At 43.1% G+C, this 113596-nt stretch overlaps 6 protein-coding genes across 13 annotated transcripts in view; 2 read left to right on the forward strand and 4 right to left on the reverse strand.

Moving 5' to 3' along the window:
- The window catches only part of mapkapk5 (MAPK activated protein kinase 5), a 16576-nt gene extending 15548 nt beyond the window's left edge, over positions 1–1028 (reverse strand). The window contains exon 1 of the mRNA XM_079270951.1: positions 124–1028. Within this exon, the coding sequence (XP_079127077.1) occupies positions 124–159 (36 nt within the window). The 5' untranslated portion in view covers positions 160–1028. The remainder of the gene's footprint in view (positions 1–123) is intronic.
- A 2796-nt stretch (positions 1029–3824) lies between these two features.
- atxn2 (ataxin 2) lies at positions 3825–22482 on the forward strand. Of its 6 annotated transcripts, none has more exons than XM_079269576.1 (26): positions 3825–4306; positions 5792–5822; positions 6219–6278; positions 6702–6773; positions 7854–8004; positions 8651–8665; positions 9730–9854; positions 10056–10147; positions 10396–10584; positions 12067–12233; positions 12574–12822; positions 14528–14713; positions 15095–15262; positions 15453–15560; positions 15674–15744; positions 15833–16182; positions 16507–16570; positions 16684–16830; positions 17513–17530; positions 18173–18245; positions 18767–18960; positions 19493–19619; positions 19728–19922; positions 20385–20596; positions 21019–21196; positions 21683–22482. In XM_079269576.1, exons 1-26 carry the CDS (start codon positions 4194–4196, stop codon positions 21709–21711), a joined length of 3384 nt encoding a protein of 1127 aa, XP_079125702.1. In that variant the 5' UTR covers positions 3825–4193; the 3' UTR covers positions 21712–22482. The 6 variants fall into 6 exon arrangements, with proteins under 6 accessions (XP_079125702.1, XP_079125703.1, XP_079125704.1 ...); XM_079269577.1 differs by having other exon boundaries at positions 18173–18239; XM_079269578.1 differs by lacking the exon at positions 17513–17530.
- Positions 22483–22541: 59 nt separating this feature from the next.
- sh2b3 (SH2B adaptor protein 3) lies at positions 22542–71200 on the reverse strand. 2 transcript variants are annotated; one of them, XM_079269582.1, is made up of 8 exons: positions 70940–71200; positions 55889–57073; positions 33908–34009; positions 33082–33170; positions 28861–28952; positions 27514–27725; positions 27256–27433; positions 22542–26486 (listed from the first exon to the last, which is right to left on the reverse strand). In XM_079269582.1, the coding sequence occupies exons 2-8, from the start codon at positions 57044–57046 to the stop codon at positions 26119–26121; spliced, it is 2199 nt and encodes a 732-aa protein (XP_079125708.1). In that variant the 5' UTR covers positions 57047–57073; positions 70940–71200; the 3' UTR covers positions 22542–26118. The 2 variants fall into 2 exon arrangements, with proteins under 2 accessions (XP_079125708.1, XP_079125709.1); XM_079269583.1 differs by having other exon boundaries at positions 55889–57076.
- A 2549-nt stretch (positions 71201–73749) lies between these two features.
- LOC306778088 (sesquipedalian-1-like) lies at positions 73750–78057 on the reverse strand. Of its 2 annotated transcripts, XM_079269459.1 has the most exons (3): positions 77955–78057; positions 77394–77510; positions 73750–76789 (listed from the first exon to the last, which is right to left on the reverse strand). In XM_079269459.1, exon 3 carries the CDS (start codon positions 76748–76750, stop codon positions 75851–75853), a length of 900 nt encoding a protein of 299 aa, XP_079125585.1. In that variant the 5' UTR covers positions 76751–76789; positions 77394–77510; positions 77955–78057; the 3' UTR covers positions 73750–75850. The 2 variants fall into 2 exon arrangements, with proteins under 2 accessions (XP_079125585.1, XP_079125586.1); XM_079269460.1 differs by lacking the exon at positions 77955–78057 and having other exon boundaries at positions 77402–77749.
- Positions 78058–85890: 7833 nt separating this feature from the next.
- prr16 (proline rich 16) lies at positions 85891–90324 on the reverse strand (the record flags this gene model as incomplete). Its single annotated transcript, XM_079270282.1, has 2 exons — positions 85891–86733; positions 90190–90324. 2 exons carry the CDS (start codon positions 90322–90324, stop codon positions 85891–85893), a joined length of 978 nt encoding a protein of 325 aa, XP_079126408.1.
- Positions 90325–93226: 2902 nt separating this feature from the next.
- Positions 93227–112700, forward strand: hsd17b4 (hydroxysteroid (17-beta) dehydrogenase 4). The gene is made up of 25 exons (XM_079269853.1): positions 93227–93375; positions 93862–93915; positions 95091–95198; positions 95740–95799; positions 95913–95934; positions 96096–96142; positions 96367–96451; positions 98662–98849; positions 100354–100445; positions 100635–100659; positions 100803–100925; positions 102622–102734; positions 106356–106468; positions 106797–106920; positions 107087–107138; positions 107626–107697; positions 108354–108457; positions 108553–108618; positions 109025–109094; positions 109206–109312; positions 109540–109626; positions 109700–109783; positions 109940–110078; positions 111200–111327; positions 112072–112700. The coding sequence occupies exons 1-25, from the start codon at positions 93324–93326 to the stop codon at positions 112159–112161; spliced, it is 2205 nt and encodes a 734-aa protein (XP_079125979.1). The 5' UTR covers positions 93227–93323; the 3' UTR covers positions 112162–112700.
- The last annotated feature ends 896 nt before the right edge of the window (positions 112701–113596 follow it).

A 113596-nucleotide genomic window follows, 5' to 3' on the forward strand; every position in this document is an offset into this window, starting at 1 on the left:
AAGTGACGTTGAAGTCAGCTTCCAGCTCTGCAATAACGTCTACTCCCGATGACTAACATTAACAGCATTTTAAACATGAACAGCATTTAACATCCATCAATGATTGCAGCTTCACAGGATTACCTTGATGAACTTGTCTGCGTTGTTGTCCTCCGACATGGTGCTGTGCTCCGGACAGGGGAAGTCTGCCTCGCCAATCTCAGACAGTTGACAGACACAACGCGTTTTTCTCTGACCTTCCCACAGTTTCGGTCTCGCAACCCTGGGCTGGACCAAGGCTCGTTTATATTACTATTTAGGACAAAACGAGGCCATTGGGGCAAAAGGATGTTCGGCCACCGGTCAGAGATCGGTTCACTCGGGGACCTGATGTCCACCAGCCGGTTCGATGTAACGTTAGATCGGGCCAGCAGGGCTCACAACCTCGGCGTCCGACTCGCTCTTCCAGTGGGTTTAAACTCAGTGTGGTGACCATGTAGAGTGCCAGACTCCGAGCAAGGTGAATAGAAAAGCCGAAGACGAGTCCAACGTGGACTAGGCCACCACTTTTGGAGGAGAGCTGAGCGTGGGACAAAAAGTGTATTTTTAGCCAGCGCAATGAGAGTAGAGCCCTGCTAGAGCGGAGAAGACACCGGTGACTGGCTAAGTGAGCTAATGCTACTCCATCCTGTGACCGGGGCAGACCATTACACAACAACCGTGAAACATAAAGTGAAGATCGTCGATATTATCCCGGATTAGCGCTGGGTTGATCTGACACGACGAGTACACCGTGTTCCCAGAAGCACAGCAGCCTATTATGTCGTCGAGCCGAGGCTGCTAACGGGCTAGCGAGTTAGCTTAGCTGGCAAGTTCGTTGTGCAGCTCTACTCAAAGCCACAGACGTTAACATTATTCCGTGAGACAGAGCTGGCCGAATACAAATCAGCGCTCGTACGGGACTATAACACAGTCTCAGAGATGGAAAGGGTTAATGGAGAATGTTTTCAGAGGTGACCAAGGAGATATACACACATCTCTGCACTATTTAGATAATCCCACAGTTGCTTGTCAGAGGGAATACCACAGACTGTATATATATAAGAAGGGAATACACAAAACGAGTCCCGTAGTGAACGCCTGATGAAAACAAAACAAAATGTTTTATAAATTAGGACAATATGTGGAGTAGTATTGTTTTTATGCGAGTAAATTTGTCTTTTTGATACGTATTAAGCGTGTAATGGTCGGAACAATTTTTTAATGAATTGTTTTACATTTTAATAAAATGAATGTGGAAGTAGTCATACCCCGGTGGGTCCTTATAAGGCCCCAGTTATTTTTTTAAATAAACTTTATTAACAGTTTGCGTTTTGCACAAACGATAGGAATACAGTACAACCCAAACCAGCCTATAATATATATGCATTACACACACAAATTAAAGTAGAATAATAAAAAATAATAAAAAACCTTTGCGGTCCTTACCTGTGAGTTTAAAGCAGACAAGCAGATAACAAGTTGGAAGACGAGGAAGTATGAAGTTGTGACGAATCTTGTTTTATAAATGACAAAAATCCTAACAGAAGAAGACAGTTAATCAGAAGTTCAGCATCTTTATCAGTAACGCAGGCATCAATTATATAAGTACATGGAAAGATCACTAAATCAAATATTCCAGTGTCTAATCATCTCACTCGTGGTTTGTCGTTTCTATATCACTTTTATAAAGAATACAAATACTGTCCAAATTTAATTAAATGTGAAGAAATTAATTGCAGGGGTAAATGGCATTGACCACTTTGAATTGCACTTCATTTTTGTAGGGACGGGGTATTGAATCGCATTGAATTAAAACTTTTTTTTAATGCTGGATTGAGTGAATTACAAAAGAATTACATTTTTATTTGGCCAGGAAATTAATGTGATCTGAAGCACCCTCAAATAACTGTATGGATTTAATTTTCACTGAAGTTAGGACCATTGATTTAAAGACAGGGGTGGTATAGAACTAAAGGAAGGGGTGTGCCTGCAAAAGGACGGGGATTTTGTAAAAAGTAACTCCCGATACAAAAGTACCTTCTGACGAAATAGTGAGAGTTTGACAGGAAGTCACAATACAGGACCAACACAATACCACCCATTTCTTGAAGATCTCTTTGAAAACATTGACCAAAACCAAAAACTGTATTGAGACCAGAATGTTTCAGCCAATTAATATCTATCATACCATCTAAATTATTCAAGTCAATATAATTAAGGCTACCATCCTCGTGGTTTTTCACAAAAATGCCATTTTATATATATTTGTTAATTGTACACCCAGATCCTTAACTGTCAATTGAATCGGCATTACTTGGTAGCTGGCTGTGGGTAATTCATAATTACTTAAATTCAATATCAGGGCAGAAGCATTGGAATGATAAACTTCATTTATTTCTTGATGTATGTTGCAAGTGGAATGCATTCGCTGACCGATGATGGCACTTTCAACAGGACAGTGAACGTAGTGAAGAAGACATGTTGTCCATGGATTTAAATCCATTGATTATGAGGACTGTATGTTTGAGTCTGAGCTTGTCAATTCTTAAATGCAAAGACTCACTGTAGGTATTTTTCTATAAGTCTCATGTAAATACAAATAATGACTGAATGTATAAATGTATGTTTAGGGCAGAAACCATACTGTAAGACTAGTTAGTATATGAGATGTGGAAGAAATGGAAAACTAGGCATATGCTCTTTCCTTCACAAAGTGCAGCTAATATGGTCCTAAATTAGACTAACTGGAAAAACTAGAGAAGTGATGGAATGATTAAAATGTCATTCAATTTTGTTCGTAGAAATTTTAGAATAGGACAATGAAAATAAATACATCATATAAAAAAGGAAGGCTTGTAGACCCATGTTGCAGCCGAATGTGACATTTTTATTTTTACTTTTATTGTAGCTTGTTATAAGATTATTGAATGATTAATATAATATGATACAAATTGTTTCTCTAAAGGTGCTATACCCTGCATTGGGAGCATTTCTATTGCCTCACAATAGCTCTCAACATTGCCATGGCTGAGCCAGCGCCTCATGGCTAACCGCCAATATATATCTATATAGATATATATTTACACAGTATATTAAATAAGGCAAGGAAAAAAACAAGAGAAAATTCGTTTTTGGATTAGATTCAGATTTAATCACAAAGTATATATATTTTAAATAAATTATATCAGGAGCCTGACATGCAGCATAGTTTGATGTTTTTGGAATACATGGCACGTTATTTAATTTGACATTCAGTGCATAAAAAAGGCCCCTACAATGAATACGAATTACTTGATTCTCTTCCAACTACACAACATTTTATCTTCGATTGACAACATCATCAATGTGTATTTTTTTAGTAAATGTACCTGCGCATCTAACTAGTTGTATCTCTATGTCCATAATGTAAGGTGTAAATTGACATCCCATGCACACACAAGCAGCTTGTAAATGGTGTGTTTCTATGGCTTCTACGCGTGAGCGCCCGTGTATGTAATTTGCTCGCCGGCTCACGTGGATGCCACAGAACAGCCGTCGATGATTCGGGGACTTCCTGAAAGTAGTACCATGTTGTATGTATAATTTAGCAAAACAAATGCGTATCTATAAGTTTCTTTGGTGATCTAGATTAAATATGACCACGTTTGTATTTGTATCAGGTTGATGGCTGTCAAATAACACACTGTAGAAATATTTGGTTAACGTTATATGTTATGAGCCGCTACGCCTTTCATATATCCCTCCGCAGTTTTTTGTCCCCTTTCAGACTGTTTTGGTCTTTTCGCTGTTAGCAACGGAAAGAACCTGAGATAGCTGTAAACCTTATTTTGAGATAAACGATTTATTTTGTTTGAATTACACAACAAATTGACAAGAGGTGTAACACCCTTGTTTATTTTGGAAGAGTAATTGAGGCTTGTTGTCTTTTTAAAACATTATTTGTTTCTGTTTTAATAGGAATTGTACGTTACAGATTGCTACTTTAGATAGCAACTGTTAGCAAGCTAGCTTCTTAGCATAGCATCCTCCTCAAGAGGCACGTTGACGTTACCCTGTTAGCTAGCCGCATCAGAGGATCGCTAACGTTTGCGAGCTGTCACATAGTCACACATCGTTGAGATATTGCGGTGTGAAGCTGGTCGTTTTAAGACGCGGAGTTTTATGGGATCACCATGTCAATGAAGGCCGGTGGAAATCGCAGCAAGCCCGGCGGTGGCAACACCTCTAGTGCCGCCACCGCCTCTGGTGCCGGAGGAAGCGGTGGAGGACGACAGAATCTGGGCAGGTCTGTGCAACTGAACCGCTAATTTAGCGAAATAAAAACACAGTAGCGAGGGTTAACGTGACTAGCCTCCAATACTTGAACACAGTCACTTCCAACAGGGCCGGTTTGGAGAGATGACACTCCCGTTAACGGTCCGAAAGTAGTAACGTTACGCGTTTCTGAACGTTATGCGGGCCTCGCGACGTGTTGGCCACCTAGCGTTACGCTATGCAGCTGAGCTCGCGAGGCCCGTCTGCTGCTCGCCCCAATAATGTTGCAACTTCGAGATATAATGTTACGTTTTATTCAACCTGCAAGAGGACGTATTATTTGATTATGTATTTAAACATGTTTTAGTGGACTAACACATTTCCCCACGCGCGTGTAGCGCTGATGCTCTTTGCCAAGTCGCTGATATCAGTTTACTATCGGCTCGGAGCCGCTTAGGCTAACGGCGTTAATTAGCCGTTTGACAGCCCATGCTTGTGATTCAGCGCACTTGCCTAATTCAGTTTCACAGCGGCTAACGGGGCAATCGAAAGGGACTGTGATAAAAACAGGCTTTTTGTTTTCGTTCTACAGTCGTCTAGGTTGGCACGTTACCGCAACATTGCTGCAACGGGTTTGTCAAGAAATTGATATAAACGTGTGGGCGCACGAAAGAATGGGGCGGAGGAGAAGGGGGAATTATAGACCGACGGGCTTTCAACCTTGACGTTGTTGCCCGTGCAATAATGTCCTTGAAGCATGCCATTTCTGTTCATGTCGTCCTAATACAAAGCGAACGCACACCGTCGGCGCAGAAGCTGCATGCGTATCGTGTATGTCGCTGGTGTTAGTTTGGTCTGGCTTCTCTTCACCGGTCACTAGGACAGTACGTCCCATTCATTGCGTAGGTTAGGCCGGGCGAAGATGGAGTAAAATGCGATAGGACCAGTTCGTGGACTCACGAAACCAACCTATTTAATTTCGACATTACTATATCGAGGAACCGACTGTCTTTAGGTGAGCACATTACTCATCGAGTAAGGCGGATATGATGTAGGGAGAGTGGCCGTTTCCTACATTGAATTAAGTGTGAATGCCTGGCCATGTGCCAGCTGCTGAACAAGGTGCATTTTAGGACATGCTTCGGGAAAAAAAAAGTAGGCTACTCCATGTAGTGTGTGGCTGGCAGCCCATTGAATATTATTCCAACCAGCAAAATATCCTGGAATCTGTTGGACATTTCAGAATCTACATCGCATTAAAATATGTAATTTGCATGACATTTAAATGTAGATTTGATTGGATCATTGGTCTTGATGGTGTTTCTTGGGATTCCCCTGTAACATGTGAAACAGCAGTTCAGTACCATCATAGATTTACACCACCTCCTCTCGAGGTTTCTAACGTTCAGTCTACAGTGGCCTCCATTTGAGAGGGCTTTGTCTTAGTATGCTAGCAAGAACTTCAGTGCTAATGATGATGGCAAGTTTGACAACAATACCATTTTCTTCTTTTCAGGGGAAGACACAGTGGTAAAGGTCCCGCAGCAGTAAGTAACCGGTTAACTCTCATACGTCAGTGGGAAATAGCTTTTATACAACATAGGGATGTATCATTAGGCGTCTAGTAAACCTGATTGCTGTAGTTTATCAAAAAAGAGGAGGCTTCTTTTATGACAACCTCCATACTGGATTAATACTTATTTTTGTTCATTCTGTGCAGTCATTTGAATATAGTGCTATGTTTTTGTAATATAGTTTAAAATTTGCACAGAATGGACCTTTTTAGATAAATAGCCTAAATCCAGTGGTTGGAAATCTTTTTTGTTGTTATGAATTGTAAATGGAACAATAGGTGTCGCATACATGCGAGAGCCTATTTAGCACATTTGTTTCTTAGAAAATGGGGAACATCAGAAGTTAACTGTTTTTGTTTTTTTCTTTAGGTCATTTTCAATGGTGTATATGCAAATATGAGGATGGTCCATGTCTTGACTTCAGTGGTGGTATGTTTAACTGTGTTTACAGTTTTATTTTCTCAGTTGACGTTACAAATGTCTTGTACGTCCTTTTGAACTTTGTCTTCTGTATAATATCAATAATGAATAGAGAAATAAGCAGTTAGAAATATCGTTGTTTGAATAAAACGTGAATTATGGTTACTGTAAATGAATGTGTAACAGCAGTATGTACTTCAGTCTTTCACCACATGTCATTTCTTCAAAATGTCTACGCCGCTATAAGCAAAGTCTGTGTGATCTATAGAGACAGCTGGTTGCATAAACAAAGCAGAGTTTGATCAATCATTTGTCTTTTTCACAGCAGATGGGTTTCTGAACTTGTTTTTAGAATTTTGTAAATTGACATTGGCACTTTTAATTGCATGAATGTTGCAGACAATGAATACTGATAGGCCTGTTTATTCATAGGGGACCAAGTGTGAGCTGAAAGTGAAAAATGGAGCAGTCTATGAAGGAGTATTTAAGACATACGGTCCAGAGGTAAGATTAACACATGGTACAATGCTTTTTACAGTCGGTGCTAATATGGTGCTAGATGTGTAATTGCGTTAGTAGCATCACTATTGATCAAGGATTACTATGCTGGGAAGTTAGTGCAGAGGCTTGGCTTTACATTCTTGATGGGAAGTCTATAATGCATACATTATCCCTGGTTTTCACATCAGACTTTGAGATCTCCCACCTCTTATCAGGTTGTATGACTGAAATAGACTACTGGTAGATTCGGTGCTTGCACAGACAAACACACCCCTTTTGTTTTGAGTCCAAAACAAAGTATCCCATTTGGTTTTTATTACCACAGTGTGCGCAAGCTGAACAGTCAAACAGTCTGAAATATTCACCACCCCTCTGTACACGTCGATGAGTCAACAGTGTCTTGTTTGGTTGAAGGGCTTGTGTTTTAAATTTCCTTCCATAATGTACTAGTTGTTGTAAAACATCTTGTTTTGGGGAAGTTTTAGGTCGCAAGCTCCTCCATCTGGGCCAAGATTGCAATTTTTCATTTCAATTAAACACACCAAGTGATTTCATTCATTTGGTCCTTTTTAATCTGATTGTGCTCATCAGGATTATTATCCATTCGTCTATCACTTTTTTATTTATTAATTGGTTCATCGTTTAGTGTATAAAATGTCAGAAAATAGAGAAAAAAAGTCTGCCCCATGTTCCTGAGCCCAAGGTGACCTCTTCCTTTTTCAAACTGCTCGTTCTATTTGACAACAGTTCACATTGAGATATTTAACACATATTCATGAAGATGTTTAAAGATATTTAATTCATAACGTAGGAAAAAAAACAGCAAATCCTCCCCCAGAAGTTGGAACCAGAGAATGTTTGGCATTTTTGCGTGATACATTTACTGGGAAACAAATATGTATTATTAAAATGATGGCCAATTCATTTTCTGTCTGTCCAGCTACTGTAGAACATGATTGGGAAGGAACTGTGCACGGCCTCTGTCCCACATGTCCCAGGGTTACTCATCATGTCTGTAGATAAAAGTAGCTTTTGCTGTATTTCAGATTCCCCTTTATTCACAGCCATAACTCTCCCCCTTAGTGTGACCTGGTGCTGGACGCAGCCCACAGAAAGAGCCCAGAGCCGAGCATTGCTCCCAGGAAAGAGGATATTGTGGAGAGCATCATTTTCAAGGCCTCAGATGTCATAGTGGTGACCTTCAAAGATGTGGACCTGAATTTTGCCAGGAAAGGTACCGAGGGCCTTTTTGTTAACAAATATTATCCAGCTATACGAACGGCAGTCTTTACACACACCTAGTGGTGCTCATACTGAAAGCCCATGAAGCATGTCAATTTCTTTTCATTGCACATTCAGAAAAATGAACACATGCCAGAGTGAACGTCCCTCAGTACACGCACACAACGTTTTGATCCATTTCAGTCCGTATTCACCACCTTGATGTCTCAGAGGCTTTGCCGTGAGTTAAATCTTGTGTGTCTGCTCCGAGTGGCCAGTCATTGAAGACTGATGCCATCTATTGATCGGTCCGAAGGTTGCCCGGCCGACGCAAGGACGCTCAATAAAGGCTGAATGAGCCGTCTTCATCTACTTAATCTTGACTCGCACAATTCTTCTTTCAATGATAATGGACTGGACAAAGTGTGAGGGTCTCGCCACATGATTTGAAGAGTGCACTGGTGCAACTTTTAAAATATGATAGTTGGATCGATCAATTGATTACCGGAAAAGTAAAGCATCTAAAGCACAGTTGCTAATGTTAGTTATCATATGTTATTAATGTGTTAAATGAGTTGTTAAAGAAACAAGCGTGACTGTTGGTGTGTAAGTCCATCTTCTGACCCTGTCATCTGTCTCTCTCCTCTCTGATGGTCTAGTGTCCTCTGATACAGGTAATATATGGCTGTTTTCTCCTCTTGCACAACTTCGTATGCACTCAAACACATTTGTGAATCTCCTAGGCTGGGGTCTGATCTTTTGCTGCCTTTTGCTGCTTTGAATCCAATTTGTTGATAGAATTTGGGGATCAATGCTTTCACACAACCTAAAAATCAAATGTTTGATCCAAGTCTCTCTTGCTCCGTCTTGTCACTGAATCTTTGATCTTCTGACTGGATGTTGCATTTGGTGGAAGGATTTTCCACTTGCTCTGTGATACACAGCTCGGTTGAGCTTTTACTTCAGAGATCAGCCCGTCGTGACTCGTGAACACTGTCTTGGACATTATATGTATTGCTTTATGATCACGTTTGAGGAATCTGATCTGAGATGGCTCGGTTATGCTAACTCCAGGTGGCTGATCTGCTTAATGCATGCAGTCCATTGGTGCCAGTTCTGAGAATGTGAGAGCAGACCTGGGCCGAAATGTGATTCGATTTCCTTTCAAATATAATTTACGGGTTTTCTTTGAGCGTGCCTGTCCCTGGTTTTAGTGTGCCGCCCAAAGTATTCTTTACTTAATTAACGGTCCTGAAAGTATGGACAAATATCAGGTATTGTTGTTTTTCAAGGTATTGCTATAGTGATGCGTAGTAAATTAAGTGGGGGAAAAAGACAGACAGACTATGATGCCTGCATTTGATTTTGGATTAAAGTTTGCCCGCTGAAAATATGATATCTTAATAATAATTGGTTACAGGCTAAGATAGTTTTAGGGGTTTTCCTTTTGCATTTCTTCACAAGGCTGTTTTCATATTCTTGCCCCCACTGTCAGAACATTTTATACTTGTTAGCTTTCCCAAGGCCAGCTCGAGGAAATGCTCAAATTTATTTTTGAAAGGATTTCTTTCCCCAATCCAGTCGGACCCATGTCTGCTTGTGGGTGGGTGTGCCTGATGAAGCACAGCGAGAAAACCTTTGCTAGGGCTTGTGGCTCTTGAGGGATGAGAGTGCAGCCATGTGAGATACATACCATCGCGTGTGTGTGTGTGTGTGTGTGTGTGTGCGTGCGCCGCAGACAACTTCACAGATGCAGCAGTGAGCAGTAAGATCAATGGCGAGCATAAAGAGAAGGATCTAGAGCCCTGGGATGGAGGAGAGACCCACAACTCTGACAGCCTGGAGTCTCTGGATACAGATGTGGTAAGAACATAAGACGCAACCGACGGATTGATGCTGCACCTGTGAGCACATGGAATCCATACAGGCCTTCACATGAGGAGCTTTGTAAACTGAGGATTTTGAATTTGACGGGAAAGAAGTAAATCTGATCCACAGCATTGATAATCTGTTAATGGCCCTTGTGTGAAATTCTCTCTCTGCTCCGCTCTCTCTTCACATCAGTCGAATGGCTGGGACCCCAATGACATGTTCAAGTACAACGAGGAGAAGTATGGAGTCTTGTCTACATATGACAGCAGCCTGTCCACATATACGTAAGCTTCTCTATGTTCATGTGTGTTTCTCCCTGTTGGAATATGTGTAATGCACTACCACTAATACAGCACATCTATTTAAAATTAAAGAATGTGTGTACTGAAGATATTTTTAATATATCTGGTAATTTACTGATGCTTTTAATCAGGTGTGACCTCACATGACAAAAGAAAAAACATTTCCATCAGGTCGTCCCTGGACACTCCATCACCTTGTCGCTCTAGTCTTACCTGCGCTTGTTTCCCAGGGTCCCCCTGGAGCGAGACAACTCGGAAGAGTTCCAGAAGAGAGAAGCGCGTGCTGCCCAACTGGCAGAGGAGATTGAGGCCAGTGCCACATATAAGGCCCGTGTGGCCCTGGAGAACGACGAACGCTCTGAGGAGGAGAAATATACTGCTGTAGTGCGCGGGGAAAGGGAGACTCATACACTTAGCAGGTGAGAACCAGGAAACACACGCAAACATAGGGCCAAAGCTTAATTCTTGCATTGGTCAGTTTATTCCTTGTAATGATGTACTTGCAGATTGTGTCAATAGCTTGCATGTGCCTATCCAATTTCATTCATTCTCATTGTTTGTAATTGGCTCTTAGTTTGTGCTGCAATGCCAGCTCCTTTAAAAAAGCAGCTGCACAACACAACACATTTACATTCCCGTAATGTGGCTTCAGGTTTTCCCTCAAGAGTTTGTGAGACCATAGTGGGTGGACCTCTGACCTGCTAGGGCGATCCGGGGTCATGCTTCCCCGGAAGAAAATGTTGTGCATTTTAAAGTTAAACGCATCAGTCTGGTAAACTGTGAGAGCAGAAGTTAGTGGCTACAACTATGAACAACGTTGTGCTCTTGTAAACAAACGTGTGCCCTTGTTCTACCAGTGGTGGAATGTAACTGAGTATATGTAGGCCGATCAAGTACCGGTACTACACTTAAGTACACATTTTGAGGTACTAGTATTTTACTTGAGTATTTCCATTGTATGTAACTTCTACTCCACTACAGAGGGAAATATTGTACTTTTAACTTCACTGTCTTTTTTTGCCAATATTAGTTACTAGTTAGGCTACTTTGCACATTTAAATTCTTTATACAATTTATAAATTAACTAAAAAACTGACGTTTTACTATGTACTTTATAGTCTAGTTATTATTATATTAAATAGTTAAAGGGTTAAATATCTTATTGTAAATGTCTTTCCTTTTACTTCTGACTTCATTCTCTGCTCAGGTAGATATTACTCCACATCTTTACAAAGCTAATAGTTCACGTAGTTTCTACAGTAAATACTTTAGCGGGCTGCCACAGTCTAGGTTATTAATAGGAAATACTGGGACTTAGTTTATACTTGTAATGTTATTATTATTATTATAAAATATCAATGCAGCAATGTCACAGGGCTGGCTTGTCTTGTTTGCAAACGTCATCACCTGCAGGTCTGTTTGAATATACATGCTTGGTATTTTACAAAAGTTTTACATAGAGAAAATAATATGTACCAGCATGGCCTGTACTATATTTATGTAGAAGTTCTTTGTACTAGCATATCATACACCGCATATCAGAATTGAAGGACTTTGAGCTCTCACCGTTTAAGTGCACATAATGCATGTACATAATGCTTCCACTTTAGGGTGGGTCTGCAGTAGAAAAGCTGAGGCTTGAGAAGCATATTCAAGCCTTAAAGGAAGACAAAGTAGTTCTCGCACATTCACTATGTAAACAGCAGCTGCTCCCAGAACAAATACTTCCTCGGTAATTGAAGAAAACATGCTCATTTTGGCTGATGAGAAGGACTTAGTTGAATGTAATAGAGTGTAGAATGAATTCCTCCCTTTATTATCTTAGCTATTGTCTTAGACATATTTAACTGAACCATCTGCTTGTGTCATTTGTGTGTGTGTGTGTGTGCGCGTGCGCGCAGAGAGAACAAGTACATTCCTCCAGGTCAGAGGAACAGGGAGGCGATGTCCTGGGGACCGGGACGTCAGAACTCACCTCGTCTGGCTCAGAGCTCAGGTGGACCGCCGACTCCTCGACCAGGACCTCACGACTACAGTCCCGGGGCCGACCAGAGGGTGGTTAACGGAGGTATGACGAATGCATCACACACTCAACCGTATGGGGTTACTGGCTACACCTTATATACAAAATGTGTGCAGAGAGTTTCCTCTGTTATCCTCTACTGTGTAACTGATGTAAAGCCGGCGGTAACTTTAGGGTCTCTGGGATGTTCATATTTGTTATTGCTATTTTATTCATTTATTTATTTACTTATGTGTTATGTACCTATTTGATTTCTGCCTTGCCATACTTTCTCATATTTATTAATCCCCCCCCTTCTTTAAATTCCTGCTATACCTTTGTTTCCCCACTTTAACTAGTTATCTGCCGTTTGTCATCCTTGATCATTTGTCCTTCCCTCTTTTAGGTTCATCCCATTGGCCCTCACCCTGTCCGTCTCCTTCCTCCCGCCCCCCTTCTCGTTACCAGTCTGGCCCCTCCTCCCTGCCTCCTCGGGCGACCACGCCCACCAGGCCACCCTCCAGACCCCCCTCTAGACCTTCCAGGCCTCACTCTCATTCATCCCACCCCTCCTATCCCTCCTCCTCATCCTCCTTTTCCCACCATGGGCCCACGTCGCCAGCCTCCACTCTGCCCAAACGCATGTCTTCAGAAGGTACCCACATCAGTGTGGAGTAGACCTGGGCAAAGGCATGAGTTGAAGTTGGATGGATTGAGTACAATATGGAAGTGATATTCCATCATAATCAGATTGAAAGATGTTAGAAGCGTCACAAAAGTTAAATAAGAAAACTACTCTCAGAAATAGATTTGCCCAGGTCTAGTGTGGAACAAAACAAATGGGTGAAGTTGCTGCTTCAAACTGATTTGGGGTCAGATTTGTCAATTTCCTTACAAATGGATATTGTGAGGATTTCAATTTCATGCTGATCCTTTGTCAGTGCCTTGGCATGTGGTTGCACAACGATGTGTGCTGTGCCTTGTGTCAAGCTAGAGTTCAAGCACCAAGGCAGCAGTGTCTCAAAATGTTTTCTGATGGAGCAGTCAAGAGGAAGGCCTGAACAGACACCAGATAACTGTTATAATAACAGACTTTTCAAAGGCTTGATTGGTGCAACTTTAAAAAAAAAAAAAAAAAAAAAAAAAATACAAACCTATGTGAAGTTATAAATGAAGAATGGGAAAGTAGCAACCAGAAGTTAGAATTGGATGTTTTTAAAAGAGGATATATTACGTAAAACAACTTAATCAGTTGGGCCTCACATACAGTGCTTAACAGTGATATTGTGTTGGCTCTGTACTCCAGCGCATTGGATTTGAAATGATATCAATAAAAATGAGGGTAAAATACCAGCTTTGAGCTTTATTTTGATGGTATTTATTTACATCCATATTAGATGTATTGTAGGAATATTCTTATTTATTTATTTTATCCATGGCGCCCAATCATGGATGTTTTTTGCATTTCAACTCTTCTGCTGAAAACATCGTAAGTCTGTTGCACCACTGATGACACTTAGCAAGTTGTGGTCTGTTGTACCTGTAATGACAACCTCGCACTAGTGCAGCAGGGTTAGAACATCAGCCACTGGAGGAGAGCAAGAAACAGTATTTACGGTAGTCACTCTTTAATTAAGTCTAATTTATTAGAAAACATCAAAAGGTGGGTTTTTGTTGTAGACTCAGCACTATCTTCCATGATGATGCTCTTTTCATTGGGCGGGGCACTTTAACAGGGTTACTATTCCGACTACGTTCACTCTCAAACTGTTAACTGTAAGCAAGTGTGTTGAATCCACTGAGCTGGAGTACTGAGCTCAAAGGAACATGTTGCTGTCCAAATACTTATGGATGATGTTTTATACTTTTCAAATGTGTTTAGACTGAAATGGCAAAAATATTCAACTAATGTTTGGCCGAAGAGCGGTTGTGCACTGGGCTTTCACCTGTGAGACACATGGTTTTGTACGAGCTCTGCTAAACAGTGAATTCTTTAAATAAGGGTCTTCACGTCACCACCTGTCCTCTATTTCCCCGTTTCTCATCAGTCACTTCACTTGGTTGTGGTTTGCAGAGTGTGGTGTGTTTGACCACTTTACAGGATCATCTGCAGTTTCTCCACTAACATGCATGTCACCAAATAACATGACAGTGGGTTGTTACATTTCAACATTTTTTGAGATGTAATCGGTGTGTAGAGGTTTTAAAAAAAAAGTTTAAGCTTTTGTGAGATGACTTTCAAAGAGAAACCTTCGCTGCAGGATTGTAGGAGACGCAGGCTGGTCAGCGTGTTTACCTCACATCCACGGTCTGTGTGTGGGATGGTCCGTCTTACTTCATCTGTCTTTCTTCGTCTACAGGCCCACCCAGGATGTCTCCAAAGTCCCAGCGGACGCCTCGTGCTCACAGAGTGCCACCCTGCCGGACCCCTGGAGCCCCATCCGGAGTGGATTTGATTTCCCACAATGCTCCTGGAGAGGTCCCAGTGACTCCACCGACCAGGAGCAGCTCCTCTGGAGGGACATGGTCCTCTGTGGTTAGTGGAGGTAAAGTAGTTCTTTCCTTACTTTTTCTTTCTATTTCTCTACACGTTGTGTGTTTTTATGTTGATAATTGTTTTCCAACTGCATGAACATTTCTACTTCATTAACATATCACACAAAGGAACACATTTGCAAAAGAGAAAATAAATGATTAAAGAAATTATACCTCTGGATGGTGTGTTTTGAACGTTGTCTGCCTTGCATGATATAAAAAAGCACCTTTTTATAATTCGATGAGTGCAGACTTGGGTGAAAAACTAACCCTTTCACTACTTGTTGCTTAATGTTGGCCAGTAAATAACGGCGTTGAAGTTAGTTGGTGTGACTTAGAATTACATTACATTATGTGATCACCGAAATCTAATGAATTCTTCCCCTCCTCAGCTCACAGGCCGCGCTCCCCCCGACAGAATAATATGGGTGGAGCCTGTTCCCTCCCGGCACCCCAGACAGGAACAGCTCCTGTGGAACCTGTTGCTGCAGCGACATCAGCTTCCTCTCCTACCGCTGCTAGCCCCGCCCCCAACATGGTTGCCTCTTCTTCAGCAGATGGTAGGGTTAAAGTTATCCCACACTTTCATTGAGATTGATTAAGCGATTGAGGAATGCTTAAGTACAGTATGTATGTAGTGTACTTGGATTTGACATTGCAGCGTAGGTTCGGTCATCATCAGAAAGACCGTTCACAAATCCTTGCTCTGCATTTTTTACGGGGAGTCAACAGACTATTCTTCTGTTGCAGCAAAAGAGTGTCGTGTCCAGGAGACGAGACAGACATCCCCGACTGCAAACAAGGAAAACATCAAGCCCCTGGATAGCTCACCTAGTATCACCAGAACAGTCTGTAAAGGTACGGTATACACTGGCTAGCAGAATTTGCAGAATCCATTTGGTAATCACTGAAACCCTCAATCATTTATCTCTCTCTCTCTCTCTCTCTCTCTCTCTCTACACACCTTACAGGACCCCCCTCTATGGCACCAGACCACAGAAAACAAATAGATAATTTAAAGAAATTTAGTGTTGATTTTAGGGTAAGTGTGCTGACATAATGTTTTTAAAGGCTGCTCAAGAGCTGGGATGTGCCTCGCCCAACTCTTGTTTTCATCTTCCCTCGTCCAGTTGCAGTCTAGTTCAAACCCAGAAGCTGCTTTTGACCCGATGATGACGACCAAGCCTCCCAGAGATCCAGCAGACAAGCCGAAGGACCTCCCCCTGGACAAAGCCTCCACAGTGGGGCGGGAGGGCACTGAAGACGGTGTTGTGGTGATTGCTGCCGGCGCCTCTGCTCCATCCACCACAAACGCCATTAAGCCCGGCAGCCCCGCTGCGCTGTCCCCGTCTCCATCATTCCCTGACCAAAAGAGGGCGGGACAGGACGTGACATCACAGGGAGTTCAGACGACAGCCACGTCCTCCTTCAGTGGACCCAAGCATGAAGAGAAGGAGGAGAAAAAGGAGGCAGTACAAGAGTGAGTGGAAAAGACAGTACGGTTGAGAAGGGAGACTATGTTCAAAGGGGGACACATCAATGTGTCCCACAATTGCAGTGTTTGACCTGTTCCTTCTTCTCCATGAATGAATGACTGTAGTTTACGCGATGCCACATACATGTCCTGCTGTTCATTGCTGAAAATAGTCCCAAGCAAATGCACTATTTACTCCTATTTGTGTAATGTTTGACCAGCTGTTTAAGGGAAATATGGAATCTTTCAAAATAACTATAATTATAACAATCATTTCCTACTGAGCCTTTTTAAATGTAATCATCTTCACTATTTGTTCTCCTCCTGCAGTCAAGTGAGAAAATCAACCTTGAACCCAAATGCCAACGAGTTCAAACCCAGGTTCACTGCGCAGGTGAGTAGTGTGCCCTGCTGCTGCCGCCGCCACACAAAACAATTCAATTACCACAATTTGAGATCCCGAACTAATTTTCTACGTCTGTCTCTATTTACATGCTCCTTGATCAGCCCAAACCAGCAAACACCCCGACACCTCCCCGGCCTCAGGGCCAGCCCAGCCCCTCCATCGTGGTCCAGCAGCCTCAGACTGTCTACGGCCAGACCGTCTGCTTCCCCCAGATGTATCCCCTCACACCAGTCAGCCCTGGAGTGCAGGTGAGACACACGCCTGCCTGACGGAATTAGAGTACGAAGACAAATGCCTTTTTTGTTTCTTTTCAGTGCCGATCACCTTAAAGTATCCCATTAAATCAGTATGAAATGCAGAGCTCATGAAAACAAACCCCTAACAACCATCACCATGAGGTCTCCCAACGTGGCTGCTTGTGTTTGTCCTCATTGGTATTTTCCTCTCCGTTTCTGGCTTTGATTAATTTTTCAATGCATGCAAACATTTCCATTTTAATAGGCTGCACGCACTCATTTAGTGGTTATTTCGTTTTCTTTCTGCACCTTAATATACAGAACATGCGCACCCTTCGTCATCACTTCTTCACTTTTCTCTCTCCCGTCATCTTCCAGACGCCGTTTGTCTGAATTATTAAAACATGTTTTGGGTTATATTTGGGATAACAAGATTTGAAATGTTTAAAGAAAGGAGGAAATATATGGGCTGTGTTTACCACATGAAGTCAGTGACTCGTTAAAGGTTTTAAGCATATTTTGGATGAAAGCTATGACATCTTCAGTTGTAAATCTATATTCTTGTGTTGCTTTAAGAAAAACTCCGTGATCCAACATCAGACACGTGTTGGCGATAAAATACCTTGGTTAACAACTAAAGAGTGGTTCTTTTTCCTTTTCTCCCCCTCCTCTTCTCTCTCTCTCGCTCCATTAGAAAAGCATAATATGGAAGGTTTGTGACTTTTTTTAATCCTTTTGTTTTTTTTGTAAGACCAATCAGTACTGAGGTGTTCTTTTCTTGCTTCTTGAATAACTGCCATCAGATGTTGGTTTGCCAACTTCTTATTGCAATTCATTCTAAACTGTCATCACAGATGGACTTATAACTTCATCTTATTTCTGTTTAACAAACAAACGACTGTAAGCTAATAAGAGTTTGAGCCCCTGTGTGTCTGCTGCAGTGCTGTTTGTAATGTCAGTGCATGGTGTATAACGTTAAAGAGTGAAGGAATGGACGATGACGAGCAGTGTTTGGGTCCTAGTTGTAAAACACCCGTTTCTGCCCAATGATAGACGGGCATAGAAAATGCTTGTGGCCCCAGGTAAGCGATAACTCTCGCATGCGCACAAGTGTTTTAAAAAAATGCTTTTTGTATGTATTCGGTGAGAGGTTGGCTACTAACCCTAAAAGCTGAATAGTTGGTGTCCAGCAGTAAGAGTAGTCCCACACAAATACCCAAGAATGCACTTTTTAGTCGAGGGCTGTTGTGTTTTTTTTATTCTTGTAAATGATGCTGAAGTGTCTTGAGAAGATTGAGTGTAAACATGTTTTGTTTTTTTCCATCGGCCATCCTCGTTCCCCTCCTCGCTCCAGTCTCCAGCTATGTACCAGGTTCAGATGCCTCATATGACAGTCAGCCAGTCTAAACCCTACAGACCAGGTAAAGGTGAGAAGATGGCGTTCTCTCATTTTCCTCCCACTTCTCTCTCTCTCGCTCGCTCTCTCGAGCATGCACAGTAAAACCATTCACAGCAACAGTCGGACACAAGCCAGTGTATACTGTATATGGCTTTATACCACGCAGGCAGAATAAATACAGCAGTAATGCACCAACAGTGCTTACACAAGTACCACAAGTATTAGATACTGATGTTAACACAAGTGCAAAAACTGTTAAACTGAATGAAGGAATAGTTGCACTTGACTTGGATGAGCTACATCAGTGTGGCATTCATTACGTGCATCAATTACTTTCACTCGTACAAGAGGAAAGGCTAGAAATGAGCTCTAAACGATCTGACCAAATGCTACTCATCTTCAGAGAGATGGGTTGAAAAAAGGAGGGTTATCTCATAGCAAGTTGTCTTGTATTCAGGACAAATTTAGTAAATAGCCTTTTCAGACTCCATGATTCTGTGCAGGTGTTTGAAGGGGATGTTGATAAAAGCTGTTTACATGATTCTCCAGTACCCAACATGCCCCAGCAGAGGTCAGACCAGCACCACCCGCAAGGCACGCCCACCATGATGCACCCAGCGACGGCCGCAGGACCACCTATTGTAGCTCAGAGCCCTGCTTACTCTGCCCAATACTTCACCTGCAGCCCGCAGCAGTTCACCAGTCAGCCCCTGGTCCAGCAGATGACACATTACCAGTCACAGGTAAGATTGTAGTACAGCAATACAACCGTGGGCGGCTTATTCGGCAGTCCGTCGGTTAGTCCTGGCAGTCTTTATCTCTCCCAGCTGTACACCAGTCAGCCGTTTGCCGAACAGATGCTCACGGTCCAGCAGCACAGCGCCAGCGTATCCTCATGTCTGAGTTGTGGAGCTGACCGCCTCTTACACCTGAAGTGGTGTTACCTTGTTTGCGATCAGGCCGTGATGTAACAGGAACACAGAGGTGGTTTGGAGATTGGCTTCAGGGTTCTTATGGGTAACATAATAAAACAAAAATCCGCAAAGCCTACTGAGTTAGATATGTACATTATGAATGACATTACAATACTTGAGCTTTGGTACTAATACCAAAATGATTGACTTTTTCTTAAAAAAAAAATACCTGAGTGGCATGTGTGTAAATTACTTGGGTTTTACACACACACACACACACACACACACACACACACACACACACACAGGCTTTAATGCTGATGTTGTCCGTCTTCTGTCTGTCTGTCCATGTGTTCTCCAGGCGCAGCATGTGTTCAGTCCGGTGATGCAGGGCAGTGCCAGGATGATGGCGCCTCCCACACACGGCCAACCCACGCTCGTGTCTTCCTCAACTACACAGTACCCGGAGCAGACACACACCATGTATGGTATGTCAGCGCACCCTTTGTCTGTGTTCCTTTGCAGGCCAAAATGTGCAGCTCATTTAGTTTTTACTGTTTAAAAAAAAAGCAACTTTCATCCTTAATGTCTCGCAGTGTCTCAAGGGCCAATGCCTCAGCAGTACTCTCACCCCAACGCCACCTTGCACCCTCACCAACAGCACCCCCAGCCCTCTGCCACACCTACAGGCCAAGGCCAGCAGGGTGGTCCACAACAACACGGAGGTCCTCCTAACCACCCAGCTGCCAGCCCAGTCCAGCAGCACCAACAGCACCAGCAGGCAGCAGCAGGTGAGGTCGCCTGCTTCGTGCCTAATTTATACTTCTGTGGAAAAGCTTGCATAGACAGTCTGCAGAACTGAGACAAACCTGTAACCCGAACAGACCAGTACCTTACATCTGTTACAACAGCCGTATTAACTCTGGGCACAGGAGCGCCTCCTTATCATCCAACTCTTCCATCGTTTCTATCATTTATTTTCCGGCCATACAGTGTTGGGCCAAACTTATATGGAACTATTGAATCATGCCTATCAAATAAATCAAAGATGGCCTTACAAAGGAATTGAAAATGAAGAGTCGAATTGGTCAAATAAATGCATATTACACGCAGTACTACGTCTGCCTGGTGTGGGCGAGAGGTGCCCTCACAGAGCTCATCGGCGGCCAGCTGCAGGAGTAGAAATCTGGCCGCCATGTTTAGAATGGAGCTCTCGTATTGTGTTTCTATTGGTGTGTGCCCGTGTGTCACAGCGGCGGCAGCAGCCCAGGCCCTCCACCTGGCCAACCAGCCCCAACAGCAGCAGATGTACTCTGCCTTGGCCCCCACTCCTCCCTCCATGACCCCGGGGCCCAATCCCCAGTCTCCCCAGGCCTCGTTCCCCTCTGCCCAGCAGACTGTCTATATCCACCCGCAGCAGGTGCAGCACGGCTACAACCACAATCACATGGCACACGTGCAGCAGGTAGGTCACAACCTGCTTTCAGCACCGGCCAAGTGATCAGTGTCTTACATGGTGTAACGAGCTTCCGTCACAGTGACTGCATCTTTCTCTCTGTGGGTATAAATCGGCAGAAGGCCTGCAAACTTGCTTTAACTCCGTTAACCTCGGTTCGAACTAACTGAATGTAGAACTTAGCTCAAAGTCTGGTTTTTAAGTAGTGTTTGCCAGCGGGATGCTATACTTAACGCCTCATTTCATGCTCCCACACCCAGAAACTGTCCCCTGGTCATAACTATAGAGTATCTCCTCATGCTGCTCCTGTCAGTAACATACAGGCAAGAGCTGTGAATGTTGTGGTGTTGACGCTCTGTATCCTTCTCACTTTCTGTCACACTTCTGTTTCATTGTCACAAACACACACTCACACTTCCTCTCATTCCTAGGCCCATATGCAGTCTGGTATGGTGCAGTCTCACCACCCGGGGCAGACCCACCCCACGATGATGCTGATGGCTACCCAGGGTCCTCCAGGCGGTCCGCAGCAAGCCATGCCCCAGAATGCCCTCAACCCCATACCAGTTTCCTCCACCACACATTTCTCCTACCTGGCACATCCACAAGGTATGTTTAATGTATGGAAGTATCGCACTGCTGCAGGGTGGAGTCAGGAATTTATGTGTTGCTACACGCCGTTCAAAAAAATGGCTACAGAGTGGAATTGCTACCTGCTTTCACGCGGCTGTTTTTCTGAGGTCAAAGTATGTCAACAAGACACTCACTTGGTTTGTCTGCTGAAGCCTTGTGTTGTTTGTCACTTGACTTGAATGAGGACTGTGATGTCCGTTAGAAAGGCATCTCTTAATCTGTAGTATGATCTGGAGAAATGATTACAGCAAGCAAAACTGCTTTCATCTTCTTTTAATGTGGGTGTTTAAATATTGCTTTAAGTCACGCATTCAAAAATGAGAACCTATTAGTTGAAGTGAATGCCTTCCGAATATTATCTTTTGGCCACATCGCCGAGATCGAGTCCTTAACGGTTTAATTGTGGACAATCTCTAAATCCATGAACTGTGAAATTTCCCCCATTTTGTCTCGTCTGTGCAGTGCAAGCCCATCATCAGCAGCAGCTGTAGATAGAGGGCACCAGTGAGCCGAGGGAATCGCTCTGCGTCACGCTTCTCAACCAGAGCCTTCATAATGATGATGAAGAGAACCAGAGCCCTCCCTCATCCTCACCAGACATGCTTCACATAGGCTTCTCTCCTTCTTCCCCTCCCTCCCTCCCTTCCTTCCAGACTAGGCAATAAGAGAATGTTGATGCAGTGACATGCTTTAACAAGCTAGAGAGTTTTAACAGGCAAGATTGCTCATATTCAGCCCCCCCCTCCCCGATCACATGCAGACATCTGCAAACACACACACACACACACAGATGAACACACAAACACAAACAGAACACCCACACGCTTTCAGGGCCCCAAAATTGCAACTTGAGTCAGCTTGCCAAGTAGAACGTGAAAGAGAGAATGAGAGAAACTAATCAGAGAGTGAAGAGGAAAATTCAACTGGAACTTGTATTTTGTCTGCACCTTGTTCAAAAACAAAAGAAAGAATCGTCCAACATTTACACAGTATTAATCTTACTGTTTATTGCTGCTGCTATGTGCTGCGTTTGTTGACAGGTTTCTAACCAAACTAAAAAAGCAACGAGACGAGAAGCTTCCTGTGAATTCAACCTGTTTTGGCAGCCAAGAGGACAGGAGAAACGTTATTTATGAAATTATAATGGCTGAGGTGATCAGATCCCACTTCTCACCCGACCCTTATGTAACTTTTAAGTTAAGACTTTTACTTTGTAGATAATATAAATAATTAAAAAAATTAGCAAAAAAATTTAAAAACAATAAAAAAGTTTTAAAAACTGAAATGCTGACTGTGGTTTCATTGATCACCTGAAGTTTTTCAATCTGTCCTGCTGCCGTAAACACTCAAGGGGCACCAACTTTGTATTTGTTCAGAAAGTGACCTGAAGCTGAAGCTAGTTTGGGAAGTCTGAAGATATTCAGAGGCCGACACGGTTCCTTTGGAGAACAAGGCGACACAGAGACTTCACAGCTTGCTCATCATTTTTTTGGGTTAGGTTTATTTTACAAAAGTCAAATATACAGTTGATATATATTTAATATTATTTAGATGCTTATAACTGAAAGGGATGCAGATGAAATGACAGATTTGAAAAAGCTTTTTGTGGTTTTCATTGGCAGTTGAGATGGACTGGAATGTTTACAGTGCAAGTTAACAAACTGAACAGTATTGAGAACACATCACATTCATCAACTGGACATTTAAAAAATAAACATATGCGGGAGACTAGAGGCGTTGCTGGAGCGGATGCTGGGGATGAGATACCTGAGGTACACGGGGATGTTGAAGTGTTAACTCGATTATTGCGGACACATTGGATTGACACAAACTTAAAAGCCATAAAACTGTAGGAAAATGTGGTGGCCCTGGTTTTAAATATAGCATCTTTCTCTGGGATTTCTGGCATTTAGGAAATGTTTTTCTTCAGTCGATGAGCGGAGCGTAAACACTTAATTCATCCACCTAGAAGCCTCTGATCGCTTCTTTCATACATAGAACGGTGTGAAGCACTGGGCATCTCTCAGATATTGCACTAAAGTTCTGCACTACATCACACCCTGAGCTTTGGGGGGGAAAGGGGAAACGCAACAGCAGCTTTCTGGCAAAGGCACAGTCATTCTCCCTAAAAAATAAAACCAGTGATCAGCAAAGAGAAGGGACTGATTACTCAAGAGTTATTGTTACCGTTGCTTTCCTTCAGCAGAATTAAAACGTGATGAGGGATTTGTTTGGACTCGGGCACATTAAAAGGCAGGAAGACCAACCGTACTTTTGCCATAAAGGTCCTTGTTTTTGTTCCCCTTTCAAAACACTTTAAAGATGTCAGTCTTGATCACGATGATACATGTAAGAGCACTACACAACCATTGTCAACGTGTTCCTTTGGTAGATAAAGCGAACTTATTGCATAATAGGAGTAATCACAGCGCACTTGCTCTGGTTATGTTCATGAGGAGATTCAGTTGTATTTAGGCTTTTCTTATACAAATACAGGAAACTACAATGAGACAGAGCAGAGAGACGGTCTGAAGCGTACGTTAAGAGTTGGCCTACTGAAGGTAAATCGAAATCAACTGCGTACGTTAGTGTTTAAGCAAAGGTTAGAAGACAGGCACACATGTCCCAGCACACTATTTACCAAAGTCCTCCCGTCGCTGATGGAAGTGAAGGTTCAGTTATTGAAACTAAATGACAGAAAATGTCCTCTTTGATGTGTGTCCAAACTACTGGTCTCGGTTTACGGGCTGTTCTGTTTTCTGAGGAGAGACGAGGTTCTCAATTAACGGGACAAACAAATGCAGCGAGGCCACAGGAAACACTGTTACACATCAGCTGGTGGTCGATGAGATCAGACAGCCTGACCAACTGCTCACTTGATTCAACACGACGCTCGCTTTGGTAAAGGCTTCATTATGGTTTGAATTCCTTCATGCGACCTCCAATAGTAGACCAGCTCTCGACATCAAAATTCACAGCTCAGCAGACAGAAAACAAAGCTTCTCATTGAAGTTCTGTTCAAATGTTTGTATAGTTTACAAATATATATTATTTTCATCTTGGTTTTTCTTTTGGCTCCTGTTGTACAGAAAATGCGTCGGAAAATATTTCATTCTATGGGCGTAAAAAAGTTGGAGTTGGAGGCGTGATGCTACTCCGAGAATCGAGGTTTGCCTGTGGAAGTTGTGAAAGATAAAATGAATGTTAATATCTACAGAGGCACTGGTGTGACTTCAGTCACTCGATCTCACAGAAGTTGCATCATATCACCGTCTACTTCTAAGAGCGTTTAATGTGAGTTTAGGAAACTCTAGAGGGATTTCTATTGGCCGCCCTCATCAGCGTCATGCTGCTACGTCTACGTCTGGAGTGCTGAGGCTCACTTCGACGACGGAATACTTTTTATGTCACAAAATCAATTCATTGGAGTGAAATCATTAGTTTGATGAATGTGTTATTACTAATTTGTAACACTTGGAATCAAATTAATTGTAAGCACTTGCGGAAAGTATAACAATACATTTTGATGAGCTACAATCCTGCAGAGACAATTCACTCTTCTCTCCTGATGGTGCCTCTGTCACACCTGTCCATACACAAGGTGACTGCGTTAAGAATTAATATGGTAATAATAGCCATCCATTCATTTCAATCCAAACCATTGTTCTTGTAAAAAATGATGATTAGATTATTGTGTTTATATCATATCTATTTGATTTCACTGACACTTTGTGCTGCTTCAGAAGTTCATTCTGAGCCGATAAAGCAGTTGGAACTTGAACTACACTTAAAAAAATAAAAATAAATAAAAATAAAACTTGATGCCGACGTTGGAGAACCTAGCGGTGTGCATCGGGACACAGACTTCAGGGTGAGTTTTATACCAGACTGCACTACACATTCACTCATCTCACACACACACACACACACACCGTGACAAACACACATCAGGAGACAATCGCACCACAAACAGCAGCGAGTTCGCACTGCTTTTGGTAAAAGCTGATCCAGAGTACTTCTGTGGTTGGTTGTTTTTGTTGCAGCGAAGGTTTGAAGTGGTGGAAAAAGACCACTTTCTAGTAACAGCTAACTTTAACCAAGTTTTACTATTTTTATTTTCTACAAAAGACTCCGTGTATAGAAAAAATACGTTGTTTCCAAAGTGCACTGAAAGCGTTGTGCACTTAAATATATAATAATGAGCAAGAGGAATATCGAACAGAGTGGGTAGACACTAAAGTAAGAGTGCTTTCTCGTTTTGTGTGTTCACATAAATATGTGTGAGTTTACTCCTCACACAGGTCTGTGTGTGTCAGGAGTAAATGTCTTTTAAATATTTTAAAGGAGCACTCGATTCAACCAATTTCCCCGGCAGCGCTTTCCCATTAGTTCAGGTTAAGTGTCAAAGAAGTGAAATCAAGCAAACCTCTTTGAAATCACAAGAATAGACATTTTTAAAATATATATATATATATATTTTTTTTTTACCCGGGCTCGAGGGCAGCTACACATGTGGCTCCTCCCGCTCTCACACAGAACCTCAACATCAATAAAACAGGAATAATGATCATACTCAACACTGTTAGAAATACATTCACTGTGGACACTCAGGGTCTGACACGAGTAAACACACTCCCAGCACAGACATGGTGACTGTGTGTGTGTGTGTGTGTGTGTGTGTGTGTGTGTGTTTGGACATCAGACAAAGACTTGTTCGCTCAGGTTCATGAGTCTGCTGTAATCACGTCAGGATCGAGCACTCTCACAGAGTCCCACAGACACACACGTGAAGTTGGGTGGGTGTGACAAAGTGTGTGTGTGTGTGTGTGACGTCAACATGTCAGCTTCACAGGCGACGGCTGTCTATCGGTGGGGATGGATGCGTTGGCCTCAGCGGGTCAGAGCAACATGTACTGGTTGTCTATCGCCCGCTTGCGACCTCGCACGGGCTCCAGCTCGTAGTCCGAGTCCCGCTGAGGGATGTGGGTGATGGGGTGGCGGGGCAAGAGGGGCCTCCTCCCCACCGACTCACTCCGCCGGAGAGGAGCGGAGGCCGACGGAGGAGGATCGGGCGCCGGGTTGATGCGAGCGAACGGTCGGTTGCCGGGCTGAGGAACCGAGCCGGGGCTGGAAGTGGTGCTGGTGCTGCTGGGGCAGGAGGAACGGGGCTGACCGGAGCTGCGAGCCAGGCTGCAGTGAGCCAGGCTGGGCTCAGAACTCCACCGATGGATGGAGAACGGGACGAGGAGAGCGCCGGAGAGCTGACCTGAGATTTTTAAAAAAAAGAGAAGGAGAGAAATGAGCATTTTGTTGACTCGAAGCAAAAACTCTCTTTCCATTTCTGCTTACTGTCACACAACAACAACAACAACAACAACAACAACACAGGATTGCACTCATGTCATTTAAGGACAAATCTTATGTTTGTAGTTTGGGTCATCACTACTATTGGAAATATTAAGACTGCATTCATCAACTGCATTAATTGCTGAAATCTGAGCACACGCCGACATCTCTAAAACTTGTATGTATGTAATGTAAAGTTATTACATAACTGTTACAGATGTAAACATCCATCAAAGTTCATAGAATATCTTTTCTTTTGTAAAACCTTCTATAAGTACCTCCTCTCAGATGTATCCTGTGACCCAGTATGCAGTACAAATATCATGAAAAGGTCATAATGTAGTATGTCATAAAAAGATCATTATGTCATAGCCTGGTGTGTCATAAAAGGTTCATTAAAAAGTCATTTTATCGTATAAAGGGCGTAGGATCGTGTGATGCAAAAGAAAGTCATAGTACAGCAGAAACTCTCACGGCATTTCAGATCTCAGCTGCAGTTCAACGGTTTGGATTAAGGGGAAAAACATCAGTACTGATTGGATTTCAAACTTTTGAACATCAGTGAACTTCTGTATCGTAAGCAATAAAAACGAGGTTGAAAACAACACACTTATGACCCAACTTGTAATAAAGCTGAAGTAGAAGTTGACACAAAGCGACAGACAGACAGGTGGGTGGTGGAGTCTCACCCTGTGATGGAGGGCTGGAGCCCGCCACTACGAAGCTGGACAGCGTGACGGCGCCGGCGGCTCCACACTCCAGCGGGATGGGGAAGAGGCGGAAGTGACTGAGCATGTCCACCACGGACGGGAAGCGCAGGTGCTGCACCCGGCACTGACCCCATTCTGTCAGCGAGAGGCGCAGGTGCTGCAGAGACAGAGAGGCGGAGACGTGAGGACGGAGACGCCCTGTTTGAGGCCACAGCAGGACGCCGCGAGGAGACGTACCTTTGCTTTCCCCTGGTAGTTGAACGTGAGGACGTAGTCTCCTCTCCGCGTCTCGCTCTGTCGGACCAGAAACACTCCGTGTCCTTGCGGTCCGGCGCTCTGGACCAGGTGGGCGGCCTTGACGCGGGAGATGGGCCCGTGGAACCAGGGGTAGGAGAACAGGAAGTGATCGGCTTTCTGGACAACCTGCTCGGGCAGGAACGTGACGGGGCCTAGTGGGATTAACAGAGGATTGAAACTGCATCATTTCTATAAATCATATAGCTGGCCTCATACTTTCATAGTAATAATGGATCAAATGACCACGTGTGATGTACAACGTGTCCCAATTATCACCAAACTCTGCAGTCAGAAATAATGAAATTAATACTGCTATTAATTAGTTTATTAAGACATGAACCTCATCTATATCTTCAAAGTGTTTCCATTGTTTCTGTTAGTTATGATAACTGGGTATTCACTGAAGTTCAGTGCTGAGAAGTACAGAAGAGAGTTCAGGCCCTTTGTGAATGAATAGTTTATCTAGATTTAAGAAACTACTTCATTTGGAGAAAAGGTCTAAAAACATCTGGAATGATCATGGACCGCATGTAAGAAGTGGACGTAGTCGTTGTGACGTCACCCATCGGTTTGAGGACTGGTTTTGAAGCCTCGAGTTTGAGATTTTGGCCGTCGCCATCTTGTTATTTTGCTACCAGTGAGTGGAATTGACCATATTTGGACTGTGGGACATAGAGAGCCGGTGTATCAACCTGTCAATCACAAGGTGTCCCACCCTAAAGCATTCTCTGCTTTATTGTTTACAAAGGTAATACATAAAGTGGGAAGTAGGATCATTTTCTCATGGACTTCAATACAATCAGACTTATTTTTGCTGTCAGAGGAGTTGCCGCCTGCTGGCCAGCAGAGAGAATGCAGGTTTAAGGCACTTCTGCATTGGCTTCACTTTTCAGAATTGGAGGTTGCCACCAGGTAATAATCCTCCCTGCAGAGGGAATCTGTGAACACAACTATGGAAGAGTACAACTTAAAGTTGCACCAGGACGATGAATGGTGAGGTTGGGTAATCATTCACCTTTTGTTTTCTTTCTAAAACAAATTTAGCAAACCTGGAAGTTTGTCTAAAAACCACCTGAATACTTGTGTATTCTTTCCCCGTTGGCTGAACAAACACGAGTCCTTGTTATGTATTTAAAGCAGAGAGGCAGTTTGAGAAGACTCGTGCACCCGACGCCCACGTTATTATCCGACACCGGGACTCAACATTTAGCCCCCGAACTGTAAACCTGAGAGTATCCGGAGCTGCTTTTACCCAGAAGCACCCTCTCTCCTCATCTCACCACTCACTTTGACGCCCTAACTCTGAGCTGCCTCTGTGATTGGCTGGAGCAGCGCTGTCAGCTGGGGAGGGGAGAGGCTCCAGATCCACACTGCCTGACCTGAAGGACAAAAACAGATTTCAGATTGCACACACTGCATCATCGACAACACATGTCTGTCATTCTCATTGTGGACCACCTGGGGAGGAAAATAGGTCAATTTCATGATGACTTCATTTTGAGCCATTCTTCCCCCATCTGTGTGTAACCATCAGTCTTATAAGAAAGCTTCAGCTGTTCTTTTTATTAAGATTATTAAAGACAATATCACAGAATTTACTCCTGGGTTTACCAAGGACACGAAGTGAATGGTTGCAAAACGCATGTACATATAAATGAATGGTCCTAACTTTTTTTCTGTGGCAAGTGACCATAGTCTCAGTGAACTAAAGCCCTTCAAGCTGACCGTCATCAGGGATTGATGGTCCTCATTGAGCATTACCCCCGACTTACATGTTTGTTCTTGATACATGCAACTGTTTTTAGTTCCTTGTCATTGTGCAGTTGTGTTGTTTCCGTTTTGTGTTCTTGTTCTCAGGCCTCTCGTGGAAGAAAGAGCTTATTCTCAATGCCTGACAAAATAAAGATTAAATGAAAATGTAAATAATAAATGTTTACAGCCTCCAAATCTGTACTTCTGCTTCAATCTGTCAGCAATTCTTGTGTTCAACTTCACTACATAGGCCCATCCCACACTAACAAAAACATATCTATAAGCATCAGAAGGGAACGTATATTTCATAAACATCAGAAGGGAACGTATATTTCCATCATTCCATTGAGAAGAGGAACAGAAAGGAGCAGGAATTATTAATGCAGTCGTACAAAGTGTGCTCGCATTGGGATTATAAATTGAATCCATTTATTTAAAAATTGATAGAATTTGTCTTTTTGGACCCTCAAAGAATAAGTCTGTTCTTGTAATTTAAATATGAATCATTTGAGAGGGGTGTGTATTAGGGGTGTCGGCGATTCTCCCAGCATTTTTTTAATCTTTCCATCCTCGCTTTACTTGCGAGGCATCCAGAGAAAAAACAACAACGACACACACTTCAAAGACAACACAGGGCAGCTAGCATCTTGGCTGCAGCTCCACTTTTGGAGACACCACGGCCCACTGGTAGAGGACGAGATGACGGAGAAACAACAGAACAGAACAGAACAGTAAAATCCTCACGCTTCCCCGAATTCACGGGTGTGGCAACACTTCGCCTTCCCCGTGAGCTGCAGAAGATTTAGAGACTGCAGCATCCAGTCATATAGCGATGTCGTAGTCTGACAATGACATAGCAACCAGTGCTGAAAACATCGAATCATGACCATAAAGTCTAAAATCAAATCGAATCGTAGATTAGGAGAATCGTGACACCCCCAGTGTGTGTGTGTGTGTGTGTGTTGTTGGGGTGAACCTAGTGAACATGGAGGAAACAGCAGGCTGAAGGAACACTAAGACACAGACAGGAAGTGAGCCCAGTTCACATGAGCGAAGACTTACTGCTCTTCTGTTTCACTGCTCACACACATCGCCACCCAAACACAAGTACACACACACACACACACACACACACACACACACACACACACATACAAACAGTATATGTGTGTGTGTACATACACATGAGATCGGGAAGGTTAAAGAAGGAAGCCCGATCAGATCCTGCTAAAATGCTGACTTGAGTTTGCAGCGCTCTGAATAACAGGAAGACAAGTCTCCTTTCTCTCTCCTCACTCTGTGTGTGTGTGTTCTTCTATCTTTGTGAGAATCAGTTCACGTTTTACTCTTGCAAAGGGTGGACATTTCAGCCAGTCAGCAATGCTTACACCTCCCACATCCGACCACATCTAAAAGGAAAAGTGTTTATACTCGTTGCGAATGGCCCCCACTGGAAAAGGCAGCGTCGCGTTACAATGCCTCCCCCGCCTCTCTCTTGCAGGTTTCTGTAGTCTCGGCTTGACGCCCACATTTAGAAGAAGGTAGGTGTATTAGTAACATGTGTTACTAATAATGATGTCACTGTTCTTTTCAAGTGTCCCAGTGAGCCGTGACAGTGAGACAGCATGCACAATACCAGGACCCTGAAACTGAAACACCTGGGCTTTTCCTGCTCAACACCATCAGTGAGAGAGGGCTATCTTTTGTCTCAACGGACATTCGTGGTGGCGTTCATGCGATAAGTGACAAAAGTCAAGTGTCAGTGATATGTGTGAAAGATACGAAAGAGGCAAATGACTGTAAAGTGGTCACGATTGTCAAAATGCTGTCGTGGAAAGTTTTGACAGAGCAGCTCTGTTCACATGAATGAGAGTAATCTCACAAGCACTTTGTTTGAAGCGTCCTGACACACATACGCTCAGAATTAGGATGAGGTTAAAGGCCTTTGGCCTTTCGTCTTAAATTGTCACACATTTAAAAATAAACACAACCTTGTGTAAATCATGTTCACACACAGACAACAAAACCTTCGTCCGTCATTAAAGTCTTCGGAACAGGTTTGATATTCAGAGCCACCGTAAATGCAAATGACATCACCCAAAATGGAATCTGACAAGCGGGGATTCACTGCGTTCACTAGTCTCCCGGCACAAAGCACTCACGACAAACAGAGTGAGGAGTACAGAGAGGCAGGATTTAAAGATAGATGGCAGGTTACTGCAGAACAGCTTGGGATGGTCCCAAAACAAAGGATTGATGTGAGAAAGATTAGAAAGTAGTGACTGCGCTATCGACAACCCAACAATAGCTTCTTGTTATTGAAGTACTTTGATCCTTAGACTTGTTTGGCACCATTTCACCCACTTAATCAATTCAGTTTCGTCTTGTACTGCAAATTTTTGCGACAACAAAAAAGTGTGACAGAGTTTTGAAAAACAGATCTCTCACCTCACTTATCTTCACACCAGCCAAGAAGATAACAATCCAAACATGCACGCACTAGGCCCATATTTGGGCTGATATTAACTTGATTGCAGATATACTGTTATCAGAAAATGCAGAAAGGCCTAACGAGGTTGCCGGTCCTTTAGAAAGTGTGTGTCTCCATTCTATGGTTTGTCCAACAGAAAGCACACAACTTGATTCTTCAAGTGTAAGAATGTTGAGATTAAACGCAGAAATGAAAAAGGTCCTGAGACTCTCCCGAGTCTCAGACCTCACCCACACACTTCCTTTCGCAGAGCAACACACACACACACACACACACACACACACACACACACACACACACACACACACACACACACACACACACACACACACACACACACACACACACACACACACACACACACACACACACACACACACACACACACACACACACACACACACACACACTTTTTTGGTCTAATCCTGACGTCGGCTGCTAAACATAATGTTGTCACACTGAAACGAAAGACGGAAAACAGCAGAATTGTTCGTGTCTGTATCGAGTCTCATTATGAATATCACTTAGTATAGAGAATTGTTTCAAATGCTACACTTAGCAGAGCAGATCAGCTTACAGTTCCTAAGTTCAGTTTGATTTCGAAACGGCATTTATTGCAGAACATTCGAGCCGTAACAGAAGTCCCTCCACACCAGATGTTTAACCTCTCAAATGGTTTAGCGTAAATATTAAGTTGACTGAGGAATGATTATTTCCAGGAATATTCCAAATATAACAAGAATCCCACTGCTCCAGCATGAAGAGCTCTAAAGAAAACGAATGCACGGACAAACTCACACAGCAAAATATTCTCACTTGCATTCGCAAACACATACCTCTGCACAAGTAAACACTCAGCACACCCACAAACACTAAAAACAGCCAAAGTCCAAGCGTCAAATTTTCTACTCACACTCAAGGAAAAAAAGCTGTTAGAAGAAATGGACGAGGACGATGCAGACCCCCGTTACATACTCGGTGTGTGTGTGTGTGTGTGTGTGTGTGTGTGTGTGTGTGTGTGTGTGTGAGAGACACGGCTAGCTTGGTCAGGTCGAGTTATGTTTTTGATTTCATGATTAAGTTTTAAATCGGGCTCAGATTCAAATATATGCTGAAAAAAACCACCCTCTGCATTTATGGTACGACCAGTTGGATCAAATTTGATAAAGAGAATCCAGTGTGTTTGAAACAGACCAACAGGGTTCAAACATTGAGATTTCCGGTAATGTAAAGTATCAGACTGTGTGTTGAAAGTCTTTCCTCACCTGTTGCTGATACATTCTTTTAGCTCTGTGGTCCAGGAGCTGACCTGCTGGTCGTTGTCCGTCTCAAATATCAGACTACCTCGATTAACCTGCGGAGACAAAGACGCTTTCAAATGAGCCGTCCACATTACGCCAAGCAAGCGACATTGTGTAAATGCGAGAAATGGGCTTAAGCGTTATTTCTCTAATGCTATTCATACGGAGCGTTTTTAAGGCTTAATATTGCCGTTTAGGCAGCGGCTCACTTTCTTGTAGCTCATTTTAATGATAAAAAACAGGTTCAAGTGATGCAAATACTCCCTGCAGTGTAAAAACTCTGTAGTTTACTTCTTTGTGAACAAAGGTCGTTATCAAGTTGGATTTATGTCCGTAACAACGGATTGCAATTGTTTTTACAGCAACAAAAAACAACACAACAACGAAACAGTCGTGTTTTTAGATATAGATTTTTGTGGAACGATTTCGGTGGTGAAGGTGGATGGACAGCAGAGAAGGGATTGGTGATGTGAGAAGTGTCTGTGCATGTTTTGATACGTTCCTCCCTCTCGTGAACACACATCTTATGACAGCCATCTTTCAACTCAGGAGACGCGGCGTGGTTGGAATAGTTCAAACCAACAAGGTCTAAATATAAAGGCTGCTGGTGAGTTTTGTTATGAAACGATACGACACAATGATTGTCCCGTTTCCTCTTCATGTAGGATTGAGGGTTGGAGATCAAATCAAATGTGGATGTAAACAACACAGTGGGCACAGTCTGCAGACGACAACTGCAGCCCCTTGTGATCGGACTCTTACAACCGCTCAGTTAAAAACTCCTACGCACCTTTAAAACAAATGTGTTTAAGTTGTCAGGCATCTCCAGCCGGTTGCAGCGACGGACTTCTTGGATATCTGAGCAGTGAGTCGTCAGCTTGGGACCGGAGGCCTGAAACACACAATAAAGACACGACGACTGTCAGGCGGTAGTCTGGAGAAGGGGGACACGAAAAAGGCACTGAAAAAAAACCCTGAAACAAAGGAAGGAGGAGAGCGAGTGAGTGAGTGCAATTATAATCTCTTTCACAGTTAAATGTCTTCAAAAGCCTGTTTTTGTAATGAGGAAATGAGTCCAAGGTGAGTGACCATGTGAAAGGGTATTCATGTGTACAGTCTCGTGTGTGAGTGTGAAGCCTCCCTTAGTGAGAGAGAAGGCAGGGAACTATATGGAAGAGGAGCATGATGGGAGCTCTCGTGGCGGCGCTCCGAGGTCTACCCCACCAGAACAAACTATGGAATTGAAGAGTGAGATATGAGGGGCTGACCTGAGGCACAGAATGAACTCCACATACTGGGACTTTAAGTCAGGCTTGTGACCTTTTCTGCACGTCGAACCACCAACAAAACCGTCAGTGAGATTCTTTCAACAGGTGCTAGGAGCTCGCTTTAAAGTCCTGTCCCATGCAGGTGGACCTGAAGCAGGCTGGTGTGTGTGTGTGTGTGTGTGTGTGTGTGTGTGTGTGTGCACATCCATGGCTGCACAACTACAGACACTCAAGCTCAAACTAATCACACGTCACTAATAAAGCGGTGCCTTTCGAGCACCCTTAAGCAAACGAGTGCCAACAGAGCCGGCGGCATAACCACACGCACGGCTGGATGACTTGGTCAGCCATGTGTGCGGGCCTGTGGCATGTTGGGTCATAGGTCACGTCTGAAATGAAGGCTGGTTGACATAATAAAAAATATGTGTCGAGACAAGAGAGCCAGCAACTCCTGTTTAGGGTTCATAACTATTGTGTGTGTGTGATAGTTCCGGGACAAGAGGATGTCAAATGTGTACATATTGTAAAGCCCTCTGAGGCAAATTTGTAATTTGTGATTTTGGGCTATACAAAAATAAATTGAATTAAATTGATATGTTGGCTTCGTGTGTATTACCAATTGTTGCAGCTTTACTTCAGTTTACTTAGTATTCACTTTATATGAAGTTAAAATTGAGTTTCCTATGACACAGTACGTTGTTAATATCAGTAGTGTACAGTAACGAAGTAGAAATACTTCGTTACTGTACTTAAGTCGTTTTTTGGATATCTGTACTTTACTTTTTATATTTCTGTTGACTTTTACTTTACTACATTTTGCAACGAAAACTGATACTTTGACTCCGATACATTTCCCCTGAACTGTTACAACTACTTCATAGTTTCATATTGCTTTTCGGAGAATTATGATGATAAGTTCATAGTAGATGCAAAAGTATACTTATGTACAATATATTATGTTGAACATTGTTGCTCCTGGATGGATCACAGCCAACCCAATTATTGTCAACACAGCTCCATGTCCTTGGTCATGGTGCCACAGCACTTAAAAGAATAAACTTCATCATTCTCACAATTCTGACCCTTTGCTTTTTTATTAATGGCATTTATTTGTACTTTTACTTTCAATACTTAAGTACATTTAATATCAGAAAATTACTTTTGATACTTAAGTACAATAAATATCAGATACTTTAAGACTTTTACTCAAGTAGTATTCTAATAGGTGACTTTTACTAGAGTCATTTTCCAGTAAGGCATCTTTACTTTTACTCAAGTATGGCTTTTGAGTACTTTATACACCACTGGTTAATGTAGGATCTTTGATTGATCCGTCACGGATTCATTTTCGACTATGAACCACAATATCTTTCCTTTACCAGAACCACAGCCAAGCCCAGGATGGAGTCCCCTCAAATTAAAACTACACGCAATTAAAGTGAAGTGCACTTAACTTTCTCCAGTACACAGCGGAGGCTAACAAGCTACATCAACTCCATAAATGTATGCTAAGAGAGAATAACAGCAAAAGTGTGTGTGTGTGTGTGTGTGTGTGTGTGGAGGTGGGGGGGGGGGAGTAACATGAGAGAGCAGAAGCAGCAAAAGGAAACAGACGAGACAGTGAAAGACGCGGCGTTGGGTGGGAGAAAAGGGAGGGATGAGGAGCAGAAGAAAGAGCAGGGAGGACGGATTCCAGGGCTTTGTGCACCGGATGAGCTTGAGTCCATGTGACAGTGTGTGAGCCTGAGGAATGTCTATGATAATCTCTCTCACACACACACACACACACACACACACACACACACACACACACACACACACACACACACACACGCTCCGTCGATTGGCATAATTCAAATATTCTCTTCATATCAACTTCTCAAAATGTGAGGATTTGCAGCTTTTACCGTTTTATATCATTAAACTGAACATCTTTAGGTTTTGGACTGTTTTCGGACAAAAGAAGACATTTGACGACCTCATCGTGTGCTTTGGGAAATCGTCACATTGAGAAATAAAAAAAGAAAATGGAGATATTAATGGATGATGAAAACAACAGTTACTTCTAACATCAACTTCTAACTTCAAGCACAAACCAGTTTCCTTCTTTTTGGACATCGCTGGTTAACATGCATCTAGTTCACGCCAAAATAAATTAGAATGAGAAGAGGAAGATAAAGGAAGTGAGTTAAAGCTTCACCATCAACATCATAAACCGCTAACGAGACGATGGTGAGCACACTCATTGAGAGGAATTTATTGTGAGATTGTGAATGAGTTTCTGACTAAGAGCATCTTTGAGGAACCATATGTGCCTGTGGTGGGAAAAAAAAATGAGAAAAAAAAAACACAGGCAGCAGATGTCTGACTGGTTGAGCAACAGCATAACACGCCTGATTTCTGTGAATCAACTTTATCAGGGGAGCAAGTTCAAGCCCACAGCACATTTCCTAAAACTGCAAGTAGTCTGTAATACTCCCTCGAGAGAGACACGCACATACACATCTTCCTTTTCTGCATATAACTAGAATAATGTGTCCTTACACAACAGAACCAGGCAATGTGAGAGAAATGTGTGAGCGTAAATGAACTGTGTGAAAAGTGTGTTGTAAAAACGACCACACGGAGATACAAGAAAGAAAACAAACAACTTGAAAATGAGACAAAACAAACACAAAAGACGCAAAAAGACTCTAAAGAAACTCAAAACCAGAGCAAAGACGCACAATGACCACAGAGAGGCGCCAAAGGTAACGACTTCAGAGAGTCACGAAACGACCATGAACACATGCACTCCAGACCCAAAACGGTACAAAGAGACGCAAAGCGCATAATAACGAATACAATCAGAGCAAGAAAGAATCACAAAGAGATCCAAAACCACCACAAAGACGACTAAACAAGATCGTTTGGCAACTTTTACAGTCTTTGGTCTTGCTCCTATGTAAAGGGGGGGGGGGGGGGCGCTTTTATATGTTTGTGTCCTGGGGCCCCTAAAAACCAATAACAATGTTTACTTCATCAGTGCCAAGAACCAGGGCTTCAAATGTGAGTCAGACACATTTCTACTCGTCAGACACATTTCTACTCATGTTGAAGCCGTGACTCTGGTGTGCCGGTGTGAGTGAGACAGCTTTTTGGAGTAACTAGACTGCAACTTCATCCTTCACTAAAGAGACCGCCGAAAACAACAGCTAACGAGACTCGTCCTGCCGTCGCCCTCCTCCACATACAAACGCTCGACAGGCTGAGGGAGAAACAGAAAGAACAGACGACAGTCACAGAGCGTGAGCGCGATGAGTCGCTGAATGGACAGTGAAACCTTGAGGAAACGTTTCATTAACGTCTTAAGTTACTGCTCCTCTGTGTGTGCGTCTACGGCCCCATAGTGCTGCTGCTCATCCTGCCACTGTGACAGCGCTGAAGTGGCACCAGACAAAGGCTACTGCTCCAAGCTTCAGGGCGAAGTACCACGCAGATACTAAAGTACAAATACAGCACTGCGTTCTTTTGCTTTCATGGCTCTGTTGGCCTGTTTACATGTAATGAATGCCAGTTATTATCAACCACAGTAACTACATGTTAGGATGTGTTGATGACCTATTTACACTATTAACACATGACACACAAACAAACTGAAAGTTCTACATTAGATAAGTTAGATTTGGTGATCCATCTTTTAATTCCTTAAACTCCAGTTTCCTTTAATTTCCTCTTCTGGTTGCTTTGAGATTAGAAAGTAGTCCGACAGTATCACACGTTGTCCCTATCAGCTTGTTGAAGCTCTTCATTCAAACCGTATGATGGAATAAATTAGACGTATCATTTTGTTTTTATACATTTCCCCAAAATTCAGCCGGTCATCTTTAGAAACTTTGGGATCGCCAGAAAAAACCCTTTTTGCCAACTTAAAGAATATCAAATTAATTTCTGTGGTTTCAACAATATTTCTGCTGCACAGCAAGAGTGTTTTCAATATTAAGACGGCAGATTGTGATATAGACATCATTCCACTGGGATTTATGTCATTGTGGAGGAAATATCTTTTGAATGTTGGACCGTTTTTGTCAAACATCGGGCTTTGGGAAATTATAACGTACATGTTGACATTTTCAATACGAAACAATTTCCCATAAATTAAAAAAAAGAAATCAACAGATCAACTCATAATGAAAGTGTTAGTTGTAGTACTATATTTAAACAACTGCCAGATAACCAACACTCTGGCTGCTGTACTAGTACCGATACAACATCGATGTTGATCTCCGTCAGTAATATAACCCTGTAACCACTTTTCACATTGAGTCAACTTTCACTACTGTGTTTCAACTTCACACACACACACACAGGACTGATATTGTGAATATGAAACACAGAGATAGAACAGTGACAATACGACCGACATGTTGGCTTTTCATATTATGTTGACTGTATTTCTCATGTCATGTTTTTCCCTACTTATTTAGCACAGATTTTAGTTAACGACATGTATTATACTGCATTATTCATTGGCACACACACACACACACACACACACACACACACACACACACACACACACACACACACACACACACACACACACACACACACACACACACACACACACACACACACACACACACACACACACACACACACACACACGAAAGTAGCTTACAAACAGAGATGGAGCCATGCAACCTCTCACCCACACAGTCACAAACACATCTACAGTTTGAGCGCGCACACACACACTCTGGTGACACACAGGATGTTTGGAGTCCAAAACGATCTTCCCAGGGTCCCTTTCTCAAGGCCGTCGCCGCGGCAACTGACTGACACTCAACATTCCACTATCCCTCCGAGGGTCAGTATAGCCAACGCTGTCAGGGGTGTGTGTGTGTGTGTGTGTGTGTGTGTGTGTGCGTGCGTGCGTGCGTGCGTGTGTGTGTGTGTGTGTGTGTGTGTGTGTGTGTGTGTGTGTGTGAGCGCGCTGGACTGACCATAAAACTCTGCAGGGTTACCAAAGTGGTCTCAGGAGAGATTTTGGAAAGTGTGTATGCACAATTACCCTACACACAAGAACACCCACCCACACACACATCAGGGCCTTATCAGGCAGAGGAGACCTTGACCGACACATCTGTCTGTACTTCCCCTGGTTTCGGGTTGTGATCATTGATGCGTTTCTTTTTCCTGCTGCGTACTTAAAGGATAAGTCTGGTCTTCATTTTTCTTATCGTCAAACAAACCTGTGAAAGGACTCTGATAGCCCTTTGTGTAGCCGGAGCCTTGTATCTCTTATTTCTTCAGCTGAACCACACTCGTCAAGTTTACATTCAAATTGAACACATAATTTACAGACAAAGAGGAAAATGTAAATAAAAGCGTCTTTCCATCCGCTACCGTTAAGCGAATATCAGGAGTTGGTTCAGGTGTCATAAAGTGTCGAACAATGAGAAGATGTAATTAAAAGTGCTCCAGTTAAACCTCAAGGGAACAAAAACAAAAATGGGATGTAAATATGGGATTTATGTTTGTTTAGTGTCTTAACTTTAGGAAGGCTACGGCTCGTCGGTCCACGCAGATCTATTGTAAATTGGATGGTGGCTACTGTATTAACATTTGATACGTTTGTGAAGAGAGACTGTTCAACGTGTTTATACAATAGCTGAAGCTGAAGCTAACACTACGGTGATCTGTAGCAGCTGCCATTGTTTTCACCCCGCCAGACTCCACCACCTGCTGTTTGTGTCACACAGACAAACACTCCTGAGGTTTCCCCCCCCATACTTGGTGGGACAGAAATAGATTCTCTGATCCCAGCGTTTCCTCCACGACAGGGTGGTTTAACTTTTCTCCTTTGCCTGTAATGCAGCAATTAATCAGATCTAAAGCCAAGTTGGTGGCATACAATGGCAGAAAACGCATATATATATCTCTCCTCTCGCTCCCCCTCTCTCCCCCCCTGCCATCTCTCCCCTGACCTCTCTACCCTCCCCCTCACCCACCTTTCCCCACTGCCTCAAATGGAACATACCAGGACATCTACTCCCCCTCACACCCCTTCCCTCATCCAGCACCAGTCACTTTTTATCAGCACCAGTCACTTTTTATCAGCACCAGTCACTTTTTATTCTCTGCTGCTACTTGTTTAATCCTTTATCTAGGCCCTTATGTTCTTAACTTTATTCTATTTTATGTATATGTTCATGTCTATATTACACTGTGGGACTGCGAGAAACGGCATTTCGAATTTTCTGTATGCATAACACATGTGGAAACTTTGACAATAAAGTGAACTTTGAACTTTGAACTTTGATAAAACAACAACCGGTTGGCGATCGGATCATATATCGATGACGGAATGAATGGATCGACGGTTGGTTTTTCCGACGCCGATATTGAGGCGATTGTAACGAACTTACTGCCAGAACATGCATTTTGAGATGTTTCTGGCGGAGAAGCATGTCCGCCCGCTGAGCTCTGCTAATATGCAAAAAGTGACAAGTGAATTTTAAATCCTTAATTGCAAACTAGTTTGCAGTCTTGTCCGTGGATCCGACTCACGGAATCTTTGCTCTGTGCTGCAATAGACTCGTTAAAGTTATGAATGTGGTATTAAAGATTATTATTATGTTATTAATAATAATGTTGAAAATGAGGGAGCCGCTGTTTTGATAGAGACAGTACTAATAGTTTATGTTTAAATATTTTCAATAAAATGTTCACACCTTTTTATTAATGTTTATTCATGTACTTTAACTTTAATGCTTTTAGAAAGTTTAAAGATTCGAAAACAAACTAGAATATCAACAGTATTATGCAGTAAAGGTTAGATCAGTGGTGTGTGTCGAGTCTCTTGATTTGGAAAGTAGATACAAAACATGATAACCTAAAAAAAGAAAGTTAAAGGCCTCACAGAAGAATATTTTACCTATTCTCTGTGGCCTTCACATTTTTGTTGGTTCAGGATTACGTCCACAGAGTCCACAGTCCTGCAGCTGTGATCACATGAAACCCAACATAAACGACATCCCTTAAATCAACCATTGTTGTATTTTGTAACATGAATGTAACTTACTACGAAATGTGTTTCAGGTTTACTTTTGTGCTGTTTGTGTAATGTTTAAGAGTGGTTTTCTTTCAGATCAGCTCTTTCTCGGTCTTTGATTTCTGATACGTGTGCATCGGTGGAGTACAGACAGGCAGCCAGGAGATCAGATCACATTCACTATCAACTCTAACTGTGGCATCGTGGAGGATGTGGGGGACGGACACACACACACACGCAAACGCACACACACACAGTGGGGTTCCAAACGCTGATAGAGATGAGTGTGTTCTAGGAAACCTGTCAGAAGAAGCCTTCAATGACGAATAAATGTGTCAGTTCATCGTGCTGCCCTGCTTGCATACTTCTCAGAAACAGATATATATGCCAAATATGCAGAAGTTCAGACAGCACACACACACAATTCACAGAACTAAGTGCCGTTCCATGAAAACTAATTAGTGGTTTTGTGCATCAGAAAAGACTAATCAGCAAACCTCACAGAGCAAGACAAAAAGGAAAAGGAGGGCAGAGTCGTAACATTTCGGTCTAATGCGGACAAACTGTAATCCAGTAGGCAATGTGGGCTTTAAGTCGGAAAAACAGACACTAATATTTACCGACGTCAGTAAAATCATCAAGTCTGGACCGTGTTTGAGACCAAGCAGAGAAGTTTGTTTGGAGGACAGCGCACCTCGTTTATATCACTGAGGCGATGTCATGTAACAGAAACACTTAACAATGCAACACAGCAGCTCAACAGACTACCTCCTCCAACAGCATCATCAAGTCAACAAAATGGTTTCGAAAAAAAATTGAACAGCGCAATTTTTATGAAGGTCGGATTCACTGCAGGCTGTTAGTTTCAGCTTGGTTTAATAAACTGGCAACAAGTTTAGATTTCTTTCAGAAGTTGTGGGTACATCCGGATCCGTTATGTATAGTTACACGACGGTATTTATTTTCTGTGTGTATTGACACTCCCGACATCTCGCCTCATGCATATCGTTTTGGATATTTTTCGGCTCGGATTTGAGATGTTCACCACTGAAACTTGTGTCACCGCTCAACGGCCCACTGTCTGCACTTCTCAAAGCACAGAGAAATGACTTTTGTAAAGCTCATATCAGCAATATCTCCATCAAGAAAATAAGTATCAGTTACACGAGACAATGTGCAGAGCTGCCTGCGAACAGTTTTCATTGGAACTACTTTCTGTTATTGGGACTGCTGAAAATGGTCCCAATGAAAACTACGGAAAGTAAGGTCTTTGAATTATGTCTAGTAAGCAGGAAAGAGTTTCTTTGGCAGTTACATTCTTTTTTTTGAATGCCTTAGGAACCCCAAAACACACTGCATACGCCCACATTGTCCTGGAGTGGTAACACATAAATCAAACTATATATGGCAGTGTAGCTCGAGATATAGGTCTAAGTTTGAGTCTGACTGGGGGATTCCTCATGTCACTATCAAATCAAAAGACAAAAATGCCCCCTAAAAAAAAAAAAAAAAAGGTATAACTTTCCGAACTCTCTTAGATGGAGTAGATTTCTGAGGAATATCTGCCGATACGGTCGGCAGGATGTTACGAGGTCAGTGTGATAAAAAACGATTAGATTTTTGGCCCCCGACTGATGTTCCAGAGTGATTATTTTCTAATTTGAATCTTAGCTTCTGAAGTACATCCCCTCCCATCCAAGATAAACAATCCCAAGTACGACAGCGATTCATGATTTCTCACCCTCGAACAAAAGCTAATCAAAGTGCAGCTGAGACATCACGGAAAAACGGCCAGAGCGGCTTACTGAGAAACAGAAAATAGATTGTGTGAAGTGATGAGCAAAGACGTGCACGCTCACATAGGCTGTTCACACGTGTGCAGCCGAGTTTCTGATTTTTACCTGACTCACAAAAGTGTTGTACTTGCATGAGAAGATCATTTATGGAAATAAACAAGTGTTGAAGATCTACTTCTTGAATAAATAATAATAATAATGTAAGGACAGTGGCAAAATGTTGCATCACTGTTAGTGTGCGCATTTGAAAAGTACACAGTGCATGTCTGTTATGAAACATGGACATCAGTCAAAATTCCACAAGTTCGCACAAAATTCACTGTTTTACAGTGGATGGAAAGTTGCTTGCATGCGTCTGCGTATCTAAGAGATGTCACTCGTGCGCTGCTCATCCACATGTGTTAGTCTCGACATGCGTCAGTTATGAGTGTGTGTTTAAGTGTGATGGTCTGCTAACTGGGTGTTGTGTGTCCACTAACTGTGTGCATGTGGAGAGAACAGTAAACGCATTATTGTGTTCTTTCCCTACAAAATTGGATATTCTATAGAGTAAGTGAATAGATGGTGAAAATATTCATTGGCTGCAGTCCTGGATATTTCTATTTCCCCAGTAGTGGCTGATTATACCTGCTGATGCGTTGGTCCCTTCGACACTAGAACTCTGCTGCAACTCATTGAAACTAAAAAAAACTACACGCCCAGAATTTGGGAAAGAAAACTCTCGTGGCCCTTCCTTTCCCTTCCACTCCTGTGCCACACTATTGTCTCTGAACAAACCTTACTGTGCAGCTCTGCCCCGTATAACTCCCGTTCCTCATAGCACTGAGCCAGAACCAGGGCAGGAGATCTAGCCATGATAGCATTTTCCACACAAGCGACATAGCCAAGTGGGACTTGCCAGGGCCAGAGCAAACTTCAAATGTTTATAACGCCGTATCAAAAGTCACTGTTTGCTTAGCGAGAAGCTTCAGCCACAACTGACAAATCATCTCCGCTGGCAACAGGATGGGAAAAAAAGAAGAAAAATGTCTTTTTTTTGAGGGGAAACTGAGCGAGACGGATAATGAGTAGATGAGAGTTGTGTTTGGCTCTGTAATGGAAACCAGGCTAAAGACTTGCCCGGAGAGAGTGAGGGGAGGAGGCTCAGTAGGATCGGAGATGTGATTCAGAACAAAGATGGCTAGGATTAGAAGAGTACATGAGAATGAGTGAAAAGGAGAGAGAAGACACACAGAAGTATTCACACATTTAAGACTTTTTACAGCCTTTTAATACCACACAAAGCAAAATGTAACACTGTTTCTACGGCCCATAATGCTCAAAGTGTGACTGAAAAAACATTTATAAAAAGGTACAACTGTTGATTAGTTTCATTATCCACTAATCTGCAGATTCTTTGTTTCATCTGTATTTCTCGAAAATGTTTAAAAAGTAGTGACTAAAACAGCCCGAGTGACAGACCAAAACTTGACCCAGAAAATATTCTGCAGTGTTGCTTCAAACAATAAAACGATTTATCCATTATCAATATAGTTGCTGGTTAATTGACAAATCCTTGCCACTCTAAAGTACATGAATCCTCACATGTGCCAGTACTTCACACCTGGATACGTCATTATTAGTGGATGGGGTATTGCAGCAAATGGCAAATAATAATTGATTTGTTGACAATAGTTAAAAAGGCAACATTCCAATATTGACCTTCAACACTGAATCGTCAAACTTTTTAATATTTACAGTTTCTGCTGAAGGCTCCAGAAACTCTGCTTCTGAGAAGCAAAGATATGAAATACATTCAGCTGCCAGTTTATTTAGGTACGCCGAGCTCAAACTAATGCACTACAACAGTACTGTTCGGTTGAAGTTGTTATAGAGAGGTGTTGATCTGTATGATCATTTTGGAGGCTCCAGTCGAACAACACCACAAACTACATCCTGCTTAAGTGAACACCTCGACAAAATCATAGCCTTCATGAGGGGAGAATTTGTAGCAAGCCCATTGTGTTGGACTGCATCAGCCCCGGCTGTACCGAATAAACTGTCAACCGAGTATAATCTATGCAGAGTCTTAAAGTCAATACAGAGCCACAAGCTGAACTTTGTGAGCTACAAGTGTTTACATGACTACAAACACACTTTGATACTGCAAGTATCTTAATCTCACTGCAATTACACCCACTCAAACCATGGCACAATGGTGCTCGGTAACATAATGGTGTTTGCAGGTGTGTATATATTGATGAATAGGAAGAACAGAGGCCAATAGAAAACTGTTGGGTAAGGGTGTTGCACAGCTTTTCTTTGGGGGCTTTCCAGATGCAACACTGCAAGGTCATGTGCACTGTGATTGTAGCGCGAGCGCACACAGAGAGAGAGAGAGAGAGAGCGAGAGCGAGAGCGAGAGCGAGAGAGAGAGAGAGAGAGAGAGAGAGAGCGAGAGAGAGAGAGAGAACGACAACCGCTGCTGCACTAAAGACACCGAACTAGAAAGAGAGACCTGACAAACATCTTGACCACATGACTCTAACCACTCCACTTCCTTTAGATGTTTCTATAGATTTTTGTAACGTGGAAAAACACACGCGCAAAATAAAAAAAACATGCACAAGACTCTGAATCCAAACAAATATAAATAAAAGCCACAACTGAGGTGAAAAGCTGCCATCTGTAGTAAAGAGTGTCCTCCACATCTTAGCTTAACTTCTTCTGCGTTTCAATCAATTGTCTTTCAGATATTATTTTCTACCAAAAAGAGCATTTTGCTCCTACTGGTGCCCCGCTTATTCCCATCTAGTTCCAAGGGCTGTTCGTAGGGGATCCCGACGGGTTCCCACACACGATAACGGCCCTCACGACAATAACAGAACCCTGACATTTGGCCCCCTTTCTCGGAAAAAAAAGGAACACCCACCCACCTCCAAGAGGCGCTGCCCTGAAACCTCACACAAAATCGATGAGGCCCGACCACTACAAAGCTTTATGACGAACACAGTGACCTCCAAGAGATGGACCGACAGTCTTCTGACGGCCTCGTCCGCAGAGATTATGTAAATCGGGTTCAATTCCCTCAAAATATTCCAATATCCTCAGTGAAGGTCGGGCCTTGTCTCCTGAGAACGGTGTGGGCAAACCCCTGGTTCATGTCAACATGGTCACTGAAATGGATCCGCTCTATAAACTCTTGCCCACAACATGAGCTTTTCAAATCACACACGTCCACATGAATCATATCGTGTTACATCTCGTATTATATCAAAGAACAGAAGACCAAGGATCAAGATCAGAAGCCAGTGTTGTTCTTAAAGGGCCAGACATGTCTTTGATTTGTCTACTCATACCCTCCATAGTTGAGAGAAGTTGAAGAGATTATCTAGTAATTTACTGTATGCAGTCAAAAACATCTGAGAGGTTGCAGTCCTTTGATGCTGTTACTTGTATTTACACCAAGTGCTTTAATTGGAAATTTGTGGGTTTTAGCTTGGTAGGATGTCTTTATGACTCACTGTATTACTGACAAGAGTCATTACTGCTGACTTTGGCTAAACACTGGTTTTGCACTCAGTCTTAATACCTCAAGCCAACTTTCACCCAAGTGTGGGGTGATGGGACTTTTAATTAAGAAGCAAAATGCTTAATTATACACCGAATGAGACTGAATGTAGCATGAAATTCTATGGATGACTCCACCAACAACAAAAAGCTTAATAATCTATAAAGAGCACTCGTATTTTTCAGCACTGTAAAGTTACCATAAAGGCACGTTTTTGCGGTTACAGAAATGATCTTAAACAATTGTCCTGTTTTATAGCGACCTCACCACTTATTCTGAAAAATAGTGGGAAACTGTGGCAATGATCCACGTCTCTGATCACTGAGACTACATACAGCATCTTTTAGGTTTTATTGATCCAGATTCTGTTCATTGATTTAAGTTCTTGTCCCATCATTTCATGCTTTTCTAGTGCACTAAATCCTCTTTGTATACCCGTGCTATTTTTAGTCCAAGCACCTCACCGTATGTTTCCCATGCTTTAGCGTACAGAGACAAAAGAGGTGGTTTATTTTTTTCCATTTTTTCTAATCAACCTGCACCATAAAAAAAAATTTTAACGATATTTTATACAGATTACATTCAGGTATTAACTGGAACGATTAGTCAATGAAGCAAGAAAAGATGCAAAGCATTTGCTTGTTTCTGCTCAGAATCCTTTGGGTTTTGGATCATTGGCTGGACAAAAAGCAACAATGTGAAGATGTACTCTTAGGTTCTGGAACATTAACCCAACACTGCATGTGCAAAACCAATAACCTCCATGGTGGAGCTAAACATGGTTGTTGGAAAATCTAAATTCTCATGCAACCCTGCAAATTCAAGCAAAGGACTGAGTGACAGCTTTTCAAATCAACAACATTATGCAAACAATCCAGAGGTATTGTTCCCGGAGGAATTTCCAAACTCAGAGCCAACTGGATGGCAGCCTGAAGCTTTCCAGAAGATTTGTTTCCCCAATTTCTTTCTAGAAAAAGTCCCTCTACAAGATTAAGATCATGCGATGCACATTTAGGAGGAGATGGGGGACAAGTTCAGCCATGTCAGCAGAGAGAAACTCAACTAGAGCCTTCTAGTAATCTAGTTCTATGAATCAAAGAAGACAAACAGGAGAACGCCGACTCTCACGCTTCACCATCTATCATTTCACTTAAGATGAGTCTCGTACGAACCAATTGATTTGTTGCATGATATTCACACCATATAGAAATGTGGTGCAAACATCGACATCCATTATATGACTCAGTCAAATCACTTCAAGGTATCATCTCTCGGTTTCATGGAACTCAAAACAAAGATTTGACTTTGTGGTTGAGATATGAAGACCGTTATAATGACAAATGAAACTGAAGTCCCGTCTCTCTCTCTGAAGAGAAAATCTCTGCTCTAAATACATTTATCGACAGAGGCCGAATGGACATCTGGAAGTAAACGTGACCTTTTAAAATGTCTTATTACGACAGACAGTCCCAAACCCAAAGATATCACGTTTACTATCGCATAAGATAACGGAAAGCAGCAAGTTCTCACATTTCAGAAGCTGGAACGAGATCATTTTTAGTTGAAAAATGATTTAAAACGATCAATCTATCATCAAAATAGTTGTGCCGATCTACTCATCAATGAATCAGCTATTGGTTTCAGCTCAAAACCTGACTGCCACGGTTGGTTTAAATTTTGCAATGAAAGAGTTTGTACAAGCCACTCAAAGTTATGGCCTTTAAATTCAATGATATGGTGAATGTTTTATGACTATTGGGTTGACAAAGGCCCTAGTGTTGCCATTAAAAGAAAACAATCTCAAATGAGCATGCCCTTACCCAATCAATATGCACATAGGAAATAAAAGGAAAATCCCACGAGTCTGGAAATGTTATCTCTCAGTCATACAGCGATTCACCTCAGTTGTGCTGCATTAGCAGCAGAAACCACAGAGGCAGATATTTCACAATTTGCATGTGAGAAAATATGGATTTTGCTTGGTTTGATATGCAGAATCTGTAGGCAACAGGACGAGATTCTGGTATCGGCAGCGTTCTGGTTTCTGTTTGTAGTCGTGAGTGATATCGACCAATCACGTTTGAGCAGGCTTGGTTTAAAATGAGCTCGTGAAACGGCTACTTGTGAAACAATTCGCTCGTTCACGTCGTCTCTCAACTCCAACTCCGGTCTCGCATCTGGAGTTGCTGATCGGACTGTAAACAATGAGCAGCGCACGGAAAAGGAAGTATTGGCCCGGATATCCACCGGCTACACCAGAACCCTAAAAAATACAGCACCTTACCCCCAGAGATCTAGCCGTCATCACACCGATAGGTTCAGAGATTGGACATGGTTTAACTGAGCCTAAACATTCATACTAGCTTTATCCGAAATGACCAGCTAAAACAGAAAATGTTTGTTGAAAAGTAACTCTAGCGTGAAGCCTTATGTCAAACATCTCTGTTTGCACGGTAACAATCAGGTTTGCTGGTCTCCTTGAAGAGAAAAACACTTGATGTGATTTTGGCGACACTGAAGACAAGTATCTGTATGAATGATTATAAGAAACTTGACTTTAGCAAGGGAACATTTTGCGTTTGTGTGTATTTGTAGAACTTGGAACAAGAGACTAAGACCACACGATGTCATGTCCAACAAATGTAACACTGCAACGGTCCATGTTTGACACCTTTCAAGTCCATGTGTGCACTTGTGTAAACAAATAATAATAGTTCACTAGCTATGTGTGTGCAACCAGGGAAGCTTCGTCTTCCTTTAGGACCTCTCGCTATGTTTTGTAAGAAGCTTGCAGGCTTGCTGGCTTGTCTACCTGACGTTTAGTCCAGACCTGGGCATTATCCGGCCCGAGCGAGGTCATTGGGAAATTAGGAATAAAATGTAAATAAATGTAGCCTACATCATGCACAGAATATAGCTGCATTGCTTTTATTTTGAAGGTGACTTTTGTTGTTTTTTTTCTTCTCAATGTACGTATGTTAGTGAATGTGTGTGAGCAGCAGCGTCACTGCAATGTGTTGGTGAACTGAGTTTACGGGGGATGTGAGTTAGCTGTTTGCCCTCAAATGTCAGCCTGTGTTAAAAAATGAAAGAATGACATAGAGTGTAGAGTTTTTAACAAAACATGGACTTTAAGTATTTCTTGACTGAAGTCAAAGGGAAAGCCGTGTGCTTTGTTTGTGGAGAACAAGTCGCAGTGTTGAAGGATTACAATTTGAATCGTCATTTGGAGAGGAAACACGCAGAGAAATACGAAAACTTGACTGATGCAGAGCGGACACGGACGTCTGAGGCTGTGCTAGTACCTTTGCTTTGCGATTTAAAGACTTCAAACCAGTTGCGTGAAACATGATTTCTTCTCCCTTCACGTGCAGTGTGGATAATGCTCTCAGTGATGTTCAGCTCCAACTCATTGACCTGCAGTCTGATGCAGTACTGCAGAGCACTTTAAGTCAGTATCACTGCTAGATTTTATTCTTCTCTCAAAGAAGAGAACTTTAAACACATGAGGAGGCATGCTCAGAAGATGTTGGTTCTCTTTGGATCAACCTACATCTGTGAACAAACATTCTCTGTGATGAAGTTGAACAAATGCAGATCCTCTCTCACTGACATCACCTGTCAGCTGTCCTTCGCATTTCAGTGCACTCGTTCAAGCCCAACAAAGACTAGATTTCCCGCACCGAACTGAAAAACAGAAAATTAGGTAATTTGTATAGTAATAGTTATCGTAATAAAAGTACTAATTTTGCAAAAACATGATCCCTGTCACAGTGTTTTACTATTATATATGGATATTACAAATGTATACGAGTTTGGATTATTCCTGCCGCAGATGTTTTAGGTGGAGCTCATTTTAACTCTTTTATATTCTGTTGTTCAGTTTGGGTAGTTAGGAAAGGTTTGCAAAATTATAATGTCCAAAGTAACTAGTAACTAAAGCTGCCAGACAAATGTAGTAGAGTAGAAGTACAAAGTTGAATAAAATAGAAATACCGGTACTCAAGTAAAGTACCTTGAATTTGTACATAAGTACAGTACTTAAGCAAATATACTCCTTTCAAGAATAATATTGAGCAGGATTGAGTTCAGTCTATTGGTCCGGCCCCCCACAACAGTCCCTGTTTCTCATGCGACCCATTGGGAAAAATAATTGCCCACCCCTGGTTTAGTCTCTCGCTCTCTCTCATGTCTCCTGCTGCTGCGCTTCTCGTGTCTCTCTTGGTTGGTTTCGTTCTTTTTTTTCTGGTTCAGCTGACTGGGGCCCATATGCTCAGAGCCTTAGTTGTGGTATGCAGCGAGAGCCAAATTAACGCTGCATGTTGCCATATGAGAGACTGAAGTACAACAAGTAACGCAGAACAGATGGCCACCAGAGCCTGGTTGGTGGAAAAGTATTTTCCACTGATGTTGCAAACTCCTCTCTTACTGTCAGTGAGAGGAAAAAAAAGCAAAACTCGGCTCTGGAGGACTGAATACTACAATTTTCCTGGCAAGAGGCTAACCTCGTCTGAAACCTCGACTACAGTACGTCAGATGAAAAGCAGGGCTCGGTGTCGCTGAAACATCTTCCTCGGTTGAGAGAAAGTCAAAGCTGGCGGAGGTTTGGAGATAACGCCAAGGCGAGGAAAACTGCACATTAAGATGTTCTTTTCAGCTGTTTGGGGCATGGACTCAATAATCTAAAGTAACGCGACACAAGACACGGGAATGTTACCGGTACATGTTGTCAGTTTGTCCTCATCAAAGCCAAACTGTCAAGGCCGAGGCACAAAGAGATTTAAAAGTTAAAGTCTCAGACAACACTGAGGACATTAAGGTAACTTCTGCTTGTTTCTGCTGACATGACAAGATTCACTTCTGTAATAAAACAAGTGTTACATCACTTTGGCCATTTTGTCATTCCATCTGCAAAAACAAATGAATAAGAAAATACAGAGGTTATACAACTGGAAGACATTGAAGCATCAAATCCACCCTCTTAGAGTAGAAAAGTTCAAATCTCTTCTTTATGAATGTTCTCATTAAGTAGATTGTCATGGGGAAGAATTATTGCATCATCATTCAATTAGTAACAAATTCGATTCATATGACCACAATATATTCAATTAACTTTTTTGGTGCAAATTATATTAATGTCGTAGTTATCCAATATTGCTATGACATCACAAATTCAACCATTTTATCATTTTAGGCACGGACCTTTTTTGCATCAACAACACTATTAAGTGTTAAACTACCAATCATGCATAATATATATTTTTTACAGCTAATACAGAAGCACGAAAGAGGAAAGTGTCCTCCAACCTCACAAAATGTTTACGCCGTTTTACAGTATGTTTTCAATTCAAACAGCTGTAATGACATCTTTACAGTCATTTGTTAGTTGTTTGGTTTTTCCTCCTGCTGTTTTAAAGTTAATATAGTGACATCATCACTCTGGTGATTTGTTGACAGAATAAAATCCTCGACAAACCAAACGCAGTCATTTACACATACTAGACTATAAAGATGAAAGACAAATACATGGGAGCAGTTTGACAGCCAGATTCGACAGTCATTTTGGGCGACTGTGGCTAAGTGGACAGCAGGGCCGTCCTTCAATCAGAGGGTCGGCGGTTCGATCCCCGGCTTCGGCTCCGCTAGTCGCATGTCGCTGTGTCCTTGAGCAAGACACTTGACCCCAAAATATCTCCCGTAGCTGTGCCTACGGTGTAGAAATGTGATAGAATCTGAATTGTAAGTCGCTTTGGATAAAAGCTAAAAACTAATGTTCCTGTGTTCTCCCTAAATATATATTCACCTCTGACGAGGTTTAAAGCGACGACATTGCATCAAAAACCTGGTTCAACGTTTGCCCCCACAGGGCGCTGTGCCTTGACTGGAACTTTCTCACGCAAACACATTATCAGTTTCCCTGCAGCTTCCTCCTTCTTTGAGCTCACTGATGTTGTCACACAGAAAGATGTAAATAAAAATACATATGAACACTACCCATGGATTATGATTTCCTGTGCAGCGTGAAGGCCTTACAAGCTCACACACAGAAATGTGTGAAACTCGAATTGACACCCACATAAAATACACTGTACCGGCACAATATATAACCCCAAAACAGTGTGTGCACTTAAATTACTTCTTTTAGGGTGTGAACTTTTTTTTCTTGTGTATGTTTAAATGTGTGCATGCAAGTCCACAGCTCTCCTTCCTTTTAAGGCCATTCTCAGGGCCGTAACTCTCTGCCCTGCCAAGATCACCCCCCCCCCCCCCCCCACCACACACACACACACACACACACACACACACACACACACACACACACACACACACACACACACACACACACACACACACACACACACACACACACACACACACACACACACACACACTAAAGCAGCATTGCAATCAGCCAAAGAAATCTTGCCAATGCCTTCCCATTCTGCTCAAATATGCATGCATACACACACAACTCTGGCTCTATCATTAACTGAATTACCTCACGCACATGGTTAGGGCTGCTAAATATAAAAACACTACAAGCACACAGACACACACACAGAGACATGCAACGTCTTTTTCATTTACCTCTGCTCGTGCCAGAACACACACACTTGCGCGCACACACCCTGAGGAGACGGAACTCTGCGGCCCTATACTGTAGGTGGCGGCGGCTAGGACAGCAGTCAACTCAATCAAACTGATTACTGGTTTGGGGCTCTTGAGGGACTGGGTGTGCAAGGACATGCAGCCTTGCAGCTGGCCCCATCTGGAATTATTACGGGGTTGTATGCCATGAGGTCTCATGTGTAGAGCCAAGCACGTACAATAAAACACATTCTGCTGTGTTGTGATGAGCCATCAAGCAGGGATAGGGATCTTGATCCGAAGCTTAAAAATGCAAATATATTTCAAATGTGACAATTCATTTCATATTTTCTGATTGTGGAGTTGATGTACTAATCCTGAAGTAATACGAATAAATGTTGTGACTGGCTGAAGCAAACCCCACACAAACAGGAAATAGTGTAGGAGGCACATCTACTCACCAAAGAGTAAAGGGAGACATGCATTTTGCAGATTCTTTGAGGTAATGGAGCACAAAAATGCCACACAGGGCAAACGCTGTGCTACGTCAAGGCATGAAAATTACTGGATTACAAAAAAAATGCGTGACAGCAATCAGCGAGGCACAGACCGATGAAATCCATCTTCACTCATACGAACCGCAACTCCACTTCCTCGAGCTTCTTTAACCAGGTTAAAAAGGGTAAACTAGCCGTGATCCCATCTTAAAAGGTTATCAGTGTGAAACAAATAATGGCGTTCTAACAGTGACCACTCTACTCTGCATGCAAGGCCAGAACATACGTGATGCTCTTTGGCTTCTTCACCCAAAGCCCGCTCAACATCACAGCACACTCTGCAGCCGAAACACAAACCAATCGCTGGAGGCAAAGACGTGATGAAAAGCACCAATAAAACACAGTTTTGTGAGACAAAGCTGAATGTCATCACATCTTTGGTCTTGTTTTGTCATGTGGCAAACTGTATAGCAATAAGAGCTTCTTAGATGTGGCAAAAATATCGTTTTTATAAAACAAACAGAGAAAAGAGATTATTTGAAAGGGTGGGGGGGAGGGGAACCCCCTGTGACTAAAACAGCTAGAAACAGGAAATGACTTTGTGCCTCTGTGTGCGAGTTGTTTTAGAGTACGCACTTGCATTTGTGACGCAGCCCGACATTAACCGGCCCTTTAAAAAGGCTTCTGTGGGTTTCCATCTTATTGATGAAACACAAACAGATCTACAGAGGTATCCGTCTTCTTCCACAGATATGAAACACACGCTGAGGAACCTGCCAGTTGTTAATATGGTTCAGTGGCGTGTAGATTTCTGAGAAGAAGCTCTACAAACATTTTCAAGAACTGCAAACACACATTCTTGTGAAACGCAGTCCTGTTGAAGCAGACACCTGCTCTACCAAGAACAGGAACCGAGGAATTGTCACCTACATACACCTGCAGTTACACACACCTGCATGCTACAACTAAAACAAACAAATGATTAATAACAAGATACAGAAACATTATTGTTGGAAATATTACGTTTAGAAATCTTACTAATACGCAAATGTATTTATCAAAAACGTGATAATGAGGCTCGTAGGGACTTGCTTTGACCGTCTCCTTAATGTCAATACTGAACAACTTTTTAAAAATACGGCAGCCACAGTCGGACAAGAAAAAACAAATGTTGCTGCAGTGCAAAATTACTTTTGCTCTGCTTATTATACAGTTACATGAGAAGATACCACTGTTGTATTATATTATTAATAGGATCCCACTCTAACGTCTGTGCATTAACTATGGGGTCGGAGTTAAAACACGACTTAGGTAGATTTATGTGGAGGCCCTATTTCTTGGACCACGCTCCTGTCTGAGCATGGTCGTGATACTTCTACGCCGACTCACATTTGGAAAGAACGCTAAAAGTATATTTCCCATAATCTTGAAATATTTTTTTTGAATTTGTGATGTCGAAGTGTTTGATATTATGTCATGTACATTATATCAAATACATCATATACGTGTCAATTGTTTACAAATCACAAATGTGCCTGCCATCACAAACTCCTGCCCCATTCAGTCCCTGAAGGTGTTTATCATGAAGCAGAGTCTCACAGAAAATGTACCCAGTGAAGCATTTACCATTCGATGTTATAAAACACTTCTTATCAACCAAACTGAGAATGAGAGTATGATAGCATGTGCAGCCAACTGCTAATGCTACACATGTAACTATCGAAACAAACTTGAAGAGCGACAGCAACACTCAGACATTTATATGTATGAAACATGCATTTCAGCCATCACTGAACTGAGCCAGCGCTAGCTGCCTCTCTCCTCCCTGGGTGACCAATGTGCAGCCTTTTTAGACATCATTTATGAGTTATCGCATGGTAGTGTGTATTTCAAGTGTGGTGGTAAATCAAACATATATGATGGACATATAGGGCGTCACCTCAATTACACCCGCAGTGTGTACATGTTTCTAATAATTGCTTGGTTTGAATACAATATATGTGTGTATAAATGTAAGCATGAGCCAAAGTTTCTACCTTTGGGGGATCATAGAGCTCCAACTGGTACCTCTCTGCTCCTCCTCTTCCTGCTACTTGAGCGTCCCTGATCCTCCTGACCAGCAGGCGGCAGCGTTGCCAGCGGGGCTGAGTGTCTGAGATGGCGTCTTCCACCAGCAAGTACCTCAGTTGGCCCTCTTTACAGGAGCCGCTCTCCGCTGACCTCTTCTGCCTCATGCTTCCGCTGCGTAACCAACTTAAGCGACCCAGGAAGTGAGAGGCTACTCCAGCCATAGACGTGTGTGAAGAGGCCGGGGGCAAGGAGTCAGAGTTCGGACAAGAGGAGGAGCGGGAAGAAGAGGAAGACACTTCCTCGTTTGTGGAGGAAATCCCGCCCACTCTGTCATTGTTTGGGGGATTGGTGGTGGTGGTGGTGCTAGGAGGCAGGTCCTGGGATGAGGGGGGGCTGGGATGTCTCTTGAGAAGCCGTTTTACGGTCTGCCGGATTTGACTGACAGAGAAGTGTGTAACGTCAGCGTGTGCGGGGTTGGAGGCCGAGGAATACCGTTCGGACACCTGACGCCGGTCGGTGCCAGAGATCTCCTCGTTGCTCCGGCTGCGAATCAGCAGCGACCCGCTGCCAATGCTACGATTTGACCCTCTGAGCACCACCGGGTGTCCTGATAAGGTGTTACCCGCGGCGCACCGCAGCGGCTGCTCCCGTTCCTGACTCACCGCCGCCGGCTCCACTTTTGGTGACACCACAGCGAACAGAGCAGCACCTCCACTCGGCCGGCCCGCCTCACGGTAGTCCTGCACCCCGGACGAAGACGGGATCCGCAATCGACCGATCACGGCCTGCGATTGGGGAGGAGGGGCCACTGGAACGCTACCGGAAAAACTGGAGCATATGCTCTGACCGAGCAGAGGGCCATCTTTGTCGACCTCGCAGCAGAAGTGCTGCTGGAAGAGGTCAATGAACTGCTTGGAGAAGGTCTCCGGTGGGAGCGCGTCATGTTGCGGCCGCTCTCTGGCGAAGCTCCGGTAGTGTCCGGCCAGCTGCCGGGCTGTGGCGATGGCGTGCAGTTCGCAGAATTCCCTCCAGCCTCTCGGGGGCGCCGCCACGCCTGGGCCTCCTCCCCCTGCTGCTGTTGTGGTGGTGGTGGTGTTGGCTGGATGGATAGTGTTACCATTCATTGCAGTAACCAGAGCGGCTGAGAATCACTGCTGCGAGACAAAGAAGGTTGAAGAGAGATAGAAAAGGAAGAGGAAATGGATGGTGGGAGAGGAGGCGGGGGTCAAGGGGTTGATTTGGAGACAAGAGTGGAGGGATGGACGGTGGAGAGCAAAGAAGCAGAAAAAAAGATGATTGAGGGACAAACAAAGGAGAGATATGGAAATGCAATTAGAGGCAAATCAAGATAATGCGGAGTGTTGTGCAAGAACTGGAGCACTGGCTAAACAGTCGGAGCATTTCTTTGAACTACTAGAAAGTTTGAAACAGTTCAAACACAGTAAGGACAGCCAAAAGTCTGATTTTTATCTGTGCTCAATCTCAAACAGCCAAAATTGGATTACGTGGGCCTGCAAAGAATCTCTGGCAATCAACCAGTCAGAACATATCTGAATAGATAAGGAAGGCCGCAGTTCACTCAAAGGACAATTGGTAACCGTTCCTATTTGTGGAGAAACAGTAAATTGAATAAAGAGCAAAAACACTGTAAGGACAGCTGTCTGTAAGAGAAATAAGAAAATGAGGAGAGATAATAAAAATGATAAATCACTTCCAATTTGCACCGATATATGGAGGAACGGAGACTGAAGTATTTGAAATGAACGAAAACAGCAATGGGTCCTTTGGACAGACACTGAATGAAGCCCCGTCTTGAGGAAGTATGGTTCGAGAATTTCTCAATCAACCACACTGCCTGCTTGGTGTGTTTGTGACCTGTTTCAGTGTTCCTTCTGCTTTTTTGAAGCCCTGAAGCCATGTCAGGGTTATAACATGGACTGTGATCACTTGACTCCACACGCCAGTTTCTCCCTCAAACAGTCTCTTTCTTCGTCCCCGGATTAAGAACGTTGAACCAATAATCTATGATCTATACTTTTCTCCTCATTCTGCTTGATAAGGAATATGAACATGAAGCTGGTGCCACAGTGAGCTCTGTGCATTCAAAGTAGTTATGGCCAGATCATGCTCTCCCTCCATAAGCAGCAGGTGATGATACAACACGCTTGTTTCTCCCTAAAAAAAAAAAACTCTGCTGCTCGTGAAGGACATAACTGCTTACAAATGTTTTTTTAATGATCATCTTCTCCGTCCAACTGACAGTTCGGTCTAACTGCGTGCCGACTGCCAAAATGTCGTACATTTTTTCTGACTGCTACATTTTTTTGCGGCCACTTCTGACATTTCTTTGAGAGCAGACTGTAAAAAAATATGACAGGAAATGAAGGGAGAGAGCGCGGAGGGGTGACATGCAACAAAGATCCTGGCCTCCAGGAATCAAAGCATGGACGCTGCCATTATATAATCAGCATCTATTTTTCTATTTGTTTTTTGGGGGGGGGTCCATACAGGCGGTGGTGGTGCTTGGCCGGCCTTGGACCGCTTGGCCTCTGTCACTTCTTATGCTCTGTTCTGAGCTTTGTTTCACTTCTCTGCTTCTGTTGCTGCATTCGGACACACTGACTGCCGATTAGTTTCATCTCAGTAGGCTTTCCTTTCTTTCTAAATACCTGTAGGTTTTGCTCAATATAATATGGACATTATTCCCTCAATGGTCACATAAAAACATCCTCATTTTAGTGAAAAATCAACAACGTCCAACAGTTCTCCTGCAGTGCACAGGCCCTCGACTATCCACCATAGTTCACTAACTTTTTTTAATGACAGAGAAATGAAGCAGTGGTTTTGGAGTTAACCACATAGTCCCACAGAAAAGAGGAAACAGGATGCATTCCTAAGCATTCAATGAGACGGATGAGAGCCCTACCGCTGCCCTTCATCATGCGTTTTCCCCGCTGACCCCCAGAGTACGCTCAACCCATAGTCACCGATGATTTTCAAAGAACCACAACAGGCCTTAGCTGATGCAACAGCAGAGCTTCTTGGTTTATGCAGACAGCCCGTGGATGATACATTATATAATCAGCCGCAGAGTTGCGAGGCGTTCACACGGCTGTCATGTAGCAAAACACAATGACCTTTGTACATTCTTAAATTAAGTTTTATAAACAGGTGTTTTTACGAAATAATTCTGTCCGATTTGAACCTACAGCATGATGGGATTTTGCAGTTCGATGTGTTGCGTAACGTGGTGATGGTAACTATTTCAACAAAAAGCTGGTTGTAGAATATCTCACCGTGAAACACTTGATGTCTAACGAAGCCGAGGATCTTTTTAAAATATCCCACCGTGCATTATATGAGAAGTGTAGGCCATTCATACACAGATGTTTTTACCCATGCTTCCCCTAAAAGAGCAACAGTTAAATAACAGCAGCAGTAGAGTTAACAAGAGTCTATGATTCTCAAAGTACAACATGTGGCATACGTACATACCATCGTCCTCCAGTGCAGCACAGAAGAATTGAGTGTGCGCGTGCCTACAAGTGTGTGTGTGGCATGTGGCATAGTCAAAGACTGTGGTCCAACAGATCACAGAAAACCACAAGAAATGGGGGGGGGGTGCTCGATGTGGTCTGGCCAAACATGGAGCAACATGTCTCGTTATCTCTCGGCTGCCATCTCTCTCTTCCTCTCAGCGTCCTAAATGACGACATTCAGAGAAGGAGAGCCGCGAATTCGTGAGATCGTGTCACGCAACGAGCCCGCTACTTTTTTTTTCATTGGTATCATCAAACATACCAGGGGGACACGTGCGTCAGTGAAAACCTGGCACCGTGAAATATTGCGTCACTACAGTTCCTGGATGCGTCCTGTCACAACAACCAATTCCCTTCCTGTACTTTTCAGAGCATGCTCAGTGCGTGCCCTCTCGTGCCCCTCCAGCTGGCCCCCCCCCGAAGCCTGTTTCTATCTGCCCGGCCAGCCCAGCGATGACTCAGCACTGACTGACTGCAGATCACGCACACACACATTCCCTCTCGGCCGTCTCCGTTCCCATGCTTTTCCCTTTCTTCTCATCCCCTCTGTCCTCCGCTATGAGGATCTCCAGAGTCGTGCTTCCTCTACGTATACCATGATGTTCACGTTGTGAGGGAAAACAAAAAGACGACTACAGTTGTGCGTCTCCTTTCTTTGTTCTTACCCAGGACCTCTAACCTCAACTTGGCGCTTTGTTATCGTATTATTGTTTTGCTAGACAGCGTTCAGCAGGGGATGACAGACCAAAATAGGCCAATTCAAACACAACTAAGTTGCAAGTTGAAAACATTCCTGCACAATAGTCAAAGTTCTTGAATTCCCTAGTCTTCCTCACCTCTTCCCCATCCTCTTCCTCAATGACTGACCACACACACACACACGCAGCAGCGTCCTGAGCAACTAATGTCGACATCGGTCACAGGTTTGTGTGCTAGAATGAAAAATAAAAAAAGTGAAACCAAACAAATGCTACAGGTGTGTGTGTGTGTCCCACCTGTGACTATAAGTACAGAGGCTGCAGCTGAAACCCCTGTTATAGCAATGAGACAGTGACATCTACAACACTTAAGTAGTCATCTGCTATTGTTAGAGAGAAGAGTGAGTCGAGCAAGTGATAGAAATAAATAGCCTGCCAGGACAGCGGCTTGTGACAGCTGACATTCAGAAAGACTAGTGCCGTCTCCTTATCTGCACCTCTGACACGACTTCTACCAAATTGTCGATTGGTCAATCAACAGATGATTTATCAGAAACTACTTTTTCCAAGCAAAACATCCAAACGCTCGCTGCTTCCAGCTTCTCAAATGGATTGAAGAGGCAATGTTAAGATTTAGATGGGGTAAAGATCAGCCCTATACAAAGTCAGGACACGATATAACAAAAATGTGTCCCACAGTTCTTACCGTACCTCAACACTTTGCTGCTCCTGACACCAGAAGTGGTTAAAAATAATAATTGAACTGACTGCCTAAAGCTGATTTTTAAGCGAGCCGGAAGGAAACAGGATGCGTGAAAGACACGTGAATTGATCTCATCAGCGCAAATAACCTCATGACTCGCGTCGACTCACCGAGTTGATTTTTAACACAACCTTGGATCAACCTCTGGACACGTTGGGGGATGAGCGTGTGACGCCGTTCACGGCAGTATTTGTGTGGCGGCCGGTAAACGGTGTCCTGGCTTTGGCCTATTGGGAGCAGAGCCAAGATGCTAATTCCTTAAAACCAGCATCGTCTTTTGAAATACACACACTGCCAAGACCAACACAAACATAACCGCCACAACGTTAAGATTTTAAAAAGTAAGAGCGATGGCATTCATTTCTGTGCAAAACAAAGAAATATAAATCTACAAAGACACACATTGACTGAGGCTTACACAACGCACAGAGAATGATCGGTGCGGCTGGTGGGAGCCTTGTTGCAGGGAGGTCCTATTTATATCTCAAGAGCTTGGTATCAGCTCACGCACACACACAAAGAGGTTTCAGGTCATGTAGTCATAGTAGGACATGCTACATGCTGAAGCCGGTGTAAAAGTGGTTTAAGATCACTGGTTGTAAAGGAACACTTCGACTGGGTGGATAACAATGGAAAAGACCCCCCAAATTCTCTAGTTAGGTTTTCATAGCGAAATTCAATTATTGTAATGTGCACCTGTGTGACTTTGAAAGTTATTATGGCCTTAAAAACACACTCAAATATGTCCCCAGAGCCTCAACTTTTACTTATTGATCCATTAAAAGCTCCGGGGGGATATTTGAGTGTGTGTGTGTGTTTCAGGCCATCTACAGCTGAAATGACTAAACCGACTAAACCAACTGATTAATAACGAAGCAGCTATTTTCATTATCAATCATAAAACCATTTTATTAGTTAAATGACAAACATTTGATGGTGGTGATGATTGTTTTTACGCTGTTTAGTGGCCTCTGTGAATCTGTGACGGACATTTTTCATAATTTTCTGACGTTTTTTGTTGATAATCAGTAGATTGATCAATAACAAAGAAAGTATTAGTTAAAGCCCTAATGTGCAGTTAAAGAATAGCTTCCACCATGTTGCTCCTGGAGTTGGACTAAACTCCTTTTTTTTTTTATTAAAGAAATATAAAGATGTCACATTGGGCGCAACGCATTTTTGGATTATTTTCTCCTGTCATGTGATGTTTTACAGAACAAACGATGAATTGATTAACAAACAAAAATGCCCTGCTGCCATCCTTCAGCTCTCCAACGAGCAACAAATCCAACCTCGATTCTTAACAGCCTTGCTTGCTGAAAACTATGCATGACATCTACCTCCATGTTTTAATAGGCATACTCAAACATGCATACGCATCTTAATTTTCAAACACACGCGTGTGTGTGTGTGCGTGCGTGCGACTAACTGGTCTGAGAATGTGTGCAGATGTACACCTCCATGCAGCGTTTGGTTGTTTTAAAAATAGGATGTGCTCCCAATAGTCATACTCATTATATGAAATGCAATTTACAGCGAGCCACATCCTTCTGACCTTTATAAAGCCCTGGCCTTACTACCGAGATCAGCCGGATCCAATCTTTTGCTTACAACCAAATTAGTCTGCATGGCATCAAGGCTTTCTGGGACATCAAACACTCCAGTTTTTCCAAGTAAAACTCGAGTGGAAAAAAAATAAATAAATTGGAGAGAAAATGCGGCAACATGTGCATCACAAGGTCCGGAATGAAAAACAGATTTTGTTACCACCTTTGAATTTTCATTCTCTGAATCACTGAATGAATCACAGAGCTGGGGATACAGTTACAAAGCAGGGGGAGAGTGATTGAGTGGGGGGTTTATTAAGAAAAGAGAGGGAGATGAGGAGGAGGGAGGAGGCTGTAAGTAGCGAGGGAGTCAAAACATGAAAAGGAAGAGGAGGAGACGGAGAAACAAAGGGTCACATGGACTGACAGAAAAGCGAGATGAGGGCATAATAAGAAGGCAAGGCAGGAAGTGAGGAGGACGGAGCGGGAGAAAGGCGAGAGGAGCGGCGATGGCATCGGCTCCAGGTGGCAAAGCTAAAGAGGGATCTCTGGGCAGCGATCGCAGCAACAGGAAGCCATGCCCTGGCAAGCAGCGACCAACGCACACATGCACAGACACTGTACACACACACACACACACACACACACTGCATACCAAAATACACTCTTACATTAGGGCTGGAAAACGTCCCGGAATATCAAAGCACAACAGCAGGTGCTTAAGATATTATGTGACTGCAACTCCTTTGTGTGTAATTCGTATCATACCAAAGGAGAGAAACAAAGCCATCAGTGTTTTAAACACAGATTATAAACTGTATGCAGAGAGAGTGGACACAATAAAGCCTTTTCTGACAGACAGGCTTTATGGAGAATAATCAAAAGTGAACAGAAGCTGTCCCTCTCAGCAGAGATGCTGAAAAAAGGCTTTCAACTCAGTCGGATGGGACTTTTTATATTAAGTTATGAGCAGATTTTGGTTTTGGAAAATACATCCATGCAATGCATAAGTACACTACTCTCTCAAACCCGATATTGCTACAACGAGGATGCAGACGAGGCAGCCCAGTGAGCCGATCACCTTTGGACCTCTTTATTGAACCGCGGGCCCCGAGCTATCAGAGTGGAGACCGCCTTCAGCGCGGCGATGCGGTGGGCGCGTGTGCGTTGTTTGGCAGAGAGAGGTAGAACACAAGTGGCACGCGATGCCCAAGGTAGCGACACCGAGATCGAGATTATCCATCACAATAATCAATTCATCTAGCAAAACTTAGAAAAACTGATCAAATTTCAGTTAAACTAGCAGTGGAAGCCAAATCACGACTGTAGGAACTATTATAAGATCTAAGGAGCTCTATTCGATCCTCGCCTTACATGAACATTCATGAAATTTCAGCGAGATACAAGAGGGGCAATGATGAGCAACTGTTATGCAAGTTGTTATCGGAACAAAAAAGGCCAGGCATTCCCACCAAAACAGTTCAGTATTGTTATGAGAGGCGTTACAGCAAACACACCGGTTTAGGTGAGCCGACACCATGTGATATTTTATCATCCCCATCACTTCATGTTTCCTACTCGAGTGCAACAAGCTGCTGTGCGTCACCCTGACGCCCAATTGATGGGCTGCATAAAAGCAGAAGGCCCACATGAAAAGGGATGTGCAGCTGCAGGGATGGGGTCGGTCAAGTCTCGGGGTTCCTGTTTGTGTGAAGCGAGACGTGAAAAAAGGGCTTTGATAACGAACGGAGCAGAAAGCGAGACGCTCTTACATAATTGAAGAACATATTGTGGAGGAAGTAGCGCTGAAACATGAGATAACCCTCGGCCTTAACTTCCCGTAGCCCGGGGAGAGCATCAGCTGATGTGGGGTGAACCAAGAGGGAGGGGAGCCTGCAGCCACATCACAGCCAGAGTCTACTGTAAGACATTTGAGCAAAGAACTGTGTGATCAGTAGATATAATAAAAGTGTTTAATAATTCATAATTAAGAATTCATAATTAGTCATAATCAAGTTGCAAAGTTGTAGAAGTTTAACATTTATACTGAAGGATTATTATAGAAGGGATTAAGCAATAACTGACAGTCTTTGAATGTGTTAGGAGCTCAGGGAAAGAGAGTCATGAAGACAGGCATTTACAGAAGTGCACAGAGAAGTTAGCTAATAGGAATTGGGATAAACTGAAGGGGAGGAGTTGCGAACAGATATGAGGGCGGGAGATAGAAAGTGTTTTTCTGCCTCTTTTTAGCGTGTGGTTGCCTGAGACAGCTGTGTCCTGGGACCAGAGGTAGTTTTTTCCAAAGTGGGTTAACATTGTAATATTTCTTAGGAGTAATTTACTCCATTGTGTAACTGTAATCGTACTTGCATCAGTGGGATTAAATTCCTTTTAATTGTAAACCAGTTTTGGTAGATTTATTGTTGCAGCGTGTCGACTGTACAAAGCAGCCGGACACGTGCTCTGGCCTCCTCGCTGTGGAACAGACTCAAACTTCCACACTACTTCAAACACAGACCATCAGCACAGCATAAGCATGGGCTTGTTCTAAACGCATACAGTTGGTATCACAAAGACATTGATATTTGTGTAGGGCCTGCGTAAGAGCTAAAATACTTGGCATTCTGGCATTGAATAAGAAATAAATATTGGATGTTACTCTTCAGTAAAAAGAAAAGATACTGACACACTACATAAACAAAGCTACGGGGATTAGTTCTTAGTGTTGACGCCCTTATTTGGCTTTGGGAAATGTAGACATTCTTCTAAATCATCTAATAAGTATCACTATTCTGCATCTTTAAAGTGCTTTCTTTTATCATTAATGAAAGAGAGGCAGTAACTGCTCGGAACTAGTGAAGGCGTATCTTTTGTATTGCATACGTATCTTGGCAAAATACTGCTGCTGGGTACACAAAGTTTTATTTTGTTTTGTTTAGAGAATTCTCTCTACCTCTACTTTCCCCACAACAATGCAGACTCCCAACACAACACAATGCCGCTATTCTTGAGACGCACAGAAATAAAGCCCGGTCGCTTTCTGCTCATTTCCTGTGGCCTGGGAACCGCCAGAGGGAGGCTGAACTTAAATAAAAACAGTGTGTATGATGATTATGTGTCCAGTAGTACAAGTTTTCACTAACAAGCATCCTTTCAGTTATCTGGCGACCTACCGATGACGAATACAAAATGTCTCTCTGCAGTCTGTCATTAGCCTGCACAGACGGATCCTGGCATGTCAAGAGAGGGAAGTCAGGTTTAGGCTTTGGCTGCGTGGATACAAGTGATGTGTGAGGAGGGGAGACTCAGGGAATGAGGTCAGTAATGACCGGCAGGCCTCACAAACATGTGATGTGATGTTAACTGTATTTAGAGTTGCACCTCTTAAAAAGTCAAACTAATGTTAATGTGATTTGGTGAAGTGGTTTATTACAAGTTTTATTACAAGTTTTCAAAATCTAAAATTAAACTTTTTTTTTAAATCAGGTACGAGTCCCATGAACCTAAATATCTTAACTTCTCATCACAACATTATTATATAACAGATCTGACTAATGATGCGCAGCCCAAGTGAACCTAAAGGTGAAGTCATAGATTATGGACGGCTCTGTTGCTCAATGTTGCTGCATTGAAAGATTAGCGGATTGGTCTGCAGAGTACGTTCTCCATTCATCGGTTTGTCAGAAAACAGTGAAAATATCTATTTGTTTTGTAGAGAAAACAAGGTGCCATCTTCAAATGTGTCATGTTTGACCAATAGCCCAAAACCCCAAAATATTTCTAATGATATAAAAGGAGAAGAAAGCTGCAATACATTTTACTTTTATACACAATAATTCAAAGCTTTTGCTTTATTGCTATTTAATACAATCATTACAGGGTACAATACGATGAAGGGGTCATAACAGCATTATTATGGTTTCCTTGAATTTGAAAAGCATTTGTTGATTTAAAAAAGGCACAAATTCTGATATCAAAAATAAATCTTATCTTAAGTCTTATCCTTCACTATACGGTGCGCACAGCTAAAATGAAGAAAAACTGCATACGTGCACAGAATCTTTTACACACACACACACACACACAGACAGAGCCTAACAAAATAAACGCTGACTGACTGCACATACTACAGAGCGTTAAATACTCACACACTGAATACCTAAACAGTTTAAGTGTGTTCCTCGGCTACAAAGCCACGGGAAAAAAAAGCTGACCTTGACTTCTTACTGGAACCCTTAAAACGCCAGCTGGGTTTCTCAAAAAGCTGAAAACAACAATCCATCATTCACAACTCTGGCTGAGACAAATCAATTCAACCAATTCAAGCATGCAAGACTCAAACGTTCCAGCCGGGGAGAGCACGACAGAAATCTCTGGCTGAAATCCACGAGCACTTTATGAATGAGTCATCCCTACTCGAGATGAGTTTCTCATTCACTGTGAAGACGCATGATAGTAGTGTGTGTGTGTGTGTGTGTGTGTGTGTGTGTGTGTGTGTGTGTGTGTGTGTGTGTGTGTGTGTGTGTGAGGTAACTGACTCCTTCACATGGACGCGGATCATCTGCAGCCATCTGACTTCTCGGAAGGCTAATTCAGGAGTTACAGACTTTTCCACTTTGGAATATTGGGTCTTAGTTTTCCCCAACAATCCCGTTTTCATCTCTGCGAGTGACGGCATACTGCTTGCGTTGGACGTGAACACGACACGATGCAGATTGTGTGTGTTGTGAGAAAGCGTGTTCCTCGTTTCACTTCAACTTAGACATGAAACACGCAGAGGAACAAACACAAATAGAACTATGTATGTGTTGGTACTGTGGGGCTGCAACTAACGATGATTATCTAGCAGTCTGCTGATTGCTTTCTCAACTGATTCATTGTTTGCTTTATGTAAGTTTTTTTTTGTTTTTTTATGTGACCACGATGCAGTCTCCAGTGTGCAAACGTTTTTTAAATTTACTGTCACATTTGACACAGAATTGCAACACATCCTCATATTTGAGAAGTATATTTAGCTATTTTGCTCGAAAAACGACTGAAGTGATGAATCTTTCATCACTATAGCTGCTGATAAGCAACAACATGAAAGGACTCATGGTTGTATGCACTCTTGAAACTTCTCATGACTAAAAAAAAAGCAAACATTCCTGGTGTGTTTCTTTTCTTAAGCTTGACAAAAGCCAAACTCTTGACCCCATCCTATGTCCTAACTCGCACGCACACAAACACACACACACACTATAATCAACATTCTTCCAACAACAAGAGCCGCGGCACATTGGGGGGGGGGGGGGGGGGGGGGTAAACACAGGCAAATACACACAGTCTCTAATTATTGCTGCTTTGGAAAAAAACACACACTGGCACGCATGAGTGTGTCCGCCCACCCCCCAAAGCGCTTGAACAAATGCGTACACACGCAAGAACTTAACTCCACTACTGTATGCCGTTTGTGTTTGTGTGTGTGTGTTTGTGGTCAACAAATAAGTCGGAGACATCTAAGTTTAGCCGTTTGGGTGGCCACACACACACCAACTTTTATTCCATCGACACCAGAAAAGTGCTTTCCTGTTCTTCCATTTTCTGCCCTAATTTGTTTCTTCAGTCTTTCTCCGTCATTCTATTTTGCAGATTCCTACTCCTGTCTGTCAGCCAATTTATCTCCCACGGTTCCCCCTCTTTCGCCATCCCATTTAGTCCTCTCCTCTCCCCACAGGGCCGCTGTGGGTCATTCCTCTCTCGTGGTCTCGGTGGATTTCTTAGAACCCGATGAGTGAAGAACAAAAAGAGCTTATCTCATTGACATTGTCTGGCGCGTGGCCGACAGCTCACTGCAGAGTCCACTACTGCTTTTTGCACTTCACTTCTACGACCGCATCGACACATGTACGCAGAACAAATGTGCACAATGCTTCAAGAATGTCTCAGCAACAGGGTTTTTTTTCTTTCAAGGAAAGATGTCTCATAGAGAAACCCAGACAATATTGTGTTGTGGTGGACAAAATCCCCGGCCGAGCAATCATGTCATGTCGCGGAAAATCTCATTAAAGTCATGTTGAGGGGAGAGTCCGAGATTTTTCAACGCTGAAAATGTAAAGCCGGATTTTGTATTCACGTGGTCATCAGACCTGAAAGGTCGTAAAATGATTGTGATCAAGATTGTGTGGTTGCAGTCATTATGTTTTACTCTATAAATGTAGCTGTGTTAGAACTTGTCCGCACCACACTGAGCAAAAGAGAAGTGAAGACGGACCCAAAATATGAAACTGTCCGAAACGAAAGGAAGTCTGTGGGGGAAGTAAACGGTGTTTACAAAACACCTTTTTTCTGAAATTCATCAGAAACGTTTGCAGCTGTAAACGCCTATTACAGATGTGGAACTGCATCGCACCTTTAAATTATACAGTCAACCTTTCTGTGCGGTTGACAGACTTCAGCCCGTCTGCCGTGGAAAATATGATGAGCAGTCGAGCGGGCGATACTTCTCCACCCTAGAGGCATGTTTCTTGTGCTTCAGTGACTCAAGGTGTGATAACTGTCGCATTTAAAAAGGACTGAATCAACGATGCGTAGACCTCAGCAGGTTCTGGAAGTACTGCAAATATAAATATGTAGCCTGAAAATGTGTTTTCATACATCTTAAGATGACATGCAATTCAAAGAAGGCCTGGCAATATGATACAGGACATTCATTCATCATTATTTTATCAATAAATAGTGTGAAAATATATTTTGACACATTTTAAGAATAGCAGTGATTAATGAATTCAGTTTGGGGTCTATTCCTCAAAACATATCTCAAGGAAAAGCATACGTGTACTGTACATTAATATCTGCTCTTGTTCCTAATAAGAGAACAGTCAAACCAACAGTACAACACTGCACGTACAGCAGCCCAAAGAACTGGTACCACCGACTATGTTGCCAACTGCCTGTGTTACAAAACCAGAGCTCATCCAACGGTTAGCCATGCTAGTCAGTCAGCTAACATTGGATGTATTATTTTTGACAACGCTCTGGCTCTCTCGGCCTGTTGTATTATTGTAATGGAAACAGGCTGGCAGATGGAGGAAGCCCTCCCCAAGTATCATTTTGACCTTTGGGAGACACTGTGTATGGACATCGTGATATGTGGTGGTAGTGGCGCCCAGATTTACTTACATAAAGGTTGTGATAAAACAGTGTAAAAAATCATGTTTTTACAATTCCAGCAGTCAAAATGTTTACATAAATAAGTATTATCAGCTAAATGTACTTGCTATTCCTCATTGAGAGTACTTTGTGACTTTTAAAAGCGTTATATTATTATCATTATTGATGCATTAACGTGTAAGCAGAACTCTAATGTTTCAGGTGGTCACGGTGGGGCTTATTATCCAGTGGAAATATAAAGCGGTATAAACTGGAAAATAGTAAAAGTAAAGTGCCTAAAATGTGTATTTAAGTACAAAATTTCAAAGGATTGGAAGGTTGTATCAATATCCAGTGCTCCTACTCACTGTTCATCTACTATTTCGGTCAGAAAAGTTTGGAAACCACCACAACTTCACACCTGTTGCATGAGAATGTCGACGCAAACACAGGCAGAGGCCGCCTCTTACTTTGAAGGAATATCCTCCTGTACACAAATCTGTCTTCAGCTCCACTCACACACACACACACACACACACACACACACACACACACACACACACACACACACACACACACACACACACACACACACACACACACACACACACACACACACACACACACAGTACTGTGTTCATTTACTGCTACACTACACTGGATTGTGAAACACAGTCAGTGCACCCCACTTCCTCCTGTTCTCCATCCTGCAGTGACTGACCTGAGCACGCGCACACTCACGCTCAAGCAACACACAATGACGTGTGTTCCCATTTCAAGTGCACACTATTAATGTGTTGGTTTTTAATTGGTTGGACAGTTGAGTGTCCTTTTTAATTGGTCGACCTATTAACATGCATCATAATAGGTTATAGACATTATAGGCATTGCGACATCATCATGGAGACCGTCGCCTAAACATTTGCATCAAATAATGTTGAAAATGTCACAAAAACTTTACTTAAAATACCAAAAGCACGTGTTGTAAACATCTTGTGTGCAAACTATCCATGCTGAAACTAATCCCTGCTCGGCGGTCTGACAGGACTCTATTTCTAGTACAAAACTATTTTTTGGGGAGTAAAAAGTCTGCGCCAGGACCCCCGACCCAGAGCCGAAGAGAGGCAGAGCCCTTTAAATTTAAAACGAGACCCTCTTTTCGACGATTATTGGTGAAGGAAAAAGTGCACATTTTGGACGGAAGCTAAATATGTCCACACTGCTGGTGCGGTTCGTAATTTTTTGGGATTATCCCCCATATGGTTAAGAGTTTAGTGGCGGTAAAGGCACTCTAAGAAGAGACAGTAATGGAAGCTGATAGTCCTCAAAACATACTCACGTTCTCCGTTATCTCGGACGGGCACCCACCGCAGCACGACGACTAACCAACAAGTTGGACTTCGCATAACGGAAATGTGCTGAGAAGCATCTAAAGTAACTCAAAACGACGTCGTTGAGGAGCAACAGGATACTGGACGTCGGGGGAAAAGCTGCATGTTAAAAAGTCGGCTCGCTTTCTCTCTCATAGTGAGTGTGCACGCGACGGTTCCTCCTCAACAAACAAACAAAAAAAGAGGAAAGAAAACTTTCAGCCACGAACTTGACGCGTAAAAAAACTGGCGACTCCTCATTTCCGCTGTCAAAAAAAATGTGCCGCGGTCCGGCTGTGTCAAGCTCGTGCCGAGTCGGAGTAAATTCACGGCAACGCTTCCGACTCAGTTTTTTTCAAAATAAGAGATGCACGCTTGTCCACGTTAAATACGCAACAAGCACCAGTGACCAAGGCTTGAATAACACACTAAGGGGCCCGGTCCTCTGTGCACAAACGACCTCTGGTGGAGGAAGTATTTAGATATTCTGAAAGTATACCTAGCAATAGCACAATAAAAACAAATCAGTGAAAAGTAAAAATCTCACATATGTAAAAGCACAAGTTCTTAAAATGGCCTACGAAAATAAAATGTCTCATTATGAAAAATAGTCCATGTCAGAATAATGTGTATTACATTACTGGATCATAACTATATATGCATTGGTGTGTAAACATCACTTAAGTTGTAGCTTGTAAAAGGTGGGGCTAATTATTTTTAGTTTGTATATTTGTCAGTAGTTTACCCTGTAATAATACATCATAACTCAAGATATATATGTTGTATTAATAATCTGTATATAATGTATATAAGTAGTGAGGTAAAAAGTACAATATTGGCTTGAAAATTGTAGTGGAATAAGAGTATAAAGTGGCATAAAATGGAAAAACTAAAAAAAAGTAAAAATACCTCGAAACTGTACTTAAGTGAAGTACTTGAGTATATGTAGCTTACATTCCAGTGCTGAGTAAATACCATAATACAAATTGTGGAAAGTAAAAGTTCTGCATTCAAAATTGTACTTGAAGCTGTTCAGGCAAATGTAAGGATAGAAGTAATACTACTCAATATGCGTGATTTTTATACATCACACTTTTCTGTTATCATTAGTCATGCAGTAAACTGTTAGCAGCATTCTACTGATCCAACTGGGTGGTTAAATTTACTGTCTAACAATGTATTAAATGCACATAAACATAAATGTAATTAATTACATTAAATCCCTACCTACTGACACCGTGTTTGTGACAATTTCGTTCCATACAAATCTTAATATGACTTTTCACCACATTGTACATTCTGATAAGATCAGATTGATGTTATAGACCATTTATAAATAAAATGTATTTTTGGCAAATTATCTGGGAAACATTTCCGTGTTATGTAAACCCACCTATTCACAGAGGGCTACAAGTAAATGTATAAATAAGTAAATTGGTGTGTGTTGTTTGTGTGTGTGTGTGGGGGGGGGGATGCTTATTCAGCTTAATTCTTTAATAAAGAAGCTAATGATAAGTGTGTGCAAAACACACTTGATGTCAAATATTCACACTCCGTTGACAGTTTATTAGGTACACCTAGCTACAACTAATGCAGTCCTGAAGAATACCTTAATTGCTGTAACGTTACACGTTATAAAAAGCTGTATTGCATTATAATGCAAAGCGTTTCTATCATTTATTCCACCTCATTTGTGTCAGTGAGGGTGAATAGCAGAAATACCCCTCTTTATAATGCAATACTTTTCAGCAACCACAAACTAAAGCCTCCAAAATGACCGCGAGGCACTTTTCAGTCTCTTTTTGAGGCGTCAGTATTTAAACATGTGCTTTTATGTCGAAATTTCCAGACAGGAAGTAGCTTCCCCATTCGGTGAAGTTTGGCGCTCTCTGCAGTCAGACAGCAGCCCTCTGGTCAAGCACAGTACAGTATGTGAAAGATGCACGAGCTGCCCACGCTGAGATACAATACATTTGAATGTAACTTAACCGCAGGTGGTGCGACACTGTTTGCTGCCGCCTCACCACACCACAGTCTACTTTACTGCAAGGACACGACCTTAAGAGTCACATGTATCTCCCGTCGCCTATTTCTGGTCTTTAAAGTGCTTATTGCATAAGAAAAACAGGGGGGAATTGAAACGCATATTAAAAATGTATTATTTTCCTTCTCTGGGGACTCAAAAGTGCTGCTGGTACATCTCAAACAGACGGTTCACTTGTCCCGCCGGGTGTAATGCACTCGGTGATTTCATTCGAAGTCGAAAGATTTAAGACTGCTGTTTAAAGTTGTTTAGCGCAGCGCCACCTGGGGAGACATGGGCCGAATAGCAGCAATAATGTGGGCGGGTTGATGATGCCTTGCGTGAACTCAGGGGACCCATCATCACTGGTGGAATGTGAGAACATTACCCAAGCGCAGGACTTAAAGGAACAGCGTGCAGCTGTTATGGGGATCTAGGCTACTGGCAGAAACTGAATACAATTTTAATAAGTGCGTTTATATATGTACAATCAATGGAAAATAATTATAATCGAGTAATATTCTGAAATTGTCTGTTCTGCATAATGACTACTACTTTATCAGTACAGCTCAGTATATTTTGATAATAGCACTTTTACTACAGTAAGTTTTTGAATGCAGGACTTTTACTTGTAATAAAGTATTTTACAATGTCGTATTGATACTTACGTTAAAGATCTGAGAACTTCTTACACTGCCACCCATCATACTGTACTCGGCTCTATAAAGTACTGTATAATGAAGAAAGAAAAATGCATGACTTAGCCGCAGCAACTTTATTATAAATAAAATTGAACTTAAGTACCCACATCAGCAGATATCATGAAATACCATAAACACTGTTCACAACGTAACATGTTAACGCGGTTTATTAGGTGGTTTACAGTGAATGCTTTAACAACAAACATCATGCCAGGGTACCATTTCAGGACAATGTGTTAAATATTAATGGTCATTTAAAACAATTCATACATCGTACATAATGCCGAAAAACTGGACTACAATCGTGGAAGTCAATCGACAAAAGACAATTTGCTTTGATTTGTGCATTCAGGTTGCATTCCTCATTTGGCACTCTTGATTTAAGATCATCATTCATGTGGTTAATTTGACACACTCACAAATTATTTTACATATTATTGTTAAAAACAACGGACCATTATCATCTGCAAGTACGCTGATGGTCCTCTGGAAATAATACAATTGGCACAACAACAATCATAGACATGTCATGCCGCCTCGACAAATAACACACAATCCACACTGCATCACTTCTTCTCACAATTGTTTCCGTACAAGCCGCGTGTATAACAGTAATGATAGCGCTGTGCAATGATGCAGACTGGAGGAACAGAGCCATTGTCAGGAAGGAAGGAAGGAAAGGAAAGGAATTCAGTAACACTTTCATTGCTATAGGCCTGTGGGAATGGTTGCAATTGCAATAACAAAGTTATAAAGATAACATAAGGCACATCAAAAACACAAAATATAATGCGATTGGATGTAAAAAAAACAAACAGAAGCAGTGTAGTAATCATTTAAAAAAGGCGCTAATGTTCCAACATGGAATAGTTAAATGTGTATACTTAAACCAAAGGGGGGGGGGGGGGGGGGGGGGGGTCGACGTTCACATACAGTAAAGGCCTCAAACTGATCCGCTCACTCGGTAACATTCACGTTAATCAGCCGTGACGACCGAACAGTGCGATGGAATCCACCAGAGACTCACAAACGACAAGCGTTACGGCTCGACGAGTTCAAGGTTCTCCTTTTTACGAGAGTCAGAAGAGAACTAAGTGACGAGCGCTCTTATGACACAGCAACATCTGGCCGCCGGCTAACGAGGGCTAAAAATACCAGCGTGGTGCTCTGAGCGAGACATCCAGCTTCCACCGCGGACCCGAGCAGCCAAAAGGTCGCTGGGGTGAGATGTGCCCCGTTGGGAGAATCTGAACTTGTGCTCCCCAAAAAAACACCTCTTATCCCCAGTGTACAGGAAGTCACAGGACACCTGCCTTTACCTCGAGAGCTTTTCATTGTTCCTACTGCCCTTGTCGTTAGACTGTGAGAATATCGTCAATGGGACAAACGGCTTCCTGATGGCTGTTTCTTTACTTCAACGTGAATCACACCGCTACCTTCACCTGTGTATGGGCTGGACAATGTGTCACCAGAGCAACCTGATCCATGTGGGTTTGTTTTGTCTTTAGATCGTTGTTCATGTGGCTTTCTTTATTTCATTTGCATAAAACAAAAACACCCGTGCTGGAATCAGAAAAAGACTTAAATGTGGTGATTTTAGTTTTTTGTTTTTTTTGGCATTCTTCAGATGCTGAGCACCTTAATTTGCATGTTTACCTATTCAGTGGAAAATCGAGGTTGCTACTGCTTTAGATAAAACGGACCCAAAAAACAATTGCACATATTTGGAAGCTAGAAGGGCAGAAGAAATCTTTAACATTGGCAACATAATAACAGAAACGCATATTTTTCTGAATTGTTTGTACAAGGCCAGTTTAGCATCTTGTTAAAAAGACAGATGCTTTTAATAAATGATGAGCATTTTAAATACTGTGTCCGTGACTTTTTTTTGGCAAATGACACTCAAAAACTGTGAAAAAGTGGACATTTAGTTCTTTCAAATGTCTTGGATTGTACAATAGTGTGGATGTTTAAGACAGACTGGTTCCTCTGTGCCAGACAAGCTCTGGAATCAATCGGCTTTCATTTGTCTGTTTTTGATGCGTGATAAGACTGCGTTTTGTCGTCCGTCTGTTGGGCTCAGAGGGCTGTAACATTGCGGAACGATCAGAAAGGAATGATTAAAATAAAAAGAGCGATAATCCCCCTCCATTAGTTCACTGGCTCTGCAGCCACTCCACTCTCAGCTCCTCCACCTCTCTGCCGTACCAGTCGTGGAGTTTGGAGAAGCAGCCGGTGCCGGGGCAGACGGGGCTTTCCAGAGACGCTCCTCTTCTCCTGGGGGGCACCGGTGGAGCTCTGACCCCGTTGGGACCGTCGCCGATCCCAGCGTTGTTCCCGGAGTCCGTGCAGGACTCCCAGGCCACACAGGACGCCCCCTCGACGAAGCCGTTAGCCGAGGAGACAGGTAGTTTGCTCCACGCGACGCCGTTCACCTTGGAACAATCGGAGATGAGCTGCACCTCGTCCTGGAGGCTCTTTAGAGGGGCGATGGGCCCTGCCGTGGTCGGGGCACTCGATGACGACGACGACAAGGAAGAGGAGGACGACGAAGAGGAGGACGCCCCGGACCTGGACCGCGCCACCTGGTTTCGCCTGGAGGACTTGGGTCTGCCCTGAAGGCCTCCAACTCCAGCCCCGACGCAGCCGCCGCCCGCAGCCTCCTGGATCTCCTCCAGCTGCCTCTCCAGCTCCTTCACCACCAGCCGCATGTATTCGAAGGAGGCCCGCGACAACGCCTTCACCCACGACTCCATGGCGGCCTGGCTCTCCGCGGCCATCTTGTAGACGCGCGCCTTGGCACAGTTGAACTTGACGGCGAAGGCGAACTCCTCGGCCGACTCGCACAGCTCCACGGTGCACCCCTCGAGGACGATGACGCCGATGGGCTCGCGGCTGTCGCGCTCCTCGAAGTAGAAGAGCATGTTGCCCTTCAGCACAAACCAGCGGCGGTGGTACGCCGTGTTGCGCTCGCCCTTTTTGAACAGGAAGCCCGTCTTGTCCGGCGGCGAGTCGCAGGTGGCGTAGTGCGCCACGCTGCGTTCGTTCAGCTTCATCTTCTCCCCTCCTCTTCTTCAGTGGATGCGTTATCTTACCTAAAGAGCATTGCAAAGACTGAGGTCATCCCCAAGTTTAAAAATACATTTTGCCAAGAAGGAAAAGCTGCAGACGCTTTGCTCTCAGTGCTACCTGACTGCATTATTTTAGTTAATTGACATGGTAGGATAACAAACAGGAAGTGAGATTTTAAATGTCCCCGAAGCCAATAGTCAGTTTGCTCTGCTCTTGTTAAAAAAAAGAAAGAAAAGAGGCACAGTGTCAGGTGTTTTTCCCCAATGAGTCATCCTGCCAGTCCTCATGGCGTCACACACACCTTTCTTTCACTTGTATTCTATCTATCTATCTATCTATCTATCTATCCATCTATCAGGAAGTAGTATAGAAGAAATACTGCTTCAGCGTGACCCAGTGCAGACTTATACAACACAGTTGGGTTACATGCTGTGTCATCACATGTTTCACTGTAAACCTTCCCTCCCTGTAAACAACTAATCCAATTCGAATCTGATTCAGGGCTGGACACCGGTGGAACTTCACTAATCACAAAACTAATCAGTTTGTCTGGTAGCTTTTTTAAATTCCGCGGTGTTCTTGAACGTGCTGTGAATAAACCACACATTTAAAGTACGTTTTACTTACGTGTTTACCTCATACCGAGCTGCCATCCACCGCCGTCCTCCCATCACACACATGGAGGTAAGAGTTCAACATGTCTCCATCTTCTTTTGTCTTTTTTACTCTCTTTCCAAAGGAAGGCTGGGGAAGACAAAAAGACGTCACACTCACTTCGTTTCCTCTTTCTCCCCACTACTGCCAGTTAACCAGGTCGTAGTCTTGCTGTTAGTTTTTTGTTTGTTTTACAAAGTCCGAGTGGAAAAAGATGGCCAAGTGAGAGGTCCACGTCCAGTTTGTCTCTAACATGAGCTGTGTCTTTTTTTCCAGCTCTGGACGGATGATTCAGTCTCAAGCGGTGTCGGTCACAAGCTTTTGACACATCAGCACTTTGCGGGAATTCCTCTCGGGATTTGACAGCGTCAGCAACACAACTGTACAAAATGTATAGAGTCTCTGTGCCAAGTAGCCTCACGCACCCAGTGAATGCAAATGCGCGTCTATCGTCAGCATTATGAGCTGAGCACTAGCTAGCACTCACAGCTGTAGCTTACAGTGTCATGTCAGCTAGCTGACGGTATGCGTTACCTGCGGGTATAAAGACGCCTCCTCTTGTCGGGCAGCTAATCGCCTCGTTGATTATTTGTTTTTCCCCTTTATCGCTCTTCCTACTTTCCTTTTTTTCCCTTACTGGTCACGTGACAGACAGAGCGGCAACATGTTGTGTGTAACGCGGACAGTTCGCCTGGGCGGGGTTTGCGTTGCCGCTCTTCCGTTGTGCTGCCGACACGTTCGTTATCCGGATGAGCGGTTCATTAAAACATGCGCACCCCGTCTTTGCCCTTGGAAAGGTGGCATTCCGACAGATGCTGGCTGCCGAATGTAAGGACCTTGGTCTGGTAAAGCCAATGCGGACTTTGTATTAAATAATACATAATAATATAATTAATAGTGGTAGTGACAAAGAACTAGAGCATAACACAGCACACCTTACAGCAAATAGGCTCTGGTGAAATAAGCACTGAGATGTTTATTTCATGAGTAATAGTTGAAGAGCTGAAACAGTGATTAGTGATTATCAGAAAATTCCGCCATCTATTTCGGCCATCTATTTCGGTCATAATCGGTCATTTGTTAAAGCAAAAAATAAATGATATATATATGTAGAGATAATATAGATTTTTCAGTAAATCAAATCGACAGTGAAAATAACTTAGCAGCCCTGAAAATGAGCATTATGTAAATGTTAATTTACTTGGTTACAAGTCTTGCATTCATGATTTGACTTACTGTACTGAAGATACAGCAGCAAAATGTACTCTACTGCAACTTTCAACTCTAACTTTAATGTCCCCAAGGAGAAAATTTGTTTTCCAGCCAGGGGACACAGAACACACACAGAACACACACAGACATGAACATGAAACATTATTAAACACATGAAACACGCGCAGTTGTGTTCCACTGGAGTATAGTATCATTATTATTACTAAAACTACTTATGTACAGTGTAGTAGGCTCGTTCATCTCTAACAATGCATCATATGTTTTGTATGCAAGATGTTGATCTTCAAAGTATGATACTCAAGTTAAGCACAATAACATCAAAACTGTGCTTAAAGTGCTTCAGTTACATTCTACCGCTGAAATCAAATGAGGCCTTGAACAGGCCACTGACTCATGATTCGTCAATGTAGTTCATTCAGAATATTACTATATCACTAATACATTCATTATGTTTCGAATATAAGCTTCAGTAAGTACTGCTGAGTAAGTTTATGCTGCTTAGATTGAAATAATGTCATTGATAATGCCTCCTATGTTAAAGTGGTAAAACATTCAGTGTTTTACCTGTTGCCCCGTGGTGTCCTCTTCTACCATTTTACTTTGGAATTGGCTGCTTTGCTTGAAGGTACCAAGGCAGTGAGTTAAACATATTTCCGTGATTTTCCCGTCTCAAGACCGCCTCTCTGCCCTCTAGGCCACCGCTGCCCTCTTCCTGTGACCCTGTCCTGTATTTCTGCAGCATTGAGCTGCTGGCTTCGTTACACCGCGCATGACCATGACAAGCCGCTAAGAATTCATTCGAATATGCGATGGCCTTTAGCACTGCCAGCCTGATATCGCATCACACTAATCTTCAATTAACTGATGCAGCTGCTGGTGCCATTAAATGTATTTCTCTTTCCGAACTGTTTTGCTCAGGCTAGTTCTTGGCTACTTTGATTAAGGGCGATGCTCTTGCAGCCTGTTTTTAATTTCCTTGGTTTGACTCCCAGTTCACAGAGTCTTGACACTCTAAAAGATTCATTTGCAAGAGCATAGCTTATAATGAATAGCACAGATATAAAATCAACCCTTTCTGCACTTGGAAGTTGTTGTTTAGTCCTTAAAATACACACAGACACAGCGACATTAAGTATAAAGTGTTTACTTCTCACAAGTTATTTTCAAACAGTTGGTGGACACACACAACAAAATATCACCGACAGCTTTTTGAGAACTTCCGATCATCTTCAAAACTTATATTCTGCTTGAAGTTTGGTCATAAATTCTGTGTCCAGTGAGAACAAAGAGGTGGAGTTTACAAGTGTGGTTCCGCCAGTCAGCATATGGAGACAGGCCATGTTTTTGATCTAAAATGGCCTATTCAAATGTTTTCACCTATATTCTTCCCTTTTATTTTCCTTCCCCCCCCCCCCCCGAAAGCAACGTGATAAACGGGACATTTGTCATAGCGGCTACGAAAATAACCGCTTCAAATGAGGAAATGAGAGGGAGTACTCCTTAACTCTGTGTTATGGTTAGCAGAGCAGCCTGCGTGTTGGAGCCACCAACAGACAGCCTCTCCACAGAAATGCATAGCAAAACACAGTGATGGCAGGACAGAGTGAAGAGTCAGCCGTGCATTCAGTCAGCCCCACGCCTCCCGTCTGATAAAGCACAACTAGGTATTTGGTTTATGCCATTCATCTTCTGCGCCTTACATTTGCTTTCTCACAATGCAGCCCATTCTGTAAAGTTTCTTGAAGGGTGATTACTGAAGCACTTGTTTTTCATCCATACAAACACCCTCCTGTTGCTATGTATGAATAAATCATCCCGCTGAGCCCTGCCGAACAACACGTACCTCGAGGGAATGTCAGCTTTCGTCAAAATACCTCTCAGTCATCCAACACAGTATCAAAAATATCACCTCTTTAAATGTTAAAGTCTCTGTAGAAAAATGACTGAAATATATATATATATATATTTATATATATAGATATCAAACATGTGTATTTGTATACAAAGAAAATTTGATGCAAATTATTACTTCTTCAACAATCCTTTAAAGCTGTAACTGTGGCACTGTACTGTACTTCGGCATGCTATTGTGGCACCAGTTGAGCACATAGATTGAGACGTACTGTTAACATAATGTCTGGACACAGATCAGTGACCACATTTTCATTCATCTTCCAACCGTTCCGAGCAGACGCTGTGATTGAGCCTGTGTGACACGCTGACACGACATCATTATGTCTCCTTATCTGCAGTCCAGCAGTGTTTGGCTCACAGGCACACCTGTCGGGCTCCCCAGACACAAACAATTACAATCCCTAAAAGGCAAATTCCATCGGTTGAGTGGAGCTATTGATTTCCATCTGAGTATGCGCAGAAAAAAACAAAAAAACTGTGTAGCCATCAATCAAATACTGGCTGACATCATTTCACCCCATCTTGTACCTCTTCATCTAAACGTGCCGCCTTTACTTTTGATTATAGGGTTTCAGCAGCTTTCTAATCTTTAATTCAAATATTTCTATGTTACAAAAATATCACATCCACAGCTATGAATTCATCAATCTGTATACACTTCCTATTTCCCCAGTTCCACAGTAACGTTGCCCCGGCACAACTGTGCTCAAAAGTAAAAGTATGAATCTGAGGATCTCCTGGTGATTGAGAGCCATTCGTATGTTCATATATGTAAAAAAATAAAAGTAAAAATAAAAGAAAGGTTGTTTGCGTGGCCTCAGCTCTGGCTCCTCGCGTCCTGATCAACCAGGATCGATCGGTGTGAGAAACAAGCTTCCACTCGTATCTCGAGTAGCTCAATGGGCCCTGCAGAGGAAAAGAAGGAGACACATCAGTGTGAATATGTGACAGAACAGCCACAGCAGCCTCTTTTCACAGAGCAAAATGAAAATATACCAAGGAATCGTTACCCACACACAAGCACCCAGACACACAGACACATACACACATCAGTCATCAAAGTTAATAGGACTGACACGTCTTGCACAATTTCCTCTTTGGATTAGGAAGCCTTCCGTTTTGTGAACAGAAAGAAGAATGGCCTAGCCTCGTGTCTCTCCTGAAATAGCTGCCATCCATTCAGTGTTTCTTAGTCAAGTCTGGAGCGGTTGAGTGAGCAGAGGACCCCATCTGGATCACTGTGGCTCTTGCAAATCGGATCCTGTTGTTGAGATAGTGTGTACCTTCCCCGAGTAAGGTGCAGCTGATGCCTCTATCTTTTAACAATCTCCAAAGCAGCGAGAAATCCTCACATTCAATTTGCTCCAACTCCAAAGCTTTCCTAAGTTGCACTGAAGTTTCCCTTTGACTCTTTTCTCACACACATGGCTGCATGTGCTCACGCATGCCCTTTTTGCACCCTCGTGCACATTTAAACACGAGCACAAGTATCTCTTTACCATCAAAGTGTATGCATGCGAGGGTGCACACACATTTTTGACAAGGACACAACACGCACAAACACGCATGCCCACTCACTTTCCCACATCATGACTTTGTCTGAGTCACACATAAAGGAGCACCATAACGAGCCAGTGTCCATGCCCAGTGTGCACCAGATTTACTTTTCATCGCTCTGATGTTTGGCAATGTAGGTCATGTCTATTTTGTATTCAAATGAACTTTGGTGTCTCCATCACAGATGTAATGTCTCTGGCACGCACCACTGCAATTATTTAGCTTCCGTTTTGTTTAATGTTTTCCTCGTAACATTTGATTTTCAATGATCATCATGAAATGTCTGCAGAATGGGGATGAGAATATAGACGTGAACGTGTCTCGAGGCAGACTATCACCACTAACAATCAGACAACAGAAACAACAGCTAATTAATATTCACTGGCAAAATGTGTGTCTCACTCTGACACATTTATTGAGTTTTATTGCACGCTGTGCACTGTGCCAGGTTGGAAAATGGAATGAAGACAATGCAGTTGGAATGAGAGAAAAAGCACACGTACGACTGCTGTGCTATAAGACAACACATCAGAGTAACAGGTTTACATTTACAAATTGAAACTGTCGCGATCGAACTATTCGGCTTCATGAGATTTTATCATGGAAGCGGGTTATCACACCAGTGACGTCAGCAGTGCAGTGACGTCAGCAGTGCGTTCAAATAGAAAAAGAACAGGAGGAGCGACTGTACACAATGAATTATTAGCAGATGCATAACAAGCAGCAGCAGATTTTTCTCTTCCCTAGAAGGTTGTTTGCAATTCAAAGGTAAGACGTGAGCGATGCAGAGGCAGCAGCAAACAAGAAAAAGTCAGTGAACTTCTTGATTTAATATGGAAATTCTGCCAATGGTGTTCTGCTGTACAAAGTGTCAGATATGTTTTCATTATAGATACCCCGCCCACATATGTATACAGATACATGTTCGCAGAGAGATTATGCATACAGCTGCTGCCGAGTGGGAGTGTAGCATCAACCGAGGGGAGAGGAAGACAGATATGAAGAAAGACAGAGAGAGAGAGAGAGAGAGAGAGAGAGAGAGAGAGCGAGAGAGAGATAGAGAGAGATAGGTGGGCTATGAGAGCTGTGAGCTGTAGGGAGTAGGTCAGTTCAGATGAGTCAGTCCTGACTCATGGTGGAGGCGGTGAAGATCCACCTCCTCCCTGCCCATCACAACTTCATCCTCAAGCCTGGAGCTCAGATAGCCATTACAAAAACAGTGAAGAACTCCTACATCCATGGTCAGAGGAGCACGAGATTCTGTGTGACAGGAACAATCCGATAACAAGTCATGGATGCGTTGAACAGTGAGCGATGAATCCAAGCGTGAGGGGCCCGTTGTTTGTAACATGAGCTGGTCAGAATGTATATGTGCAGATTAGTCTTTTAGTCCCTCCACTCTGGCTCCTTTTTGTCGAACTAAAAAAAGAGTTCTGGGGAGTGAATAGTTACGGTGCATGCCATATGACCACCATGTTGGTGGTTTCATTCCAGCTGGGGACCTTTGTTGCTTATCATACTCGTTTCCTGTCTGCCTTCTTGATGAGTAACTGTCCAATAAAAAACTCAGATGGGGAGGAGGACACTGATGTGCTTAAAAGGGGGGGGGATTATATGTTAACTGTATTTGTCCACTGCAAGGCCTCAAATCTACCAATCAGAAAGGAAAAAAGGAACATGCACGGGAGAAAAGAAAATAAGTGCAGAAGCCTTTACTTTTTTACTTTACCAAGGCCACTGAGTCAATTGAATAGTGCATTAGCTAGTAAGACAGTGCTACAGAAACAAAAGCCCTTATGAGCTGCATGTATTGATGGCACTGGCTGCACTCCATTATGTAGCACACTGCTCTGTTCAACCTGATCGTCAGTGTGTGTGTGTGTGTGTGAGAGAGCTCCTGCCAGACTCATTAAGATCCATTCATACAAGGTAATTGTTCTACACTGTGAGCAATCGTCTTGAGGACAAACATGCATCCACGTACGCTCTCACAAGAGCTGCAAACACAATACGGCCAAAACAGCATCAGACTGTTTCTCTTTCACCATCTCCCTCTCCGCTCTCTCTCCATCACACATGCTCCCCCCCCCCCCACACACACACACATTCTCTCACTCTTTGTCTTTTTTCTCATGGCTGAATATCCACTGATCCCTAATACAGACGCTGATTTGAGATTAGTGAGGCCAGCGAGGTCGTGCGTTGGATTTACTCATCAGTGTGTTGCTTTTCTCAGCCTCAACCCCCCATGCCTCCCACCCCCACAACCCTAAACACGCACAACATATGATCACACACAACTGCCCCCCCAAAACCTCTTTCCCTGTCTTTCCCTTTTGGTTACTTACTTTTGTTAGCGTGTCTCTCTCTCTCTCTCTCTCTCTCATAAAAAAACATGTGCAGCAGCAGTTCCGAGCTTGGTCGAGGCTAATGTTGGTACAAAGGCTGTCTGAGGCGGCACTGTTATCTCCTGTCGTCTAATCCGGCTAATTAAGGGCATCGCTGGGAGGAAAGTGCGACTATTCTCATCCAACTCCAGGGTATGCTGTCTCTCCGAGTCTGCAAAACTGGCATGTGCTTTTACAAACACCTGTGCACACGCAAAGACGTGTGCACAGGTGTAGCATCCTTGACCCTCGACACGCAGGCTTCAATAAATGTGCTGCTAATAAAGCGGAGGATGACAACTGCTCACATACTGATTTATATGCCCTTGAGGAAATAAAGTCCAGCATGTTGCCGTCTGATTCTCTCCACTCAAGAGCAGAATGGATTAGCTTCCTGTTCACGTAGTCCCATAGAGGTACAGTGAGTGACAGTGAGGGTCTGCACACAAAGGGGCGCTGAGTTGCTAAACACAAATTTATACACGACAATGATATACAAGACTTTTCATTTCGAAGTTTCTATAAAGCTATGAGTAGATGCAAATAAAAATGGCAATGGTTGAGTCATCTAAGGACTCACCAGCCCACCGTGCCACTCTCTCGTCATTCACTCCTACAGTCTGACACGTCAGCAAAAATGGGACTTTGTAGAGACAAGAGGTGATGATGGATGAACTCACTCGTCTATTTCTCAGCCCCAACTGTTCATCTTTGCAGGCTTGCGTAGAGTTATAAATGTCAGGACTTTAATGTGACAAATTATGATGCATCCTATAATAGTTTGTATTGATGCATATGTGTGTGTTGTCGTGGGGAGTTACTCCGTGGAGTGTATGTGTAGGTGTCGGTGTATGGGGAGATCTTTAGGGCTTTGGATGAAATGTGAGTGAAGCGGGTTTTCTTGTTTCATCCAGAAGGACATTAATTAATTAGAGCCCCTCTCTGAAAGAACTTCCTGAGTTTCACACTCGTTTGTACCGAGAGTTTCGGCCAATGCTCGCCTGCCTGCAGGCATCGTGCTTTGCACACACATGCCCATGCATACACACAGAAATGTTTACACTCATGAATATACAGGGCATATAAACAAATGAATTGTGTGCAGACAGACTCACAGATATGTGTCAGTGCACACAAACACACTAATACATGCGCAAAACCACTCACCGCTTCTTCCCGATCTCTCTGCGTACGTCTCAGCGCCCATAGCGGTGCCTTTCTCTCTGTTCCACTCGCTTCATCATCCTTTTTCCCAACGCTTCCTCTCTCTGTTTGGACAATCCAAAGTTCAATTGGAGTAGAAAGCGCTCATAAAGTAGAAAACACGATGAATGATTCAAGAATATTGAAGTTAGACAAGGGACAAGGGGGGTTCGCCGTCAAACCGTGGTGGTGGTTGATTTGCGTAGGATTGTTTTCTGGGGCTTGAGAGAGGGAGGGTGAGGAGGCACACAAGGTGGAGGTGTGTTTGCTGTCGGCGGGAAACTGTGGCTGACCGAGAGGCCGCCGTTTTCTAACATCAGAACATGAGGAGGGGGAGAGCAGGAGGAAGAGCAGCAATGCAGTGGACTGAGCCTCAGGTTGTTCAGCTCGGCCCGCGAGTGTAGCTCCGTGTCGTCGACGTCGTATTGGAGGTCGCAGTCCGGGCAGTAGCCGTGGTACTGGACCGTCTCACTGAAACGGACACGTTCCCTCTCACGAGACTCCCTGCCGGGGGCCTTGGGGCATTTTTTCTTTTCATGGCGGAGAAGAGGCATGGGCCTGGGTAATGTAGGAACAAGACCCGACTCAGGGATTCCGCCGTCATTAGAAATGAAACACGGCATAGAGGAGAAGAAATCCCTGTTTGGTTTAAATGGGAAAATCCCACCATTCCTCATCAGAGACCCGGTGGCCTTGGATATATTCCCTGATAACACCAACGTCGGATGAGGAAGATTCTTAATGTGCTCTACGGCTCTCGGCGGGGTCAGTCTGGGTGGCGGTAAGGGAGGGTGCGGCTTCTTGAGTACGGTCAGGACCGCAAGAGGGTTGACGGGGACCGGGTCGATGAGGGCGGCTGGTCTGAAGATGCAGTCATCGGGGAAGAGTTTCATCTTCTCCAGGCTGGACGCGGTGGTGGAACTCGAGCTGGAGTTGAGCGTGTCCGTCTTGGAGCTGTCCGTAAGTCCGTCCTCCTCCAGCTGCAGGTCACAGGTCAGGGTGTCAATGTCATGAACGACCTGGTGACAAGAAGAGGAATCGTCACTGAGACGGCTGAGGTCAGCCATTATGTCAACGCTGAAGTCTTTATCCTTTTGAATAATGAATTGAAAGCACATTGTATGAAATCTGAACATACACTCTGATTTAAGAAATGAATGTTTCATGAGATTTAAGTCCTCCATGGCAACTATCGCCATGATGCCACGAGCCTGAGACTCTGAACTGATATAGTATGACAATCCCATGCACCATCAGAGCTGAGAGAAGTAACAGTGCCAACCCTGTAGCAAGTCACACACACTATCATTCATAAGACAAAACTAATGTTGGCAATGAATGAACATGACATCCTTTACAGCACAAGAGTGCAGAGGACTCACACAAACACGGGGATATAGCTGATAGAAAAGGAGGCCGATATGGAAAACCAATAGTCTGTCAGTGTCTTGTTGTAATATTCTGCTGCAAGTGAGCAAGTCGGAGAACAAGAATGACAATACCAGCAGCAAGAGAGTAAATAAGATCACACTGAATAAAACGCTCTGACGGGGAAGATCCATTTCTACCATCAACAGTGTCGGATTTCTTAACAGCAGCACAGGAAACATTCATCACGACATTAATGAATTCCAAGACCTCGATATGTCAGAGAGAAGAGGAACCAAATAGATATTTTACAAAAAGCAAGAAGATATTATGCATAATCACCTGACATCACTCTGCAAGCAATGCAATATGAAGGAGCAAATCTCGATCAGGTGTGAAGGGTAAAAGAGAAGACATAAGAAATGCACTATGGCACAGCCTAGTAAATACTTTCTGGGGAAAGGAATATTTAAATGACCTGTACACAGCAGACCATTATTATAAGGGGGGACGACAATAGACAACATTGTAATAAAGAGAAATTGCTCAGAGCAGCATAAATAAATATAAGATTTTGTCTCTGGACCACGTATTCAGTCGATATTTAGATCCAACGGTGCTTCTTTTGTCCTCTGGGAAATTTGTTTCCATAGCCGGCTCAGGGGCATATTAAACAGTACAGGCGACAAGCAATACTGTAACATTCCCACGGTGCATACTGTACAGACATCCACACGTTGTAACTGTACAACACCTGCTGAACAGCACATTCTTTCAGGGCATGATGCTCAACAGAGTTTGATGTAATGTGCACCAATCAATATGCAATAACCTCAGTCAGGCCAACTACGGATTGACAGCACATGCTAAAGAGTGACAGCCAGCGTTGTTCTTAGCATACTGGTTATTATCTCCTGTGCCCCAACAGATCACATTGTGTTGACTTAAGGCAAGCACTTGCAGCGCTCTCCCATCAATGTTCTGTGTTAAGACAATACCTAGAAGGATGGAAATTGCATTTAAAGACAATAAATATTGGCTGAGGAGCCAGGGGATCACATTCTAAAAAGGCAGTTTAACAAACAGAATAGACATGGTGCTAAACTCTGCTGGAGGATTAATAACTGATATTCAACAACAAAATGTCAATGTTGCTCAGCCATTTTCTGACATCAAACATTCCCATTGGAGAAGAGTTCTCTTCCTGGTTGTCTTCCCTTGGTGTTATTGCTTTGATGCCAAGAACTGGAGTCAAATGTGAATTGAGCTGAAGACATAAGTTCATTGTACCATAGCAAAATAAAACTTAGCAGACAACAATATTGTCCTTCATAAAACAGTTACGACAATGTGCTTATGTTCATTTTCTGATTTAGTGAAGCTCATCTCAGAGTGAGGCTATAGTACATTAGCCCCGCTGTAAAACACACCGGTGCTGTCATCTAAGGCTTCGCAAAGCATGCGCAGACAGTGGCTTGGGAGGAGGCTGAGATGAGGATGAACAGATGAGAAAAGAGAGACAGACTGGTGAGGAGATGAAGAGAGAGTGAGGAAAAAGTGACTGAGAGGGAGAGATAAAGAGAACAATAGAAGGCCATGGGCACGGAGGGCAATGGAGCTAAACTCGTCATGCGGTCTTTGAAGGGATAATTAGTTGGGACACACACAAGAGGTAATACCAGTATCCCATTGTGCAGCCCCTGCTGTAGGCCAGGCAGCTTCTGTGGCTGTGCCCAGCATCTGGGCAGGGTCCCTCCTCAAGAGCCAGGCTTGGCTCCAGCCCTGCCTGTGACTTATAACAGATAACTGCATCTTAAAAGGATTATACCCCAAACACCGGCTTTGATAGTAACACCCCCTCGAGGTATGTGTTTAGTAGGTGCGGTGTCAGAATAACTGATCCTCTGCACAATCTCCTGCAAGCCAGCATTTAAAAAAAGAAAAAGGGCACACGAATCACAATAGAGAGATTACAATGCCTTTTTGTTCTGATGTATCTCCGGCGCCTGCTGTGAGACACTGTAAACCGCTGAAAAAACACAAAAAGAAGTCAAACTCAGCTCAAGTTGCAATCACTGAGCAAGGGGAGCAGGGAGGCAGAGGGAGACATATGCTGTGTCGACTACCCATCCATAATGTAGGACCCAGAAGCTGTGCACGATCGGGTTTTACTAGAATGACAGCATGTCATGTTATAGGGTGAGAGGTCCAGCACAGCAGGCCGGATGCCTGGTGTGGCCGGTATAGAGGAATGGATGTAAACAAAGCAGGTGAGGCTGCAGGTTATTATTACAACTGATGGTAGCAGTGATCGGAAGAAGAGGAAACGCTGATTTGAAGCAAGCAGTAACACAGCAATGAAATTTGACAAAAAGGATTTATCTGTGCTCGATGAGAACAACTTTAAACTCCATTCAAAATCTTCATATACCGCAGCAGGCAAATCCCTGAATTCTTCAGAGACGCCTCCTATCTCTGCATCACGGATATTTGAATGTCCAATCAGACAGCTCCGAGAGTTTGATCTTTAATCAGGATTATGTAGAGAGAGAGAGAGAATACGAGAGAGAGCAGACAGCAAGCGATGAAGACAGGACGGAGAGGAGTGCACGATAAACACGCGATGAAAGATAAGAAAAAACAAACAAAGATGAAGATAAAGAACAAGAGGAGAGCTTGAGGGGGATGTGAAAGTGAGAAGTTAAGCCAGCTGCTCTGTTATTTGTCAGCATTAAGATGATGAAATGCAATGTAAAAAGCGCCTTTCCTGGTTGAACCAACTTGTCCATTAAATATTAACAGTGATCAGCCTGTGAATCAGGGCGAAGGAGCATGGCCCGTCACTTCACATCCCACGTCCTCCTGTGTGCCACATGTCTTTCATGTTGGAGATAATGATCACACACATCAGTGGGCAGGGGGGAGGAGCGTGTGTGCGTGCGTGTGTGTGCGGTCGTAGCCTCTTCCAGGCCCGCGAGGTGGACGTCCACCTCCCCATGTCCTCTCACACGAGGATGCTTAGAAAGAGCATCCTCAGATCAAAGACCACAACACATGGTGGAAGACTCATGAGAAAGGCGTTGTGTGGTGGCTTCCTGTTCATTTACCTCTTTGAGCTCTTTGGCTACATCCTTGAGGTCACCCAGGATGGTTTCCAAATTCTTCACGATTGTCTTGATCTCCTTTTTCACTTTCACTTTGGAGGCTAGTCCTTCAGCCTCTGCGCTGGGTGAGCCGGACATCCTTCAGTTTGATGGCCACAGCCTATTTCGCGTAGGATCCAAAGTCAAATCCTTTGGTCCGCCACGCTGCCACTTTGCCAACGCATTTTTTATTTAGTCCTGCGCTCCCTTCACTTTTGCTCCTACATCACGGCCAGGACGGAGCCAAGTGGCGTCGGGCAGCGTTCTGTATCCATCACTGGGCATGCGCGACAGAGCGTAACACAAACAAAAATACAACGGTTATGTCAAAATATTGTATCATACTGTCCACAGGTCTCTGCACCTCACATCTCCATGACCGACAACAGGCGACGTCCACGCGAATATCCTTCACGTCGGGAGAGCGCTAAATTCAACATTTCGTAAGAAACCGCGTCCAACACGAATGCGTTGGAATGAAAGAGAAGGACGCGAAGAAGAAACAGTAGTTTACGCAGACAGTTCACGTTATCCAGACCGTCGCACCGCCGGTCGTTATTGTAATTGTCCATAATCCCCAGGCAGCGACAAAGCGGTGATGAACTCCTCCGTTTTCTTCAAATACACGCCGCTGGTAATGAGAAAGCCGCCAGGTGAAGACACCCCAGAGGCACTTTCCTCCGAAAAACACCCCGACAGCTCCGTCCTGTCTCCATCGAAGCCTTTTTGGAGAGTCTGAGCAGCCGACGTCCGGGCGCAGGGGATGCTCGTGCGCTCTCTCTCTCTCTCTCTCTCTCTCTCTCTCTCTCTCTCTCTCTCTCTCTCTCTCTCTCTCTCTCTCTCTCTCTCTCTCTCTCTCTCTCTCTCTCTCTCTCTCTCTCTCTCTCTCTCTCTCTCTCTCTCTCTCTCTCTCTCTGGCCTTCATACACACAACACAAATGAGACAAAAACAAAAAAGCAAAGAAAACCATACTCCAACCACAGGTATCCAGTCATTTTACAGAGTTTCCTGAAGTGGGGTATTTTCTTCATATTCCTAACCTGGTTATAACAAAAGGTATTGCTCGTAGCAGTTGGTATATCATACTGATGTGATGGAACTGCTCATGGCGTAAACAAATTAAATCAATACAACAAGGCTATGGCACACATTGTTCTGATCTTCTGATCTTAACATCTAAAAATGAGTTTAATTCGGCATTATAGATTAATGATGAACATCCAAATGAGGCTTAAGAGCCATCTTCTATAGCAGGGATTCCCAAAGTGTGGGGTGCGCGAGCTGCCTCTAGGGGGTGCGCGAGAGGAAAAGTGTAATGGCGTCTGATGGTGTAATAATATTAAATATAAAAAATTAAAAAAAAGTTAATTTAAAAAGTGGAATTCTTCACAAAATAAAAACATGAATTATAAAAATCCCCTTTGTAAGATTTAAAATGAAGTCTTGCCGCCTGCCGCCAGTGTACACACTAGCCAGCCTAGCTTGTGCAGCTAACGTCAGCTAACCGGAGAGACCGGGAGAAGAAATTGAACGGGAGTCAGAGGAAGATGACGGAGGAGACCGAAAAGGAGGAAGGGATAGCACAGACAAATCGGGAGCACATCGGCCCATCGCGGAGTCAAGGTGAAAAAGAGGAAACGAGAGTGAGCATCAGACTGGGAAAAAAGAGGAAATATGATGAGAAGTATGTGTGTCTGGGCTTCACTTGGATTGCCAACGCAGATTCCCCAAAGCCACAGTGCGTGGTGTGCAGTGAGGTTCTGGCTAACAGTCTGAAGCTCTTATTTACGTCGCCACCTGAACACCAAGCATGCCAGTGCAAGTCAAAAGCCCCTTACATTCTTTATATCGAAATTGGAGGAGTTACAAAACAGCCAAAAACAACTGGAGTCTCATTCATGTGTTGGGTCTATAAATGACGCACTACGGGCTTCATATCTGGTTACAGAACAGCGAGAAAGGGGCTACCGCACACAATCGCCGAAGACGTGAGCTCACCAGCTGCCAGAGAGATGGTGGAATGTATGATTGGGGAGAAAGAAGCAAAAAAGTTGGACATGATCCCGGTGTCCAACAACACTGTGTCGCGCTGCATCGATGCTTTGTCCGAAGACATCCTGGCTGCATTAGTCGCTCATTAATTGTAAATTAAATGTGATAATCTGCCTCTGAGCCTGTGCGTGTGTGCTCGCATCCTGATTGCTCTTTAAAAGTGACGCCTTGTGTCACTGAAAGTTATTGAAACTTTGTTGCAGTGTTTCAGGGCGTTTTCACACCTTCAGTTTGTTTGCTTTGTTCTGATTCAGGGATTAATATGATACAATGTTGCAGCTGCCCCTTTGTTCGGTTTGTGTTCACACTGCAACATTTAACAGCGGACTAAATATTGTAAACTAACGCCACGCGCGAGCAAACTGTTCTCTCATTGGTCAGATCTTTATGCGGCTGTAAATGGGCTCTGTTGCTTTTTTTTTTTTAAAGGGGGGGGGGGGGGGGGGGCGCGCGAACCCGGTCGGGATGTAGAAGGGGGTGCGCGTCCTAAAAAGTTTGAGAACCGCTGTTCTATAGGAACAGGACAGTTTTCAAAGATACTTCACAATATTCAAATACAACAGCCATCATTTTGTTTATTTTGTCACTGGCAGAGTGGAAACTACATCTGTCATCATCAGCAGCACCACTACAACATCATCGTCGTCAACGTCACCATTTATGTAGTTATTTCATAATTTTGATGCAGAGATGGTGAAAAGTGCTATGATAAGGTAAAAATCTGTGGCAAAATGAAAATGTACAGAATTAGTTAATGGTGGAAGCTCACAAAATAGATAATGCTATTCACAACTTTGACATAAATGAACTCGAGTATTCAAACATATCAAAATAAATCAAAGTAGACTGCATGTGTGAAATAAATAGTGGCGAAAACAAGATAATAAAATCCTGGTTTCTGATTGGTCGCTGCTGAAACCGCCCCCTCGTAAATGCGGAAGTGGAAGTTGTCTTAAGTTCATCCTGCTGTCTCTGACAGCCAGTGTTGCTCTTGTAACCACTGTGCGTTTAGTGTTCAGAAGCAGAGACTCGTAACTCACAGAGGATGGCTTTGTCTTTCGAGGGAAGAGTCGTGCTTGTCACCGGGTCCGGAGGAGGTAAACTCACCGTTCAAACGTAACCAAACGTTAGCTAGACTGTCATCGCTGTTGCTGCTCCGAATGCTAACCTGCTAGTTGCATAGATTAAGCAACGTTATGTGAGCCGAACTACTAAGACATTCCGTGCACGAGTCTGTCTTTTCTTCCGTTTGTGTTAGCTGCCTACGAGTTAAATCCCGGTACGTCAACGTGTTATAACGTTAAATGCGGACACCGGCGAAACAAACGTAAAGTCCTCAAAGTAAACAATCGTTTACGGTATCACATTTTTGTACACATATTGCAACATGTAACGACTACCATCGCGCGTGCCAACCTTTTTATCTGAGGAACACATGGCGCAAAGTGCATGTATCCAGATGACAATCACGCGAGTGCAAAGTGTGTGAAAGGTCACGTGGATCAGCAGCAGTGGTTTGTGTTGATGTTACTCTGTAAAAGTATGAGAATGCGTTTTACCCATCTCTGTCTTTCTCTCCACAGGCCTCGGCAGGGAATATGCTCTGGCTTTTGCTGAAAGAGGCGCCTCAGTTGTAGGTAAATAAAGAATCTAGATTTTCAGCTTTTTTTTGTTTTTGGTCTGTTAAATAAAGTTGTATACATTGTGTACAGCACTTAGGGGCATTTAGCCTCCGCACTTAACCCATTGTAGCACAAGGAGCCGTGTGCAGCAGTTCTACCGGCCCATGGAGCAGTGTGTTGGTCTGGTGCCTCGCTCAGGAGGCTAACTGGCACAGCTCCTGCTGCCAGTTCCCACTCTGTACTTGGTCCGTTTGGGGACTTTAATCAGCAACCTCACCCCGGTTCCTGAGGCAAATCCCCACGGACTGAGCTCCTGCCGCCCCTCTCCTCTTTTTTTTTGGAACAGGTATTTGTGGTTGGTTAGTGCGACCAGGCTTTGATCCTATAAACTGGGTGAAAAGCCTCTCCAAAAGTGAACCCTCACAATGTCTTTTGATGTTCTCTTTGCAAAGACAACGGAGAGCCTTTTCAATGTGCATCGTGACATTTTGCCCAGCAATATTTCCCGTGAAATTTTTAATTAAATTATTTAATTAGCCCCTTTCGCAATCTTTTTAACAAGCTAGTTTTTTTATCATAAGTTCTAATACCATTTGCTGCTGGCTACATACAGAGGACATAAAAGCAGCCGCAGTGATTTTAATTCATACTACATGACATTATGAGCACAACCTGCAGATGACTGGGCTTTAGGGGTGTCCTGGTTTTGATTTTGGTCGGGATATTCTAATCCAGTACACAACTCTAGTATTAGCACAGATCTACTCTTCTTAAGAGGATTTGGTATCAGCCTCGACGTGACAGATCTACAGTAAATACAGTGTCGTCATGAAAATATATTGTTGCTGCTGCCAGTTACACTTGTTTTTTCAGTATGACAGCAATCCCTGGTCTTGGGAGAGAAAACAGTTGAATGGGTGCATTTAGGAGATAAATATACCTCAAAATCGGGCATGTCATAAAGAAATGTGCAGTGCATTAACCATCAGAGTAATCATGTTTTAATGGTGTTGGCATAAACATTTGTGCTCTCCAAAATAGCAGTTTTCCCCGATGCCTGGACTGAACTTCACCTTGAACTCTGACAAGGAATCAGCTCAGCTACACTCTTCTCCCAACACAATCACTCGTGGAGAATTGCATAACTCACCCCATTATTGCTTATCTTTTTCTTCTTGTTGCAACTAAAGTGAATGACCTCGGGGCAGACATTAAAGGGGGCGGAAAGAGTTCTGCAGCTGCCGATAAGGTGGTGGAGGAGATAAGAGCGAAGGGAGGAAAGGCCGTGGCAAACTACGGTGAGAAGTTTGGACTCTTGTCTTACCTGTTTTCTTCTCTCGCACGTCATTCCTTCCATCTGGTTTGTTTGTGTCTCGCTTACCGTGTAGTATCAAATACGATATTGATTTCTGTCAGACTCACCGGCGAAGCAGTTGGCGAGTATTGAAGATGCGTTATCTCCCCTCTCATCTTTGTGCATCTCACATATATATCGGACAAAAAGAACAGAACACTTTGATTGAAGCGTTTCAAGGGCAGTTTGGAAAATGGCAGATTTGTTTGTGAATGTAATACTAATAATACTAAGGATGACGCACCTTTTTAACCCTTTTTCTAACAAGCAATGATGCCCCAGCAATACATAAGTGTTTCTTTTGAAAAAGTGACTCATCATGTATCATTACTCGGCACACCGAGCATGTCAGGGAGGCTTTCAACTTGCTCCATCACAGAACTTTCTCATATCGCTGTGACACTAACTCTGCACTTGCAATTTCTGTCTACTTTTATGACACTTTTTTTTTTTTTTTTTTTTTTTTTTTTGTCATGCACATACAGATTCTGTAGAAGATGGAGAAAAGGTGATCCAAACGGCACTGGATGCGTTTGGAAGAATAGGTGAGAATTGTTTTAGTATGTAGTAAGTGAATCAATAAATTCTCTCAATTATATTATTGTTTGTGATCGTTATCACTGCAATTTGAACTGATGTGACATGTATTTTTGCCCAGATGTTGTCGTGAACAACGCCGGGTAAGTCCTTTCACTGTAACAATCACACTTTTTGCCGATCACATGTGTTTTTGGAGTGGCTCTTTGATTGTAGTTGCAGTATTAGGGGGAGTGTAGGCTGCTGCTGTAACCATGTCGAGGAGATCCTTGAGTAAAACCCTTTCCTGCTTTTCTTTGCCAAGGATCCTTCGTGACCGGTCGTTTGCCAGGACGAGTGATTTGGACTGGGGTAGATAAACTATTCATGATGTTTACATTCACTTCACTCTAAATAACTCGTACTGTGGATACATTTGTTAATCTACGTCCCTTATGTACAGACAGCTCTGTATTGTGTGAGTTTACACATCAGTTGTAACCTGGATCTGTTCCACCATGTTCTAATGTGACGTAATAGCAGTGCATTCGTGTTGTGTATCTGACTCTGTCATATCCTCTCACACTCTGTTTCAGACCTGATTCAAAGAGTTCACTTGAGAGGCTCCTTCTTGGTGACTCGAGCTGCCTGGAACCACATGAAAAAACAAAAGTTTGGCCGGTAAGGAGCCCAGCTACTTATTATCTAAGGTGGATGAAAGCTGTGCCGTCCTCCCGTTGCGTCGGTAGGATTCATTTTTCATGAAAAAAAAAGTGACACTATCCCCATTTGACGGACCATTGCTGGACATTAATCAAGAGGATGTCAGCCTGGCACAAAATACTGTTTGGTTCAGATGTCAGCTAAAGTACCGAAAATGTTTTTTATGCGTCTCATTTTAAGTGGCCTCTTGAGGTTGTGCACTTGAGGTAATAAGGAATATAAAGCATTCTCTGCCATCAGATTATTACACACACATTCTGACTCCGACTATAGTCACTTGATACCCGTTAATATGTCTCGCTCCATTGGTTTCAGGGTGCGCAATGAGACACATCTGCACACTTATAAAAGCCCAAGACAGCAAATTTGGGATGAATATGTAAATCACCAAAGAAGGAAGGGAATTACTTAATATGGTTATGCGGCACTGCAGGGTAATCTCTGAACAATCTGAGTGCTATTTAAATTGATGACTCCACATGAAGCGGCAAAGACGTCTGTGCAGGCTCATCGTATCCAGTAGTCTGAAGTTGTAGAGAACCTCTCGAATTCAATGAACCATTCAGCTGATAGTTTATACTAACTCGACGCAGTCGGGTGTGCATGCAGATATGTATTGATCATGTTTTGATGGCATAACCAGAGATATTTTGACCTGCCTAGTGGGCAACTGGTGACATAAACAATGGCTGCCTTCTGGATCTGAACATTCATGCTTTTCCTGCTACGACGGTTAAAAATGTGTGCTGTGAAAAAAAAAAAAAAAGGGCCAACTGAGGTTTGCGTGTTTTGAATTAAAATGAGCAGAAGAAGGTCACACAAACCAGCTGTGCTCCCATGTAACTCCAGGTAGCAGATGTCCTGCACATGTGCTCTGTTTGAGCGGGAGACGACGGGAGCGGCATTGAGCCCAGCAGCAGCTTGTTATTTCTAATGTCCTATGGTTTCGAAATTCAATCTTTGTGTGCAGTCAACCCGAGCAAAAGCTAATTGTGTATTTAAAGGTACGGTAATACCGTAACCGAACGAAAGGAAAAGTAGAGCGGTTCGTGGCGTGACTCGGATAGAATAGAAGCTGTGAATAAGCACGGGCTGGTTCTTATACTCTGCATCAGGTCCTCGATGCACAAAAGGCCGTCTGTGTGTTTGCTGTTGCTCTTCTACTGAGCAACATTTTATCACGTGTGTTTCCGTAGTAACTCTTGATCGTCAGAAAGGTTCACCCGGTATTTGAATCCTAGACTTCAGCCCAAGTTATTCATTTAAGATATATTCAACTGTGCCAATCCCCCTGACAGTGTACTGTGACATGGATCACTGCTTCCAGCTACTTGTAGGTGCACAAGCTTTTGTTTGTACCCGCGCTTGGTGCCGTAGCACCAGCCGAGCATGAACGGAGGCGTTTTCTACTGTATGCACTGTTCGCTGCATTATTCTCCCAAACGCCAGGGGGCGTACAACCAAAGCGAACTTTGAAGAATCAAAAAGACAACGAGTGTGACCCATAGATGTGCCCATAGACCAGCCAAGCGCCATAAACCAAGCGCCACAATGACGAGAAGGGATTGTAGTCTGTAAACGACATGTCTACATGTGTACAAGCCCCGTAAAGAAACAAGTCTCTAAAGAAAGGAAGCTTGAATATCCTGTTCAGTTTCATTTGGCTGCAAAATATTTACTGAAATGAGGATTTGAAGGACTTCCTGTTTCTGAAGCATTTTAAAAGTGAATTGGCCTTCTTTGTATAATCCCTAGACATGTAAATAGTGCTTTTATCAAAGTTACAAAAATGTAGCTGAAGTGAAGTCTCTGGATGAGACTAACGGAAAAATAGTCTGTGCCAGGCCGTGTGTCTGCTGTGCATACGTGCATTTGTTTCTGCGTGCAGCCTTCTTCAAGTCAAATGTTTCAATTCAATTTTACGCTGTGCAGTTATGCAATCAAGTGTGTGTGTGTGTGTGTGTGTGTGTGTGTGTGTGTGTGTGTGTGTGTGTGTGTGTGTGTGTGTGTGTGTGTGTGTGTGTGTGTGTGTGTGTGTGTGTGTGTGTGTGTGTGTGTGTGTGTGTGTGTGTGTGTGTGTGTGTGTGTGTGTGTGTGTGTGTGTGTGTGCGTGCGTGCGTCCATTGCACCAGCGCAATGCTTGTTACTGACTTGTTGTCTCTGCCCAGAATCATCATGACGGCTTCAGCCGCAGGCATCTATGGTAGCTTCGGCCAAGCCAACTACAGCGCTGCCAAGCTGGGCCTGCTGGGGCTGGCAAACACCTTGGCCATCGAAGGAGGCAACTACAACATCCATTGCAACACGATTGCTCCCATTGCTGGGTCACGCCTCACAGAGACCGTCATGACCCCAGGTGAGCAGAGAGATTAAACCACATGCATTAGTGCACGCAATTATTGGTCCGTATAATGCGTACCGTGGTGTTCTGCTCATTCATGCCTTCTCACATACACATGGTTTTTTTTTGGACAGGCCAAAATAGGTAACTGGATTTTCACCACAGCATTTCTTTTTAAGAAGAAGAGGAATGTAATGTTGATTTACAAAAATTGAGGCAACAGCACTCCCGTTAGATGTCAAATATTAAAGAGCTGTGGGTTTTGTCTGTTCCAACGGCCATGATGAAATCATGCGGCCCTGTAAGTGCTTTAAAAGTTTTAATGTGCCAGACGGGCAGCTCTGACCTCCGTATTTTACTGTAGGTGTTATAGCCGTTCTCCCAAATACTCCCAAACGTATGAGTCAGTGAGCGACTGAAACATTTATCATTTTCACGTTGAAATGTTTTTCCTAAGACGGAAGGTAATGCATCGTTGGATACACACGGTGAACACGACCGAATATAGCTCGGAACAGCTTGGAAATGTGCAATACTCCATGTTGCCTATGAACATTTTATCAAACCAAAAAAACCTCAAATATCGGCCTTCAAAATGATAAAAAGGCGATGACTTTTAGCACGCGCTGCTGTGTGTTTTTTACAAGGATGGAGTGAGCCCATAAAGAAAGCGGAATGTGTTTCTAACCATCCAAACCCCGTATCTGTAAATGTCGAGCCATCACGAGCACATTGTGCGTGCTCTGTGCCTGCAGCTCTGTTGACGGGGATATTAAGTGACAAATTAGAGGAATGGCTCTGCTGCCCTGCTGTGCTGGTCTGCAGTAGCATCTGTCACACTGCACTGTGCCAACTGTCACAGGATGGCCGCACCTTGGTAAATAACTTGGTTCCATATGTTGGCTTTCACTGACTCAGGCTTTTTGGAAAAAAAACAACAAAAACAATCCTGATAAACGGTGCAGGGAGACAGACTGCCTCTTCTTCTGCCGCCGTGTTTTATCAATTGAAGGGTGCAGGTAGTTTCAGCACACATGTGGTGTCTAGTATTAAATCTTTTAACGGTTCATACTGAGGGAAAGAAGAAGCTCGTGCCGTATTTACTTGACCTCATGATAAGGAATCTGTTTCGTTACTTATTAAAATAAAAATACCCAGACCTTCCTTTTTAGCGATCACTTTAAACAGATGTTGACCTGGACCTGTGTTCTCATGGATTCAAAAATGATTTTTCCTCCTCCAGTATCAGTCCATGATTTGTGCCATTTGTCCCGCAGAACATTATATTAATAAAGCACACGGATGAGTTCGTAGTAAACAATTCATACCGTGTAATGATAAGCCAGTGACATAATATATAAGTTGGCTTTTTGTAAATTAAGAGCATGATCATACATGTATTGTATATGTAAATACCAGTTAGAAATCTACTACAATAAGGGTATTTCTTACTACTTTCCTATGCCCCGCCCCCCATAAATATACGTTGCGCTGTATTTATGCGTTTTCTTTTATTCAGAACTCGTGGCGTCCCTGAAGGCCGAGTATGTTGCTCCCGTGGTCCTCTGGCTCTGTCATGAACAATGCCAAGAAAGTGGATCACTGTTTGAGGTATGCAAAAAAAGCACTTTCTTTCTCCAATAAGATGAGTAAGAGCTCACTCCCACTGTACTTTCATTTAGCTTTGTATCTATTCTATCACGGAGCACATTCACATGTTCAATCTCCATAAATAGACAATATATATATACTGTATAATATATATATATATTTTTTTGCTCATGTTTCATCTCCTTTCAGGCTGGTGCGGGCTGGTGCGGGAAATGTGAGTATTGTGTATATAGTTCTCCCCTAAGGGAATGTCTGCATGCATCTATGATAATCATCAGGCCCTGGTTCACTACTACTGCATGTGTGGGACATTCCCGATGCAGTGACCTCTTTACTTGTGTGTGTCTGTGTGTGCAGTGCGCTGGGAGCGTACTCGGGGCGCCATTATGAGGCAGAAAAACCTGACTCCTGAGGGGGTCCGGGACCAGTGGGACAAAATCTGTGATTTCTCTGATGCCACCAAGCCTTCGAGTACACAAGGTCAGTGACTGCAGAATACACGCTCGCATATACAACAGCCTATACGAGAGCACATGTGCTCATACCGTCTATGCACCCTTACACTTGCATTCACACACACACACACACTGAGATACGGACCATACAGTCGATGGCACGACGTCTTGCTTGCAGTTGAGACGTTACTCAGGCCGTTTTCACACAGATTGTATTTACAGTTGGTAACACGGCGCGAGGACAACATGGTGTTAGAGATCAAGGGAATGAACATGATGTTGAGTATGAGCAAGCCGAGTGTTGTTCCCGAAAGGTCTCATGCTAACAAGAGGGTGGCAAATGTTGATTATTATTTCCTCTCCGCCGCCTCCATCGCTCTGCACGCTGTCAGATGTACATTTCGAGGAAAGGGTCGACGGTGTTGACGTTAACTGACGGGGGGGCGCTAGCTGGCCTCATTAGCATGACTTTGTCGTGCCTCCTCGTTTGTAGCTTATTACAGAGACTTGTTGCTGCCTCTGTTTTGTAACTGAGTGACGGTAATTAGTGGCTGTGGTCCCCCCCGTCTCTTGTTTCTGTTCCTTGGTTGTCTCCGCTGTCATCCTCCGTTTGTGTTGACTGGATCTGCTCGGGTATTCACAGCTTGTGTTACCTGGGTGGGGTACGTTTCTATTTCCAAGCAGACAGAGAACACGCACGGTGTGGACTCGATGTCTCGAGTATGCAAACGACTAATAGTTTGAAGAACAGAGAACTGGTCATGTTTATATCTCGACGCATGGGGATCTCAAAACCGTCCATGCATTTTTGAAGCGGTTACCGGTTCAGCATGTGTTTTTGATTGGAATTCTTATCGCGTGTCAGCATCTCCCTGGAAGTCTATTTAGCTTTACTGCGATCAATTTCACTTCAGATTAGGAATCTTTTGGAGCTGACGGAGCAGAAAATAAATAAATCCTGGCGCTCGGTCCTGCAGATGTTCAGGTTTAATGATAGTCATCTGGGGGGATGATGACGTTTGAAGAAGATGAACCGCATGAATACGAACAAATTGTCAGATGTGAGGAACCCTAAACTTTCGATCAGCGGCACCAGTAGAGAAATGTTGCTATAATGGTGATTTTACATGTAAACTTCCACATTATTGATACATCATCACGATCTCTTGGGGTGATTCTTGACAATAAAGAGTTGTATTATGAATAAAATAAGATTTTTACTAAAGAAGTAAGGAATCTATTCGACTTTAGTTCAACTCAAAGCACGCCTTGTACTTAGCTTTAGATGCAGTTTCAGTAAAAAAAGTGACGTAAGTGATCGTGAGAGCTAATCATGGTTTCAACTCTATCCATGCTGCCTTTATTTTGAAAGGGAGTTTCCTGTTTGTAAAGTGCTCTGTAATTTAACAAGAACACCGTCCAACCGTTGTCGATGAACAACGTTTGACAGATGAGAAGTAACGGGATCATTTGACCTGTGTTATTTAAACCACGTATGAAGAACGGTAGAGCCAGCTGATGGGTGGGTTTTCAATCCGCTTGTTAACAGTGGAAGCTGTTTGCATCATATACAAGTATCCGTCTGTCTACTTGGTCTGGGCCATCGGAGATGCACATTCCTCACGGGCGGCTCTGATGATGGATTCTGTTACTTGTCACTTCATCTGACTTTGGTGTCTGGTTCTGGTGCTCATCTGTCATATCTCCACCTTTTTGTATAGAGTCTGTACAGTATATGATGACTGTGCTGTCTGGACTGGAGTCGGATGGAGAAGTGGGCGCGAATGCAACCGCTGCTGCTGCTGCTGCAGCCTCTGCTTCAGGGCTCAATCCTGTGAGTAGAGATGACTGTTTTTCTTTGCCAGTAATGTTAAAGGGGATCTGCATGTCTTCAAAAGTCTTTAAAACAATCATTGAATCGATCATTTTCTATCGTTTTCCGCGGCTTATCTGGACCCAGGTTGCATGAATGTGATAAATGATATCATTAGGAATCATTGCACTGCTGAAAAATACTTAATAAAATGACAATAGATATATTAACCGAACTGGTTTTCTATCATGCTTTCATGCTTTGGCTGGTAGGATTGTGAAAACAGGTTTTAAAAAGTCTAATTTAACTTGGGGAACTGATGAAGATACATGTCACACTTGCTCACATGTAGATCCTAGTTGCAGTAAACTTTATTGTGACCCGAGTATAATGTGCCTACAGCTGACCCTGTTATATCTACAACATGTTTCTGTCTCACTTAATGTAGCTTACTCGTCCCATCCACCTGGCCTCCTCCTCCTCTCACCCTTTGCCTTTATTCCGCCATTATTTTCTGCCCTCTGCAGCCCCCCCCCCCCAAAAGTTTCTCTCCACCTCATCTCCTCGTACTCCGTCACTCCTCCGACGGAGACTTCAGAAGCTGGCGGCAACCGCAACGGTTGGTTGAGGATGACTTTTTGAAAGTGTGGAGCTGTAAAATGTCAGAGCGTTTCAAACACGGCAACTCATGACTCTTTAATACCACCACACTCTACTTAGTCAGGGACGACGATAACAGTCTTCGCCAAGCTCCGACTACATGCAGAAGTACTTTTGATGCGTGATGCGTCGCCGCTTCATATTTACAGGAGACAAACGTTGGCTCAGATTAGCTTTTCTTTTTTTTTTTTTAACTGGATGTACAATAGTACAGCGACGGCTCCCTGGATGGGTGCTCCTTCACTGGGTTCCCTATCATTGAATCACAGACGATGAACTGGTTACAACTCACTTCAGTGGCTGAGTCGCTGAAATAAAACATCGAGCCACGAGTATAATTGTACCGCATGAAATAATCATCCAGAGAGACGGCCACAATTTTCCATTAGGCTGGTTGTAGCATGAGATCGTGGGAACATGTCAGCAGTTTAATCTGTATTTGTAATGTTGGTTATATTCTGCCATACAACAACGTACACTTGACCCACTTCACGCTTCAATATATTCCATGTGCTTTACCACACTACACTACACTTCTTTATCTATGCATGTTGGTAGCCACATTCAGGTTTGAATCATTATTAACTTTCCTTTGGGGACCTGATTTCTTAACATCCTGCGAATCAGTAAGATGACTCACTAGCCTGCTTCAATGGTGTCATGACTCAATGATCAGCGTCCTCTCTGCTGTGCGTTTGTGTCTGGAGCAGACTCACAATGTACCCTCAAGACAAACATCACCATTGTGTCCTCAGTTGACTTAGCTTTGTGGTAAGTGTGTATACTTGTGTAGTGCTACACACACACACACACACACACACGGGGTGTGTGAGTTGCTTGTGTGACTTTGTCCTTGTCATGGTATTGTGCACATTTTGCTTAAATTACAGCACACTGTGCTGCTGCTTTGCTCATGTTTATTTCATGTCACGCAAAGTATCGCATTAGCTCCCCCAAGGTTAGCGTTGCTCTGTCCACTCACATGTGCTTTGTGTGTTCCCTTGTTGGATCAAATTCATTTCTGTGCAGTTTATACGTGAGGCAACGGCTTTTCAATGAGTAGATCAGTAAGTTCATTTTATTTCAGTGTCGTGACAATAGATCTGGTCGTCCTCGCATAAAGACTACAAGAGCTTGCTGTGTGTCATGTCAGAAATAACTGCAAGACGTCAAAAATACAAAGCAGGGCTGAAACAGTGAATCAGTTAGTCGATAGAATACTTCATCAACAGCAATTCTGATAATGGAGAGTCATGTATATTATCAAATCCCCAGTTTCAGGGCTTTTGAAACAGAATGTCTCCCACATCTGCATTCAAGTGTTGTGATTATCGACCAGCTGACATGTTGTGTGAGGCACAGCATTCACACCAGCAATAATGTTTAGATCAGTGGCTCAACAGGGGTTGATAAAATGACTGAGTGCCGCAGGACTAATATGACTTTAATGTTGTCCCATATTTCTGTCTTATTAAGAGAGGGGGGGGGGGATCTTTAGGGATGGATAACAGTATTTGTCACATAGAAGTGCATCATCTGAAAGCTGGAACCTGAATATTAATTTGAGATGCAGCGTTTGTTTTCTCTCATTAATAACTAGAGCCATCTATTGATTATTTAACTCACTGAAATAAATTGTGAAAGGTGTAAAAGGGCTTGGAACACTACGATGGAAATGCATGATCGCCATTCACATGCTCTAATATGTCTCATACTTTTTACATTTTTGTGAATATGAAAAATCAATCATGATTATTTAGTATTTTTAAACTCCTGGTTACAGCCCTGCAAAAAAAAGAAATACAAATGTTTACAAAATGCTTCAACACATCATACAAAAATAAAGTATAATATCAAAAACCGACGATATGGAATAAGGAGGATCTCAATGAACATGATGAAGAATTAAAAAGACGGCATGTATTTTGTAAGTGAGTTTTGTTGTAATGGAAAAGTCATCACTCTGTCTTAAGTATCAGACGGCAGTGCCAGAGGATGAACAAGGTTTAAAACATTTACAATGTAAGGGCTCCACCGTCCTCTTTAAAAGGCATTCGTGACTTTGTGTCATTAACACTTGATTACTGCGACTCGCTCTCCGTTCAGCCAATTATCAGTCCGCTCGTTAAGTGCAAGAACGAATTTCGCGGCGTTTCTGGCCACCGGTCAAGTTCAGGGTGCATTTTGTAAATTAGTGCTCTGCCTGCTCCGGGCCCAGGAATGCATTTGTGAACTGCTGATTCGACTTTGCTGGGAGATCCCGCCGGTCCTCAACATCATTACTGCTGATGATCACAGATGAAATCTTTTAAAGCCGTTTCTTTTTGCTTTTATTTGCTTACGTCATCTGTCTTTTCTATCCTATTCTTTTCTATGACCTTCACAAAGTATTCAGATGTAAATCACTTTGAAATGCTGAATACTAAAGGAAAACATGGTTCTACTCTTCCTCAGTGCGTTTACTCTGTTTTTATTGTCTCCTAACAAGAATCTACAGCCACGCTAGCTTCTTTCTTCTACTTAATGCGTCTCAAGAGATCTCCAAAGTCATTAGAATGCATCAGCTGGGAACCATGACTGTGTACAAAATGTCAATCCAATCCATCCAATAGTTGTTGAGATATTTCAGTCTGGACGGAAGTGATCAGCTGACTGCTGTTCATCCCTAGAGCTACGCAGCTAGCATAGCTGACAACTGTTTAGAAAAGTGCTCCATGAACACAGGTTGATTCCTGATGTGTTGTCTCTGTTCCACCTATACGATTGATTCATTCCACTGTATGTGCAGTGTTTATTGTTAAAGCGTTTGTGTTCAGGGGTTGAGCTGTCGAGCTGATCTACCATGGGGGCGATACCTTTTCTGCAACCCCATAAAATGCTTTTCTCGGCCGAGCTCACGGGATACCCTTTCATTCCTGCTCTGTCTCCGTACGTTCAGCTGATAATATGATCGCACGCTGACGACGTCTCTTCTGCTTTCAGGCTGAGGCCGTGGGACACAAACTACCACCGACCACTTTCGTCTTCACTCCCACCCAGTGCATCCTCTACGCGTTGGGGGTCGGCATGTCCACCAAGGACCCAGACCACCTAAGGTGTGTGTGTATGTGTGTGTTATGCTAATGACTCTAACAGCCTTAAGGGATCTGTTAATTCAACCTGTGTGAAATTGAATTTCTTTTTTTTTGTGATCAAATTTTTATTTATTTAAATAAATTACAATGCATACTCTTACTCCGTAATCCCCCCCCCCCACACACATATATAATTAACGTTACATAATTAATTACATAAATTCTTGAATTGTAAGTCTGACTCTAGTCCAGGGTGAGAGAGGTTTTCCTCTAGCACCATGCATTCTACTGGGAGGTCCATGTTTACAGCATCGAGATGCAATTCAGTAACTCTAACATGTTGGTGTAGGTTCCTGTATGAAGGCCACGAGGACTTCGGCTGCCTCCCAACCTTCGGGGTCATTGCCTCTCAGGCTGCCATGATGAATGGCGGGCTGACCTCAGTCCCTGGACTCAACATAGATTTAACACAGGTTGGTGTGTGTGTGTGTGTGTGTGTCACATTGTTGTGTGCTCATGTGCACATTTGTATCCATATGGTCTATTTCACACAGCGACGCACACGTTACTCATGCTAATGAGGCTTTACGATATATAGATATGATTGTGTATCACAGCGGTTCTAATGCTCTGTGTCAGGTGTTGCATGGAGAGCAGTATCTGGAACTCTACAAACCTTTACCAACCTCAGGTATTTCCTCCTCTACTGTTATAAGCACTTGATGTACTTGCTGTAGATTTGAGGTTATAGTAAGTAGAATAAAAGGCATTTTAGAGCCTCACTGGGTCCTTTTGTTAGGATTCATGTTACTGTGTTTAACTTCATGTCACAACTATGGGAGCAGAGTTTAATAGATCATTTAGAGACATTTTTATGATGCCTTTAAGTGTAAGGATCTCTAATTAAGGGCAGCGTACCCTATTAAGCCATGATGGATTTAAATGTTATACCCTATACTAGCATATCCATACTGGGGAAATGACGACATACTGTATGGACCAGCGTGGCCCCAGTTTGTGCCTCATGTATTGTGACTATAATCAAGTACCAGAGCGAAGCTTTTTGTTTTTCACCAGTGTGTGTGTGTGTGTGTGTGTGTGTGTGTGTGTATACACTTTCATGACTAAAGTACGACATTGTATTCAAGTAGAAGTAAATGTTTAAAATACTTTTCTAGGTGCTCTTACCTCTCAGTCCACCATAGCAGACGTGTTGGACAAAGGATCCGGAGCCGTCATCCTCTTGGATGGTGAGTTTCTTTCCCCTCAGTCTGTATTTATTCAACATGCATTTGTTTCACAACGCTTTCATTTGTCTTTGCCTGAAAGTTGCCTCTCAGGCTGAATAATTGAAAGTGAATTCTCAGCCCGTGTCTGCAGGGATTGAAATAATGGACTGAGAAAACTGCTCATGTTCCTGTTTTGACAATTCCACAGAGATGGATGATCTTAGAAGCACTCTGATCTATAATGAAGCCGACTTAAAACAAATCGCATGGGACCTGAGGTTCCATGAGGATTCCAATAGGGATGTCTATTCTTTACACACACGAAACCAATCAGCGTCTGTTATCCTCCCGGAGTGAAAGCCAAGTTCTGGGTGAGACAACACGGTACGGTTCCGTCCTGCAGAAGCAGCTGTAACCTGAACTGTAGCAGTGTCTGTCTCTCCATTCACGCTACGTTTACCTCAACCGTAGCCAGTCGAGTACGGTTATAGTTCACTTCACTGAGTATATCAAATATAACGTACGATGGGCATTGTGCTGCATTATGGATACTTCTTTCCTGATAATACCTCTGTGCTTATGTACATGCAACTTGTGATGTACTATTATTTCACTGTGGTATTGCTAGTTTTACACCACAAACATTATTTAAATGCCAAATTTGTGCCACTTCACAGTGAACACCTACAGCGGCGAAGAGCTGATCTGCTTCAACCAGTTCTCAGTGTTTGTGGTCGGAGCTGGAGGGTTCGGAGGGCGGAGGAACTCTGAGAAAGCCAAAGTACGTATTCCTTGTTTGAGTAACAAGATAAGACACCGGGAGCTATCGCTGCCTCCATATTTGAGTTGTTTTATTTGTGTTTTTACTTCCTTCAGGCTGCTCTGCCTCCACCCAAACGGGCACCAGATGTTGTGGTGATTGATTCTACCACAAGAGACCAAGTGAGTGTGTGTCTGTGGGTTTAGCTGCAGAATAAATCAGCTGCATTGTGTGTGGGTGTGGTGTGGGGGGGGGGATAGAACATGTATTGTTTTGTGCCTCTGAAGTAACCTTTTCGACAACATTTGAAGAAGTGTTGGACAAGATTATCATTTATAAAAAAGAAAAAAAACAAAAGGGAACACTGACTGTATGATGCAGCAGAAAATAAAAAAGAAAGGGGGGGGGGAACTAAATCCCTTGAGCAATTTAAATGACTGCAACTGTATCACTTCAAAGACATTCTTATCTTATTTTAGGTATCTCGTCTTGATGATTTAATTTAATCCCACATCTGTGTATGAAAGGTTCAGAGGTTTATGAATTAGAGATAAAGCTAAACAATACGTTTTTCCCCCGCGGGTCCAGGCGGCTTTGTACCGTTTGAGTGGAGACTGGAACCCTCTTCATATAGACCCCAGCTTTGCTGCCATGGGAGGTGAGAGTCCTGCAGACTATTTATTGTCGTCGTCATCAAAATGTCTTAAGTTATGTATTTTGATCTCATTCATACATAAGCGTGCTGTACTCACAAATGCTCTTTGCCCAGGCTTCAAGGCTCCCATCCTGCACGGCTTGTGCTCTTTTGGCTTCGCTGCGAGACACGTCCTCAAGCAGTTCGCCAACAACGACCCCTCCAGATTCAAGGCTATCAAGGTCAGCGTGGCTCGTGATTTAAAGCCCGTCATACAGTTTATGAGTCACTGGGCCTCGTGCAAGAACGACATGTATCAACGGGTTTGTTCTTCGAGTAACTCGAGAGGCTTCAGTGCTCGATAAATCATATAACATTCATTGCTTCTGGTTAAATGCTATAAAATAATTTAATTGCAGATCCATCGACTCAACCAGCCCTCTCTCAACCCCCCGTCTGTGTTTCTCAGGTTCGCTTTGCAAAGCCGGTGATGCCGGGTCAGTCGCTACAGACCGAGATGTGGAAGGAAGGCAACAGGATTCACCTCCAGTGTAAAGTCAGTGTTCCGGATCAGATTGTTGATGATGTTCTGCGTGTGTCTTTCTGATGAGCTCTTCCCTTCGGTCCAGGTGAAGGAGACTGACTCCGTTGTGCTAGCGGGGGCCTATGTGGATCTACACGGATCAGAGGCTTCTCCAGAAAACCTCAGTCCAGTACGTCGGTCTGAGACGGCTCCATTTCTCTTGTCTTTTTATAGCATTCATGCATTAAAGCTCCTTTCCCTGTAGATCATTTAGATACAATTATTTTGTGTATATGGTGTTTCTATTTATATATTTAGTGTTTCTGTTCTTTCCAACTTTGTGCAGCCGGGGGCCCTGCAGAGCGAGCTGGTGTTCGCAGAGATCGGCCGTCGTATTGAAGACTCTGGCTCAGAGTTGGTCAAGATGGTGAACGCCGTGGTCGCCTGGGAGATCACCAAAGACAACAGGAACGCTGCAGAGTGGAGTAAGTGAACTGAATGCTGTACACGCATGTTAAACACACCACCGCTGCATTGTGGGGAAACGTATCCGTTCAGTACAGATCTTTCTTGTCCAACAAAGGACATTTATTTTGCAGTAAGGCAGCATAAAAAACACAGTAAAATAATGAAGACAATGAAAGATATTAAAAGTGCTGATACTAGGGGTGTAACGGTTCACAACATTCACGGTTCGGTACGATACAGTGGAGCCACGGTTCGGTACGTTTCGGTCCAGTAGAAAACTATAAATGCCAGAGAAATGTACTTGATTTTAAAATATATTTATTCATTACAACTAACATCATAATGTTATTCTTTGACTTTGAACAATGATGGAACTATACCTGAGTGACTCATCTTCTGGGGTGTCTTCTAAGCAACACATAAGCATAAAAAACAAAAACTGCTCCTTAATGTTATGTAGTATTGTTACTTACATCTTGCAAAAGAGATTTTTAATCTCAAATGGGACTACCTGGTTAAATAAAGGTTTTAAAAAAAAAAAAAATATATATATATATATATATATATATATATTTTTTTTTTTATTCAAACGTATTCGGTTCGTCATGCGTACCGAACCATGAGCCTCGTACCGAACCGTGAGCCTCGTACCGAACAGTTCAATACAAATACGCGTATCGTTACACCCCTATTAATATGATAAAAGGTTTATGTGATAAAAGCAAGAGAACACTGCAGAGATATTAATATGAATAAGGATTCAGCTTTGCGAGTTATTTGCCTGTTAAACGTATTTGACGAAGGATGGAGTGCTTTCCCCGGACTTGATTCCTGTTTCACACATTTAAATCCCAATAATAATAATAATAATAATAATAAGAATAAGATGGAGAGGCTCAGGACTGATTCTATGATGTCAACACTCAGAAATCAGTCTGAAAACGTGATTCACTCTGACTGGCCCATGAAACAAAGGCTTGAATATCAGTGTGAGCTGTTCAGTTGACTTGACCCAGATTGACATTTTGCCAACAAGTTGTCAAATAAGCAGTTCAAACTTGGGCTACATCGCCACCAAAGACAGAATAATAACTCCATATATGATTTATTCCATCTTCTACTTTTGTTTCCCCTCCAGCCATTGATCTGAAGAACGGCAGCGGCTCCTTGCACAAAGGCCCTTCCAGTGGGAAGGCGGATGTGACCATCACCCTGTCCGATGAAGACTTCATGGAGGTGGTGCAGGGGAGACTCAACCTGCAGAAGGTAACGCGCATGTAGTCAAACCTATTCAGTCATAATTCATCTCTTTTTTTTTTTTTTTTACATGCTGTGGCGTGACCGCACTTGTCCTGTCCTGCATGTGAAAGGCAGATTCCTACTGATACGGTGTGTCACAGTCCCCCCTGCTTTACATCGATGCTCACAGGGGGAGCGGCTTCGTTTAAGTTTCACAACACTGATGCTGAAATGTGGAGCCTCGTATTTTAAATCCTGTCTTTTTCCGACATTTAAATTCTAGCCCTTGAATCTGTAATGACTTCTCTCTGAAATCTCATCGTGTCAGAAGAGGAGGAAATAAAATGATCCATCAAAGCAATTTCAGGAAGCACTCGGTGCGGGTAATCAATCGCCGCTCCCTCTTGTGTCTGTAGTACCTCATCTGTCAGAGGGAGTGCTCATCACTGTACACAATTTATATACTTCCTGGAGAGCCTGGTATTGATCTGAGGTCAGTGTGTGAGAGAGCTCTTTACAAAGAGCCTCAACTGGCCGTGGTGTTGAAGGTCCCTCAGGCGGGCTGTTTTTCCAGCCTCGCCGATGATCAAAGGAGCAGCTGGAGAAAGATAAGTTGTAGAAGTCACAAACTGACGACGTGAACTGTCACCTGGGGTCGTCATAACCATCGTGCCGAGGACAGCGCCGCGTATCATCAGCTGTTCAGCTCGCCCAGTAAAGAGACTTCTCTGCTGCACCGCTCAGCGCTGACTTTTTCTGTCATCTTTCTAGGCATTCTTCGCTGGCAAGCTGAACGTTCGAGGGAACATCATGCTGACTGAGAAGCTGGAGGTCATCCTGAAGGACCATGCCAAGCTCTGAGCTGCTCAGCCAACCAATCAGATGACCGACCTTCCTACCAGCTCTCTCTCTGTCTGTCTACAGTCATGCGTGTGTCAATGCTTGGCCATTCAAGAGAAACACTTAACAAAAAAAATAAAATCAAGAAAGATTAATACTGCTAAACCTGTTATAAAGCTCATCCTGACTACAATCATAATACAATGATCTGTTATTTCATTACAATGACTAATTCCCTTTCTCAGAAATAGTTGTGTGTGGTGGAGGTTATTGCAGGTATATGGGACGTACTCTCTTTCTCCAGCACTTTACACTCCACCCATCGATCAGCCAAAGAGTTAACTACCTGCTGCCTCCTTGGTAAAGCTGCCCTGGTTGTACACGCACCTCAATGACCACTACACCACTGGTTGGATGGAACTGATACTGTAATCTCAGCAGAGCCTTTGAGATGTATAATACTGTAGAGTTTGCTAGTTATGAAAAATAATGATTTTCACTTGTTTGTCAATTCTGCAATTCTGCAGAAATGCAATGGTTGCTCTTCTGACAATAAAGTGATTCACACATAAAGCTCATTTCTGTTTAATGTATAATGGTGCACCACTATGGATGGTAATTTATTATAATTTCAAATGGCTACATAAAAGGGGGTCACTCTTACTAATGACTTTTATTTTGTATTCAAAATGACAAAAATGTCATAGTATAGTACTTCAAAAAACAGTAAAGTCAGTCAGTGTAGTCATATCAGTATATCGACAAGTCATTAAGTATGTCGAGAAATTAAAACGTAATGGTATAGTTTGTAGAAAGTCATAAGTCAGGGTACAGTATGTTGAAAAGTCAGTAGTATGACTGAAGTCACGCATATTAGCATGTTGAAGTTCTTACAGTCTTAGGTTGTCAGTCATTAAGTGATGGTACAGTGTCAAACATCTTAGTGTATCATAAGTCATAAAAAGGACATGGTATAGTAGCTCAAAAGAAGTCATGTTTTGTTGACCACCAAAATCTAATCAGTTCATCCTTGAATATCAGATGTTTGGATCAAATTTGGAGGTGTTCCTGAGATGCGTTTATGAAGTCAGGAATAACTGCCTGAAAACAAAATGCTTCGGTCAAGGCTGTGACCAGCGCGGGAGCATAAAGACGGGCTCTGTAAAAGTTGAGGATGGAAATGCAAAATGTATGTTAGATCGCAACGATTCGTCAAATGCATTTTGGTGAGCAACACTAATGTAACATTTAATCCACGGGTCAATAGAACTGTTCAGGGACTGTTTTACGTACCACATGCAGTAACTTATAGAATGTAGAGTTCACTAGCTATGAAAATAATGAATTACACTTCATGTTTTTATATCAGTGTAAATATAAATGTTTTAATGTTTGCTTTAATGGAAGTAAAGTATTCCAGACTAGAAACAATTGGAATAGATTACTGTAACACGTG

Source organism: Melanostigma gelatinosum (genome assembly GCF_949748355.1).
Source record: "Melanostigma gelatinosum genome assembly, chromosome: 6".
NCBI lineage: Eukaryota > Metazoa > Chordata > Actinopteri > Perciformes > Zoarcidae > Melanostigma > Melanostigma gelatinosum.

What these genes read in the sequence shown, in the direction of transcription:
- sh2b3 (XM_079269582.1), bottom strand. Translation starts at nt 57,046, where the DNA reads ATGAATGGTAACACTATCCATCCAGCCAACACCACCACCACCACAACA. An exon ending in AGCTCTATGATCCCCCAAAG is followed by an intron (nt 34,010 to 55,888) that starts GTAGAAACTTTG and finishes TGTGTGTTTCAG; the next exon opens with GCCTCCGGTCCCAAGCTGAC. An exon ending in ACTACCAGGGGAAAGCAAAG is followed by an intron (nt 27,434 to 27,513) that starts GTACGTCTCCTC and finishes CTGTCTCTGCAG; the next exon opens with CACCTGCGCCTCTCGCTGAC.
- atxn2 (XM_079269576.1), top strand. Translation starts at nt 4,194, where the DNA reads ATGTCAATGAAGGCCGGTGGAAATCGCAGCAAGCCCGGCGGTGGCAAC. An exon ending in GTGGTAAAGGTCCCGCAGCA is followed by an intron (nt 5,823 to 6,218) that starts GTAAGTAACCGG and finishes TTTTTTCTTTAG; the next exon opens with GTCATTTTCAATGGTGTATA. An exon ending in AAAAAGGAGGCAGTACAAGA is followed by an intron (nt 16,183 to 16,506) that starts GTGAGTGGAAAA and finishes CTCCTCCTGCAG; the next exon opens with TCAAGTGAGAAAATCAACCT.
- hsd17b4 (XM_079269853.1), top strand. Translation starts at nt 93,324, where the DNA reads ATGGCTTTGTCTTTCGAGGGAAGAGTCGTGCTTGTCACCGGGTCCGGA. An exon ending in CAAGCCTTCGAGTACACAAG is followed by an intron (nt 100,926 to 102,621) that starts GTCAGTGACTGC and finishes CTTTTTGTATAG; the next exon opens with AGTCTGTACAGTATATGATG. An exon ending in AGCCGTCATCCTCTTGGATG is followed by an intron (nt 107,698 to 108,353) that starts GTGAGTTTCTTT and finishes GCCACTTCACAG; the next exon opens with TGAACACCTACAGCGGCGAA.
- LOC306778088 (XM_079269459.1), bottom strand. Translation starts at nt 76,750, where the DNA reads ATGAAGCTGAACGAACGCAGCGTGGCGCACTACGCCACCTGCGACTCG.